Raw genomic sequence first — 144,179 nt, 5'->3', positions numbered from 1 at the left:
GAAGTACGCCAGTTAGTGATAAAAGTTTGGCCTTGTTGCATTGACATACATGACACGAGGCTACGTAATGAGCAATGTTGGACTTCATACCCTGCCAGGAAAAATCGGCCCTGATCCAATGCAACATCTTTTGAATGCCCTCGTGAATGCTATCATGATAGGTGGATAAAATTACTACAATAAAAGGAGAGGAGTGTTATAAATAGATGTGATTGTCATACATGATAATGTTGTCCCGGATAGCCCACTTGGAGTCCATTGGCCCTGTCGTAATCTTCTAAGACAGCTCGTGGAGTGCTGGAGTAGTCTGATGGTCCTCTTTAATGGAGTCTAACAGGATGGACTTTCACTAGCTAATCGCATATAATTGGTGTTGTTCATCCATATGTCGCGATAAGGCATCAGTCACCTTGCTCAATTTGACCGGTTTATGTTCCACCATAAAGTCAAATCCCATTAATTTTTTTATCCAATGTTGTTGTAGAAACATAGAGATTCGTTGTTCCAGTAGAAATTTGAGGCAATAATGATCAGTGTGGATGTGGAAGGTGCGTCTCGACAAGTAGGGCTGCCAATGTTGAACAGCCTTGGCCAACCCAATTAGCTCTCTTTCATATGTTGGTAACTTCTGGTGATGTGCCGCTAATTGTCGGCTAAAATATGCAATGGGATGCTGAGTTTATTGTAGAACTGCCTCAATACCTCCCCCAGAAGTGTGTCACACTCTACCACAAATAAGGCCTCAAAGTCATGCAATTGCAGGACTGGAGTGGAAGCTAAAGCCTGCTTGAGCACATTGAAGGAGTCCATAGCTACATCACTCCAATTGAAGGCATGCATTTGAGAAGACTGGTCAAGGGAATGGCCAGTGTTCTGTAATTTTTTATGAACTTCCGATAATATCCCACTAACCCCAAAAATTCTCTTAAGGTTGAAATGTGCGGTTGAGGCCAGTTGGTGACTACGGTAATTTTTTCTGGGTCCACTGTTAAGCCCTCTACCGAGATTATGTAGCCAAGATATGCAACTTGGGTTCCCCAAATGAACATTTAAAGTGTTTCAAGAAGAGATGATGTGCTCAGAGAATTTGGAAACCAAGTCGTAAGTCTTCTCAGTATTTTTCCCTTGATGTGCTATAAATCAAAATATCATCAAAGAAGACTAACACAAACTTTCAGAGATAGTCACAGAATACCTCATTCATCAAAGCTTGAAAGGTGGAAGGTGCGTTGGATAACCCGAATGGCATCACCATGAATTCAAAATATCCATGGTGAGTACGGAATGTTGTTTTCTCAATATCGGGAGGATGCATTCTGACTTGGTGATAACCGGATCATAAATTCAGCTTGGTAAAAATTTGAGAACCATACAATTCATCCAATAGCTCATCCACAACAGGAATGGGAAACTTGTCTTTGACTATTTTTGCATTTAGCTCCCTATAGTCCACACAAAATCACCATGTGCCACCATGTTTCTTAACTAGTAGGACTAGTGAAGATAATGGGGAACGGCTGTTGCGAATAAGGCCCTGTTCTATCATGACTTGGCAATGTCGTTCTATTTCATCTTTCTGGAGGTGAGGATACCTGTATGGTCTAACAACCACCACATCTGATCCAGATTTTAAACAAATTATATGATTACAGTGCCTTAATGGAGGCAGCTATGAAGGCTCTTGAAACAAGTCGGTGAACACTTCCATTAACTTTTCTAAGGTGTTGCCCGGTGGTTCCTGTTTGTCTAGTAGGTGGATATGATGTGCCGCTTCAGCTTGATTGCACTTTAGCATTACTTGGCTTCCATCCAACACAAAACTCATTGTTAAGGTAGAGAAATCCCACAAATTCGGCTAAAGGTATGACAAAACATTCAGTGGTAAAATGAGTGTTGTCCATCGAAAACCTTACCACCTTGCTGACCCCGTAGCTAGGACCTTTCTCACCATTGGCAACTGAAACCATGACAATTGGGTGAGGCTGGATCCCAAGTTGAAGATGTTTAGCAACTATTAAGCTTAAGAAATTGTCGGTACTTCCAAAGTCCATAACCCCACAAGTTCCTAGTGTAGAACCCTTGCCCGCACCTGCATAGTTTTGGCAGACTTCTGTCCAGTAATTGCGTTTAAAGAAATTTCTGGCTTAGCCTCCTCTTGAGGACCCTAATTCAATTCTTCTTCTCCCAATGCATCTAACTCCAACCTGAACAACCTTTTACATTGATGGCATGCCCTGTAAGGTTCATCACAATTATAACAGAGGTTTGTTGCCCGGTGGTCAGCCATTTCCAAACTAGTTAATTTTCTTATATATTGAGGTGGTGAGTTGCTCGTCCTAGTATCTGCTACCACAGTATTCACCGGAGTATTTTTGGGTGGTTGCACTGTTGGCCACACATGAGGTGAATAGTTCCTTCCCCTTTGCCAACCCGGTGAATTGTTCTTCCCCCCTTTCCAGCCAATCCTCCGACTTTGGACTTTGAACTTTTTTTCTTGCTTCCAATGCTTGAGTTAAATTCATTGCTCGAGCCAAATCAGTTGGTGAGTGGAGTTCCACCTCTAACCTTAGAGACTCATTGAGGCCTGCTATAAATAAATTCACCTGTTGGACGACTCTAACCATCTGGACTGCCCGACCCAATTTTTCTTGGAACCGTTTTTTATAATGTTCCATGGATGTTGTTTGTCTCAACATGCCCAAATCTCCCAACGGGTTACTATGTGTTGGAGGCCTGAATCTTATCGTACATAACTCTTTAAATTCCTCCCAATCTAGCACCAATCTCTCCTATTCTACTTGATGAAACCATAGCTGCGCTTCATCAAGCATATGGAAAGTGGCCAGTCCCACCTTGTCAAACTCAATTGCCCCTTGATTTGAAAAAAAATTCTCACATCTATGCAACCAAATTAAGGGGTTGTCTAACCCAGTAAAAGTGTGAAAATCCAAATTTGTGCACTAGGGTATTGTACCTCCTTCTGTTGTGCATGGACACCTATGCACCCAACAAACTGCCCCCCCCCCCCCCCCCCCCCCTTGGGTCTGGGGATGTGCTTCTTTCAGCCACAAGTTCTGCAACCATACTTGAGAGCCTCTCAAGTTACAGGTTAATACTTGGAATTTTTTCTAGACTCACCAGTTGTTTGGCCTGTGTGTTCTACACCTCTCTCATTATGGCTCTCCACTCTTCATTGCTGGAAGTATCCCCCAGGTTACCTTGCTCTGATACCAAGTTGTTACGATCCCCGGTCATGGATTTTATAACACGGCATTGGGAAGGAGAATCCAGAGCTTAGTGAACGAGTTCAGTGCTGCTATGGTTTACTTGAGCTGGAAGGGGTAATCCAAAACTCAGAGGACGAGTTCAGTACTACAGTGGCTAGCCTTGGTTTCGGTAAATGGAAAAGAGAAAGGAGAAAATGGATGAAATCAGAGCTTGTTGAGGAGAACTCCAAACCCTGTTTAGGCTAAAATTAGACTTGTCCCTTCATATTCCACTTTCCCCCATACATAAAGTTGGCACCAACACAAGTTCAAGATAGAAAACTATAGTAATGCCCCTGCAACATATTTGCTCTTCAATTGAAATAAAAATGCAGTAAAAGTAAATTAAAAGAAAGGCAATTAACTTACTACTAGATGACTCAACCACGGCACCTCAAAATGACTCGGCCTACTATTGAGTTCATAATAGCTAGAAAGGAGCAAAAGACGGCAAAGTTGGAGTTGGTTCACACAAATGTATGGGGGTAGGGGTGGCTTCGAACCGAGCCGGTTCGCAAGCCGCTCGAGTTCGGCTCGGTTCGATTAGTTTTATATCGAGCTCGAGCCGAGTTCGAGCGCAGAAATAGGTTTGTTTATATTAACGAGCCGAACCCGAGCAGAGCCAGGTTCGGCTCGTCGGCTCGCAAACCGGCTCGTTTTAACGAGCAGCGATTCAGGAATCGGGGGAGTTCTAAAAAAAATTTCGGGACAGAGAGTCCCTTCCCTTCCGTCCTACCCGTCTGGAACCATACTTCTCTGCCATTTCCTCCCATTTCCTCCCATTTCCATACCGTTTCAACATGATTTTCTCGCAAAAATCACTGTCCGTTGGCGGGTATTCATGGGAAACGGGGGATTTTGGTCTTCAAATCCCTCGTTCTCCCCTCCCTCTTCGATTCCTCAATCTCTGTCAAAGACTACGATTTTTTCGTCTTCTTCTGTGATTTCTTCCTGTTCTATCTTCTTCCTCTTCGATTTATTCATCCGAAGTTCTTCCTCGCCGACGAACTAAAGCCACGGTCCGGGAGGTAAGATTTTTATTGAATTTTTTTTTTTTGCTTCGCCGACCTAACCCTACAAAATCTTTAAATCTCGTTTCGTTTAAGCAGTGATTCTTCATTCTTTGAAAGGCTTTAGAGATATCCCCGAACGGCGAACACTCTCTATTTCTGTAAGTGTTGATTTTTTTTTTTTCATTTTTATCTTCTGTATGTTTTCTTCCTCAGCAATTTCGGAGTTGATTTTTGTTTTTCATTTTTATCTTCTGTACGTTTTCATATGAAATACCAGCCCCGATAAAAGAAATATCATATGAGCCAACCACGAAAAAAAATTATCCTATAAGCCAGAACTAATATGTTTACCATCCACTTCTTGTGTAACTAGTTGCATTTACTATGTCTAGGAAACAATTTCTCATCAGAAATCCAGTTGACCAATTGTATATAATTCTTTGAATTACCACTAAATCACTCACACTGAATACTTTGGACAGGTTAAAAGTTGTGGCAGCAAGTAAATAAAAGTAAAATTCAATATGAAAACAAAAATCAGTTAACTCATAAAACTATCACAATATACTTAAGTCTGTCCACTTCTGGCAGGGTAACAAGCAAGACTCACTTGTGCACTATTCATAAAACAAATGAGTAATCATGTTCTTGTAGAAAATAGTTGTGGTAAAGCAGGGATCACAAATGAAACCTCATGAAAGATCATAACTACACTGCCTTCAACCACCTGAAAGTTAGATGAATAGCTCTAAAAATGAAAGTTGCTTACACTCAAAACTTGATACTGATACTTAATTAGCAAATTCACAGTCACATCAGTCTTTGATGAAGAACAAAGAAACTGCATTTGGCTGCTTACATCCATGCACACTAAGAATATTACAGGAAGATGATAAAGCTAAACACAACATTTCTTCCATCAATAAAGTATATTTTCTTAATATTGACCATATAACAAGCAACCCTTCTCCTTTCCAACAGAAGTTTGCTCCAGAGTAAGCATTGAAGTTTCAGCAATGTTAATAACCACTATCTTTGAACGTTCAGAAGAAAAAACAAGACAGATAGTAATTGAAAGGGAGCCTCCCAAATGAAAGACCTAACCTCTGTGCGACAAATAGGTTGTTGGAGATCCATTTGGAAAGGAAGTACCATTAGATAAAACTCTTTTTTTTTTCAGTACGTTTTTTTCCTCTGTGATTTCAGTGTTGATTTTTTTTTTCATTTTTATCTTCTGTAAGTCTAGTTAGCCTTTGGTTGACAGGACTCTAGGGTTCGTTGTATATGTTCCAGATAAAGTTAAATACATCATTTTAATCATTTTTTTACCTTTTTTCCTCAATCAATAAGTTTATCTCGTATCGTTTTCTATCATGTGGTTTTTTTTAAGCACGAAGAGAATTTAGCAGACCATGTAGTTGATTATTATTTTATTACTCACATGCCTAAACTTTGACCTTCCAATTTCCATCTATATTGCTATCAGCAGTATTGGTTTTAAATGCATAAAATTTCTGTTCTCTCTTAAGAATTTGTTTAAGCTGAAAAGGATCATTCATCCTTTGCTTGACATTGCATTCTGTACAGTCGTCATTCATATGTTGTCCTACATTTGGTATCCTATACGATTTTCCTGTGGACAAAGTCTCAAAACCCTTCTTCTAGTCACAATATGTGGATTATCAACATTTTCAATGTATAATGCACATCTACTTTTGCTAGTTCACTACTTATATTGATCTCTGTTCATATAGATTGTGTCCATATTAATTATATTTTATCTGGTAGTGGACTTTTTTTATCCAAAATGCAATGATTAGTCTTTACCTTTTTTTTGTAGCTTCTATTGTGACTTGGTTCTGTTTTTTTTTTTTTCAATAACTTGAGAGAATTAAAATTACGATAACATGCTCTTTGAATCAATTGTGTAGACAAAAATCATGTCCTAACTGCAAAATTGTAAAAAAAAAAACCCTATCTGGTGTGATCAGAGCTTGTTCTGTCTTCATGTGTCTTTTTCTTAATCCTATGGAACTCTTCCTCTTCCTAAATATAATATTGTGGTCCATAAAACAACCATAATAATTAAATTGTTGTTCACCAAAACAAAACTTTTTTTATGCATATGGAACTCAACCCAATTATGTTATGTTAGACTAGTAACAAGTCCAGTAAGTATATATTCATCATACATATTAGATCAGAACATTTCAGAATATAGTACATAATTTTTATTTTTAGACCCAATATTTCGTTGAATTGATACGTTAGATACAGACCGATGTAAATTATCTCTCTTTTTTGCAATCAATTTTTATCCTTCCTCTTCAATTTCTTCATCCAAAGTTCTTCCTCGCTGACGAGACGAAAGCGACGGTTCGACGGGAGGTAAGATTTTTATTTAATGTTCTATTTAAGTTTTTCATCAAGGTAATTTTAATATTTTTAACGATATTAAGTAACTAGTAATGGAAGAGTATTTTTTTTTATCTGACAATAACTAATTTTTTTTTTTTGTCATAGGTGGAGATTTTGCTCATGCAGGGACGCATATTATTTTCTAGCATTAAGAGAAACAACTATAGTTTGTAATTTTATAATGGATTTATAGTTTTTATTTAGGTAATTGTAAATTGATAGTGATATTTCATTTAATTTTGTTGTGTTTGATTATTTTATGGAGCTTATTTATAATGTTATGCAATGTATGAAGTGTTTAAACTAGTTTATAGAGTGTATAAATAATTTCATAGAGTGTTTATGGAATGTATAAATAATTTGATGGAGTGTTTAAGGAATGCATAGATAATTTGATGGAGTGTTTATGGAGTGTTTATGCAGGTATTATGCAGGTTGTATGTATATTGATTATGCCCAATTTTAAGTAGAGGTCATGCCGAATTTTATATTGGTATTATATACATAGATTATGCTTAATTTTAAGAAAAAGTTATGCCCAATCTTATATATGTATTATATATATATAGGTTATGCTTAATTTTATGTAGAGGTTATGTCCAATTTTATGTAAAATGTATGTATAATTTTATATATAATTTATTTAATATATATTTTTTGAAAATTTTTAAATGTATGTTGAGGCTCGAGTTCGGCTCGAAGCTCGGCTTGCGCTCGGTTAAAATTTTTTGGCTCGAGCTCGATAACAATTTTAAGCTCGAGACGAGGCTCGGCTCGAAGCTCGGCTCGAAATATTTAAATCAAGCTCGGCTCGAACATAGGCAGGTTCGGGCTCGGCTCGGCTCGATGCCACCCCTATATGGGGGCCTTCAACTGTTACCTCCCTTGGTAGTTCTAAATACTATGTGATATTTTTTTATGATACAAGCAGAAAAGTATGGGTTTATATCCTAAAAAAATAAATCTGATGTCTTTGATACCTTCAAGAGATGGAGAGCAATGGTTGAGAATGACACTGATTTGAAGGTGAAGTGTCTGCAGTAAGATAATGGGGGAGAATACATGGATAATGATTTCAAGCGATATTGTGTTGATAATGGAATCAAGATGAAGAAGACCATACCTGGAAAACCTCAACAGAATGGTGTGGTTGAGAGGATGAACAGAACTTTGAACGAGCATGCTAGGAGCAAGAGATTACTTGAGGGATTGCCAAAGATATTCTGGTCTAAGGCTATTAGCACCACTGCCTTTTTTATCAATAGAGATTCCTCAACACCATTGGATTGCAAACTAACAAAAGAGGTCTAGAGCGGCATAGAGGTAAACCTTTCTTTCCTGAAAGTGTTTGGTTGTGTTTCTTATATTCATATTGATTATGTTGCTAGAAGTAAACATGATGCTAAATCTAAAATATGTTTCTTTATTGGCAATAGTGGTACTGAATTTGGTTATGGCTTTTGGGATTGTAACGAATTAAATGCACTAATTCCAAAGTAACGAGGTTAATAATAATAATCTTGAAAGAAAAAAACAAGCACGAAAAAAGCAAATAACAAGATTTATACAGTTTCACCTCAATGTGAGACTATGTCCTGTCTTCCACCACCGCAGTGATGAAGAAGAAATAGTTTACAAGAGAAATTACACACTTACAGGTGTTTCTCTCTTGGGCTGCAACTTGAGATCCTCCTTGGTATAAGATGATAAAACCCTAATAGTGGTGCCCCTCAATTATAAAGAGAAAATTAGGGCAACCGCATTACAAAAGTAAAATTCCCAAACTGCCCTTAATAAAATAATAGTTAATATATAGTGAACAGAGCAAGGGCTCCTCCCCTCAATTGTTAAGTTGTGGAGCCTAACTAATGTCTTACGCTGAGTTGGTCACAAATCAATCCACGATATATTGACCATTTTTTCATTAAGGAAAGTTTGGGAATTTCACTCTTGTAATGCAGTTGCCCTAGCTTTCTCTTTAAATTGGGGGGCGCCGCTATTAGGGTTTTATGATTTTAATTTGAGGAGCATCTCGAGTTGCAGCCCGAGAGGTTAGAGAGAAACACCTGTAAGTGTGTGATTTCTCTTGTAAAACTATTTCATCTTCATAGTGGATTACTGCAGCGGCGGAAGACAAAATGTAGTCTCACCTTGAGGCAAACCTGTATAAATCTCTTTGTGATCTTCCCTTCTTTCGTATTTATTATTATTTCTCTCATTAGTTTGGAATTAGGGCGTCTAATTCCTAACAATATCATCATCAGGAGTTCATATTTCGTATAATCCTTATAGTCGCGTAGTACTTCCTTCCGACATCTATAAGATAATATACAACAACAAAAATTGAGATAGAGAACAAGATCCTTTTTATGGTAGCCAATCATTGCATAATAATCTTAAACATAACCCACAATGGGTTCATTAGTGTAATATCACATATAGGGATGATGTTGAGTAATACAATATCAATCATATTGCAATTTCACATGTAGTTGGATTGTAAGGGTCTTTAAGCTATACATATATAATTGACTCACTCATAGTGTAAGGCCACATATAGTTGTTGTAATATCACACATAGCTGGATTTAAGGGCCCTTAAGCTATACATATATAATTGACTCACTCATAGTGTAGGTCACATATAGTTGTTGTAATATCACTTATAGTTGGATTTAATGGTCCTTAAGCTATACACAATACTAAGACACCTTTGTTCACAGTACTAGTATCAAACAATCACCTAATCACACAAACAAAGATCACTAACAACAAGATAAATGAATCTTATGTAGATCCTAATAGACATTTTTCAATATCCATATTCCCATTAGCATTCTCCTTGCATAAAGACAAATAGAGAACACAAACTACTCTTTGATTGTAGATAAAGCTTATTAAAAGAAAAGAAGAGAAAATTGACTTCTCATCATCAGTAATAATGCTAATTGCGCCCATGAAAGTCAAAATCTTGAATGAATTGGGATTAAAGAAATTGAATAGAGAGAGACAGAGAGAGAGAGAGAGAGAGAGAGAGTTCCATGATGTGTCTATTTATTTATGATAAGATGGTCTCCTCTAATGCCAAAGATAGATACGACCTATAAGTGTCTCTTTACATTAGTTTTCTGAACATAATGAATATCTAGGAATTAATGATACTCAAATGTACAAAGGGGACGTCTCTAGATCTCTTTTACAATGACCAACTCTCCAAGAGCATTCTGCAACCTAGAAAATCCCGTTTCAACTAACTAATAAGATAATATGCAGACCGAAGTACATGACTCCCTTGTATATTCCAACATGAAGATACTCTTGAGTTTTTAGCTATATGCAACCCAGTTTCCATGGGGATCAACATACATGAGCATCCGAGAGATGAGGTGGTTGAATCACAATCTATAATGACCAAGCTAGAAAAACAAACAACCATGACTTGTCTCCATAATTATGGAGAACAAAATCTGAAATACACGAATAGAGAGGACTTAAAATAATTCAAAATTGTCCTTTAAAATTAATCTTTATTGGAGATACAAAGAACTTGCAATAATACCATTCATCAAAGGAAGTGGCATAACTTTATTAACCTTGTCTTACATGAACAATCTAATAAGATTATTTCTTTTTATAAACAAGAAGGATCTCATGTAAAATCCATGGGCAACTCACACATAAGAGATTACTTGAGGTTGATTCAAATTGTCAAATAAAAATAGTCTACTTATAGAAAAAGAGTTTTATGTATCAGATTACTTGAGGTTGATTCAAAATGTCGAATAAAATTTTTTTACTTATAAAAAAAGATATGACAACTCATTAGAAGAAGCAAGTCAAAAGAACAAATAAAAGGTGAAAGAACGAATATAAATATTATGATCCATTCAAGAAACTTACTATCCAATTTGTTCTCCTAAAATTTTTACACCATAACCTATGATGGTCCAATCGAGTACCCTTTGCTTCCCCAAAATTTTTATCTTTTCAATCACTTCACAGAAAATCTACCAATAAAACCCAAAAAATAAAAATTCTTCATTCTCTCATCCACCAAAAGAAATAATCACTTAATCTTGTTCAAAGATTTAACCCACAATAGAAACCGAACCCACAAAAGATGAAATAAGAAAACCAAGATAAGAGAAGCTAAGATGTCTCTACCAGCTATTGAAAAAGACAACATACAAAAGACCAAGAGAACAAATAATGTAGATCAAAATTCCTTAGAGTAAAACCGCAAATTGGTCCAACTAAACTAAAGCGGATTCCAAGCAATTTAATAGATAGTACAAAAGAAAAAAATCCATTTTTCTTCTAAAATCATCAAGGAATCCCCTTCTCCACGACAAATATGTTTCAACATCACCACCATGAAGAGGTTTAATAGATCTAGTAGCTCTCTTTGCTAGCAATGTGTAGACTACCCAACCTTCTCTTCTCTTCTTTTTCATTAAATGATGGCTTTTTAAGTGAAATAAAATTACATGTTGAATGCACCCTCAAATCAAAGTAATAAAAAACATTCAAACTAGAACGAAGAAACGAAAAAAGAAAACTAGAAACTAAATTGAAAGTTCAATTGGGCCTTATTCCAAGACCTTGTTGAAGAGATCAGCCATCCTTTAATCGAGTGATTTTTCTTTTGCCTTTTAGGTGTTTGGGGTCTTCTGCATCTTCCCCATGTATTTTCATAGATGAATTTAAAAACAGTAACCAAAGCACAACCTCAAGAACCAACAACAGCTCGAAAGAATGAACATCTAGTGTAGAGAGAGTGAGAGGATAAGGAGAGAAAGAGAGAGGAGAGGAGAGGAGAGAGTGAGTGAGAGAGACAAAGAGAGAGAGAGAGAGAAAGAGAGAGAGAGAGAGAGAGACCTATTAGATGCCATTGGAAGAAGGTATGTCAAGTGGAGGAAAAGGAGGAAGAAGGCGTCATGACAAGGAGGAAAAGAGCATTGAGAGGTAGGTTATTTGGCAATGGTTTTGAACTAGGTTGAAGCCCGGCAGTTTCTAACATACTGTTTTTGGCTAATCTTGGCTTGAAAACATTACCTAGAAATTATATTATTTTTTTTGTAAGAATTTCTAGGTAGATATGTATTTCTATTATGCACGCAATAACATTATTATTTTAGTGTTTTCTTTAATTTATTTTATTTATTTCAGTTTTAGGCCACAGGAGTATTTTTGGAATATTTTATTTATAAGGGTATTTTTATAATATTCTATCTTAAACCCTAATAAGGTGAACCCTATTTAAGGGGTATGAGTAATGAGAAACACAAGCATTGAAGTATTAAAAATTAGGTTAAATCTAGTGTAAAGAGGCTTAGAGTTTTCCTCAATGAGCTCTAGGGTTTTCAAGCTTCCCTTTGGCTTGATCTTTCGTTTTCGTTCTCCATGTCTTCCTAAAATCCCTACTATCTGTACGTTAATCCGTGGCAGATCCAAGATCCTCCCAATGAATCTTTGTGTCAGATCCGGGACCTAACAACTGGTATCAGAGCCGGAACACAATTGGTTATTCTATATCCCAAGAAAGATGGATTGTTATGGGTAAGGAATTGGAAGAAATACGAGCACGGTTAGATGCTTCAATTGAACGTTATGCAAGGGAGCCATGCGCTGCTGCAAAACAGGTCACACGACCTGAATTCTCCGAGCACGACAGCGGCACAAAAAACGTAGTGGAAGCTCTCTCGGACGAGCAGACGAAGTATGAAATCCGAGAGTCCTCTGTCTCTGAAAAGCTCTCCAAACGTCCAAAATCCGACGGCAGAGACACATGAATTTCAAAAACGGAAGGGGCTCACCCTTTCCCAATGGACGACGTGCGTATCTCCGAACCGAAGCTGTAGCGGGGAGGTGATTTCCTAACAGAGGAAATTCCAAAATTGTCGACAATGGAGGATATGTGGGTCACCTCAAATCTAAAATCGGAGGGGAATAGGAAATTCCATTGGCGTCGTAGCCAAAATTTCCGCTGGTCTCTGTCCCGGGGGGCTGAGAAACAGAGGTTCTCTGTCTCGGCAATGCTCCCAGCAGCGAAGCCCTAATAGGCTTCTCTTCGCCACCGGCGAAGCAGGATATTTCGTCGGCGCCGTAAGAGACTTTTCCTCAAGGGATCTCTGTTCTGGGGGGCTGAGCAACAACAATTCACAAGTTTCCGAGAGCCCTCTGTCTCGGAAACTATCTAGGCAGAGAAGCCCCGACGGGCTGCGATTCGCCATCGAAAAATCAGGCGACTCCGTCGGTGCCGTGAGAGAGGAAGGACACATTCGTTGCCAGCCTTCTTCGGTGCCGTGAGGAAAGGATCCGCCGGCCGCAGAGTTCAGGAGCTGCCGAAGGAAGAAGACGAGTCCCGATTAAATTTTCCTAACTTAAGAAAATTTAATCGGCACGGTCCGCTGAGTCGCACGCCGGACCGGGGTTCCTGAACCGAGTCAACCCAAGTTAACTCGGACCGGCCCCAAAAAAAAACAAAAAAAAAAAAGTGGGCAAACAGAGGGGGGGTCATAGCTATCGCGGATGCTACTTCGGCACCGGTGGAGACGTCGACATACAGACACTACTTCCGAACTTGAGGACAAGCTCGTCTTCCAAGGGGGGTGTAATGATATGCACGCAATAATATTATTATTTTAGTGTTTTCTTTAATTTACTTTATTTATTTCAGTTTTAGGCCATAGGGGTATTTTTGGAATAGTTTATTTATAGGGGTATTTTTGTAATATTTTATCTTAAACCCTACCAAGGTGAACCCTATTTAAGGGGTATGAGTAATGATAAACACAAACATTGAAGTATTAAGAATTAGGTTAAATCTAGCGTAAAGAGACTTAGAGTTCTCCTCAACGAGCTCTAGGGTTTTCAAGCTTCCCTTTGGCTTGATCTTTTGTTTTCGTTCTCCATGTCTTTCTACAATCCCTACTATACGTACGATAATCCGTGGTAGATCCAAGATCCTCCCAACGAATCTTTGTGTCAGATCCGGGACCATAACAGTTTCTAAGAAATATGAGGACTCTAATTGTCCATGAAAATGTATCTCTACCTAGAAATGCATTTCTATTTTTTTCCAGAAAAAGACACTAACATAGCCTAAATGAAATTGAGAATAAGAAATCATATTAAATGATATAGAACATTTTAGGTTTTAGGTCCAAAGAATCCAAACCCTAAAACAAAAAGCAGATAATAAATAAATGGTAGTTGTGGATTCCCACTTCCCCGTTTGTCAATTTTCCTAAATGATCGAGGAAGGAGTATTTATTATACTCTTAAGATCGCTTTGAACATAAAATCTCCAATCTCCATCGAGGCCAGCCGCCAGCGCAGCTATAGAATGGAGCTGATTCGTGTGCATATTGCTTAATGTAGGCTCCCGAGAATGAATTAAATATATATGGTTGGATGAAGTAAATATAGAATACGGTGAGTTGGTAATTAATAATTAACTCCGTATTCGCTTGGACAGGCAAAGCAGAGACGGAGATAGGAAAGGGTCCCATCCACATCGTCGTCAATTTGGAGAAAGGGATCCGACACTGCTGACTCCATCTGAAAGAAAATACTAATTTGAAACAGCAACTGTGTCACGTGCGTATAAATCAGATGAGTTAGAAAACAAAAAGCTGAGGCAACAAGTTAAAAATGGTGGCCACATTTTAGATACCCGAATAAACAACTGATCAACGATCGGTTGAATATTCGGATTTCGCCGTCCTTGTGGTTGCGAAATTCGCCATGGGAGCTGCAGAGCCCGTTGCAGAAGGAGCGGAGGTGGAGACAGTCGTGAGGGATGCGGCGGAAGAGCAGGAGGGACAAGAAAAGGCTGATGAAACATCTCAGAGAGAGGTGATGGTCATGTCGAGATTGCAGACACCAAGTCCTGTCACTCCACTGCAAGTCGTCGTGCCTCCTCAACCCCTTCAAACTCCTCAGGTAAGAGAAAGAGGAACTGATCAGAACTGATTCTGGATTGTTCCATTTTCTGAAGAAAAAAAATTGAAGGATAAAAAATGGATCCGAAGAAAAATTTGACTTTTCATGGTAATGGTTTCTGGGTCTGTTGGAAATTTGCAGCAACAGCCCTCTTTGGCTTCACTGAACTCAACGGCTTATACCAATCGCATATCCCTCTTCCTGTTTCTTCTCCACACGGTGATTGGTATAGTAGTGGTTTCCTTTCTGATTTATAAAGCGGTGGAAGGTATCTTGAAGTACAAAACACGAAGGAAAGAGGAACGTCTGTTGCGACATTGGCTACCACAAATCGAAGGATCGGCCCTTTTGAGCATTATCCTAGCCTTTGCGTGGCAAAAGGCTGTGAGGGTGTGGCCGGATTTTATGGTACGGTTTATACTATGGAGCTGCTTCTTTCTTTCGTTATCCGCCGGAACTCTTCTCCTCTGCCTCTCCATGCCGGCGACGGACGGATTCGGGGTTCTTCTGTTGGCTTTCGCCATCGGAAACGGGCTGTACGCCTGTTGGGTCACTCAAAGACTCCGTTTCACGGCCAGAGTTTTGACCATAGCTCTGCAACCCGTCTCCAAATTCAGAGATTTGAACCAACCTACTTACTGGATGATGGGAGTTGGGTTCATGTGGATGTCTCTGTGGACTTTAGCCATACTTGGATCCCTCAATTTCTACCTTCCGCCGGTGGTTATAATCCTTCTGGTGCTTAGTCTGGCTTGGACGACGGAGGTCATGAGAAACGTGGTGAATTTGACTGTTAGTCGCGTCATCGCCCTGTATTACCTCAGAGGCATGCAATCGGATACTTACATTTGCTTCCAGAGAGCCGTCACTAGAAATCTAGGAAGCGCCAGTCTGGGGTCACTCTTCATCCCCGCCATTGAAGCTCTGAGAATCGTCGCCAGAGTCCTGAATTTAATCGAAGGAGAAGACGAGTTCATGTTCTCCTGCGCCCATTGCTGCCTCAGAGTAATGGAATGTATATTCAGATACGGCAACGGCTGGGCATTCGTTCATGTAAATCCCAATTTCATTATTCTTTTTATTTTTCTCATCTGTATCTGATCAATCCTTTTTTCTCCGGGAGGCGGAAGACGCTTTTGCAACCTGGAATTAAGATTTTGTGATGATTTTATTTTTCTCATCTGCATCTAATCAATCCTTTTCTCCGGAAAGTGGAAGACCCTTTTGCAACCTGGAATTAAGATTTTGTGATGAAACAGGTGGCGGCGTATGGGCATGGTTTGGTGAGAGCGTCGGAGTCCACTTGGGCTTTGTTCGAGAAAAACGAAATGGAACCAATAGTGGATTCGGATATCACGACGTCTCTGTGTTTCCTCGCCGGTGTTGCGAGCGGATCGACCTGCGTTATTTTCGCTGCTTCTTGGACATTTTCAGAGCATAAAAGCTTCACGGCCACGGTTGCTCTCCTCGCCTTCTTCCTCGGATACCTCATTGTGAGTATTTCTTCCTGTAGATTTTCTCTCCCGTCTCCGCACATCCACAGCGACAGTGAGAAGCAAGATAGACGCGGTGGGTAGTCGGAGACGACGTGGGCCAATCGCCAACTCCGCCGCCTTGGAAATGCCACGTGATCTCTATAGGTAGACTAGTGAAAAGTATAGGAAAAGAAACGACTCATCGTAGAAGTATCTTCATTTCTGCAATGTCTGGTCCACGGCGGCAAACCCATTTATATAGCATCTGACTGGCTTCTCACAATTAGATTATTCTTTTTTTTTTTTGAAGAAAATAGTTTCTTAAACTGTTTTTTTTCTGTCTGGTTGTGTCTGCATTTTGGTCCAGACGCGAATTAGCATGGCTGTCCCTCACGCGTGCGTCAGCTGCTACTACGTTTGTTATGCGGAGAACCCTACTAGCCGGTTCTTCGACTCCACCATCAGAGATCGGCTCAATTATATAAAGGAAGACACCGATGCGGTGGCCCCAACGCCGAGGATCCGCCGACGACTGGCGGTCTAGAATGCCGACCGGGAGACTCATCCGTTTGCAGGACCCATCTGATGGGCTGCAGAAGCAATGCGCGGGCCTTTCCATTTCTAAAATTGAAAAGGATATCCGAAAGAGTGGTGGTAGCAAGGAAGGAGGCGAGGAATGGTGGAGGTGGGTGGTGGGGAAGGCGTTAAAAGATGATGGCGACGGAACCGAACCGTCGACCCATCTGCTGTTCTCTTTCTGAAATCCGTAAGATTCCTGCTTTCTCAGCTACCGAACAAGGAAGGCCACAACGATAGCTTTTTGCTTTTTGCTCCATCGCCACTTAATTCGAGATTGACGTGGAGTTCCACCTCATTCAGTAATTTATTTTATTTAACTTGATCAGTCTGCCATTGCCAGGCCGCCTTGTTACTTTGTACCTACCTAAATTACTTAACTATCTCTTCTTTATTTCTGCATTTTTATAGTCATCCGTACAAATCGTAGGCAGAGACTCTCCCTAGTCTCTACGATACATCTCCCGTGGATTCTAAAGTTTGAATCGAAAAACACGTAAGGATGAAAAGACGATGGATTCTGGACTGAAAAGGCCCCAGAGTCGCTTTCATGTAAGAACTAAGAAAGTCCTGCCTGGATAATGTGGAAATATTACCATCGTGAATCACTCATTCACGAGTCCGACCAAATGCAGTCGTGCACGGAATCCGCTTGCCCAAATAATCTGTCTTGGAATCAAACAAGCGTGGCTCCTTCTATATTCCTTGTATAAAATTATAAATCATAAAGTATTCTTGTCGGATAATCATTTGATATTTCAATTTTTTGTCTCTTCAAAATTTCATCACAAACACATGAAAATGTTAGTTCCATAACTGACCCATCTAGTGGGTGGTTTCCTGGATGTAAGTGGTAGTCAGTCGGTTGTAATGGGTAAAAGTTACAATTTCTCTTTTTTTTTATAGGATAAGAAAAGTTTAAGATGAAGAATTTAGAGAGCTTGGGCATTTCAATCAACCAGCATCTAAATTGATGAGTCATCTCTGAAAATTGATCGTCATGATAAAAAGTATGTTTTTCATTTATGTTTATAAATTTTATTATGTTTTAGAAATTCATTATGAGGCTTTCATCTTGTATCAGAGCAGTACCTCTTTGATCGGCCTTTTCATTGAGATTAAAAAAAAATTGAGCGACGATGTGTGTGTGACACTCTTCGGTGTTTGTGTGTGTCAGCATTGTAAGCGCGGGCATTAGGAAGACTCTCGAAAAAACGAAACCAAGTTGGGAGCACCGGTTGATACATTCTCCGGCAAACCAGACCGTGTTGTCTGCGCACTAGAGCATCGATAGTGCTCTCTGTGCACTTTAGTTGGTTGTTCGTAACCTGTCACAGTGTGTCGAATGCACCGAGGTTTACGCGTTGGGTGGTGTGGGATGTGCCGACGACGTTGAGACTATGATGGAGGCTAGCAACGAGCACACGATGGACGACTCCCTTCATCTGTCGCATTATCGGATTCTATGCATGGCTGGAGGTTGAAGACGGCCTCCAACATGCAGAAACTAAAAATAAAAAAACTAAACATATGGTTAAGTTTCATTTAAATAACGAGTAAGCTCGGACGTGTTGACTCGGCCCAACTCGCCCAAGAGCAAGCCGAGCCCACTCGGTTCACAATTTTTTTTTTCTTTTTTTTTTTTTTGCAGGGATTCAAACCAGCACGCTTGATTTTGTTTTGGCATCGGAGACCATTGGACCATCTCACCTTTATCTATTATCATTGGATACATTTGATAGATAGTAATTTCAGTAAAATCAGTATATATTTTTTATGCAATTTCTCTTTTATTTAGGTTTTATGCATATTTTAGGTTAACCTAAATATAAGGAATTAATAATTGACTTCAATTTTAGTCAATTATTTTTATGTCATATTTTTGGTTTACATTTGAATAATTGAGTAATTGTGACAACATTATTAATTATAAAAATGTCTAGTGACATTAAGTTTAGACACATAAAGTTAATGACATAAAAATTATGATTAATCATGAAGATATAATAATTTAACCCCACAGGGTAAATATTATATTTAAGTGATTAATCAAGATATGAAAGAAATATTTTAAAAAAAATTCTAGTTGCTCACAAGCCTAGGATATTCATTTACAAACAAATTTTTTGGGTCCCATCACAAAGAGACATAAATTGCTTATGTGTTATAATCTAATCCCACGGGAAAGATTATAATAACACGCTGATTTATTTGTTTGAATTATTTACAAGGGTAAATATTCAAAAAAATTAACTTCATTAAATGTTTAGTAAGCTTGTTGTTTATTTGCAATTCTTCAAACTTTGTCTATCCCAAATTTTGATTCCTCTATTATTCCTTTGAATGGAGAGAAGTATATTGAGTGGAAGGAGAAACTTATCGTGTTATTGGGGTGCATGGATCTTGACTTGGGTGAACCTCCAAATCCCATGGAATCCAGTACCCAAATTGAGAAAACATCATTTGAACCCAAAGCAAAGGAATATCTTCAAGTTATTCAGGAACAGTTTGAGACCTCCAACAAAGCATTAGTGTGCACCCTGATAACCCAAAGGTGTTCCATGAAATTTACTGGCACCAAAGATGTGCGTGAGCACATCATGCAGATAAAGGATATGGCCACAAGACTAAAATTAAATGAGATTGATATGTGTTAAGCACCTAGCCAATACCACCCAAAAGACCAGCCTATTAGGTAGTGGAAAGCCAAGTACTGAACCCAGGACCACAACATCACATCCCCCCTGGAGAATGGGCTTATCCCCCAAGCCCATCCATTGCGAGCCGACGGGTGACAGCTGCCCATACGACCTAGGGCCCGGCCCAGACCGACGACTTAACACATAGCGACAAGGTTTTTGCCTACGTCTGGGATTCGTAATCTCCCACGCTGTCTGCCGAGATTCGAACTCACAACGTAAGGACCGGTTCTGATACCAAATGTTAAGTACCTAGCCAATATTACCAAAAAGACCGACCTATTAGGAGCGTAAGGCATAGGTACTTAATCCCAGAACCATAATATCACATCCCCCCTGGAGAATGGGCTTGTCCCCAAACCCATCCGTTGCGATTCGACGGGTGACGGCCGCCCATACAGCTCGGCCCCAACGGCTTAACACATAGCGAAGAGGTTTTTGCCTGTGTCTAGGATTCGCGATCGCCCAAGACGTCTATCGGGATCCGAACTCGCAATGTAAGGACCGGTCTAATACCAAATGTTAAACACCTAGCCAATACTACCCAAAAGATCGGCCTGTTAGGAGTGGAAGGCATAGGTACTTAACCCCAAGACCATAACAAGATGTCCAAGTCATTTTTGGTCCACTTCATCCTTAACTCGCTTATGTCTGAATACGCACCCTTCAAAATCTTTTATAACACACATAAGGAGAAATAGTCAATTAATAAACTTTATGTGTGTACAAGAGGAAGGGAGGCTGAATTAGGAGAGGCTGAATATGCACATTTGACAACCGAGGCAAGAAACCTTTTAAGAAAGGGAAGGGAAAAACGCCTTTTAATATAGCATATAAGGGCGATGTCACATGTTTTTTTTTGCATGAAAAAAGGACATATAAAGAAAATTGTCCCAAATTCAAGCATTGGCTTGAAAAAAATAATCTCATATCTTTAATGTGTTTTAAATTTAATATGACTCATGCTTCTTATAACACTTGGTGGATTGATTATGGTACTACAGTTCATATTGCTAGCACCATGCATGGCTTCTTGAACTAATGAAAATTGACGCAAATTTAATGCTCCTTCTATTTAGGAAACAAGATGAGTTCACATGTGGAGGTGGTTGGAACTTACAAACTTGTCCTCAATATTTGCTTTGTATTAGCCCTTGAAAGGACATTCTTTGCTCCATCTTTTTCTAAAAACGTTATCTCAGTTTCCAGACTTTCACCTTTTGGATTCAGTTTTAATTTCCTTGGAAATTCCCTTCAATTGTATAAAGACCAAGTTCTTGTTGGAAATGGAGTTTTAGATGAAGGATTGTTTAAACTTCTTTTAAACTCTACCTTTGATTCCAGTCTTGCTACTATGCATGGTATTAATATTGGCATTAAGTATAGTATTATAAATGAGAAATCTTTTATGTTGTGGCATAGGAGATTAGGTCATATCTCCATTAATAGAATTAAAAGATTGGTTAATGATGGAGTCCTTGAGGCTCTTGATTTTACTGATTTTAGTACATGTGTGGATTGCATTAAAGGAAAGCAAACCAACAAGTAAAAGAAAGGTGCCAGGAGGACTTTCGATATTTTAGAAATAATACACACTGATATTTCAGGTCCTTATGATGCATATTTTAATGGTCAGAAATATTTTATTACTTTTATTGATGATCATACACGATAGATGTATATTTATCTGCTTTATGATAGAAGTGAAGCAAAAGATGTTTTAAAGGTCTATAAAGCAAATGTAGAGAAACAATTAGGTAAACAAATCAAAATCATGCAGTCAGATAGAGGTGGTGAATATTATGGTAGGTACACTTAAATGGGACAATTGCCTGGTACTTTTGTAAGGTTTCTTGAGGAACAAGGTGTTGTACCACAATACACAATGTTTGGCTCACCGTATCAAATTGGTATGGCTGAAAGAAAAAATTGAATATTAATGGACATGGTGAGCAGTATGATTATTAACTTCGATCTCCCATTGTTTTTGTGGAGTGAGTTGTCAAAACTGTAGCCTATGTACTCAATAGGGTTCCAACCAATACGGTTCATAAAATGCCGTTTGAGTTATGTAAAGGTGAGAAACCAAGTTTAAGGCATGTACATGTTTAGGGTTGTTCAGGTGAAGTTCAGATTTACAATCCACATGAGACAAATTTAAACTCTAGAACTTTCAATGGACATTTCATTGGCTATGTGAAAAATCTAAGGGATACAAATTTTATTGTCCATCTCGTTCGATAAGAATTGTTGAATCTACGAATGCAAGGCTCCTTGAGAATGATGAGATTAATGGGAGTAGCCAACCTCGAAACTTAGTTTTTGAAGAGCATACAAGTTCTCAACCTGCTCTTACAACTTCACATAGACTAGTTGTCATTTAGGATAATCATTAGGATTTGATTACTCAAGAACAACCAATAGTTGAAGAACCATCTCATCATGAGGATATTCCTATAGATCCAGTTACTCAATATTCTCAACCTGAAAATATAGAAGTACCATTAAGAAGATCTTCAAGAGTGAGGAAACCTATAATTTCTTTAGAGTATGAAGTGTACTTTCAAGAGTCTGACATGGACATTAGTGTTGAATATGATCCTATTACATTTTTACAAGCTATGAGTGGACATATATCCACATTATGGAATGATGCCATGAAGGAAGAGTTGGATTCAATGTCTAAAAACCAAGTTTTGGATTTTGTTGAATTGCCTAAAGGGGGGAAGGTCATTGGCTATAAGTAAATTTTTAAAACCAAAAGAAACTCTTTAAGAGATATTGAAAGATATAAGACAAGATTTGTAGCCAAAGGATTTACTCAACAAGAAGAATTGATTATCATGACACCTTCTCTCCTGTTTGAATGAAAGATTCATTTTGGATAATCATGGCATTAGTAGCTCATTTTGATATGGAGTTATATCAAATGGATGTAAAAACGACTTTCCTAAATGGAGACTTAGAAGAAGAGGTTTATATGAAACAACTTGAAGGTTTCATTTTAGATGGGAATGATCACTTGGTTTGTAGACTTGAAAAATCTATGGACTGAAACAAGCCGCCCGTTAGTTGTATTTAAAATTCCATGATGTTATTTCTTCATTTGGTTTTAAGGAGAATACCATGGATCAATGTATATACCATAAGGTCAGTGGGAGCAAAATAATTTTCTTAGTCCTATATGTAGATGATATTCTACTTGCTTCAAGTGATTTAGGATTACTTCATGAGATTAAATGATTTCTCTCAAATAAATTTTATATGAAAGATATGGGCGGAACTTCTTATGTCATAGACATAAAAATTGATAGAGACAATTCCTGAGAGACATTAGGATTGTCTCAAGAAACCTTTATCAACAATATTTCAGAGAGATTTGGTATGAAAAATTGCTCATCTGGTGTTGCACCTATCGTTAAAGGTGACAAATTAATTTGGGAACAAGGTCCATGAAATGATTTAGAGAGGTAAAAAATGAAAAATATTTCATATGCTTTTGCAGTTGGGAGTTTAATATATGCTCAGGTTTGCACAAGACCTGATATATCATATAGTGGGAATGTTGGGCAAATATCAAAGTAACCCCGGTTTGGACCATTGGAAAGCTGCAAAGAAAGTCATTTGATACCTTCAAGGGACTAAAGACTACAAGCTTTCATATAATCGATTTGATCATCTGGACGTGATTGGATATCCAGACTCTGATTTTGCTGGCTACCTTGATTCAAGAAAGTCGACATTGGGATACGTCTTCTTATTAGTTGGAGGGGTCAATTCTTGGAGAAGTGCAAAACAATATTTGATTGCTACTTCTACCACAAAAATATAATTCGTAACATGTTTTGAAGCGTCATCACAGGCTATGTGGTTGATGAGTTTTATTTTAGGGCTTGAAATTTTTAACACAATTTCTAAGCCATTGAGGATTTACTGTGATAATTCTGCAACAGTGTTTTTGGCCAAGAACAATAAGAGTGGAAGTCGTAATAAGCATATTAACATAAAGTTCTTAGCTATTCGAGAACATTTCAAGGCAAACAAAGTGGTTGACGAACACATCAGCACCGGATTAATGATTATTGATCCATTGACAAAAGGTCTACCACCCATTGCTTATAAGGGACATGTTGAACATATGGGACTCAGTTCTATTATTTAAATTTATGTAATTGAGATTTCTTTTATGTTTGTATCATAATTTATCAGTTGAAAAACTCCATTATATTCATTTTTATCATCTATTATTTATTTGTATACATGAAGTTTAGAGAATGACAATGTAAGATGATCCTGAATGAGCATTTGGAAGTTCATTCATAAAGATATGTGTCATATAAGGTTCTCATTCAAAAGAAACAGTTGCATTGTAATATGTGAAAAGGTAATACGTGCTCTAAAGGACTTACCATCACGATTCATGTAATTTAATCTTCTTTGTGAGTATAAAGATATTATATCTATAAGACACATTCTTGAAGATGTATCAATATTTAATGATACATATTAAGTGTGTGAATGGGTCAAGTGGAAGAATGTTAGTTCCATAACTGACCCATCTTGTGGGTGGTTTCCCTGGATGTAAATGGTAGTCCTCGGTTATAACTAGTAGCAGTTACAACCTTTCCTCTTTTGATAGGAAAAGAGGAGTTTAAGATAAAGGATCTGGTCTAGCAGCGAGCCGTTTCCATCAAAGAGCCTCTGAATAGACAAGCCATCTTCGATCATCTCTAGAAATTGATCGCCATTACAAGAGGTATTTCCGTTTATGTTTATGAATTTCATTATGTTTTAGATATTCATTATGAAGTTTTCTAAAAAAGTCATAAGCTATCTATATATATTAAGTATAGTAGCTGGGTTTAAAGGTTTTCAGAGTTTGCTGATATGGCCACTTCTCTTCTTCTTCCCTCATACTCTCAGTAAATGGGAGACCGAGAAATTCATAACAAAAGCTCAAATGGCATTATTCATTATCTAAATCCTCCCCTTTTGTCTCACATGACTCTCACAATAAGAAGTCTTACAGAGCCAAAATTATTATGGAAGGAGGTTATGTTAATATTTTATTTATTTTCAATTTTTCAATTGTTCTAGGACTTATCTTTTAATGTTTAACTTAGACAAGGGTAGTTTAATTGTAGTTGGACTCTGCTACTTTCCTTTATTATAAATAGATGTTCATGTACTCAATTACATCAAGTCGGTGAAGTTTCTTTTTTCCTGAAATTCAACAAGGTATCAGAGTGGGTTTGTGATTTGACTCGATCAACCAATAGAGATAATTTGATCCTTTTTCTGATCTATAATCTCAAGTAGTTTAGGTTTGTATTTTATCTCCGTTTTTCTTTCATATCTTAGTAATTGTTGTTTTCTTGTTGTTTTCACTTCTATAATGAGTTTTTCATATTAAAATTATATATTAACAGAAAAATGTTCGAGTCTAATTTCCAACGCAACAAGAATTTTGGTAATCAAAGTTTTCTACAAAGAGAAATCGAATTTTGAAGTAGCAAAGGTCAGACTATAAGAGAGGTTAGAATAGCAGCAGAAACTTCAAATTTTGAATCATTTTAAATCATCAAGAACGAGACTTTATATGGAGACATATATGTCAAAAGAAAGATATATAAGTCTATTTTCTACCTTATCAAACCAATTCTTAATCTAATTTTTCTAGAGGGAGAGAACAATTTCGTAAGGGTTAATGGCCAAGTTTGCCAAAGAAGAAAGAGTATTAGTTCAGCAAGATTACAATGTCATAAATATCTCATATTATTTCCCTAAAAGAATCAAATTTTATGAGTATGAAAGGTATAAAAGTCTAGTTTCACAAGGAAAAAATTTTATGTCAATCTGATTTATATTTAAGGAGATATTCACATTGGAGTCAACAAAGGTCAAGCAACAGAACAAAGAGAATCAAGAGGTCATAAAAGATTCAAGAACGAATTTTGTTATGTAAAATTAGATATCAAATTAATTTTTTTTTATAGTTTCTTGAGAAATAAATTGTTTATAATTATAAGCAATATTTTTGGAGATATTGATATAAAAAATACAAAGGTCAGTTCTACCAAAAATCTCTCTTTTTTTTCCTATTTTCTCTCCTATTATCTCTCCAGGCATTGATACGAATTGAGTTTCATTTTCTCCTAAAATCTGAGTTTTTTAGCCAAATTTGTCTTCTAATCATAGTTTTTTTGTCTAACTTAATCACTCCATGATGTGCTCATTCAAGATATGCAATATCTTGCATCAATGTTGTTTTCAAGTGTTGTATTTTTTTTACTTGGTTGTATATCTTCCACATAGTTAACTCAGAAAAAATGTGGTCACCCAAAGAAAGTTATACTTGATCAAAAAATTTAAGTTATTTCATTACTGTAGTTACAATCTCCTTCTTTTTAAGGTGGTGATTATTTTTTCTTCCTTCAATTCCCATTATCCCTTTTACTTGATTACATTTCTCGTACCATCTTTTTTACTCTCGTTTACCCCCTTTGGACAACTCTTTGGTGAGCTACTTGGGTTGGTCTTTTTTTTATATATAGGTGTTTTTAAGTCCATTGAGATTTTTTTATTAGTACCGTTGGGTTTTATTGTCGTCTTGTGAGTGATATACATTACCCACTTTAGTGATTATTATCAATATTTTTGTTCTAAATCATTTTTGAGAGTTTGTGTCCAATTGGGTACCTGTCCTTGGGACATTTTGATGGAGGATATCATTACTATAACTACATTATTTGTTTCAAGCTGGAATCATTGCCATTAACTCCCAGCTTGAAGGGGAGAATAGAAGGAGAAATATGAAAGATGAGATTGGAAGTTGAGTGCTACAATGGTTGCGCCACCTTCCAAATTGAAATATGGATGTTGCTTGCATTTGAGAAGAAGTATAATCTACAATAAAGAATTTCACATGTTGTGGTAATTAAATTTTATGTGACTAGAATATTCAAGAAAGGGAGCGAATAAAAGATGAAATTTTGCATCTATGAAGAATTACATATGTGAAGAATTATTTTCAGCAAAAGAAAATCGAAGACCAAAAATCCTTTTCATTGAAATCTAAGGTTATAAACTCCAAGTTGAGGGGGAGTGTTGAAGAGCAGGTATAGAAGAGTCCCACGTGACTCTCATGTTAGAAGGTGGGACCAACCCCACATTGCCCACATGAGGTGGCATGATGAGTCACCACATTAGGTGTACCATGTTGAATTTAGGACCCCATGCTTGAAACCTTGAGCAAGATGAGAGAGGGAGAAGAGAAGAAAAGAGCAAAGAGACAGAGAGTTTGTGTAGAGAGGAGAGAAGAGAAAAGGGAGAAGAGAGACTTTAGGCTAGGAGAGAGATTCTTCCACGAATTTGAGAAGTGGAGAGCTTGATTGAAGTCTTCAATCAAGACCCCTTATTTATACTATTTCTATTACATATTTAGGGAAACCCTTCAATCAATTAGGATCCCTAATTAAATCAATCATGTTTAGCTAAATTAAATCAATCAGAAAGATCAATCAAATAAATTAATCAATGAAGACTGCCAAATCTCCCACCTCATGTAATGAGGATTCCAACTCGTGTGATGACTGATCATGCCACCTCGTGTGGCCATGGTGGGGTTGGTCCCACCTTCTCACATCTCACAATAAGAAGCTTTATAGAGCCAAAATTATTATGGAATGAGGTCTCAAAGAAGAGTTTCAATTTAAAGGTATTTTTATTTATGTTCAATTATTCAATTGTTCTAGGACTTATCTTTTATTGTTTAACTAGGACAAGGGTAGTTTACTTGTAATTGGACTCTACTACTTTTCTTTATTATAAATAGTGGCTCATATGCACAAATTACATCAAGTTAGTGAAATTTTTATTTTTTCCAGAAATTCAACAAGGACCTAGCGATTCTTGAACCTGATGGAGTGAAGATACTACAATTTCAAGGCAAAGGACTTCTTCAGCAACATGTCACATGGTGATAGGCTAGCTTCTAATCTTGATATGTAAGGTGATCGCAAGTGATGAGTGGCACAATCTATATTTTTTTAACCCATTCACCAAGGCTCGGGTCGATCTATGGAAGTTCCACTTGTCGTTGAACTTAACCCATTCACCAAGGCTCGGGTCGATCTATGGAAGTTCCACTTGTCGTTGAACTTGGTGGCATGTTCAGGAACACCAATGGGCAATTGCTACATTCTTCTTGTTAAAAATAGATGTTGAGAATTTAATATCGATCGGGCTGATCCCTCTTATATTCATGTTGTGCCTTCACTAATGCCTCGAGGTTTTAGCGCAACTGGTTTCAATATGGTATCAGAGCTGGTTGGTCCCGTGTTCGAGTCCCGCTCCCACCGAATTCTGTCCCAGGTATTTTTGGTGAATTTGTCCTGGGTTTTTCCGGTGAATTTGTCCACGGGTTTTCCTGTGCGGGGGAGTGTTGGAATTTGTGTTTATATCGACCGGGCTAGTCCTTGTATAAGATCCGTGGGGTTGTTTTCCTAACAGGTTCGAGCCTACATGGTATCAGAGTTGGGTATGTGGCAAGCTGGGTATTTATGATGTATTTTCTCCTCCAGCTTGAGGGGGAGTGTTGGAAGATGGGCTCAAGCCCATGAGCTCAAGACAAGAAGCCCACACGTCAAAGGAGTGGCATATGTGTAAAATATGGTACTTTCCATAAAGATGGCATAGTGTAAATATGTATTCATTTTATGTCTTTTGTTTTATCAACTTGTAGCCCTAAGGGTATTGTAAAACTATAAATAAAGGCATTGGCTAAGAGGTAGGGCATTGAAGCAAAAAAAAAAAAAATCCTTGTATAAGATCCATGTGAATGCTTTCCTAAAAGGTTCGAGCCTTTTAGCGTAATGGTTTCAACAATAGAGATAACTAACATGAGGGCATCAATTTGAAGGAGCGTTATTTTTTATTTTTTTAAGTAAAGACATTATTTCCTCTACAGTTTAAACTTTGATGGTTCTTTTTATATGAAATGAGCGAAAATGACAAATCATTAGGCAATTGATGTTAGCAATGATCAAAATCGATGAGTCGTAGCCTTTGCTCCAATGGAAAATTAGGACATTGGCATCATGGATTGCAATTGGTAAAGATGTCGTTTTCTGTCCCTATTTTTAGTTCTCTCAACCTATATTTGTTTTCCCATTTGTATCTTCTTCAATTGTAACATTGTTGAGCAAAATTTGCTTCAGATATTGAGTTGTGTTAGATTCTAGGTTTTTATGCTTGGAGAAGGCTAGTTGAAGGGGGGGAAAATTGGAATAAGAAGCATATAAGAGGAGGAAGGGTGTTCTTGTGTGTAGAAGGTAAATGTATAGAGGAGAAGAAGTTAGGGCAACATGAGGAGAGAATGCTCCCTTGCATAGGTCAAACTCTCTCCTCTCTTTTTTATTTATAATGTAATGAATATTACTTGAGTGACTAGAATGCCCTTATTCACAATGTGTAATCAAGTGGTATAATAAAACAAAAATTACAAGTTATGCCATTACATAAGAATAATCATATTTTCCAATATTCTCCCTCGAATTGCTACAAAATATCAAATATTCTAAGGTTGGAAAATGTAGAGGCAAGAGGTGCGGTTGTTGTAGCTTTGGTGAAGATATTTACTAGATAATTTTTGGATGAAATGTAATGCATCGATATGGCATCAACTTGTAACTTTTTTCGAATAAAAGTCAATCAATTTCAATGTGCTTGGTTCAATCATGAAAGACCAGATTAGTTACAATATGGATGGCTGATTGGTTGTCATAATGAAGTTGCATTGGCCCATTTTTACAAGCCAAATTCAGACATCAAGGATTTCAATCACAAAATCACTTGCTACATGTGTCATAGCACAATACTCAACTATAACACTTGATCTTACTACAATGCTTTATTTTTTGCTTTTCCATGTGCTTTAATTTGTAGTTACCATTGTGTAATAACCAGAGGAATAATTTCTATCATCAAGTGAGTCAACCCAGTTTACATCCACAAATACTGTAATATTAGAATGTTCATGACATTTATATCATTGCCTTTAACCCAGATTTTTCTTTAAATATGATAGGACTCTTTCTAATGCTTCCCAATGAGATTGTTGGGGTTGATGCATGAAAGGATAATATCACTAATAAAATATTAAATATTTGGCTCTAATAAAATGAGATTAATGAGTTTATCAAGTAAGCATTGAAATTTGCCCACATCAATATTATTTCTCGATTCAACACACAATTTCATATTTGGATTCGTAAGAGTGTTACTAGCTTACATCCTAGCATATGTGGTCGACTTCTATTCATAGGTCTTTCTTACAGGGGTTGAATCATTTTTAATTCCAAAACTTATTGTGAGTAGGGTTCAACTCCTTACATTTTTCTTCTTCCTCTATGGGGTTGAGTCATTCCTTATGAGCTCCACTCTTCAACTCCTTCTAAAATTATAAAATTTTAATAGATTATCTGAAAAAGGGTTTGACTCATTTTCTTGTGTATTTGACTCCTTTTGTTCTTGGAGCATTTTTCATTGTTTTTTCAAATTCTTTTTTTGCCTCTTGCATATGAAATTAACTCCTATGACATAGACATTCCATTTTCAAATTGTCTTACATAAGCCTTCTTTTCTACATACAAAAATTACTTAAAACCAAATCATCAAATTTATGTAGTATTATCATAAAAAATTAGGTACTTATAATAATCTTAAACCTCAACTTCCTCTTTTTTAAATCTCTAAGGGCTACATTTTTCATAGGTTTTAACTGTATTGAGTTTTCAGTTTTTTAGGGGGGGGTTAGCACACTTAGAAAAAGTGGAAGTGAATTCCAAATTGATCTACTTTTCCTAGAGAATGTACTTTTGTTAGTGTAGCCTATAGAAAATACAATAGACTGTAGATTTTTGTGTTAGTGTAACATTATGACAAGTGCAAAAAAAGAATGATAAATAATCATAAAAATTTCAATTAAATCATATATAAAGATAGAATAATAAAACTTATTTTATTAAATAAACATAATTTAAAAATTAGATACATAAAACTTTCTATAACAAAATTAATTTTATTTCATAAAAATAAAATTTGAATTGAATAGCATGTGTTTGAATTTTGATACAACAAATTAAATTCATAATTACTTAGTATGTAAGTAAAAATAATAGTTATAAAATTTTTAATCAATCTAATTATAAATTAAGAAATTAAAAAAAGGATGAATGGAGAAGAAAGAAGAAGAGGGAAGAAGAAGGAAGAAGGATGAAGGAGTAATATGCAAACTCACAAAGGCAACCTTAAAAGAAGAAGAGGGAAGAACAAAGAATGAAGAAGGATGAAAGAGTAATGTGCAAACTCACAAAGGCAACCTGAAAAGTAAATTTCACATCCCATCATTTTTTTTCACAAATAGAGTAATTCACTTTCTCCCAGTAAAATGAATTTTACTTGAGTTTCTAAATTCATTAAGGTTGTGTTTGGAACACAGAAAGTGGAGAGCAAAGAAAATGAAGAGAACAGAAAGAGAGAAAGAGCTAACAAAAGAAAAGAAAAGAAGTTTTTTTTTCTCTTGTTTGGATGCTCATGAAAAATAAGAGAGAAAATGGAAGAGAAAATGTTGATTCTCAGGACTCCATGGATTTAGCTCATGGAGAAAGAGAGAGAAACACCCATTAAGAGAAAATAGGAGGAAGAAAAAAGGTTTTGGGCATGTGTCCTAACCCTCCCTCTCAGACTCAATTTATAGATGAATAAATTATAATATTATAATAATACCCCTAAAACTTAAAATAATTACATCAATGTCATCTTTATGAGATGACTCTTTTTTAACCATAATGCCACCACTCTTTGGACCTATGGGCCTTCTCTTTGGTCTGTAGGCTTGAGCCCATCTTCCACCTCTCTTGGATGTGTGGGTCTTCCTTGGTCTTATGAGCTTGACCCATCTTCTAACACACTTAGACGTGTGAACTTGAGCCCATCTTCCAACAAGGGGGTTGGGGTTGAGAGAACATCATGAACACCCAACTTGCTGCAAATGGTGTATAACATCTTCCCATATAAAATGGTAATCTATCATATCTTCCAACACTCTCCCTCAAGTTGGTGGCCTCTTTGTTCTTTTCCAAGAGACCCAACTAGCATAATATAAGAGAGAATAAAATCACTCATAGCCATAGACATTGCTTCATACTCTAGTCAAATGGTCATAGTCAAAAATACTTTTTGCTCAATTTCACAGGTGAAAAAGTAGCCCTATTGTGGGGCACATAGTCTACCCTCTTTCTTAGGGTAGCAAAAAAAACCTCTTGGGTGAATAATAGTCTTGACTCATGCTGGATATTGGGCACACTTCTATCCTCTGTAGGTAGTGGGTCTATAGGCATTGCACATAAGTGTAGTAATAAACTCTTCCATCTTGGTGTCTCAACACAGGGCACTGACTCTCAAATGGTAGAAGTAAAAATCCCAAAAAGGGGGGTAAAAGGGTAATTATTAGAAGATAATATTCTGGGGTCACCATTTGTTTTTTTCTTCATCAGAATAACCAATGTTAACAACAATCAGCAATAGAGAAGTCTTTCAATAATAATGTCTCAGCAAAAGAGACACAATAGCAATAGCTGAAATAGGCATGGGCCCAAATATCACGTACCAAATAATGAAAATCCTTAAAAGGACCCATAAAATAATCCGCAAATAGTCTATCATTAAATAAGGAAGTTACACCAAATAATATGCTAGAACCAAGTAATAATCCAAGATAGTAATCTTGCCGAAGAAAAAAGGGTTGAGTCGAGCTGAGTCAAATATCAGACTAATATAGCCGAGTCGCAAAAATAATAGGTATAGAACTCGAGACCTGGACACTTATAACTGAGGCAGAGAACTAGTGGGCCAAGTCAGGTTGACCTAGACTTAGTTGACTTGGCAGAGTTTGGTGTCTCTCGATAGCAGCAAGACTGGCAGCCTGGTTGATTGTATTGACTTGGGCGGGTCTGGTCCGAGTTGGGCTAAATCGGCGTTGGATTAAAAACAAGCTTCTTAAGTTGGAGAAACTTTATTTCGACAATATTCCTACAGTGCGGGACAACAGAAAATCGATGGCAATCAGAGGAGTTTCTGGAAAATATGTAGTGGAGATATCTTCCAGCAAAGATGCGAACCAGAGAAGGAAATTCTGAAATCAGTAGTCATCATCCAGAAACGGCAACAAGGCAAGATACAGCCACGAGACTTTCTGAAAAACAGAGATAAAAGCAGCAACCCTTGAGTCTATGTAAATCGCAATGGATTTGGCGCAAGGAGACGAGCTAGCAAGAGACTTCCCAGAATAAATCAGTCCAACGACGAATGATCTTCAGAAAAAAAAAAAATCTAGCGATAGGCTCTATTTTGAACTTGAATTCTACCTCGCCAACGGCTTTTGCATGTGTTACATCAGTGTCGGTCGGGAGGAATCAAGGTCTCTCATCCGACAGCCAATTCACGTTGTTCGGTTCCTGGGACGGGGAGCTTTAGCATTGACTACTCTTTGTTACTGTAAATCAACTTCGGTTCTTTATGGAGCCGTCTATAGTAGCAACTTGTTCCCTCAATGTCGGGGAAGGTGAAGAAAGAGTGGGTGCTTGTCCAGAAACAATCACCAGAAGGTGGGCATGATGGTAATTCAGAGAAAATTCAGACAAATTTTTGTTTTGGAGAAAATCGAGATGCACCCTAGGCTCCAACCAGCTCTGCTCCTGCCGCTTCTGCAACAGGTAACGCTTCAAAGCTCCGACAACGGCGTCTAAGTGGAGCGGCCTTTTTTTCTCGCTAGAGAATCTGAACCTTCTCATTAATATGCTTTGGTCGGTTGTCCTTGAACCGCTTTGAGACAAACTTTTCTTTTTCCATGGTGCCATCGGTCAGGCTGTCAATCTCCGAGAGGAATGGTAGTCCTGGCTGAATTTAGCGTTGTCACTCGCTTGATCATTTAGACACCGTCCACCGGAGTGGCATCAGCTGAGATCCGGTCTACTAATTCTGCCAGTGGTTAAAGATGTAATTTGGTTTGTAGAGGAGATCGTATGCAAGCTTGAAGTTTGTGTTTCATCGCACCAAAAAAAAATTTAGATGGACTTTTTTTTTGGGGAAAATTTATGGACCAACTATAAAAAAAAAAAAATTATGCTGAGAATCTGAAGAAAGAAAATAAGGTGGAGGCACATGCCCAATTCTAAAAACCATAGCTACGAGTCCTGAAAATCAATGCTTTGTTACCTTGTTGATTTTCAAGAATTCATAGATTTAGCTCATAGACAAATAACAGAGAAATACCCATTGGGAGAAAATAGGAGGAAGAAAAAGGGTTATGGACTTGTTTCCTAAGCCTCCCTATGAGGCTCAATTTATAGATAAATAAATTTTAATATTAAAATAATATCCCTAAAATTTAAACTAATTACATCAATGTCATCTTTATGAGATAACTTTTTTTTACCATAATGCCACCATTATGTGGGCCTATGGGCCTTTTTCTTGGTCTGTGGGCTGGAGCCCATCTTCCATCTTACTTAGGATGTGTGAGTCTTCCTTGATCTTAAGGGTTTGAGCCTATCTTCTAATATACTTGGACATGTAAGTTTGGGCCCATCTTCCAACAGAAATATAGTTTCTCTTGTTTGAATACAAGGGAAAATAAAACAAGAAAAAAATTAGCATATTTTAAATTTTAATAATTAATTTTTTTGTCAAGTTTCTATTTATTTTTCTCCAAAAATTCCATCATTTTGTGAGAGAAAAATTATTAATTAAGGTCCTGTTTGGAACCCACATAAAAAAATAAAAAAAATAAAAGAGGAGAGAAAGGTATTTTTTATTTTTTGGCAACAAAGAATCATTGAGAAAAAAGAAAATAAGAGAAAAATTGTTTTCTCACTTAGTTAATAATCTTATCATACAAAATGATGGAATGTGGGAAGAAAAGAAAAAAAAGATACTTAGAGAAAAATTTAAAATATTACTAATTTTCTTTTATTTTTCATTTTACACATGTATCTGAATAAGAGAAAGTATATTTCTCTTTCATATTTCTCTCTCATTTTCCAAAGGCATCCAAACAAGATAAAAGAAACCACTTTTTTTCTTTTCTTTTCTTTTTCTCTTTCACTTCTCTTCCTTTTCTTGTCTCTCCACTTTCTGTGTTCCAAACACAGCCTAAGAGAGAAAGTGATTTTCTCTCTTGTTTTCTTTTCTCTCAATGATCCTCTACTGCTTTATTTTCTTTTCTTTTATGTGGGTTCCAAATAGGCCCTTAAGCCACTTTTTCGATTTGTCTGCTTTGCTTGTGTAAGTGAAAGGGAAAGTAGCCCCAAAAGTGTTAGTGCGCTCTGTAAGTGGGGAGTGAAAGTGAATTATGTAGGTAATTTCACTTGTTCAAGTGAAAAAACTGAGTGAAAGTGAAGTCACTTTCACTTGTTTTTTCACTTGACGCTTGATGCTCGATGGTTTTACTCTTCTGGCTCAAGCTCTCTGCTCTCCGCTCTCTTCTGATCTCAATTAAGCTCTTTCCAGGTGCTATTTGGTTTCAATTTGAGGTAATTGTTGCTAATTTCATATTTATTTGAACTTTTAAAATGATGTTTCAAGCTCTAAATACTAAAATAGCTTTTCTAGAAAAAAGTAGTCCATCTCAAGCTGTCCAATTAAGAATTTCTTGATGTTCTTGTTTGGGTGTTGTGGTTGGATGCTTGTTTATGAGCATGTTGACAATGGAAACTTGGGAGCAGTGGTTGCGGAGAAGTAGGCCCTTTCACTTGGGAAATTCATATGAACATAATACTTGGGACAACAAAAGGGTATTTGTTCATTCTATTCTAAACAAAGTCTCAATATGATTTGATCTCAATTTATTAATAGATGCATTAAGGAATATGTCATCAATGACTATGCTATATTTTGTACAATTCCCATTCTTTTTATTTTTCTTTCCCTTGTTGATATCTTCTTTTTCTTACTCCATTTTTTTAAAAGCTCGTCTTCACTTGTTTCATTCTCTTCCTTCTCCCTTTCCATTTCCCTGGAGTTTTTGCTTTGTGAAGCACAACATAGTTCGATGTATAAATACAATGTTAGTGACTAAAAAAATCAAACAATCATTTGTTCATCACTAGCTTGCAAAAACATATTTTTGGTCATGCACCTATTATAGCAACAATCTTTTGAATTAGGAATAAGCAATTGTGAGTGCTATAGCTCTTGGTGGGACTCAAATTCATGATTATGAAGAGAGAAAATAGTAAAAATGAGAGGATGAAGGCAATTAAAAATGATGAAGGAAGTAATAGAAACAAAAGTGATAGTTATGTTGATCTGGATTATGAAATACTCTAAACTCATGAAATTTGCTCTTATATATGTTGAGTAAGTATCAGATATGGACTACTAGTGAGGATACATTAAACTTAAATTAGAGTACCTGGCTGTGTGGACTTGATATTCTCCTATGCATATCTAGTTCTCTTGTTTGCACTCAGACTATTATAGACCTGATTTGAAGCCGACGACCCTTGCAAGGCTAAGTCCAGTGCACTAGAGTCTCAAAGTTGCAAAATCCAGCCTCAAGTAGAGGAACATGCAAGCCGTTAGGAAGTGATGTTAGAAAGTATAAGATGTGTCCAGTTTATAGGTAGCTTTAGTTAAATGGGAATTTTCCTTTCTATCTATTAATGATCCTGTCAGTGATAAATGCGATACTATTTTTGTCTCTTTTGATAATTAGATGTTCTTATCACTCTATTTAGTGGATTCTCCAATCATTTTGGTAGAAAAGTGTTGGTTTGAACTATGAAATGGTTCTTCGCACTTGGTGATTGATAGTTGTATAGATTCATGCTTGCGGGAAACTTGGAATAGAAAAAGTAAAAGAAATCGAAATATTTATTGGAGCTTCTATTAGTAGCATATTCGTAAATGTCTGAGATAATATGAATATGTTGATCTTTCTATCCAAGTAAATAAACATTGTTCTTTGACATTATCTATGATGTATGTTTAGTTATATAAAACAAAGTTTAAAGATAAATTATTAAAATAATTATATTGTAATATTAAATTTATAATGAAATAAATATAATAGGTTGCAGAACCATTTTAAAGGCTAGAAATATTTTAGGTAAGTTATATGTCATATTTTAGAATTAGGTGCATTAATTTTCTTATAATGCTATGTCAAAGATTTATATCATGTACATTTACTTTGTTCTCGAGAAATAACTAAAAGAGATTTCAAGCATTTTGTCACTAAAATTTTTTACTAAAGAAAACTAATTTGTCAATGAATAATTTATCAATCCATAATGATGAGTATTGAACTAGAAAAATAGATTGATGTTGTAGTTGACATCAAGATGAAGGAGGTTCATGAGAAGTAGAAGAAATCTCATAGTCGTTTGCACGTGTTATATACACAAATTTTTTACAAGTTTGAAGCCACCAACAAACATTTGATTAACTATTTTGATATTATAAAGTAAGCATTTTTTAATTATTTTATTTTTATACATTTAATTAATTAAATATTCTTAATCTAAAATTTAAATTATTTATTAATTTATCACAAGTTAAAATATATGTTAGTTTATTAATAAAAAATTTAAGTACAACTATCTTAAGAATTAATAGATTAGTTTTATATAATAAAAATGTTATTTTATATAAATTAATGATGGTTAGTATTATATTTAATTACTAGTTTAGGAGTAAGAATATAGATATTTCAAAATAAAATTTTGATTAACTAAATTTATATTATAAAATTAAATATTTGTTTAATTATTTTATTCTTACATAATTAATTAATTAATTAATTAGTTTCAATTTTTTATAATTTATTAATTTATCACAACTTAAAATCTATCTAAAAAATAAGTAAAAGTTGAATCTATTAGAGTATTTTATTAATAAAAAAATCTCTGTACACTTTATACCTCACTTTCCATTGTTCACACTAATATGAAAAAATACTTTACATTGCACTTTTCATTGCGCACACTAACAAAAAAAAAAATAGTTCACTTTCACTTTTACTTTTAGGCCTTGTTAGTGCATCCGGAGGGTATGTGAAAGTGATTAACACTCTTACTTATCCAAAACACATTAGTGCGCGCACTAGGAGAAAACTGAAAGTAAACGAACCAATTCATTCACTTTCACTCGCTTATGGGTCAATTAGTGAACATGAATTCCAGTCCAAATCCTGGTTCATTCACTGTCACTCGTTCGCTCGATGCTCTCTTCGTCCTGCTCTCACTCGAACTTCCCTCTCCATCCCCCTTTCTCTCGTCCTTTTCTCCTTCCCTACCATTATCTCTCTCGTCTCTCGCTCTCTGCCGGCTCGCCGTCTCGCTGTGTTGCCTCCTCTCTTTCTTCCCTCTCTTGCTATCTCAGCTCTTCTCTTTCTTCCCCCTCTCGTTGTCCGAACCCTCTTCCCTATATCAAAGTTTTTTTATTTTTTATTTGTTATAATTAATTAAACTAATAACTTTATTTTACTACTTAATTATATTATTAATTTATACAAGACTAAAATCTATCTTATGTTATTAATAAAATACCATCTTTTTTGATTTATTATTCATCAGTGTTAATATGATATTAAATTACTAATTTAAGAGTGATAATTAAGATATTGATAAACAAAGAATTTGATCAAGTATTTAGACATTATAAAAATAAACATTTTTTGAGTATTCTATATTTAGTAATTAATTAAATTAATAATTAATTTTTAACTCATAAACATTATATTAATTTAGATTAAACTACTATCTATCTTAATTTATTAATAAAATACCCTACTTAATTATTTATTATGTTAATAAAATTTAATATTATATTAAATTACTAATTTAAGAGTGATAATAAAGATATTGTTAAACTAAGAATTTGATCAAGGATCTAGATATTATAAAAGTAAACATTTTTTTGAGTATTCTATATTTTATAATTAATTAAATTAATAATTTAATTTTAACTTGTAATTATTGTATTAGTTTAGACTAAACTACATTCTATCTTAATTTATTAATAAAATATCCTACTTAATTATTTATTATTTTAATATTATACTAAATACTAATTTAAGAGTGATAATTAAGATATTGTTAAACTAAGAATTTGATCAATTATCTACGCATTATAGAAGTAAACATTTTTATTTGAGTATTCTATATTTATAATTAATTAAAATAATAATTTAATTTTAAATCTCAACTATTGTATTAATTTAGACTAAACTACAATCTATCTTAATTTATTAATAAAATACCCTACTTAATCATTTATTATGTTATACATTTTAATATTATATTAAATTACTAATTATAAAAGAAACTATGTTTGTTTAAGTTTATTATTAGTTTGGGTATATTATTTGTTTAGGTATACTATATAAAGTAACTCATTTTCTTGTTTTCACTATATTTTCTATTTCGGCCACTAACCCAAGAAACTATTTTCAAGGATATTTTACACCGAGTATACTAACACTTTTTCATTTCACTTTCACTAATACGTTCACTCTCCATTTCACTTTCACTTTCCCAACAGCCCACTGATTACTTTCACTTTCCACAATTCTTTCAAAATGCACTGAACCCCTGCAAATGTTTTATATTTTATGATAAGTCAGTCTTCTATCCGCCATGCCAATATAGTTGATCAGGGAACCCATCCGCTATCAGGAGTTTTTATGCTCGAGGCTCTCTTAGCATACTTGTTATTGCTCTTTGTGCCCGACTCAAAATGGTTTCTCCGGTTGAAGATACTACGCTCCCAGTGGAAAGCGCCCTCCAAATTGTCATTTCCGTCACACGGCGCCTGCTGCCTGTGGCCGTTCCTCTGCACTATGCTCTCGGAATGGTTTTGGCCGAGGACATCCAAGCTGCCGAACCTTTGCCTCCTTATCGAGCTTCCGTCAAGGTAATATTTTAAGACCCAAATCTCTTTGGTTTTTCCTAGATGGATTCTGCTTGCCTGTTAAGTCCCTTGAACTGAAAGAATAGCTTTGGCAAAAAGTTGTAGAAGGGCTTAGTGGTGTAAATATGGGACATGAAAATAATGAGCTGCTGATGTTGAGAAGTTGATAATTAGATTTTGGCATGGTAATAGGGAGTTTCAAACATCTTTCTTTGCTTACTTTGAACAAACCGAACTTCAATATTTCACTTTCACCAGTCACACCTGCTGCTCCTGTCATTTGGGCAGTGACGGTCTTGATATTCATTTCGTTTAATTCTGTAGCCTACGTGAACACTTCAAAATTTAGGGAGCATTCATTTGCCTATGCAATAGCGCGTCCTTGGGTTGGTGTGTGTGTCTACTGTTAGCTCGTCCTAGTCTTACAATTCATTTTGCAGGATGGCTATGCTGTCGTTGCTTCTGATGGACCCGGTGTATATCCTATAATTACTGAATCAAGAGCTGGCAATGATGGATTGGGTGTAGTTGTGACATCTGGAACTGTCGCTTATGTAACTACTGGAGGCATGTTTGTTTTCCCTCGTATCTGCTTATACAATTCATAATCAATGTCATCCATCTTTTGCTCTTAATATTAAAAAGGTTTGCTTGTTCTTCTCTTGCATTCAAAATTTGCTTGGATATCTCTAAGCTTGAGTGCACTTGTCATATCCTCAGGACCTATACCTGATGGTGCTGATGCTGTAGTGCAAATTGAAGATACTGAACAGAGAGAAGATCCTTCTGGTGGTCTAAAGAAGGTTAAGATATGTGTGAGAGCTAGGCAAGGCCTTGATATTCGTCCTGTGGTACAGTTAAATCTACTTCTTTTATCCTTGGTAGAACTAAATCAGGTTAATTGAAATGAGTTATGGATTTTTAGAGCTTAGTAAAAATATTAGGAAGTGAGAACGTAAAAATTGTGTGGAAATGTCAAATTTGGTGTATGGCTGTTATTGCAGGAAGGTAAAGTGTTTTTCTCTACTTATTTATTTTATAATGGTTGGAGGAAAATATTAAGAAATTAATCTTGAGTCCAAAGGATAGGTGAAACTGTGATGATGATTGTTAATGGATTTTCTCAATATGGAGTTTGAGGAGGATATCTTCCTTTTATTCAGTTGATCTCAGGTCAAAATTCTATCCTAGAAGAAGAAGTTAAATAAGAGGAAGATGTCTGTACAGTTAGTACTGTGTTATGGATAGTGTGTTGTAGTTTGGTTTCCAAAGAAAAGGCTGAAGTCAAAGTGCAACTTTGTAGTTGCTATAGTATTTCTTCTTCAGTTATCTGCATGAACACCCGCCCTACATGTGTAGATTCATATTGCTCAATACCCAATACAAAACTATTTCAGATATACTTGAGACAACTGTTCATAACCGATATAATGTTTTTTAGAAGGCAGATTTTGCCACAAGGCGAGAAATTGCAAATACCTGGATTCCACTTAATAGGCATCAATATTGAAAGTAGTGAAGATGATGAGTGGTTAACTAAAAATTGACTCTTTCTCTCTGTCATTCCTCCATTACTCATAATTACATCTGATTGAATCAGAATTTTAAAAATTGTTTCTTTCCTTGTGGGCAGGGATATGATATTGAACGAGGTTCTGCAGTATTAAAGGCAGGCGACCATGTTGGGCCTTCTGAAATTGGCTTGCTTGCAACTGTAGGAGTTACAATGGTGAAGGTGCTCTTTTGTTCTCTATTTGAATCTCAGTTTCTCCAAAACATTTACGTTAGTAGCTTTTTTATGAGATTTCTTCATGTAGGTATACCCAAGGCCCACAGTTGCAGTGCTTTCTACTGGGGATGAACTTGTTGAGGCGACAGCTAAGTCTCTAAGCCGTGGACAGGTATTACAGACATTTTTCCACTGAAATACTAATTCTCTCTCAGGAAACATGCATTTCTATTCTATCTCACATAATACTTTTTGAGAAGGGATTGCTACTTGTTACCTCTTTTGCTATCTCATATAATACTTTTTGAGAAGAGATTGCTACTTCTTGCCTCTTTTGTGGTTATCTACAGACATTCATTTTGTCTTATCAACAGGCCTTTGTCATTTTGCAATGAGTCCGTAGCCTGTTGGTTCATGATAATTAATAGAATTGAAAGGTTCTGGAATAAAAAATTGGGTGTGATTTGTTCTTGTTATGAGTTCTATATATCTCGCTGGCTATTCTCTTATTGTTGTGTGCTTGTATATCCTATTAAGTATTTATTATTGTTTCTGGGGATTTACTTTTAGTTGCTATTCCTACCCCAGAAAAGGAAGAGGATCACATTTGATTGGGTAACAGGCAATGTAAAACCTTTTGTCACGTCTGATAACTTAGATTAAGAATTTGTTAAGAAATAAAGGTATTTGTCTTTTAGCAGTCTCTATTTATGTGATTTATGTCCCTCTAGGTTTAGGTTAATTGTAATTTCACTTACGCAAATAGAAGGTTAGGAGTTGATTAATGTCTGTAACAAGACTGCCATTTTCTACAGCAGTTCTTTCTCTTGTCTTCTCTTCTTCTCCTTCTTCCTTCAATCTCTCAACCACTTAATCTCACCTGGTAGAATTGTAAGGGTTTTTGTCTTGAATCTCTCTCCTGCTGTTTGCAACTTTACTATGGGGGAAAGTTTCAATATATTCTGCTGAAGGAACTTAAATGTTAGTTCTGTCTCTTTTTTCTGTGCCACAAGATTGATGGTCTGCTGTGGTTTTTAGATTGCGTCTTACGAGTTTGTGCCCCGTGCTGGTTGAGATTGAGTTCTATGGTCCTACTGACACTTGCGTCAGGTACTTAACCTGTTTTTGTGCTTTCTATTGCTGCTGCCTTGTTCATTTGGCTCTAGATAAGTGGAGAGCATATTTATATATGCGGAACATGAACAGTAATAACAAATACTATACGAATCACAATATTACAAACATGCAGAAAATATAAAAAACATTGTTCAAACAAGATAAAATAACTTAATACATACCCTTAAAAAAGGGAAAAGAAAAAAGACTTAGCTACATAACTCCCGAAGTTACCGACCGTGGCACCGGTCGGATCCCTCTTTTTTAATCAGCCATTACGGCTGTTTAAGCACATACCGTGCTTGAGGAACTTGCCGAAGAAAGATCGCCGGAAATTGCCTTCTTCTTCGAATGCTAATGCTTCTTCAAGTTTCGAGTCTCTCCAATTTCGAATTGCTCCAATTTTCAACTGACTCAACCTTTGGAGGAGCGTCGAATTTATAGCTGAAGATTTTTCATGTCTTCCGCTTTTACCCTTGATTGAAAGGTGTGTGTTTAAAGATAAAGGGTAACTTTTGTCTTTTCAACATGTCATTTTTGCCCTTGCATTATTTCCTTTTGGCACCGAAAGTAGGGGTAGAAATGTCTTTTCTGCTTGTGACATCATGATGATGACGTGCAGGAATCTTTTTTTTAGCCATCATTGTTGACTTGGTGTAGCCGTCATTGATGACATTTGTAGCCGCCTTTGCGGACTTTTTAGCCGCCTTTGCTGACTTTGATTTCGTCGTGGGCCTTAACGGCTGCTGACTAGTCTGCTGACGTGGCCCCTGACTGCTCATTCGGACAGCTGCCTTTCTGTGCACAATTTACAGGTGTGCTCCTTCGGAAAAGTCTTATGGGCCATCTGGCAGAAGTTTTCCTTTGTTGTTTTGCTGAAGGGGATATTTCCTCCGAGGAGTTTCTTCAGCGTAGCTTCGAGACTGGTCTGGACGGAAGTCGGAGTCTCTTTATAGCTTTTCGAGACAATCGTCAGTGGGACGGAGGTCTTGTAGACAAAACTTTTTTTTTTTTTTTCTGAAGCAACTGTTGTATGAGCTGTATCAGGTTCTTGAGCCCGCGGATACGCCTGGTTGGCCAGACTGCTTTTGGGCAAGGCTTGGCTTTTGGAACATGTCTGGGATCATATTCCATATTTGCATCACCTTCTTTGATGCCTTCAAGTGTCACGACAGAAATGCTCGGAAACATCTTTGTGTTAGTAACAATTTCAGCAATACAAGAAACAAAATGAAGTCGAATTCCTTTACTCTTTGTTATGGAGATGAAACTTTTGCAAGCCTCCATAATTTCCTTTGGCATTTTCTCCAACACTGATAAGTCGGTGGGTGAAGTTCCATCTGTTTTATGAATCCATATGCATAAAGCATGGATGCATATTTTGAGTCTATTTCATGACTCAGCTTCACTTGATTCCAACTGTTATTGGGCTCAGTGGTGAAGAAGGGAGTGTTCATCCCTTGTCCAATTTGTTCATTCCATCTCTGAAATTGGACAGTATGATCGGATTCGATCTTTGAACGAATGCTGTCCACCTTTTGAGGGTGTAGCGAGGGTTCCTCAGACATAATGTCCGAAAGTTTTAAAGGTTTAAATTTCTTTAAAAACTCAAAACTCATTAAAACTAGTTTTATCTGGTTTATTTAGGCTTTTCAACCTTGTAAACTCAGACGGGGTAACCAATTTTGTCTTGAATGATTTCTCATTACTAGACAAGTCCGTTTCCATCAGGGATGGATCCGTTAAGACTTCCTTTTCAGCTTGAGACTGACAGGTAGAAGTCCCTGATTCCGATTTCAACGAAATCGTTAAGGTTTCCTTTCCAGCTCTAGACTGGCAGGTAGAAATCCCTGATTCCCCTATCTTCAGAGAAGATTGGGTTGTGATTTCCTTCTCATGCTTGGCATGACCGGTAGAAATCCCGGGTCGACCTGTGTTGATCAAAACACTAAAGTCATCCGTCTGCTGATTAGCTGACGTTGTGGCTTCCTTTTCTCGCGATGGAGATCCGGTAGAAGTCCCGGAGGAGCGTGGCATTTCATGCCGTTGAGTGAGTTCTTTTAACTCTTCGGTTAATTTTTTAACCTTGAGTTGTAAGACTTCTCCACTTAACCCGTAACGGGCACAATTCTCATGTATGTCTCCTCGTTCTGCGAGAACTAAAAGACTGTCGAATAGTGACTGTAGGGTTGAGAGCAATACCGTGAGTGTGGCAATTGCTGCTGCTAGGTCCGTCAGGGTGCTGCTGAGGGGATCCATTTGACCTGTCTGTAACACAAGAAAGAAAATTCTTCGAGTGGTAAGAGTATCAGGTTAATTATAAAGTTCTCTATAATGCATGATGCAGTAGCAGAGAAAGTGTTTTTATGAAAATAGTGGGACATAAATCACCACGCTGGCTGCCATGTGTATTTCGGGTAAGCATAACCGAATATAAGAAATCTATTAGGCAAAGGTTGTGCCTGAAGAGTTCGACATGTTCTCTGAGTTTTCCGAGGAGGAGGACTCAGTGTCGAGATGAAGTTCATATACTTCATCGTCTGACTGGATGTCATCGTAATGAATGATTTCCAATCCATTTTCTTCGGCTAGGAACATGTAAGTATTGTAACGCCGTTGTTGTTTATCATTTGGACAATCTGTTGCAAAATGTCCTTCTTTCTGGCATATCCAGCATTTGCATTTGCTTGGGGTTTACCCCTTTGGGCAGTATGCATTTGACCCTTAACTGGTTGTGGTAGGACCAGAATTTGTTCTGTTCTTAAAGTATCTCTTTTTAGGAGTATACCTGGTTGTAGAACTTTTTTGTATCCTAAATTTTTTCTGTTGAAATTTCTTAGGATATTTTCGTTGCTTATGGGAGGTGGTTTTACAACCATAAGCTCCTACATTTTTGTTCTGGTTTGAACAACATAATGTTTGTTTATTTGCCTTACTACTTTTCTTTTGTAGTTTTTGGGCTTCACAAAGATTTGCCAATATGTCTTGTACAAATCGATGTCTTCTTCCTAAAGTATCAATGTTTAGGAAATTATCCATGGTTAAAGTACCATGTTCTGGATTGTTTTGCCAATATTTTGTAATGTAGTTATTTTCAGCTACATGTGCAAATGGTTCTGGCAATTTTGCATAAAAGATAGACAGATAAGGTTTCTGGTCTTCTTTTTGCAGTTTATAGAAGTAACTTGCAAACTCGCAGTAATACTTCTCATAAAAACAAATGTTACAAATTTGTAACTTGTTTAATTTCTGAAGAGTTTCTAAACGTTTTCTTTGTTTAGTACTCTCATTGTAGGCTTCTAGGGTTGGATGTATTCCTAGAAATTCCTTTGATATCTTAGCCACTAATCCTTTCAAGATATTGGCTATCGATATTGAGGTATTAGCTCGTTTTTGGTCTTCGGGAAGGTTGTCCCACCAATGAGCTACATTACCTGTAAAGCATGGGTAAAGAAATTAAATGCTGGTTCTTGGTCCCAAGATTCATGCATATTTGCAGCATGGCTCATGCTTCTTTCCCAATCTTTAAGGACCTTTTCTCCATCCTTGGGGCAATCCAAGTTGAGGTAAAATCCAAAAGGGTTTATGCTATCTATGGTTTGGTGTCCCTTAGTAGCATTTGAAGGATCGACATTTGTGTATTTTGTCGCATACCTTTGTCCTCCCAGGGATATTTTGGAGTGGGAGAAACTTTCTCGTTCTTGCGGGTGAACTGCAGTACGGTTTCGGAAGTTATCTTGAAAGCTATCTTCCATGTGGGTGTCTCGTACCCTTGAAGTTTCTGCTTCAAATTGGTCACTACCACGAAGCATTCGAAATTTGTTACCAAGATCATTTGCCTTTTTGTCTTTAGCAGAGTAGTCTGTTTTCTTGGTATTTTTTTCTGCAACTTCATCAGATTCCCAGGCTTTTGGTTTACTGTCGTGTTGCTCTTCTTGTGGTTTACTAGAGGAAGGTTTTTCCTCTTGAACATAATAAATCGGATGGCGACCGAAGGTATTATATTCTGCGTATACTTCATCATCGGTGGAGGATGATGCTTTTGAAGCGATCCTAAAAGTAGGTGGTGCTGGATTCTTTTTTCTTCTAGGTGCTATGCAAGGTGTTGCAAGGTACACTAGGTTTTTAAGCCATCCGGTGATGTCAGGAAGGCCTAATGGTAATGGAGTTTCCATATCCATTAAATAGAAAAACTCTGTCATAGAGCTAATTCTTGAAGCTTCCGTTGAACCTTTTTTATCAGATACCGTAGTAGAATTTCTCTACGGGTTAATCTCCACCATTCATTCAGATATGCTTGATAAGCTATATCGGTTTCATTTATTGGTGTGAGAGTTTCTCTGGCTTGCCAATTTTGGGCTTGCATTGTCCGTACCAGACGAAGTTGATCTAGTAGTCTTGCTCTACAAATCATTTTACAAAGCTAAAAGGTTTAGCTTTCTTTTAATTTTCTTGATCTTGCATCTAAGGTTGTAGATGCGATCAGAATATCTTTCCCAAAAATAGTAATACCATACCATTGCTGGGATTGTATTATCTTCTGTCTGAAGAGTATTTCTTCGGAGTAAAGTGAGGTCAAGGCTTTCTCTTTTTAATTTTAAACGATCTAAAAGTTTCTTTTTATAGATCATTCTGGTGTCCAAGGTGTAAAAGGTGTTTTATACCTTGATGGACCGGGAGAACCTAGGCGTTCTTTTGAACCTAGATGTTCTTTTAATGCTAAGACTTTTGTTAAAAGTTCTTGCATTTTATCTTTTGTTTAGATTATCTAAACTTTGTTTAAGTTCTGTTAACTCTTTGAAGAAAACAGGACTATTTCCATGGTCAATCTTTTCTAGAATATTTTCTAGGATGTTTTGACACTTAATTATTTCTCTATGTTTATGTTCATCATAGAGGAAATCTATTTTCTGTTGGAGGTTTTCAACAGTTTGTTTTAACCTATTAAGGGTCTTACCAAAAGACTCTTAAGGTTTGATTGGAATTGATGACGATGTCACTATTTCCTATAGGTGGACCTAAGGCTTTGTATGGGTTATGTGCCATCATCTATGAAGAGGAACATAAGCATTGGGCCTTGGATTTCCCATTCCTTCGAAACGGGAACTGTTTGAGGCTCTACTTGTTGAGGCAGAGAGTCTGTCCTGTTCGATGGAAAAGCTGGATCTAGTGTTTGTGATCACTAGTTTTCCTTCTATCTCCTTTATGGTTTTTCGAGAGAGGGGAAGGTGTCTGGGTGCCAAAGGTTGGACTACCCATTCTGTTGGCCATGTTAACTCTCTAGGGTCGAGTTCTTCTATGGTCAAGTTTTCAGAATAACCAATGTTTTTGGCTAATTCTGTGACTTTCTTTGAATCTTTAACTGGGACCTTTCCAGTGTTGATTCCTCGGGCTACTATGCATACAAGTATGCGCATAATTCGTCTTCCTGGTTGAATTCCATTTTTCGACTAGTTGTCTGTATAGATTTTTAGGGACAAGGTATCTTGGATGTGCTTGTCTTCTAAATCTATTTGTAGATTGGGCCATGTTGTAAAGGATACTGGGCCTAATCCTAAGTTTGCTCTAACTCCTCCGAGTAGGGCTTTTTCAAAATTATTCTTCACAGAGTTATCTACTATAGCTGCTATGAAGGGTAAATTCTGATTGATTCGTATTAAGGGGTCTAATCCTATACGAACTAGTCCATAATGGACATATTTGAATCTTTTTAGCTTAGCTAAGTCAGATTCACCTAATAGTCTGTAGCAGAAAGTACCTGAGTCGGTATCCTGTATTTCTACAGATAGTTCCTTCTGGAAGACGAAGGATTTCTTTTGGAATTCAATCCAATCTTTGTTGTAGACTTCAGTTATCTGAGGGATACTTATTGTCCACTTTTGTCCATCCTGCATTAGATTAGGATGTTCATCGTATTCTCCCTGTGTTTCATGACGTATATGAACACTGTTTTGGAGAGAAGTACATTCTATTCCTATTTGTTTAGACATTTAGGAATTTTAGATGAGTTGAGGTCTTTTCTAATTTTTGGAACAGGAGTTCAATCAATCGTTCCAATTGATACAAGGTGACGAAAGGAGAGATGTGTTGTATAACTAGTTCTCTCAATTCCTCATTTTGAGTTAAGACGTAGATGTCTCGTATAAGACGATCTCTATCTGTTCCTTGATGAGTTTTTACAGAAGATATTTTGCAAATTACTTCTTGTAACTCCTTTTTACCTGGTTTGTTGTTAACCATTTTTATTTTCGCTTCTCGGATAGGTTCTAAGATCCTAGAAGGATTTATTTCTTGATCCACATAGCTTTGTAGATCTGTAAGGAAACGTACTGTTTTTTCAGTATTTCCTGTTTTAAGTACCTCAAGATGGGCATTAATTCTTCTCTTGAGTTTCTGTACTTGTTCATTAACGTCACTCTCTATTCCTAAGCATAGGAAAGCAACGCTTTCTGGGGTGTATTTTTCCCAGCATCTTTTCATAAAGAAGCTGTGATGCATATCACCAACTAAATCCATTATATTATTTAATATTGGATTGTTCTTGTCATGCCATCCATGTGGATAGCCTATTATTGGACAAACATTTGTGTGTCCAGTTTTCAACACGGTGTCGTAAGAAGGACTAGATGTTGGGCGATGTTGGAATTGAAGAAAGGTATAGAATTTATGCTCCTACATGAAGTCTGTGTCTGGGCAAATAAGGGTGGGGTTCTGCTCTACCTATTTCTGCTTAACTGATTGCTTATATGTTACAATTCAGCCTGTTTGGTTGCTGAACTTGATTGAATTAAGGTGTTTCTCATTGGTAATTGTGATATGTATGAGCTATTTCACTGGGTATGCGTGCTGTTTATACTGTTAATGGTTAGTGGCTGGGAGTTTTATGATACCTGGTGAATTCAAAGCTGAAAATTAAATAGTTAGTGCCCTAGTTGTGCTTTTCTATGGGGCCCACGGGTCTGCACAAATTTTCAATTAGCTGAAAAGGAGTATTTTTTTGGTTGTGTTTTGGCATTGTTGATGGAGATAATTGGTGCTGGTTTAAAAGCACATTGAAATACTGAACTTCAATTATGTCTTATTTCAGACCTGGAGCAGATTTATCTCACAACCAATAAGACAAGATGACTTGGAGCCTCTCAGCCTATATATATATATATCCTTCACTGTGGCTCTTCTTGCTATAACACAATAACCATGGGACCCCAATTCATTACTTTGCTGCCGTCTATGCATGGTCCCTTTTCTGGCCTTCCAAAAATGAAAAGTTTTAGTTGGAGTGCCATGTTGGGAAGATTTGTTACTCGTGACAACCTTTTAGAGAAAGGTTTTTTGTTGTGTGGCCAAGTTGAGGAGACAATTGATCTTCGGTAGACGGGAGTGGGCATTCCCTCTAAAGCTGCGATTCTTAAAAGGAAAAATTACGGAGTGGGCCACGAGTCGCCATGCCTCTATGGTTGTCGAGAAGGGCTCCCTTATCTCTCAGATCACGACGCTTGACCTGGTGGAGGAACAAAGGTATTTAAATTTTGATGAGTTTTCGCTCCGAAATTCTCTAAATTATAAGCTCAATATTATCCTGCATCAAGAGAAGATTCGGTGGAAGCAAAAAAACAGATTTAAATGGTTAAATGAGGGAGATGCGAATACAAAGTTTTTCCATGCCGCCACCTCGGCAAAAAGGAGATCCAATCGAATGACCTCACTATGCATTAATAATGAGGTAACGTCGTGTCGGACCTCAATTACAAATGAGTTGGTTAAGTTTTTTACAGATTTATATTCGGAGGAGTGTACCAACAGGCCGAGGTTTTTGCACATTAGTTTCTCTCGTATCTCCACAGTAGCTCCCTCACTTATAGAATCTCCTTTCTCTTCGGACGAAATTGAGCGAGCCGTCTTGGGCATGGAAAGTGACAGGGCCCCGGGTCCTGATGGTTTTAATGGAGACTTTTTGAAAAAGTTTTGGGTCCGGCTTAAGGAGGATATTAGTGCTATGATCAGGGTTTTTTCAGAAATGGCATAACATTTCGCAGCATCGGTGCATCATTTATCACTTTGGTTCCAAAGAAAGCAAGTGTGGAAAAAACAGAGGATTTTTGCCCTATTAGTCTGGTTACGAGTTCATACAATGTTATTGCAAGACTCCTAGCCCACCGTTTAAAGGTATTGCTCCCCATAGTCATCCATAAAGGGCAATGCACTTTCCTTAAGGGGAGAGAAATTTTAGATTCCACAATGGCCGTGCATGAGCTTATGGACCACTTTAGGCGTAACCAGGACCCGAGAATTGCCCTCAAGATTGATCTTGAAAAAGCTTTTGGCAGAGTTAATTGGATCCTGCTTGATGAGACAATGGAAAAAATGGGATTTGGAGAAAAATAGCGTTTTTGGATAAGAAGTTGTGTGAGCTCAACATCCTACTCCCTGATCCTCAATGGTTCGGTATGTGGATATTTTAAAGGAACTAGGGGTATTAGGCAAGGTGACCCTCTCTCTCCACTCTTATTCAACATAATTGCAGAATTCCTCTCTGCTATGTTTTATTCGGCGGTTGACCTTGGATGGCTTTCCCCAACTAGCCCCCACCAGGCATATAATATACCGATTTTGCAATATGCGGATGATACTATTATTTTTGGAATCGGTGATATGGATAGTGCAAGGAGGATAAAAGCAGTATTAGGGCTTTTTGAAATAGCATCAGGACAAAAAGTTAATTGGGGGAAAACCTCTCTCATAGGATTTAATGTGAGCCCGGAGAACCTTGCAGAGATGGCAAATTTATTTGGTTGTTCTACAGCTACTCTTCCAGCAAAGTATCTTGGCCTCCCTCTGTTTCATGGTCGTATTTCCCAGAGTTTATGGAACCCAGTGGCTGAAAAGATTGAATCTCGGTTAGCAACTTGGAAGGGGCGCTTTCTCAGTAAGGCGGGCAGACTAATCCTCCTTAAGTCATGTATTGCTGGCATCCCTAACTATGCTCTATCCTTTATGCCTTGCCCATCTTCTATATGCAAAGCCATGGATAAAATGAAAAGAAGATTCCTCTGGAGAGGATCAAGTGATTCTTTCAAATATCACTTGGTAAAATGGTATGAAGTGTGTCTTCCTAAGAGATTGGGTGGATTAGGGATTCGGAAATCAAAAGAAATGAACAAAGCTTTACTTCTCAAATGGATTTGGAAGTTTAACACAAATTCTTCGAATCTTTGGAAGGATATGGTTCGGGCCAAGCTGGGTTGGAATTTGTCATGGTGGATGTCTGGAGGAAATCAGAGAGGGCTATCCTCAATATGGAGAACCCTTTATCTGCTTCTTCAGAATTTTTCCTCAGGCTGTAGATTCTTTGTTGGCAGTGGTAGATCTCTTAAATTCTTAGATGACTGATGGACAGGGCAGAAACCTTTGCGGAACTCTTTCAGAAAACTTTTCCTTCTCTCCACACAAAGGGAGATTTCAGTAGCCGATGCATTTGAGGGAGGTGGTCTGAACCTACATCCCCGAAGGGTTTTATCTGACACGGAGGCCATGGAAGCAAGTAGTTTATTGGATTCTTTGAATCATGTCAGAATAAGGCCTTCTAATGCAGACAAGCTCATCTGGTGGCCTGACAAAAGCGGAAAATTCTCAGTTTCATCGGCATACAGATACATCAATGGTTGGGATCCGACGCAAAGTGAACATGATATCTACTTCGTTTGGCGTCTATGTGCCCCTCCAAAGATAAAATTCTTCATGTGGGGTACTTGCCAAAGTAAAATTCTTACGGCTGATGTGCTCCGAAGAAGAGGCCACCCATCTATAGACCCACTATGTCCTTTTTGCAACAATGAAGCTGAATCCGCTAGCCATACTCTTCTCCTGTGTCAATTCTCATGAAATGTGTGGACCTCTGTTTTATGCAAGTTGGAGATGCAATTCTGTATATCTGCTAATCTGATCGGTTTTTGTAAGTCGATTATTGGCTATCCCCTTCCTGGTCTCAGTAAATTGATAATCTCTGCCTGTGCTAGTTTCGTTCCATGGGGGCTTTGGAATGAACGGAATAGAAGACGGTTCGATGCTAAAAGTGAATCAGAGGCGAGAGTAGTTGATAGAGTGACAGGGCAAATATCCACCTGGCTTCTAACTAAAAAGTCTTTTTGCTCTTTCAAGGGCACCTCCATTCGAGATAACTGGAGTAATTTGGCAAGGATGCACATTGGGACCAAGGTTCAAGTTATGAAGGAGTGGACTCCCCTGGAGGTTGGTTACTTAAAATTGAATTTTGATGGCTCTTCTCTTGGCAATCTGGGGATCACTGGCTTTGGGGGTGTGATTTCGGATTTATATGGAAATCAGTGTTTCTCTTTTGCTGGTCCGTTAGGCATCTCAGGCTCTACGTCGACAGAGTTACATGACCTTCTTTATGGGTTCCGTGTGTTCAGAGACAACTGTAGTGGGCTTATTCACATTGAAGGGGACTCCAAGGTAGTGATTGGTTGGTGCCAGACTAATTCCCCTCCTCCATGGAGGTATTGGGACATATTTCAGGAGATTTTAGATATTGCATCATCATTTTCTTGTATTTGGTCTCACATTCCGAGATCTGCAAATTCGGCAGCTGATGTGCTTGCCAAGCGGGGAGCCTCCCTGCAATCTCTTGTTGTATGGGATCTGCTCCCTCATCCTTTGTAAATTTTCTCTTGTTAATATAAGTACATCTTTTTCAAAAAAAATAAAAATTGATCACATGTTGCTGCCTTGCAAGTATGCTTGGCATATTTGGACCTACTTTCTCTGTCTGTTTGGTCTCTCTCTCTCCACCCTGAGCTCATTTGTGAGTTTATGACCAGCTGCACGAGGAGTTCTTTTCCTTCGAAATGTTGAAGGCCACCAAGGCTTTTGTCCCTTGGGGCATTTGAGGAGAACGTAAGCAGCACTGCTCCCATGAGAAGTCCTTAACTTGGCAGGTTGTTGCTGAACGAATCCTATCTCAGATTGTCTTCTAGTTATGCTCTCTTTCTGTCTTTGAGGGGATCAATGGAAGATATATTAGAAGCAGTTGGTGTCAGGTGGCCAACCTTTCACAGCCAAAGCACAAACTACTTGTTGAGTGGTCTGCTCTTGAGTCTGGCTTCATCAAACTCAACTTGATGTGGAAATCCTGGATCTTCTGGATTTGGCGGGCGTTTTCGGAACTCAAATGGAAATGTGCTTGCTTCATTTGCTGGCCCTCTGGGCATCATTGATTTCACCTCAGCTGAACTCCAAGCTCTTTGTAATGAGCTCCAAATCTTCAGAGATCGTCTCTTAGGAAAACTTCATGTTGAGGGAGACTCTAAATGCATAATCAGCTGGTGCTTGGAAGTGGGAGCCTCCTTGGCACCCTTGGCAGCAATTTTTTGAAATTAAGACCTTTCTCCTATTGTTGTTTGTAAATGTTCTCATATTCTCTAATGGGCTTGCTGACTCCTTATCTAGGAAGGGGGTTAACCTCCAATCTCTCATTGTAAGGACCCCCTTTGTAATGCTTTTGTTTGGTTCTGAGATTTAATGAAAAGTGCTCTTTCTAAAAAAGGAAAATGGTGCTGGTTTATTAGTGTTTGTGAGTGTCTATGGCGGATTCCCCAGAAGTGGTCACTCCTCAGGTATTAGATAGTTTTGAGTCTAAAGGATTCTAGCCTAATTTAGATTATGTTTGTCAACTGAATCAGCATAACTATTTAAATTGGTCTAGATTAGTCCATATGTTCTTTTTTTGAGAGAAAGGTGTGAATATATTGCAAAGAAGAGAGAGAATAAATACCTAATTAAAGAGGCCTTCCTCCACAACAAGCTGTTGGAGGGAAACACCCTTTTTAGCTTGAGTGTCAGCTAAATAATTAGTAGATCTTGGAATGTGATTCCACTTACATTGAATTTGGGAAATTAAAGTACAAATGTCTTCAAATAACTCCCAATGTTGCCAAGGAGGTTGGGAAGGCTTCGTACACCAACTGATAATAACTTTTGAATCGCCTTCAATATAGAGAATAATAGATCCCAAATCATTGTTACTTACTCTAGAAGGAATAAACAACACTAGGGAAAATAATTAGAGGGTGATTAATGTGGTCAAGGGCATTTTGGGAATTTTCCAATTTTATTACGTTCATTAGGGTATTTAGCGGGAGAACAGAGGAAGAGGAAGGGTCGTTGTTTTGAGTATTCAGAGGAGCGTGGCTCAGGGAGAGTACTGGTCTCTTGAATACCAGGGTTATTGGTGACTATTTCCGGCGAGTCTTACATCGATTTCGACGGAGGAGTTCCCGTTTCTTGTCATAGGTCGTTTTCGCATCAGGAGTTGTATCTATCGGGGGGTCTTCTCTTCGATTTGGGTGATTTCGGCATGGAAGGGAAGGTTCGTCATTCGTTCTTTTATTTTATTTTGCTTGAGAATCTTAATTTCTGTTTTGGGGTATATCAGAGAACTCCCTCCAGCTTTTGCTTAAAAAGTTTCAGCCCGTTATACAACCCGTGTAACTCAGTACTTGTTGAATTTGATATCCTAATTGGACCCCCATATGATATAAGAAGGTTTCCATTTTCATCATGAATTACTCCGCCGTATCCAGCAGGCCCCGGGCATCCATACGCACTTCCATCGAAGTTTAATTTGAAAAGCCCTACACGAGGTCTAGACCAAATTGCCATTTCAGGAGGATTACCCGGAGAAGACATTTCTGCAATAAGTCGCCAGTTTTCACTCAAGTTTGATCCATGTAAATTACAAATTTTTTTCCGTAAGAGAACCCAAGAGGACACTTGCCCAATGATTCTGTCACATAGAATTTTCCATGGAAGAGATTTTTGATTAAATTTTATGTTGTTTCTCTCTTTCCATAAATTCCAGACCATGTACCCAACACAACAAGATATTAATATTTTCCCCAATTTGGGAAGACGAGTGCTTATAGTAGTGAAGATTGTGTCGTGTAGGTTTTTCAATGGGCAGTATTGCAGCCCTATTTTGTTCATCAGTTTGGTCCAGATCAAATGGGCATATTCACAATGCAAAAGGGTGTGATCAGCAGTTTCAGGGGATGAATTGCAGAATGGGCACAATGGGTTCGGAACATTATTTCCACGTCACAATAATGCGTCTGAGGTTAAGATTTTCATACGGCAAACGGTCCCAATGAAAAACTTTGCGCGGGGAGGAATATGTAAAGACCATGCAAAGGCAGCTGGATGCACTGATTGATGTGCTTGATGAGAGATCATGAGGTGATAGGCAGAAGCAGTAGAGAACATACCTTGCCTGCACAGCGTCCAGATTTGTGTCTGATGAATTTTTTATCTTTACTGAAGGAAGATTATTGACCAGATTCGCTGCTTCCAAAGCTTCAACATCAGTCAAAGCTCACCTGAGATGTAAGTTCCACTAGCTAGAAGTCAGCCGTTGCTCAGAAACCATCTCATCCTGAATTCTTGATAGTCGATAGATGCATCCATAACTATCCTTGAAGCAGCTTGGGCCAACCCACCAGTCAATCCAGAACTTAGTTTGGCTTCCAGAGCCAATATAGCATTTGACCGCGGATTTAAAGACAGGAAGGAGTTGGGTAATTTTCTTCCATACTGGGGATAACTTGTGAAGTCTCCCGTCGTCAAAGCTACCACCCAGTGTCTTTTCCAGATTTAGCTTCTACCATTTTCCGCCATAACAGATTAGGATGCACGTTATATTTCCATATCCACTTCAATAGTAAGGCTGAGTTTGTAGTTGCAATATCCCGAATCCCGAGACCACCCATAATGATGGGTTTACAAACGTCATCCCATTTTACAAGACTATACTTCCTTCCCTATTTGACCCATCCCATAAAAATCTCCTTTTTAGGAGTTATATTCTATTTTGTACAGAGGCGGGACAGTGGTATAACGACAGAAAGTAAGAGGATATACCATGTAAACATGTTTTAATGAGAACCAACGTACCAGCTTTGGATAGAAATTTGCCTTTCCATGATGCGAGATGGTTTTCGAGGTGTTCAATTACAGGGAACCAGACACTTTTTGTTGGCAGAACCGGGGTCAGAGGTAGACCCAAATAGGTGCCCGGAAGTGACGCAACCTTACACCCCAAATAGCTTGCCATCGAGTTTAGTATAGAAGACTCAATATTAAATCCAAAGATTAAAGTTTTTGCGTAGCTTTCCTTTTGACCAGTAGTTAATTCGAAGATGTTCAACACAACTTTCATGTGAGAAACTTGTCTCATAGACCCTTCTCCAAAAAGGATTGTATCATCTGCATACTGTAAAATCTGGATGTCTTAGTTCGGGTCTTCAGAGATAGGACTAAGCCAACCCGAACATTTAGCAAATTGAAGCATTGAGACAAGGTACTCGCCAATGAGAGTAAACAGGAAAGGGGATAAAGGGTCACCTTGTCTAATCCCCCTTGAAGCATTGAAGTAACCGCACGACTTTCCATTTATGAGGATAGAATAAGATGTTGTAGAAATACAAATTCTCATCCAAAATTTCCACCTTGTGCCAAAACCCATTCGGTTGAAAAGGTGATCGACCAGTTTCCAATCAAGCTGGTCAAAAACTTTCTCAAAATCAATTTTTAGGACAAATCTAGGTTGGGAAGATTTTTTGAAAGAATCTAGTAGCTCATGAGCCGTCATAGAAGAGTCCAAGATATTCCTATCACGGATGAAAGCACTTTCACAAGGATCGATAACCTTTGGAAGGATGGCTTTGAGCCGATTTGCCAGGAGACGACCAATGATTTTTTAAGAACTAGTGGTGAGGCTAATGAGTCGAAAATCTTGGGGCAATTCAGTATTTGACTTTTTTGGGATAAAAGCAATAAAAGACACACCGATTCCTCTATGGGTTATACCGACTTCGTGGAAATTGTGAATGAGAGCGTACACATCCTTTTTTATCAGATCCCAAAAACAATGGTAAAACTCACCATTAAAGCCATCTGGTCCAGGAGGTTTGTCTTTTGGCAGGCCGAGGGCAGCCAAATCGATTTCATCAGTTGTGAATGACTTTTCCAGATCTGCAACGTCGTCAGAAGAGATTTGCTAGAAATCGAGCTGCGGGAGCTTAGGTATGTTGTAGCATTCTTTTGTATACAAGTCTGAGAAATACTTCACCAGAAGGTTAGATATGGAGGTACTATCCGTTATCACTTGGTCTCCATGACAGAGAGTAGTGATACGGTTAGTCCTCTTCCTGGCCGAAGCGATGGAATGAAAAAACTTTGTGTTCCCATCTCCTTCGCCCATCCAGCAAAATCTGTCACGTTGTTTCCAACAGATAGATTCTGAACGAAGAAAGTTAAAAAACTCCTTATTTAATTGATTTCTACCAAGTAAATCGGAAGGAGAGATTGACCTTTGCTCTTCGAGTAAATCTAGCTCAGATATGTGGCGACAAATCAAATCTTTCCGGGAAGCAGCAGCAACACGGTGATTTTTTGCCTATAATCGGATCTTTGCCTTGAGTGCTTTTAGTTTTAGAAGAAGAGCCCAACTCGGGTTGGGATGAGTCTCCTGCTCAAGCCACCAGTTTTCGAGGGAAGGAATGAAGGACTCAACAAGTATCCATGCATTTTCAAAACGGAAGGGGGATCGTCCCCAAGTAGATGGACGAGTATTGATTTGAATAGGCCAGTGATTGGATCTGATTTTGTTTAGGACTTGGCCGGAAATGTTAGGGAAAAGTTGGCTGCCTTCATTGTTGGCAAAAAAAGGGTCCAACTTTGACAAAACAGGGGGTCTGACAATTGGTCCAAGTGAATTTTTTCCCTGAGAGGGGAATCTCTGAGAGCCTCAGGCTGTTAATGAAATCGGAGAAGGCTCTCATTATGGACGAGGTTCTGGTGGCAGGAGGGCTTTTATCTAAGCAGAGGAGAGTAGCATTGAAGTCTCCGATCAGTAGCCAGGGCAGGTCCCATAGTTGAATGAGTTGGAAAACTTCCTCCTACAAGAAGGCTCGATCGCGGTGTCGAGTAGGGCCATAAATGCCAGCTAGCGCCCATGAGGTTCCAAGGGTGTGATCGTGGAAGCGCAGGCCGATTGAGAAATGACCCGGCACAATGAAAGTTGCCTCAACTGCTTTTGGGTCCCAGATGACAACGATGCCACCTGAGTGCCCAATCGCATCGACATTGGCCCACGTAGGATTCGAATCATACCATAATTCACTGGCAACAGAGTTATCAAAAGATTGCAACTTTGTTTCAACATGAATTACTATTTTTGGCTTACAATCAAAAAGTGCTGCTTTAACGAGGGCTCGCTTAGACTGAGAACAAAGTCCTCTGACATTCCAGAACAGCACAATCATTTAGGACGTGGGGGGAGGGGGGTGATATTCTGTGCCGTCTCGCGAGCTTCCAGGTAGTAGGAACAAAAGATTGTTGCGAGCTCCGACATTTCGGAAAAGTCTTCAGGTGGGAAGTCTTGATCTTGTTCCAAAGAAACTGAAGTAGGTCATCCCGTTGACTGGCTTGAGAGAGCATGGTTGGGATGGGGGTTGGGGTTAAGGTTGGTGGAAGGTCAGACCAAAGAGGAGGGATTTCCAAGGGAAGGACTGGAGGAAGTTCAAACCAAAGAGGAGGGATTTCTGTGGGGAGGACTAGAGGGGAAATTTTGTGTGTGTGTGTGTGTGGGGTGGGGGGAAGTGGCTTTGGTTTTCCCTTTCCCTTTCTTTCTTTTTCTGGAATAAGTGTAGGTGTAGGGAGTTATGGAATACCTTTTTTCAGCCTCCCGTTGAGGGGTGGTGGCAAGGGGTTTAGTTTTGGAACTTGTGGCTTCCATGGTGGCGGGGTGTGGTTTGAGTATTCGAAGGGGAGTGGGGCAAAGGATGGAGGGGGAGCGGATATTTAAAATGGTTGGGGAGTCATTTGGGGGACCGAAGTCCCAGGTGGGATTAGAGAAGAAGGTGAGCTTTTTGGGAGTCGACAAGACGGGTGATGGAGGGGAGGGGTTGGACAGGGCTCAAGAAAGATATGTAACTTGACAAGCTTTTTCCAGAGTTGAAGGACTGGGGGAAGTGCTAAAAGGAGATACGGAGAAAGGGATGATTTGACATGGATATGGAGGAGGGGGCGATGTAGAAGTGCTTTGGGGAGTGGAACTAGGGAAGGGAATAATGATGGTGGGACACATAATTTTTTCTCTCGACGTAATCGGGGGGATTGCTGAGGTTGATGGGCCTCGGGAAGTGGAGTTTGGGGAGGTGGCGTGTGGAGAGGGTGTAAGGTTAGTTCATTTGGATGTGATAGGCGAAAAGGTGATTTTTGGTGGGGAGGAAAGTTTGGCTGGGGCTCGAGGGGAGATCTGACAGGATTTTTCTAGGTGGGGTGGCGTACCTCGGGAAGTGAAAGGGACGGGAGCAGAGGAGGCGGGATTTGTTGGAGGTGCGTACCCCGATGTGACAATGGTTGATTGAGTTGATGGTGTTTGGGAGAATGAGTTTGGGGATGTGACGTGGTTAGTGAGGCGTGGGTAGAGAGTATTGACAGTCGTCCTATCAGTTGGTGATGATGGTTCTTGGAGAATGGGCTTTGGGGAAGTGGCGTGATGGGTAAGGCTTTGGTAGAAACTACTGATAGACTTGTTATTTATTGATGGTGACGGTGGCGGCGCAACTTGAAAGTTTGTGTCAGATTTTTTTGGGATAAGCTTGGATGATGACGGGGTGTCGGCAGCATTTCAGGAGTCTCGACAGAGGGGTGTGGGCATGGTGGATGAGGGCAATGATATTGAGGGGTCTTTGTCAGCTCGGATGATGGATGGGCTGCTCAAGGACGGCGGTGAAGGGATTGTTCTGACATTTGAACGGGTTTCCAAGGATTTTGTTTTGTGTTTTGAATTTGAAATTCGAGACTGATCGGCAACCGTATCGGTCATGTCCCGTTTCGGGATCCACATCGGAGTTGACTTCGGGTTAAGTCTTCGAGTCGATTCCGGTGGCTGTTGAGTTGACTCAGGCTGAGTCAGGCATAGGGGAGGATCTTCCGAGTCGAAATGTTTGCCCGGAAGGATTTCCAGGCCACCGAATTCCATGGAGACCCATGCCGTAATTTTTCCACAAGAGATATTAAAAAAATGTAATCCACTTACCGGTGAGTTTGGCTAGAGGAAAATTTTCTCCAGGTGGAGATTCGCCGGTTGGCTTTCAGCCTAGATGAGCTCTCCAAAAATGCTAGTGAGGCATTCCAGTGTATTTCTGCAGCAAATTTCCACCGGTATTCCTTTGATGATCACCCATTGCCCTAAGAGGGGAGCAGTGAGTTCTGGCCTCCAATTAATCATGTGTAGGATCGGGGATCCTTCCTCTGTCCTCAACGAGTGTATTTTCCGGCGATCCTCTTCCGAGTTGAAGATAATAATCCACTGCCCGTGTTGAACTCTGGCGATGGCTTTGAGTCTGATGTTTCTTTCTTGTATCCATTTCTGGATTTGTTGACTGGAACAAGTTATCGGCGAGACCTCTATGATTGCTGCCAATGACATTTTACAAGTTCCCTCAATTTCTGTGTGGGCTGGCAAGGTGGTAGTATAGTGGGTTTCATGTAGTAATATCTGAGAGGAGGGGGGGGGGGGGGGGGGGGGGGTTGGGGGTATTTGTGGTAAACAGGAGTTTGAAGTGAGATGTGGTTGATCAGGTGGAAGAGCATGCGGGGTTTCAAGGTTAAGGATTTTTCTGGTGCGAGATGCTCGTTTTTGGTTGGGTTTTTGGATGTGTGGTTAATTGCCGGAGGGTTTGGTCGAAAAGTTTCCATCCGAGGCCAGAATTTGAAGGTTGTGTAAGAAGATCATACCCATAATCATCGGGCCACGTCTCTGAGTGACGACGCATTCTAGGAAACCACCGTGATATTGGGTGTGGAGCTGGAATTCCAGATTGCCGGTGAGGTGTGATCGGCCGTAGCTTCTCCCCGTTTTGCCAGTTTGGATCCTTTTGAAGATGGCCAGGAAAGAGTCAACTGTGGAAATTGGGAGGGAGATGTAGGATTTTTTCCCCCTTCCCGTGAGAGTATCCGGATTGCTTCACCACTCTTCTCTTTCCTTTTTCGAAAAGTCAATTTGGCTTTTCTGTTCCTGAATTCATTTCTTGGAGGGTCCTCCACCAGAATCCTTCGCCGTGAAGTTCGTGTTCAGAATCACTTTTTTCTTCCTCCTTGTCTTCATCCAGTTGACGCTCTTGCCGCTGTTGCTGCTTCTGCTGCTTCTCCAGTCTTGTTCGATAGTCACCCCATGCTGTGCGCTGTCCCACTCGAAGAGGTGGGTCAGATAGATTGGTTGTCTGGTGGGAGTTACTCCGTGTCCCGTTTGGTAGGTGGGAGGGAGTTACTCCTTGCAGACCGGCCATCCTAGAGAAAAAATTTGTACACTTTCAGATTAGTCCATATGTTCTTGAATGCAAAAAAAAGGTCAAGTATCTTTGAGAAGTTACACCTTCCCCTATGACCGAGGATTGGGAGGACTGAGGATTGGAAGGTTGAAGATAGTCAAGTTATGACCTGGTTGGTTAATAGTGTAGAGCCTCAGGTTAGCAACGATGTTAAGAGTTGTAACATCACAAAAGAAATTAGGAGAACTCTTGAATTTATTTTTGCCGAAGAATGCATTTTGTCTTGTGTTTATGAATTATATGCTGAATATTTCATGATTTGTGGTGAAATTGAGTACTTAACAGAGATGCAAGGTATTTTAGAGGATATCAGATTGTTTTATCCATTCACTATTGATGGTATTGTATTAAGGAAGAAAAAAGGTTTAGATTAGGTGGCCCACTCTAGGTTGGTCTTGGCCTTGAATATGAAGTTGTGCATGCCTAATTAATTGTTGTTGATGATATACCCGCCTTCGAGAAGCCTTATGATAGAGTTCTTCAAGTCGAGGGTGTAGTTGTTTCCAAAGGTAAGTGGGTGGTTAAAGGATTTAATGATTTTTTTCTTAACCTCAATTGCACTCGTACTTGATCCAAAGCTTTTAGAGGATGAGGGGAGGTGGTGGAGGTAGAGGGTGTGCTCATGACAATGGTGGACGAGGGTGAGGTCAAAGCTAGAGGGAGAGTTAGTGTGTTGATTTTTAGGACTCCATGAATTCAGAAAACCAGAGGAAGAAGAAGTTATGGACTTGATGTCCTAACCCTCCCCCTGAAGCTCTATTTATAGATTAATGAAACTATTGTATTATAATAATACCTCTGAACTTAAGGTTTAGGGTTTTAACCCTGAAACTTTAACTTAATTACATCAATGCCATCTCTATGAGATGACTCTTTATTTACCCCTGCCATCATTGTATGTGGGCCGAGTCAAATAGTAGACCAATATATCCAAGTCGTGGCAGAAATATGTATAAGCTTTTGTCTAGACACGTATACCGAGGCAGAAAATAAGTGGCCCGAGTCAGGTTGACCCGGACCCGACTCGGTAGACTGGTGCTGCTCAACAGCAGCTGGTTCGCTGGGCCTCTGGCTTGACTTGGGCACTTGGCCGGTTTGGGTCTCGGCAGGCGCTGAACCGGTGCTCAATGACATTTTCCTAACTTAGAAAAAATATAATTTGGCAACAATGCTTTCTTCCCCGCACTGAACAGATCAGAAAAATCAGAGGAAACTTCCCGGAATAAACCAGCCGACAGAGACGAGAGCTGCTTCCAGAAACGACAACAATATCTCTTCTTCCGAAACGGCAACACGGCGGGATACAACCACGAGACTTTCCGAAAAACAGAGATAATAGGAATGGAGAGCGATCTTCGAAAAACGACAATGTACAGATGAAGCAGAGAACCGTGGATACGCGGATTTGCTCTGCGTTTCCTTCCTTTGTACGAGTATGATTATGGGGGTAGAATAATATATTCATCATGGTAAATCGGCAACAGTAGGTTGTCTTCCCCGCGGCCGAACAGCCCGCACAACGTCGTCCTCACAGAAGCATGAACCAGGCTGGAAATACTATGCTGTTAATTAGAGACAACCGAGATAATCGGGAAGTTTCCAACAATTGGAAATAAACCATTTCGGCAATCTTTCATCTCTTTTTTTTTTTGAGAAGAGTTGTAAATGCATTCAAAAGAGATAAAATACAAACTAAAAAACTAAAAAGACATTTCCTCCACAACAAGATGTTGGAGGGTAACGCCTTTTTTAGCTTGAACATCGGCTAAATGATTAGCAGATCTTGGTACATGTTTCCAAGTACATAATAAATCAGAAGTTAAATTACAGATTTCATCATAAATCTTCCAATGACGCCAAGGAGGTTTTGAAGGCTTGGAGCACCAATTTATAATAACTTGAGAATCCCCTTCAATCAAGAGAGCACCGTCCTTTTTTTGTTTGAAGAGTTTCAGCCCGTTGAGCAAGCCATGTAATTCCGCACAAGTAGAGTCTGATACTCCAATTGGACCCGCATAAGTGTAGAGAAGATTTGCTTGATCATCGTGAATTACTCCACCAAATCCGGCTGGGCCCGGACAACCGAAAGCACTTCCATCAAAATTTAATTTAAAGTGTCCAGGAGGAGGTCTAGTCCATTCTATCATAATAGGAGCCTTCGAAATAAGAGACATTTTCGCAACATTTCTCCAATTTTCCCTCATATTAGTTGCTCTTAGATCACAGAATTCTTTGCGAAGGAGAACCCAAGAGCTAACTTGACCAACTATTTGATCACAGAGAATATTCCGAGGAATAGATTTCTGATTGAATTTGCGATTATTTCTTTCTTTCCATAAATTCCACACAATGTGTCCAACACAACAAGATATTAAGATTTTCCCTAACTTCGGAAGATGGGAGCTAACCAAAGTATAAATAGTGTTTAGCAAATCTTGCGAAGGGCAATATAATAAACCGATCTTGTCCATTAATTCGGTCCAAATCTTATGAGCATATTCGCAATGCAAAAGCGTATGATCTGCTGTTTCAGGAGATGTGTTGCAAAATGGGCATTCTGGATTGGGAATATTAATGCCTCGTCTTTGCAAAGCGTCAGAAGTTAAAATTTTTTTAAGACATACCGTCCAGATGAAAAATTTGATGCGAGGAGGAATCGGGAGCGACCAAGCAAAAGTAACAGGATGTTCTGCGTGAAGAGGATGGTAGGAAATCAAATGATGGTACGTTGAGGCTGAAGAGAACATACCTTGTTTGTTGGGTGTCCAGATGAGGATATCGGAAGAATTTTTTAAGGCCACACCAGAAAGTAAATTGATCAGGCCAGTTGCTTCAACAGTTTCAGAGTCATTTAATGCCCGTCTGAGATGAAGATTCCACCCACCCGAGGACTGCCAATGGTCAGAAATCATTGAACTTCGAGATCTTGACAGCTGGAATAAAAGAGGATAACTTTCCTCTAAGGAACTAGTCCCGATCCACCAATCGGACCAGAAAAGAGTACTTTCACCACTTCCAATATAGCATTTGACGGCGGCTTTGAAGCAAGGTAAGAGTTTGGCAATTTTCTTCCAAACAGGGGATAACTTGTAAAATCTTCCCCCCTCCGTCCACCAACCTCTCTCTTTTCCTGATTTACTTGCAACCATTCGGCGCCACAGTAGATTGGGTTGCATGTTGTACTTCCAAACCCACTTTAGTAGCAGAGACTTGTTGGTGGTAGCAACGTCACGAATCCCGAGGCCCCCCATTACAATTGGTTTACAAACATCAACCCATTTTACAAGATTAACCTTTTTTTCCCCATTTGGCCCATCCCATAAAAATCTTCTTTTCAAAAATTCAATTCTATCCCGAATAGAAGCTGGACAATTGTACAAAGATAAGAAATAGGAAGGTATTCCATGAAGGCATGATTTAATTAGAACCAGTTTACCAGCTTTGGATAAAAATTTTCCTTTCCAATAAGCCAGACGCTTCTCAAGCCTCTCAACAACCGGAAACCAGGAATTTTTCGAAGGCAGGAAAGGAGTCAAAGGTAAGCCCAGATATGTACTCGGAATTGATGCTACCTTACAACCCAGATAGTTCGCCATTGAGTTGAGAATAGATGCATCAATATTAAAACCAAAGATTGTGGTTTTCTCCCAGCTTATCTTTTGACCAGACGTCAATTCAAAGATATTCAAGATAGCTTTCATGCGTTTTATTTGTCTCATGGACCCTTCTCCAAAAAGAATAGAATCATCTGCAAACTGAAGAATGGGGACGTCTTGGATTGGATCAGAAAAAATAGGACTGAGCCAACCCGAACGTTTAGCAAACCGGATCATAGAGGTAAGGTATTCTCCAATGAGAGTAAAAATAAATGGAGAAAGGGGGTCTCCTTGTCTGATCCCTCTAGAGGATTTGAAGTATCCTCGGGGTTTCCCATTTACCAAAACAGAATAAGAAGGGGAGGAAATACAACTCCTCATCCAGAATTTCCATCTGGTACCAAAACCCATACGGTCAAAAAGATAATCCACCAGTTTCCAGTCAACCCGGTCAAAGGCTTTCTCAAAATCAATTTTCAGAACAAACCTAGGAAGGGAAGATTTTTTGAACGAATGAAGAAGTTCATGAGCAGTAAGAGAAGAGTCCAGGATGTTTCTGTCTCGGATAAAAGCACTTTGACAAGGATTAATTACCTTGTAAAGGACAGCTTTTAGCCGATTAGCCAACAGACGACCAATAATTTTATATGAACTGGAAATGAGACTGATGGGCCGGAAATCTTTAGGCTCCTCTGAATTTGTTTTTTTAGGAATAAGCGCAATAAAAGATGCACCAATTCCAGAGTGAGTAATTCCCACTTGGTGAAAATTGTGAACGAAGGCACATACATCATTTTTTAACAGATCCCAAAAACAGTGAAAAAACTCACCATTAAAGCCATCTGGTCCGGGGGCTTTATCTTTAGGAAGGCCCAGCACAGCCCGTTCAATTTCTTCTTGAGGAGAATGGTTTTTCAAGATCAATTGCGTCTTCAGTTGAGATGCGCTCGAAATTGAGCTGATGGATTTTTGGTCTTCTGAAACAGACTTCTGAATATAGCTCTGAGAAATACTTCACCAAAAGGTTAGAAATGGAGGCACTATCCGTTACCACTTGGTCTCCGTTACAGAGAGCAGTGATACGGTTAGTCCTCCTCCTGGCCGAGGCGATGGAATGAAAAAACTTTGTGTTTCCATCACCCTCAGCCATCCAACGAAATCTTGAACGTTGTTTCCAACGGACAGAATCAGAATGAAGAAATGTACGGTATTCAGCATTTAATTTATTTCTAAGCAAAAATTCAGTAGGAGAGATTAACCTTTGTTCCTCCAGTAGATCCAGCTCAGAAATGCGGCGGCGAATCGAATCTTTCTGGGAAGCAGCAGAAACACGGTGATTTTTATCCCACATTCTGATCTTTGCTTTGAGGGCTTTCAGTTTCCGAGGGAGGGCCCAGCCCGGGTTCGGATGATTTTCCAATTCGAGCCACCAAGATTTCAAAGAAGGGATGAAAGCCGAGGTTAATAACCAGGCATTCTCAAACCGAAAGGGAGATTTTTCCCACGCAAGAGGCCGGGAATTGAGTTGGATAGGCCAATGGTCAGATCCAATTTTGTTTAGGACTTGGCCAGAGGTGTTGGGAAAAAGAAGGTTCCATTCTATATTTGAAAAAAATCTGTCCAATTTAGACAAAATGGGGGGGTTCTGACAATTTGACCAGGTGAATTTTTTCCCCGAAAGAGGAATCTCGGAGAGAGCAACACTATTGATAAAGTCAGAAAAGGCTCTCATGGTTGATGAGGTTCGGGAAGCAGGAGGACATTTGTCAGAGCAAGATAATGTCGCATTGAAGTCTCCTCCAATGAGCCAAGGGAGGTCCCACAATTGGACAAGCTGAAAGATTTCCTCCCAGAAAGATGCTCGGTCACGGTACCGAGTAGGCCCATATATGCCAGCAAGAGCCCAACAAGTACCGAGGTTTTGATCCCGGAGCTGGATACCTATTGAGTATCGCCCCGGAAGGACGGAAATAGCATCAAAAGCAATTGGATCCCAGATGACAATAATGCCCCCAGAATGGCCAATTGCAGCTACATGCGCCCACGCTGGGTTGGAGTCATACCATATATTACACACAATTGAATAATCAAAAGACTGTATCTTCGTTTCAAGAAGTATAGCTATTTTTGGTTTAACATCAAAAAGCGCTGCTCTGACGAGAGCACGCTTGGCCAGAGAGCCGAGACCTCTTACATTCCATGATAGAACGATCATGGGGAACGGTGGGAGTTGATGTTTCGCTCCACGGCTCCAGCTTCAGTGTATCCCGCACAAAATATGTTGGCAAGCTCCGTCATTTCTGAAAATTCTTCTCGAGGAAAGGATTGTTCCTGTTCCAGCAGGAATAGGAGGAGCTCATCGCGCGGATTGGGAGTGAAGGCCTTGGCTAGGGTAGATTCAGAGGTTATAGTTGGGGAGAGGTCGGACCAAATTGGAGGGATTCCATAGGGGAAAGCAGGGGGGAGATCGTACCAATCATGGGGAAATTCCATTGGAAGGACAGGAGGGGAATTTGGAGGGGGGGAAGGTGGGGGGGTAGTGTCTTTGATTTTACCTTTGTCCTTGTTTGTCTCGGAAGGTGTGGGGTTACCGAGTTTGGCTTTAGTTTTCCCTGCTTCTTTTTTCCTGGAGTAGGTATATCGGAAAGGGGTGGTGGCAATTTGTTTTTCAGTATTGGTGTGGAAGGGAGGGGTGAAGGTTTTGGGGTTTGAGTTTTCCATGGTGTCGGAGTGGGGGTAAATAATACGAAGGGGGGTGGGGCAGAGGATAGTGGGAGAGTGAATATATAAGGGGGAAGGGGAGTGAGAGGGGGGTTCGAAATCCCAAGTGGATTCATTAGAGAAGAGGGATGGCCTTAACGGGGCTCGAGGGGTGGCCGTATAAGGGGAGATTTGAGTCAGAGAGGGAGGGTTTGATGGGATGGCGAGAGGAGTTGGTTGCTGGGATGGATGGGATGGGTGATGAGGAAGGTTTGAGGTCGGGGGGGTCGCAGAGGGAGATCCTCGATAACGAGCCGAGAATGTGGGTGGAAGTGGGGGGGAAAGGGGATTTATCGAGTTAGAGAAGCTGCGGGACGGGGATGACAAGTGAGGGGTGCGGCTTCGGGAAAAGGAAGATTTAGGCGGCGGAGGGAAGGAGAGGGATTTAAAAGTGAAAGGACGGGAGGGTGGCGTGATTTGGACTGAGGAATTGGCGTACGGTAGGCTTCGGGAAGAGGAAGATTTGGGTGGCGGAGGGGATGGGAGGGATTTAAAGATGGAAAGATGGGTACTGCTTCGGGAAATGAAAAGCGGCGGAGGTGAAAAGGTTGATGTAGAAAGGGAAGGGCGGGGCGTGATGTCGACTGAAGGGTGTTGGAGGTTGATGTATGGCAGGCGAGTTCGGGACTCGAGGTGTGGCGTTGGGGAAAGGGTTGATGGTGGCGTGATTTGGACTGAGGGATTGGCGTACGGTAGGCTTCGGGAAGAGGAAGATTTGGGTGGCGGAGGGGATGGGAGGGATTTAAAGATGGAAAGATGGGTACTGCTTCGGGAAATGAAAAGCGGCAGAGGTGAAAAGGTTGATGTAGAAAGGGAAGGACGGGGCGTGATGTGGACTGAAGGGTGTTGGAGGTTGATGTATGGCAGGCGGGTTCGGGACTCGAGGTGCGGCGTTGGGGAAAGGGTTGATGTAGAAAGGACATGACGGGGCGACGGCGTGATGTGGGCTGAGGCGCTTTGGAAGTTGTAGAGGTCGACGGCTGTGGATTTGATGGTTGAAAAGGTGGTTTTTTTTTTTTTTTTTTTTTGTGTAAGAGTATGGTGCGGGGCTCGAGGTTGAGAAGGTGATGATGGATTTTGGTAAATGGAGAGGTAGGTATGTGGGGGAAAGTGTTTTTTGTTTCGAGGCGGGTTAGAGTTTGACAGTGATGGATGTGAACAAAGGGAAGTAATAATCCCCTTGTCCGGATGTGTCTGCACATCGGTTTGAAAGATCCTATCAGCTTTTGGATTTGGGGAATGGTGTATTGCAGGTGTTTTGGAATTGGGGATTGGCACTGTTGCCAAGGGCGATTTCAGAGATGAGATTTTGTCTGCGGATGCACTTATGTGGATAGGATCTTTTTCGGCGGGGGCAGTGAAAGGGTTACTGTGAACTGGTGTTGATTGGATTGTTTCGGGATATGGGGATTGATGTTGTGTGGTTGGATTTTTTTTTTGTTTTTGTTTTTTCGGAACCCATGTCCAATTGAACTCCGAGTGCGGCTTCCGAGTCAGTAACTGACGGATCTGCTGAGTCTGGGTTGTGTTTCGTGAGGTTTCTTCCGAGTTGGCTGCCGGAAGGGTTTCCAGATCTCCGAATTCCATGGAGACCCAGATCATGGTTTTTCCGCAGGAGATATGAAAAAATTGTAAACCACTTACCGGTGATTTTGGCCGGATGAAAATTTTTTCTCTGTGAAGCTGCGTTGGCTGGCTTTCGGCCCAAATAACCTCTCCGAATTCTTTTGTGAGGCATTCCAGAGTATGCCGGCATCGGATTTCCACCGGAAGACCTTTGACGATCACCCATTGCCCCGAGATGGGGGTTGTGAGTTCTGGGCTCCAATTGGTCATGTGGAGGATCGTTGAAATAGTCTCTGCCTTTAGTGAATGAAGTCTCTTGCGGTCCTCCTCCGAATGGCAGTTGATGATCCAGCTCCTCTTATGAGCTTTGATGATGGCTGTGAACGTGATATTTCGTTTTTGCAGCCATTCTTGGAGTTGTCTTCTGGTGAAAAAATTTTCCGGGTCTTCCAAGAGGACTGCCAGGGACATTTTGCGCTTGCCCTCAGTTTCAATGTGGGCTGGCAGGGATATAAAGAATTGTTTTTTCTGGGGTGAAAATTGGGGGAGTGGTGTTGATGGTGGTATTGGATAATTGGTTTTGCAGGTCGGAGTCTTCTCTAGTGGAGGATCCGGTGGGAGCGACAGAGTTGTCTGGTGTGAAGCGCTAGGTTGTGAGTGGATTTTTGGTGGGGTGGCTAGCTGCTGAAGAATTTGATCAAATCGTTTCCAACCCATTCCAGAAGTGGAGGGCTGTGGGAGGAAAATCATACCCATTATCATTTGTCCACGTCTTTGGTGGATGACGCAATGAAGAAGGCCTCCATGATACTGGCTGTGAACTTGGAATTCCAGATCGCCAGTGAGGAGTGATCTGCTGTATTTTCTTCCCATGTTTCCTACTTGGACTTTCCTAAAAATGTCTAGGAAAAATCTGACTGCGGAGATCGGGAGGGAGATGTATGATTTCTTTTTCCCCTCTTGCGCATGAATCTGGATGGCCTCCCCACTCTTCTCCTTTCTCTTTTGAAAAGTCAGCTTTGCTTTTCCATTCCGGAATTCGTATATGGTCGGATCCTCCACAAGGATCCTTCGGCGTGAGGATTTCGAGATTACAGTTTGCCATCTCTCGCCTGAACTATCTTCAGATTCAATAACTTCCTTTTCCCTCTTTTCTTCTTCTTCCGGTTGTTTACCTCTTCGTTGCTGCTGCTGCCGGTGCTGCTTCCCCAGACTGGTTCGATCTTCGCCTCTTCCTGGATGCTGTCCTACTAGAGGTGCCGGATCAGAGAGAGTGGTCGTTGAATGGGAGTTACTTCGTTCCCCAGATGATTGGTGGGAGGAAATTACTCCTTGACCGACCTCTCGTCCAGCCATCTCACAATCTTTCATCTCTCCTAGCGAGCAGTAACAGAAACTTGAAACGGAACTCGGCAGAGTTTTTGTGTCATCGTCTTCTTTGGCCTTTCGGATGGCAATGCGACTTCCTCGCCATGAGAAGTCATCGTCTTTAGCACATATAACGTCTCTGGTTTTTCCTGCGAATAAACTCCCGTCGCCATGAGTCTTTTACTGGTATGATGATGTTTTGCCGAGTCAACTCGGTTCAACTCGGATACGAGAGGAAGAAAAACAAAAATAGCAGTGTAATAGTGGGAAATAAAAAAAAATTCTAGCCACTATAAAAAAGAAGCATCAATATAAGAAAAGAAAAAATAATGGGTTTCTTGAATTTTGAAAAACCATAGCTATGAGTCCTGAAAATCAAAGCTCTGATACCATGTTGATTTTCAAGACTCCATGAATTTAGTTCATGGAGAAAAAGGGAGAGAAACCCATTGGGAGAAAACCAGAGGAAGAACAGGTTATGGACTTGATGTCCTAACCTTCCCCCTGAAGTCTATTTATAGATTAATGAAACTACTGTGTTACAATAATAACCCTGAACTTAGGGTTTAGGGTTTTAACCCTGGAACTTTAACTTAATTACATCAATGCCATCTCTATGAGATGACTCATTATTCACCATCCTACCATCATTGTATGTTAGCCTATGGGCCTTCTCTTTGATCTGTGGGCTTTGAGCCTGTCTTCTATATCTCTTGGATGCATGGGTCTTCCTTGGTCTTATGGGCTTGGGCCCATCTTCTAATACACTTGGATATGTGGGCCTTCCTTGGTCGTGTGGGCTTAGGTCCTATCTTCCAACAGTGTGTACATTGGAAAATCAAACTATTATTCTAATAGATGTTGGGATAAGTATGGCAAATCAGCTTGGGCCAATTCAAGTGTCTTAGACACTATGAGGATAGGTAATTTCTGGCTAGAGACGGGGTTTCAACCAATTTCTCATTGTAAGGGACCCTCTTTCCCCTTTTGTGTAGCTGCTTGCCTTCGGGCTTCTTGAATGAATGAGTGTTTTCAAAAGAAAAAAAAGAAAAAAAAAGGAAAGGTGTTGAGGTGGTTGGTGGTGAAGCGGAGTCTTATTCTAGACACTAAGCTGAATTTCAGAAGTTGCTTCAAAGGTTGGGTCAATTGACTTATTCCTCCTCTCCATCTGTATCTCAAGCTGCTTGGACTTCTTCCACTTCTAGTGCTACTTTGGTGTGCTCAAGTATGTCTGCACTTTATTTGTCCTCTTCTACATCTTGGGTTATTAACTTTGGGGCATCCACCCATATGACCAGGAAGTCCTTGTTTTCTTCAAGTTTCCCATCTTCATCTTATAAGTTTGTTATATTGGTTGATGGTTCCACTTCCCACATTCATGGTGAGTGGGTAGTTAATAATGCTCCCTAGATCTCTTTGTCCTCTATATTATATGTTCTTAAAGTCCCAATTAATTTGCTATCTATAAGTAAGCTTAAAAAAGTCCTTGAATTGCTCTATCATGTTTTATCCTTCACATCGTGTGTTTTGGGATTTGCAGACTAGGAGAATGATTGGTTTATGACATGAATGAGAGGGTCTTTACTACTTGATGATGTTCTTAGGGTAAATACTATTGCACTCAAGGCAATGCCTTTTCCTTAACTGCGATACATGTGCTTGGGACATCCATCACTAGAAAAACTTCTTCAATTAATTCCTTCCTTGCCATTAGATTTGTCCATTGACTGTGAATCCTAAAAGCTTGGCTAACACCACAAAAGTTTTTTTTTCCCTTCAAGTAGTAGTCATAGTCAGATTCCATTTGAGTTAGTTCTTGCTGATATATGGGGACCGTGCAGGGTTCCTAGTATGTTTCGTTTTAAGTATTTTTGTCTTTTATTTATTATTATAGTCGAGTAACATGGGTGTCTCTCTTTAGGGAGAATAAAATTTTTGATGTATTTGTGTCAATTTCTATAATGAAATAAAAACCTAGTTTGCTGCTTGTATTCACGTGTTGCGATTTGCCAATGGTCTTGAATTTGCAAATCACCATTTTTCTTCTCTTTGGGCTTTAGATGAGATGATTTATTAGACTTCATCTGTGTATACCTTCAACAAATTGAGTTGCAGGGAGAAAAATATGGACTTACTTGATGTGGCTCCTACTTTGTTATTTTTTTTTGAAAGGATGTGTGAATGTATTTAAAAAGAAAAATTACAAACCTAGAAACTAAAAAGACATTTCCTCCACAACAAGATGTTGGAGGGTAACGCCTTTTTTCGCTTGAGCATCGGCTAAGTGATTAGCAGATCTTGGAATATGTTTCCAAGTACATTGTAAACCAAAAGTTAAATTACAAATTTCATCAAAAATCTCCCAATGATGCCAAGGAGGTTTTGATGGCTTGGAGCACCAGTTTATAATGACTTGAGAATCCCCTTCAACCAAGAGAGCACCGTCCTTTTTTTGTTTGAAGAGCTTCAGTCCGTTGAACAAACCATGCAATTCCGCACAAGTAGAGTCTGGTACTCCAATTGGACCCACATAAGTGAAGAGAAGATTTGCTTGATCATCGTGAATTACTCCGCCAAAACCAGCTGGCCCCGGACACCCGAGAGCACTTCCATCAAAATTGAGTTTAAAGTGTCCAGGAGGAGGTTTGGTCCATTCTACCATAATAGGAACCTTCGATGGAAAAGACATTCCCGCAATATTTCGCCAATTTTCCCGCATGTTTGTCGCTCTTAAATTACAGAATTCTTTGCGAAGGAGAACTCAAGAGCTAACTTGACCGACGATCTGTTCACAAAGAATATTCCGAGGAATAGCTTTCTGATTGAATTTACAATTGTTTCTTTCTTTCCATAAATTCCACGCAATGTGCCCAACACAACAAGATATCAAAATTTTCCCTAACTTCGGAAGACGAGAGCTAACCAAAGTTAAGATAGTGTTTTGCAAATCTGGCGAATGGCAATATAATAAACCCATTTTGTCCATTAATTCGGTTCAAATCTTATGACCATATTCGCAGTGTAGAAGCGTGTGATCTGCTGTTTCAGGAGATGTGTTGCAAAATGGGCATTCTGGATTAGGAGTATTAATGCCTCGTCTTTGCAAAGCGTCAGAAGTTAAGATTTCTTACGACATACCGTCCAGATGAAAAACTTGATATGAGGAGGAATTGGGAGCGACCATGCAAAAGCAGCAGGATGTTCTGCGTGGGGAGGCGGGTATGAAATCATATGATGGTACGTTGAAGCTGTAGATAACATACCTTGTTTGTTGGGCGTCCAGATGAGTGTATCAGTAGAGCTTTTTAAGGTCACACCAGAAAGTAAATTGACCAGACAGGTGGCTTCAACAGCTTCAGAGTCATTCAACGCTCGCCAGAGATGAAGATTCCAGCCGCCCGAAGACTGCCAATGGTCAGAAATCATTGAGCTACGAGATCTTGACAGTTGGTATAATCGAGGATGGCTTTCCTTTAAACAACTAGCCCCTATCCACCAATCCGACCAGAATAGAGTATCTGTACCGCTCCCAATGTAGCATTTGACGGCAGATTTGAAGGTAGGTAAGAATTTGGCAATTTTCTTCCAAATGGGGGATAACTTGTAAAATCTTCCCCCGTCCATCCACCAGCCATTATCTGTTCCGGATTTAATTGCAACCATTCGGCGCCACAGTAGATTGGGTTGCGTGTTGAACTTCCAAATCCACTTTAAGAGCAAAGCCTTGTTTGTGGTAGCAATGTCCCGAATCCCGAGACCCCCCATTACAATTGGTTTACAAACATCTACCCATTTTACAAGATTAAACTTTTTTTCCCCATTTGGCCCATCCCATAGGAATCTTCTTTTCAAAAATTCAATTCTATCCCGAATAGATGCTGGACAATGGTACAAAGATAAAAAATAGGATGGGATTCCATGAAGGCAAGATTTGATAAGAACCAGTTTACCAGCTTTGGATAAAAGTTTTCCTTTCCAAGAAGCCAGACGCTTCTCAAGCCTCTCAACAACCGGAAACCAGGAGTTTTTCGAAGGCAGGAGCGGAGTCAAAGGTAAGCCCAGATATGTACTCAGAACGGATGCTACCTTACAACCCAGATAGTTCGCCATTGAGCTGAGAATAGAGGCTTCAATATTAAATCCAAAAATTGATGTTTTTTCCCAGCTTATCTTTTGACCAGACATCAATTCAAAGATGTTCAAAATTGCTTTCATGTGTTTAATTCGTCTCATGGACCCTTCTCCAAAAAAGATAGAATCATCAGCAAACTGAAGAATGGGAACGTCTTGGTTTGGATAAGAAAAAACAGGACTGAGCCAACCCGAACGTTTAGCAAACCGGATCATAGAGGTAAGGTATTCTCCAACGAGAGTAAAAATAAATAGAGAAAAGAGGTCACCTTGTCTTATCCCCCTAGAAGCTTTGAAATAGCCTCGGGGTTTCCCATTTACCAATACAGAATAAGAAGGAGAGGAAATACAGCTCATCCAAAATTTCCATCTTGTGCCAAAACCCATACGGTCAAAAAGATAGTCCACCAGTTTCCAATCAACCCGATCAAAAGCTTTCTCAAAATCAATTTTCAGAACAAACCTTGGAAGGGAAGATTTTTTGAAAGAATCAAGAAGTTCATGAGCTGTTAGAGAAGAGTCCAGGATGTTTCTGTCTCGGATAAAAGCATTTTGACAAGGATTTATTACCTTGTAAAGGACAGCTTTTAGCCGATTAGCCAATAGACGCCCAATAATTTTATATGAACTGGAAGTGAGAATAATAGGGCGAAAATCTTTAGGAACCTCCGAATTAGTTTTTTTAGGAATAAGTGCAATAGAAGATGCGCCGATTCCAAAGTGAGTTATGCCCACTTGGTGAAAATTGTGAACGAGGGCACAAACATCATTTTTTAACAGGTCCCAAAAACAGTGATAAAACTCACCATTAAAGCCATCTGGTCCGGGGGCTTTATCTTTAGGAAGGCCAAGGACAGCCCGTTCAATTTCTTCTGAGGAGAATGGGTTTTCAAGATCAACAACGTCTTTAGCTGAGATGCGCTCGAAGTCGAGCTAATGAATTTTTGGTCTTCTGAAACAGACTTCTGAATATAGCTCTGAGAAATATTTCACCAAAAGGTTAGAAATGGAGGCACTATCCGTTACCACTTGGTCTCCGTTACAGAGAGCAGTGATATGGTTAGTCCTCCTTCTGGCCGAGGCGATGGAATGAAAAAACTTTGTATTTCCATCACCCTCAGCCATCCAACGAAATCTTGAACGTTGTTTCCAACGGACAGATTCAGAAGAAACGTAAGATATTCAGAATTTAAATTATTTCTAATCAGTAAATCAGTAGGAGAGATTAACCTCTGTTCCTCCAGTAGATCCAACTCAGAAATGCGGCGGCGAATCGAATCTTTCTGGGAAGCAGCAAAAATTCGGTGATTTTTATCCCACATTCTGATCTTTGTCTAGAGGGCTTTGAGTTTCTGAGGGAGGGCCCAGCCCGGGTTCGGATGATTTTCCAATTCGAGCCACCACGATTTCAAAGAAGGGATGAAAGCCTCGGTTAATAACCAGGCATTCTCAAACCGAAAGGGAGATCTTTCCCATGTAACTAGCCGAGAATTGAGTTGGATAGGCCAATGGTCAGATCCTATTTTGTTTAGGACTTGGCCAGAGGCGTTGGGAAAGAGGAGGTTCCATTCTATATTGACAAAAAATCTGTCCAATTTAGACAAAATAGGAGGATTCTGACAATTTGTCCAGGTGAATTTTTTCCTCGAGAGAGGAGCCTCGGAGAGAGCAAGACTATTGATAAAATCAGAAAAAGCTCTCATGGTTGATGAGGTTCGGGAGGCAGGAAGACTTTTGTCAGAGCAAAGTAAAGTCGCATTGAAGTCTCCTCCAATGAGCCAAAGGAGGTCCCACAATTGGACAAGCTGAAAGATTTCCTCCCAGAAAGATGCTCGATCACGGTAACGAGTTGGCCCATATATGCCGGCTAGTGCCCAAGAAGTACCGAGGTTGTGATCCAGGAGCTGGAGACCGATTGAGTATTGCCCCGGAATGACGGAAATAACATCAAAAGCAGTTGGATCCCAGATGACAATTATGCCACCAGAATGGCCAATTGCACCCACATTTGCCCACGCTGGGTTGGTGTCATACCATAAATTACACACAATTGAGTAACCAAAAGACTGTATCTTAGTTTCAAGAAGAATAGCAATTTTTGGTTTAACATCAAAAAGCGCCGCTCTGATGAGGGCACGCTTGGCCAGAGAGCCGAGACCTCTAACATTCCATGATAGAACGATCATGGGGAACAGTGGGCGTTGATATTCCGCTCCACGACACCAGCTTCAGAGTAGCCCGCACAAAAGATGTTGGCGAGCTCCGTCATTTCTGAAAATTCCTCTCGTGGAAAGTCTTGTTCCTGTTCCAGTAGAAACAGGAGGAGCTCATCCCGCGGATTGGGAGTGAAGGTCTTGGTTGGGGTAGATTCAGAGGTTATAGTTGGGGGGAGGTCGGACCAAATTGGAGGGATTCCAGAGGGGAAAACAGGGGGGAGATTGTACCAATCAGGGGGAAATTCCAATGGAAGTACGGGGGGGGGGGGGGGGGGGGGGTAGTGTCTTTGATTTTATATTTGTCAGTGTTTTTTTCGGAAGGTGCAGGGTTGCTGATTTTGGCTTTATTTTTCCCTTCTTTCTTTTTTCTGGAATAGGTATACCGGTAAGGGGTGTTGGCGATTTGTTTTCCAGTATTGGTGTGCAGGGGAGGGGTGAAAGTTTTGGGGGTTGGGTTTTCCATGGCGTCCGAGTGGGGGAAGATAATACGAAGGGGGGTGGGGCAGAGGATAGTGGGAGAGTGAATATATAAGGGGGGAGGGGAGTAAAAAGGGGGGTCGAAATCCCAGGTGGATTCATTGGAAAGGAGGGATGGGCTTAGGGGGGCTCGAGGGGTGGCCGTATATAGGGAGGTTTGTGTCAGAGAGGGAGGGTCTGATGGGACGACGAGAGGAGCGGGATGCTGGGAGAGTTGATGTGGAAGGTTTGAGATAGGGGGGGTCGCAGGAGGTAATCCTCGAGAAGGAGCCAAGAATGTGGGTGAGAGTGGGGAGGAAAGGGGATTTATCGAGGTAGAGAAGCCGCGGGACGGGGGAGAGTTTGTGTATGTCAGGCGAGGGGTACGGCTTCGGGAAACGAAAGCTTTAGGCGGCGGAGGGGAGGGGAGGGATTTAAAAATGAAAGGACGGGAGGGCGGCGTGATGTGGACTGAGAGGTTGACGTATGGCAGGCGAGTGGTACTGCTTCGGGAATCGAGGGGCGGCGGAGGGGAAGGGGGTGATGTAGAAAAGAAAGGATGGGGCGACGGCGTGATGTGGACTGAGGGGTTTTGGGAATTGATGTGGTCGACGGTTGTGGATTTGATGGTTGAAAAGGTGTTTTTTTTATGTGAAGAAGTACGGTGCGGGGCTCGAGGTTGCCAGATCGGAGGGGCATTGGAAATACCATTGGTTTGAGAGGGTGGTGATGGTTTTTGGTAAATGGAGAGATAGGTGTGTTAGGGAAAGTGTTTCTTTTTTTGGTTTTTGTGTCGAGGTGAGGTAAAGTGTGACGGCGATGGAGGTGAGCATGGGGAAGTAATGAGAATCCCCTTGTCAGGTGAAGGATGTGGCTGTAGATCAGGTTGAGAGATCTTGTCAGATTTTGGGTTTGGGGACAGATGTATTGCAGATGTTTTGGGACAACTGGGGATTGGCACTGTGGGCAAGGGCGATTTCAGAGATGGGATTTTTTCGGCGGAGGCATTTATGTAGATTGAAGCTTTTTCGGCGGAGGCGTTAAGAGGGTTACTGTGAACTGGTATTGATTGGATTGTTTCAGGATATGGGGATTGATTTTGTGTGGTTGGATTTTTTTTTTTTTTTGGAACCCATGTCCGATTGAGCTCCGAGTGATGCTTCCAAGTCAGCAACTGGTGGATCGGCTCAGCCTGGGTTATGTTTCGTGAGGTTTCTTCCGAGTTGGCTGCCGGAAGGATTTCTAGATCTCCAAATTCCATGGAGACCCAGATCGTGGTTTTTCCGCAGGAGATATGAAAAAACTGTAAACCACTTACCGGTGATTTTGGCCGGATGAAATTTTTTTCTTTGTGAAGCTGTGTTGGCTGGCTTTCGGCCCAAATAAGCTCTCCGAAATCTTTTGTGAGGCATTCCAGAGTATGCCGGCATCGGATTTCCACCGGAAGACCTTTGACGATCACCCATTGCCCCGAGATGGGGGCTATGAGTTCTGGGCTCCAATTGGTCATGTGGAGGATCATTGAAATAGTCTCTGTCTTCAGTGAATATAGTCTCGTGTGGTCCTCCGAATGACAGTTGATTAGCCAGCTCCTCTCATGAGCTTTGATGATGGCTGTGGACATGATATTTCGTTTTTGTAGCCATTCTTGGAGTTGTCTTCTGGTGAAAAAAATTTCCGGATCTTCCAAGAGCACTGCTAGGGACATTTTGCGCTTGCCCTCAGATTCGATGTGGGCTGGCAGGGATATAGAGAATTGGTTTTTTTGGGGTGAAACTTGGGGGAGTGATATTGGTGGTGGTGTTGGACAATTGGTTTTGTAGACCTGAGTCTTCTCTGGTGGAGGATCCGGTGGAAGCGACAGAATTGACTGGTGTGAAGCACTGGGTTGTGAGTGGATTTTTTGGGGTGTGGCTAGCTGCTGGAGAATTTGATCAAAGCGTTTCCATCCCATTCCAGAAGTGGAGAGCTGTGGGAGAAAACGCATTCCCATTATCATTTGGCCACGTCTTTGGTGGATGACGCATTGAAGAAGTCCTCCATGATACTGGCTGTGTACTTGGAATTCCAGATCCCTAGTGAGGAGTGATCTACTGTATTTTCTTCCCGTGTTTCCTAATTGGACTATCCTGAAGATGTCTAGGAAAAAGCTAACTGCGGAGATCGGGAGGGAGATGTATGATTTTCCCCCCCCTCTTGTGCATGAATCTAGATGGCCTCCCCACTCTTCTCCTTCCTCTTTCGAAAAGTCAGTTTTGCTTTTCCATTCCGGAATTCGTATCTGGTCGGATCCTCCACTAGGATCCTTCGACGTGAGGATCTTGAGATTACAGTTTGCCATCTCTCGCCTGAACTATCTTCAGAGTCAATACTTTCTGTTTCCCTCTTGTCTTCTTCTTCCGGTTGTTTACCTTTTCGTTGCTGCTGTTGCCGGTGCTGCTTCCCCAGACTAGTTCGATCTTCGCCCCTTCCTGGGCGCTGTCCTACTAGAGGTGCTAGATCAGAGGGAGTGGTCGTTGAGTGGGAGTTACTTCGTTCCCCAGATGGTTGGTGGGAGGAAATTACTCCTTGACCGATCCCTCGTCCAGCCATTTTTTTTGTCCTGCCTTTCTGCTCCTACTTTGTTATTTCAAATGAACGTTCCCAAAACTTTTTGGAGAGATGCAATCCCTACTTCCTCTTGCTACTTGATTAATTGTGTGCCATCATTTGTAATTTTTTTTGCCGGGGAGGGAGGGTGAGTGCAGGGGGGTCATGTTTTTATGCAACTTTTAAAACTCACAAGCTTTTTGATGTGTGCCTACATGTTTTTGGTTTTGTGTGTTTTATCCATTCTGATGGTTTCATCTATTTATAAACTATCTCCTCGTGCTGTTAAGTTTGTGTTCCTTGGTTATTCTCGTTCTTAGAACTTGTACAGGACCTATGACACCAAAATATTTGTAAGAAGTTATATGTCTTTGTCGATGTTACCTTTTCTGAGAATACTTTGTATTTTTCCCTTTTCACTTATGGTTCGCTGAGTGATATATGTCTTGATACATCTTTGCCTCTTTCTGTCACCGATTCTCCAAGTGTGAGCTCCACATCACCTCTTGTTAAACCCTTACAAGTCTATTAGCAAAGTAGAGTTCATGTGCAGATGCCATCAGTTGAAGAGCACATAGAGGTACAAGGACCTTCTTCTTCTCCTTTACCATCCTCTTCCACATTTACAAGTCTATCAGCAGAGTAAAGTTCATGTGTAGATGCCATTAGTTGAAGAGTGCACAGTGGTAGAAGAACCTTCTTCTTCTCCCTTGCCATCCTCTTCCACGCCTACAGCTAGTTATTGATCTCGATCTTCCCATTTCTCGTTGAAATGTTATTCGTTCTTGCACACAACATCCTATGTCTCATTATGTTTCTTTCAAATTCTTACTTCTTGTCTCCTACATTCCAATCATTTACCTTGTCCGTGTCTTGTTCAACCATTCCTACAAATGTGCAAGACAGTTTGAACTCACTTGAAAATGCAATGGATGAGAAAAGGGAAGTTTAGTTACCCGAGGGATGGTGCAATTGGCAATAGATGAGCCACCTGAAGGGCCAACTTTTGTTGGTAGTAGATGGGTCGACACAATTAAGTACAATGCTGATGGTACAATTGGAGGACAGAAAGATAGACTTGTTGACATTGATGTATTTGATATTGTTTCTCTGTTTGCACGGTGTAGCTCATTTAGTTTATTAATCTCAATAATGGTGAATCGGTTGTTCATATCAATTAAATATGAAAATGGCCTTCCTCTATTGTAATTTATTGGAAGAGGTGTGCATGGAGCTACCTCTTATGTATTTCACTCAAGGGAGATAGTGGAAGTGCGAAAGTTGAGGAAAGCTATCTATAGGTTGAAATAGAGCCCCAATGCATGGTTCTATAAATTCAATAGAGTTGTGGTGTGTTTTGGTTTCTTGAAAAGTCATTGTGACAATTCTTTGACGATCTTCATGTATTGTAAAATGGGTGGTATATGTAGATGATGTAGTGTTATCAGGCAATGATGTTGAGGGAATTGAAGAAGTCAAGTCATATCTCTAGGGACACTTCCCAGAAAGTACCTCGCCAAACTCCAACCAGTCACCCATCACCCAGAACGGCACCTGTTGCGCCGACATCACATCCAAATCAAATCTCATCTGGGACTCCGACTTCTCTTCCCCCAACGACTCCCCATCTCTTTTAAATATCTGCTCCCCCTCCATTCTGTGCCCTACCCTCCTTCAAATATTCAACCCGAACCCCAACAAGGAAGCATCAAGCTCCAAAACCAAATCTCCTGCCACTACCCCCCCTTCCAAAATCGAAACAGAGAAAAGGCCTTCTATTACTCCCTTCACCTACACTTACTCCTGGAAAAGAAAGAAAGGCAAAGCTAAAGCTACCACCCCCCAACAAAATTGTTCTCCCACTATCCTCCCTCCGAAAGTCCCTCCCCCACTGTTTGAATTTCCCTCGACCTCGATCATGTTTCCCCAAACCAAGCAGGAGGATGATCTCCTCCAATTCTTGTCTAAACAAGAACAAGACTTCCCTTTGGAAGTTTTTGCGGAAATGACGGAGCTTGCGACTATTTTCTGCTCTTACTATCTCGGTGCTCGCGGGACGGCGAAGAATATCACCCCTCCTCATTCTGAATGATCGTTATGTCCTGGAATGTCAGAGGAATCGGCTTACAATCTAGCGAGCCATTATCAAAGCAACTCTTTTTGAATGTAAGCCAAAAATTGTAATTCTTGTAGAAACTAAGCTGCAACATTTTAACTATTCTATTGCCCGAGAATTATGGTATGACTCGGATCTTGCGTGGACCAATGTTGATGCGATTGGGTACTCTAGTGGCATCGTTGCCATCTGGGACCCAAAAGTAGTTGACGCCACCCTAAATCATAATTAACTCAAATACTTGAGATCTACAAAGAAAGATCAGCTGACAAAGAAGGAAGATTGACGAAGCATAGCTAGTGATGGATGTCCCATTACGTAAATGCCATAGGTATGAAAATGTATTAGTTTCACATGCCACCGCCGTTGGAATCGATGCATCATCTAGAAAATAGAGCTACCTTTCTCATGTTCGAAACCAATCGTCTTCTTTGTTTGCAAATCCCAAAAAATACGTGAGGTGGGAAAAAAGTTATAGACCAATTAAGAGATTTAGTAATATTGCTCATAGACAAAAGATTGATGGAAAACTGGAAATAAATAAAATAGACTTCAAGGACATATGAGTAGTATGGATGGTGCTCTCCCTCAGAACTGGAGAGGTGGAACTATTAGCTAATGTAACAATATGATAGGACTTAGGAGTAGTAGATTGGAAACAGGTGGCATACTTGACTATGTGTAGATGCTTTCGAATCAATGATCCAAGATGGAGATTGGGATACATTCAGGGCATTTATATCTATGCTTGTCATGGTGGCTCTTGCATTGGAAGAATCAACTTCATTAGGAGTAGAGGATGTGAGGGTGGAGGTCGAATGACCCATGCGTTGTAGCAGCTGCTGAATTTCATCTTGTGGTTCATTATAGGCTGTAATGTCTCTCCCAGTTGAGGTAGAATTTACCCATGTTGGTTTGCCAAACTTCTCCAAGCACTGGTCTGAAAAATGGTTTATTCCACTACAGTGAATAATACATTTTCTATCTCCTTGTCCATGTCCTCAAGTGGAAAAGTCTCTTCCACAACCTCTATTGTTTCCTCCACAACTATAGAAGGACTCAAATATGTTCTAGGAATATTTCAGATTTAGAACAGTTGCATAAACAATCTTAGTATCTTTCTCAGTTTTTGGAGCCACTGCACCTTTTGTACAAAATACACTATTAAAAGCTTGTTCAAGAGTCGACACATCATCATTTGCCAATAATTGAGTTCGAACCGCATCATATTTTGGTTCAAGCCATATAAATCCAAGTTTTCTTTTTCCAAAGCTCATAATTAGTGGTAAATCGATGAAAGGGACTTATCTCTTGCGAAATCCCTCGCATTTCAGTAAAATAGCAATAACTGAGGGAAGTGGCTTTGCATATTGAAATATTTTGCATAAAACTCATGCACTTTTGACAACTTGCTTTCTTGAGATAGAATCGAGGTGAGTGTATTCTACATTGCTTGTTCCACAACTCATAACTTGATCACAAAATCTGTGCTCCATGCTATTCAATAACTAGGTCATAACTTGGTTATCTTCAGCCTCCCAATGCTCAGTTATAGGGTCACGAGGTAAAGTATTTTTCCTTTCTTTTTGCCTTAAAAAACATGGTACAGATCTGGACCAAATTACATAATTCTGTCCATTTAGTTTCACTGAAATAATCTGAATTGAATGGGAGGAGCAACAGTTTTTGTAGAATCATCCATTATACTGCTCAACAATCCCAAACACAATCTCTACTCAATGTTGGAATGGCAAACTCAACAAGGAAAACCTTATTTCCTTCTTAACTCACTTCCGCACATCAAGTGGGCTCCGAACACTGCAAATTAGGGCACAAAATCAACTTCACACGCCTTCTGGCGACTCTTTTCTTCTCAAAACTATACAAGAAGACTTTATTCCAAACATTCAACAAATAAACCAATTAAAACATCCGCCAATTCCAGATTATAGGGCTGACACAAGCACGAGAATGACGATGCAAGCAGTATTTCAGGGCAGAACTCAGAAATTAACCCTCTTTGGACAATAACAACATCATGAATAACTCAATGAGCTGTTGTAACCATTAACTCGGCGATTATGGCACAAAAAGTGGGAATGATGAAGAAAAACTTTCTTGGAGAGATTGAATCTTTAGAAGAAAGAAAAAACTCTATATTAAGGAACTACCAAGTCCGGACTATTACTTTGATGCCTTGTTAAGCAAAGGAATATAGCTAGGAGAAGATGAAGTAGGAAGAAGAGAGGAAGAATGGGGAAATTGAGGCAGTGTAAAAAACGGCTGCTCGATTCAGGGAAAAGTTGACTCCTAATCTTCTCTATTAACTTAAGCGAGAGGGACTAAAAAGACAAAAATGCGCCTCCTACATTCTTACATAGTACACTCAAAACAGAGCAAAAAAAGAGAAGAAAAAGACCAGATACTAAGATACTCTTGTAGGCTAGGTCCTAACAAGATACCTGGCCACTCAGAGACGGAATTACATAAGTAAAAGTACCAAAATACCCTTGTACCATATTTTCCAACACTGATTAGCAGGGTCCAAGCTGGATAGGAAATTTACAACTGATTGTTTGTGTGTTTTTAGGAGGAAATTTGTGAGGTGGAAGAGTAAGAAACAAAATGTAAGTTGCTCAGTTTAGATATGTTTGTGAGCTTATGTGGATTAAGTTAGTGTTGAAGGAGTTTGTATCTTATGTGGATTAAGTCGGTGTTTAAGGAGTTTGGACTGATGACCCTATGATTCTAAAGTGTGGCAACTAGGCTGCAATTTTTATTGCTAATAACCTAATTTTCTGCAAGAGGACAAACATTTAGAAGTCAATTGTCACTTTGTGCATGACACTGGACGAGTGGGACCATTATTAATCTTTATATGAAGTTTGCTAATCAGATTGGTGTTATCTTTACTCTCCAGCTTGAGGGAGAGCATTAAAAATAAGGGTATTTATGTCCCTCTATGTTTAGAAGAGTTTTTAGTTTCATTGTAGTTTGATTATTATGTCAGGAATTAGCTACTATTTAGACATTGAGAGGTGTCTTTATAATGAGGGGCATATTCGTCTTTTTATTGTAATTTCATTTGAGTGATGAATAGTAGAAGGTTAGGGGTCGATTAAGGCCTCTAACAAGATTGCCATCTTCTAAGGCTGTTCTTCCTCTCTTCTTCTTCTCGTTCTTCCTTTCTTGAATCTCTCAACTACTCAATCTTACAGAATTTGTGTAGGAAGTTGGCTAGGAGAACTTTTTAATTATTTATGTTTTAAAAAAAACAGTAAAGATTGAGATGAGACTTTAACAGTACATGAAATATTTTCACTTAAGTTTGAACTTTTGTAAGAAACAATTCTCTCCGTCATACTTTCATGCAAGAGATGTGGGTAATTAGATAGAGAAATTTGTCTGGGGGAACTCTTTTTCAGCTCATGAAACATTGGATACTTTATATGGGTGACTTGTTCTTTATTTTTAGGAGTGAAAAATAATGGGTTGCATCTATGTGATGGTTTGAATAATTTTGTTTTAGACTTAACATTTGGCTTGGAGGCGAACAGGTCATTAAAGCTAATCATTGTTATTCAATATGATAAACACTTTTTGAACCTCTTTTACTTTATTGTAGTATTATTTTTTAAAGAAAGGCAATTTTATCAAGCATGAAGGCAAGACAAACAATAAGCTAAGAAGAGGTCTTCTTGCATCAAGAGGTTGAAGGATCATCCCTTCTTTAGCTAAAGAATCTGCATTACATTTAGCTAAACAAATCCAATATGGATCCTATTAGCTCATCCCTCCTTTGAACCTCATATAATGATCTTATATAACTATTCAGTAACCATACAACAGGTAAGCTGTATTTCCAAGCCTTTTCTTCCTGCAAATTCCAGTAGGGTAGTTACTGTTAAAAATTTCAAATATATCCTTGAGGTTTTTTCTGTGTCTTTTCCATCCATGACATAATTAAATCATCATTACAAGTTTACCAAAACAAAATCGTCATTAGATTTTTCTTTTCCCAGATCAGGGATTCGAACCGACCTATGTTACTGGCAGCTGCTGTGCAGCAGAAATGTGAAACAATTGATCTGGGCGTTGCTCCTGATAGGCTAGAAGATCTTGAAAAGGTTTTGGACGCTGCTATTTCGTCTGGAACTGATGTAATTCTAACTTCTGGTGGTGTCTCAATGGGAGATCGGGATTTTGTCAAACCCTTACTGGCAAGGAAAGGGGTTGTTCATTTTAACAAGGTAGATTAGTTGTTTGTAAATCTCGTAAGCATTCTGTTTCTTCCGATTTATTTCAAAGTTTACAATTTCTTCAGTTCTTTAAAATAAGAAATCATGTGGTTCTTTAAAATAAAGTTTACTTTTTGCAACTATGACTGTGGTTCAGTCTTTCATTCCCGATCTTTTTGAGTATTGAATTAGTACATTTCTTGAAACATTCTCTTGATCTGTTACCAGGTACACATGAAACCTGGAAAGCCTCTAAATTTTGCAGAGATCAATATTAAGTCAGCTGAGAACGAAGACAAGAAAATCCTTGTCTTTGGTTTACCTGGAAATCCTGTGAGCGCTTTAGTAGGTTTTCATCTATTTGCTGTCCCAGCAATTCGTTTGCTTTCTGGCTGGGAAAATCCTCATCTTCAAAGGTTGTATAAAGCTGCTGACACTTCGTTTTTGCTTGTCTGCATTTGATGTTTGCTAACAACTAATCTATTGATTGATATATCTTCTTGCTTCTAGCTTTTGCTTGTCTGCATTTGATGTTTGCTAACAACTAATCTATTGATTGATATATCTTCTTGCTTCTAGCTTTTGCTCATCGAATGCTAATCTTGATATATCTCCTTGCCAATAGATTTTGCACATCGAATGCTAATCTTGATACTATCTCCTTGCCAATAGCTTTTGCACATTGAATGCCTGCTATGTCTTGTTTCTTTTGAAATTGCCATGTCGTGTAGTTGCTGGACACGTTCTGTCTTTTTGCTTATTATGGGGAAAAAAACTTATTTGAGGAAGTATTTCTTACTTCTCCTGTTCTTTACCATGCTTGTATGCTTTAATGTATAACATTGCCATTTTCTGGAAAATGAAATAGAAGTAATCTCCAGTTCTCCCCTTCATATTTGGTGTTTCTATATACAGTGCTCTCAGGCTATTGTTCATACAGGGTGAATGCCCGCATTGCACAGCCTATAAAAACAGCTGCCTCCCGACCTGAATTTCACCGGGCCATTATTAGATGGGAAGTTGATGATGGTTCAGGAAATCCAGGGTAAGTTGAGATATTCCTCTATCTTGGAAAAAATGTTGAGGTATTTATTTATTTTTCGATCTCTCATCTTTCAAAGTAATATTCCTCTCTAGCTGGAGCAGATTTTCATAATTTGCACTTGACATCTGGTGGCTAATGAAGGTTCTGCGTTGGATGTCAAGCCATTAAAGTTTCTTTCAATTATGGATGATTATATTTGGGTTTTAGGGACGTTTTAGTCAATTGTTGTGATTGTTTGGAATAAGTTAAAACTCTCGTTGTGGTCTGTCCAATTCATTGGAAGGTCTGAAGTGCCTGCACTAGTCACATAAATTAAAAATCTATATTTTCCCCTGAAGCTGAGATTACCGGCGAGACTCTATAGTTGCTAAAAAATAAAAAGCTCAATTGAATTTAAGTTTGTTCATTGACTATTTTTTTATAATACTATTTTGAACTACAGTTTTGTTGCTGAGAGCACCGGTCATCAGATGAGCAGCCGACTGCTTAGTATGAAATCAGCAAATGCTTTGTTAGAGTTGCCAACAACAGGTGCAGTTCTTTCAGCTGGCACATCTTTGCAGGCCATAATCATTTCAGACATAAGTGGCTTTCCTGTTAATAAGAAGGCAGAGAACCTGGCTTGTTTAAATCTGAACACAAAACCAAAGATTGGAATTAGTATGACATATATAACACCCATCATTGAGTCTCAAGAATCAATGTTCAATGTGGCTATTCTTACTGTAAGTGATACTGTTGCATCAGGAGCTGGGCCCGATCGAAGGTACCATTTTTCTTTTCATTTCATCTCCAATTTATCTTTTCCTGGTTTGGTACACTTGTGGTAAGAGTTCCTGGAATGTGATCTGTAAAACACATGCATCAGAATATGACTCTTGAGGGTCTTTGTTGCAAAGAGGTCTTTTTTTATATAAGACGAGTCACTATGGCTATTTTTTTACTACCTGAGCTTTTTCTGTTGTGAAGCTTCAGCAAATTGCTTGATTGAATGACGTCTAGGCTTTCCCAAGCCAGTGCATATCAAATACTTTTCACTTGTTCATGACCCATGAATCTCACTTTTTTTTTTTTTAAAGCTAATCTTCTTATGAGACCCTCGAGATGGTCCCCTATTTGGAGGAAAATCTTCCTTCTGATGGCTTGACACAGATTGCCAAATGGGATGGGAAGTACTTGTTGATTTTTGTGTATAGAATCTTTTAGGTTTTCAAATATCAATGAGTCTAGGGGACCATGAACCATTTGAACCAAGGACTTCCTTACCCATATAACCTCCACAAATCGAGCATCCTGGTGGGTTAGCTGAAGTTGTTTGTTTTCTTTCATATACTTGCACTAGATGTCATGGTAGATGCTCAATGTTGTGTGAAGAGGTTTTATTCTGACTATAGAAAGGAGTTTTTTCATTCAAGGTAATGTTCATTGAGGTGCAATTCTTTCTGATTAGGTTGATAATGAACATACCCTTTTTTTGTCCATATTATCCACAAAAATTAAATTTCAATGACTTGGAATCTAGCTTGTTCCCCCTTTTTTTTTTTGAAAAGGATGTGTATATATATAAACAAGAGAATTACAAAAATTACTAAGAGGAGAGCATGTCCCTGATAACCATGGATTGTAGGGTAGCTCCGTTTTTAGCACACGCATCGGCTGCCGAATTAGCGGATCTCGGAATGTGAGACCAAATACGAGATAATAATGAAAAATTTTCAATAATCTCCCAAAAAATGTCCCAATGACGCCACGGGGGAGGGGATGCATGCTCGCACCAACCAATGACCACCTTCGAATCCCCTTCGATATGGAGAGGGCCGGAGCATTTATCTCGAAATACTCGAAGCCCATTGAGGAGGCCGTGAAGCTCTGCCGAGGTAGAGTCTAAGATACCTAGAGGGCCGGCATATGAATAAAGTTGGTTACCTAGGTGATCCGAGATAACCCCGTCGAATCCTGAGAGTCCAGGGTTACCAAAAGAAGAACCATCAAAGTTCAACTTAAGGTAACCAGGATGAGGAGGGGTCCTTCCTGCATAATCCGGGCATTTGTCTTCAAGTGCAGCCTAGCCAAATTAAACCAGTTATCACGGACAGGAGTTCCCACAAATGAGGAGAAATACTTCTTCGTCAGGAGCCAGGAGGAAATATGCCCAACCACTCGATCCGCCACCCGATCCGCCGATTCGATTTTTGCTTCAAACCTTATACGATTGTGCTCATTCCATAAACCCCACGGTATAAAGCTAACACAAGCCGATAACATCACCTTGCCGAAACCAAGTAGAGATTTACTGAATGACATCAAATCGGCCGCCATACAGAATTGAATCCCCATCCTGTTGAGAATGGATGTCCACACCTTCCATGAGAAAATGCATTGAAGCAAAATGTGACTAGTGGACTCAGCTTTAGTATTGCAGAGAGGGCATAAAGGATCTACTGAGGGGTGACCTCTTCTTCTAAGCACGTCAGCCGAGAGAATCTTGCCGAGGCAAGCACTCCACATAAAGAATTTAATCTTAGGAGGAGTTCAAAGGCGCCAAACAAAGAAGATTGTGATTTTGTTGAGAAGTATTCCAACCATTGATGAAACTGAAGGCAGATGATACCGAGAAGATGCCTTTTTTCGCTGGCCACCAAACGAGCTTATCTGCCACCAAAGGGCGAATTTTTATAGTAGATACTGATCCATCAGTCGACTGGCTTTTAAAACCTCGGAATCCGAGAGTCCTCTTCTAGGATGAAGGTTCATACCACCCTCCTCGAAAGCATCGGCAACTGATATATTCCTATGAGTTGATATGAGAAACAAACTTTTGAAGGCAATCTGTAGTGGCTCTGCCACAGCCATAAATCATCCCAAAATTTGAGAGACCTACCGTTTCCAACATAGAATTTGCAAGCAGCTGAAAATTTTGGTACAAGAAGGTATAGCGTTCTCCAAATTGAAGATAGACCTCTCCGATTTCCCTCTGATATCCACCAATGAGTCATACCTCCAAGCTTGGCGATAACCATTTCCTTCCAGAGGTTTGAGGATTGAGTATTAATTTTCCATAGCCATTTAAGGAGCATAGCTTGGTTCATGTCTTTGGTTTTCCGAATCCCCAGATCGCCCAAATTTTTTGGCAAACAAACTTCATCCCATTTGACCAAGTGATATTTAAAGGTAGCACTCGATCCTCGCCATAAGAACCTTCTTTTCAGTTTATCTATTGTCTTACATATAGATGCAGGACAAAGTATAAGTGATAGAGAATAATTCGGGATACCTGCAATGCAAGATTTGAGAAGCGTGAGCCTCCCTGCCTTACTAAGCAATCTCCCTTTCCAAGTTGCCAACCTGGATTCAATCCTCTCAACCACCGGACTCCAAAGCCTTTTCCCGATGCGTCTGTTGAATAATGGCAGGCCAAGATATGTGGACGGTAGATTGCTTGTTGAACAACTGAACAAACTAGCCATTTCTGCAAGAAGCTCAGGGCTCACGTTAAACCCCATTAGAGAGGTCTTTCCCCAATTGACTTTCTGGCCAGATGCTACTCGAAAAGACCCAAAATCACTTTAATCTTCCTTGCTCCCTCAATGTTACCAATCCCAAATATGATAGTATCATCTGCATACTAGAGGATAGGAACATTAAATGCTTCTTGAGGGCTGATTGGAGGAAGCCATCCAAGGCTCACTGCTGAATAAAACATAGAAGAGAGGAATTCCCCGATCATGTTGAAAAGGAGGGGGGACAGCGGATCGCCTTGTCTAATACCTTTGGACCCTTTGAAAAATCCACAGACTGTGCCATTTAAAAGAAGAGAATATGTGGCCGATCCCACACAACTCCTGATCCAAAATCTCCATCTATCTCCAAAACCCATCCGACCCATGATCTCGTCAAGGAGAATCCAATTAACTCTATCAAACGCCTTCTCTAAATCAAGTTTCAACACAATTCTAGGTTCCTCATTTCTCTGGAAGTGGTCAATAAGCTCATGTCCAGCTATAGTGGAGTCTAGAATCTCTCTTCCTTTAAGGAAAGCACCTTGCCCTCTGTGAATGACGGTAGGAAGACAAGTTTTTAGACGATAAGCCAGAATTCTAGCAATGACTTTATAAGCGCTTGAGACGAGACTGATAGGTCGAAAATCCTCCGGCCTCTCGACATTAACCTTCTTCGGGACCAATGCAATAAATGACGCACCGATACTGCAGAAGGTGACCCCATTTCTGAAAAAACCGTGAATCATTTATGAGATGTTCTCCTTGAGCAGGGGCCAAAATCTCTTAAGAAAATCACCGTTGAAACCATCAGGGCCTGGCGCTCTATCACATTCCATACCTAGGATAGTACGCTCAATTTCCACAGCTGAGAAAGGAAGCTCTAATAAGGATGCAGCAGTTGGAGATAACTGAGAGAATCTGATGTGCTGTAATTTGGGCCTATTGTAAGATTCTTCTGAATATAGATCTTTAAAATACTTCAACAACACATTAGTGATCTCAGTCCGACACGACGTTACCTCATTATTAATACATAATGAGGTAATTCGATTGGACCTATGTTTAGCCGAAGCCACAGCATGGAAGAATTTAGTATTGGCATCTCCTTCCTTCAACCATTTAAATCTAGCTCGTTGCTTCCATCAGATTTTCTCTTGATGAAGAATAGAACTGAGTTTAGAGTTGAGAGAGACTCGGGAGGAATATTCCTCCGAAGTCAAGTACCTTTGCTCCTCCGCAAGGTCCAAATCCACTATTTGAGCAAGAAGGGAGGTCTTTTCAGCAGCCAACGTGGCATGATGACAGGTGGCCCACTCCTTGATCTTTCTTTTTAAGAAACGAAGCTTCAAAGGGAAGGCCCAATCTCATCAGTCTAAGCTTGGGGCTTCCGACCACCAACCATCAATAAGAGAAGCGAAATTTTCCGCAGACAGCCATGAATTCTCGAACCTGAAAGGGGAAGGACCCCATTTCTCAAAAGAGGTATTTACCATGATTGGCTTGTGATCTGACCTGACCTTATTGAGAACACGCTCCGAGACATTTCCAAAGAGTTGCAACCAAGCAGGACAAGCCAGGAAACGGTCCAGCTTTGATAAAATCAGCTGTTGTTGGCTATTCGTCCATGTGTAATTTTTCCCGGATAATGAGATTTCATCCAAAACACAACTACTGATGAAATCTGAAAAACCTCTCATAGATGCAGAAATACGAGTGGCAGGGGGTGCTTCTCATTGCAGTACCGGATTCCATTGAAGTCACCCGCAAAAATCCATGGGAGCCTCCAAGATTGATATAACTCGCATAATTCTTCCCAAAAGAGAGTCCTCTCACGGTATTTGCTTGGCCCGTACACTCCCCCTATGCACCATATCTTGCTAGAGGAGAGGTCCCTGAACTGGATGCCAAGGGAGAAACGACCTTCAGCCAAATGAAGGGAGTCCAAAAGAGAAGAGTCCCAGGCCACAAGGATACCCCCGGAATGGCCTAGAGCCCATTTAATAGTATGATTTGACTAGATCTCCTTAACGATAGTGTCTGACATCTCCTGACACTTTGTCTCTTGTAAGATCACCACAGAAGGTTTGAACTGGGTGAGAAAATTTGAGATCATCTCGTTCTTCCGAAAGCCACCAATCCCCCTTACGTCCAGGATAGCACAATCGTCTGGGATTAAGGGTTTGAACTCCCGTCAAAGTGGTCTCTAGGCAAATAACTTTTGTACACTGCTCCAAAAGTTCGCGCAAGACTCATCATTTGTTGCCATGTCTCTTCGTTATATTTAGGTTTCTCAACCTGAAGTTCTTCCACCAGACGATCGGGTCTACTAGGTGAGGGAGTCGGAGGCTGAGGACTGTCATGCCTCTTAGGCATTTGAATGGCCAAAGGCTTACTTCCTTTGTTAATCTTTGGTATGTATTGATGATAGGAGGGGACACCGCCTGTTCAGGAATTTCAGGTTCCATTGGTGGAGGGAAGGACGAATTGAGTGGCGCCATTATATCTTACCTTTTGGGTGGAGGGGAAAGAGTTCTGGAGAGCAGGATTTTAAGGTGAGGCGAAGGGAGGTAATTTATCCCGAGAGACATAGGGGAGAAGATTGTTTTTTCGGAGCCTGAGCTTCGCTTGAATCGCAGGCCTCTAGATTTCGGGCAAGAGGACTCTTGGGAAGAGGAGGGAAAGGAATGGGAGATGGGAGTTTTCCGAAAGAGGAGGTTGGTCAGGATCGAGAAGCGAGAGGAAGATTTCGGGGATGATGGAGTTTCGGGATTTGGGGAAGGTGTGGGGAAATGGAGAAACTGGGGATGGCGTGTGAGAAGATGAAATTTTGGGAGTTGAAAAGGTAACTTTTTGGGAGGTTTCTAAGTGCAGTACAGGAGGTTTTGAAGGGGAAGTGATAGAGGACGGGATTTCAGAGGCTGAGGGCGCAGTTTTGGGAGTGACAGCTGACGAAAAGATGGAAGAGGACGTGGGGTTAGGGGAAGACATGTGACAGGTGGTAAGACCATCGAGATTTGGGAAAATTGGGTTTCGGGAAACATCAAATGCGGGAGGGAAAAAAGTTTCTGGCGCGCATTCTAAAATGTGTTTCAAGGATTGGGTTTCCTTTGAAATTTCAGGAACACTAACCTTCATTGTTCCTCGGGATTCTGTTTTCGTATTTGACGTCAAATTTGAGGGGAAACCAGCTGGTATGTCTCGGGATTTCCTTCGGGAGACTCCTTGGGATGCTCCTTGAGAAGAACCTGCTGACTGACCTTGGGACTCACCAGATTTTGAAATTTGCTTGGAGCGAGCTAGGGATACTCCTCGGGATACACTATCAAACATTGAAAAAGCTAGTAGACCTCGGGATTCACCTGATTTTGAGTTTTGCTTGGGGTTAGCTGGGGATTTTCCTCGGGATTGGCCATTTAGATTTAAATTTGAAATCTGAGCCTGCACTTCGAAAATCGAAAAAGCATCTGTCTGATTTAGTCTTGAAACACCCTCCGAAGCATTAAAATCTACTGACGAGTCTGACTCGGAACTCGGCAGTGAGGTGGAGTTGTCTGAGCATGATGAGAGATTTTCTGGGTTAACTCGGCTGGGAGACGATTTGGACTCAGCGAGAGATCGTCCCCTTCGCGTCCGGCGACGCTCTGGCGAGCGAAGAATGCCCACTTCGCTAAACGAGATTTCAAGCGAGACGAAATTCTCACCGCAAATGAGTTCCAAAAAAAGATTTTCATCCCACCAGGAGGATGGAACCACGAACGCCGTTGCGACCTCCATGTTACGCTGCTCAACAGTGTCTTTCGCCCATTGGATTGTTTGTCCGAACGTCTCGAAAATTCTGTGTAGAGTCTCCTTCGACCAGAGCTCAGTTGGCAGCCCCTTTACGGAAATCCACTGACCAAGGGGTCGGCATAACTTGGTCTCCTCCCAATTCATGACATCCACCGTTGATTCATTCTCCCAGACTTCGGCATCCAAGGCTGTCGCTACGTCCTCCCTCGAGTTGAGAGAGACCAACCATCTGCGGGAGCCTAACCAGGAAGTTTTGGGGAGGTAATCCGACTCTAGTTTGTCTCGGAGCCATGTTGCAAGAGAGTCCACCGACCAGGCTTCGGACTTGGTTTCGACTATGAACGCTGATTCCATCTCCCTTTCCCTGCCGAGAGGAACTCTTGTGGTAGGTGGACGGAAGGATTTTGGGTGGTGATTATGCCTTTCTGGGAGGGAGACAAAGTGCATCTGGGGACTATTTTTTGGGGAGTACACGGTAGAGGACGAAAATGTAACGGATCTTTCTCGGGTGGAGTAGGCTGGGTGATGAAGGGGCTTCCACCAGTTTTCAGAGGTTGAACAACAGATATCCCTCCCATTTTCAGGATTTCCTCCCTCAGTGGTTTCCAGCAGGGCACGCTTCCGAAAGTTTATGGGAGATGAATCCAGCCATTATTAGACGCTCTCGACTCTAGACGATTTTTAGTTCCCTTATTCCTTTTTTCCAGAACACCGTGAGGGAGAAGGATATACCCCCCACCCTGATCTCCCGGAGTCGTGGCTCTCTCACCGAATCTCCATCCTCTAAGCAGCGAGCGAAATTAGTGGCTGTGGCCAAGGGGATCGAAATGAAAGATCGTCTATTACCATTCCTGGAGGTTAATCGAAGTGTCATTCCGAATCTGCCTGACTTTATCTCCAGGGTAATTTCTGAGTCGCCAAACTTCCACTATTCTCTTCGTTTCCCCTTCTTTTCCGACTTCTTTCCTTTCGCCGTCGACCAACATCCCTCTTCCTCTGTTACGACATGGTTGAGATTAAAGCTCTTCTCAACAGTGTTGACGGGAAAGGCAATCTTCGTCGTCTTGGGGTCTACTACCTTTTCCGTCCCTTTCTTCGGATCAGCGGGTGTCGGAAGCAAGAATTCAGTAGCGAGTGTAGGTGCCGAAGGGAGAAGAGGCGCGATGGGGTATCTCCCCTCCCGACGATGACGACGACTCATTCTTCTCTCGTTAGACCCACCTCATCTTCTTTCCTTCTCTTTCCAAGTCTTTTTTTTTTCTATTTTCTGATCTACTTCTGAAAGAGAATTTACCTCTTTCATCATCTAGCTTGTTCCCCCTTGGAGACAAACAATATATAAAGGACACATCCAAAGATCTGAGGGGTTCATAAGCACAGAAAATGGATTTTCACTAAGAAACCAAACCGAATTTGGGTTCTCATTATGTAATACACTGCATTCTATTAATAAGATCACTAGTAAAAACAACATAAGACAAAAAAATTGGGTATAGGACTCATGTGACTTCCGACAACTGCCTGTTTTATCATGCAGCTACACCATTTTGTTGTGGAGTAATTTGAAGAGTAATACCTTAGTCAACACTTAAGGAAGAAAAAGAGGAAGACATATTCTTTGGCATTATCTGATCAAAAGACCTTAATTTTATAACCATATTGAGTACATATTATAGCATTACAGGACTGAAACATGGCTCGATCTTTCATTTAATAAAGCCAGGTGACCCTAGAGTAGTCATCCACTAGAGTCATAAATATTGAAAATTGGACATGGAGGGTACACACAGAGGTCCTCAAATATCAGAATATATTAAAGAAAAACAACTCAAAGACTTATCACCATCCCTTGGCAGAAAGGAAACTTAGTGACTGTTTCATAATTGACATGACTCACATTTTGAACTTGACATTAACTTCAAGAGCAGAACTTCGTGCTGCAAAGAAAGAAGAGATGGCAGCCCCACTCTGTACTGCAATTATAGTGGTGTAATAGCTGCTATGGCTGCTTTGGCAGAGAAATCACCTAGATAATATAGACTATTGTTTTCATGACCTCCACCATTGCCTGTGGGTTTTGAAAAGCACAATGTGTAGGAAAAAGGTGACAGGACTATTAAGAATTTTGGCAAGTTATATGATAAAAGACAGAAATTAAGGCACATAGAGAACGTTAGTCAGTACTAAATTGGATGTGATATGTGAAGAGCCAGTGTCTTGAATTTTTTTATTGGGAACCATCGGCTAATGTAACAGGCCTAATGGATCTGGATTTGAATTGTGCGAGTAGTTGTAGTTATCATGTCATTTTTTTCAGTTGTCCTAGAATCAATGGTTCAAGAAGAGGGGGAGGAAAATGAGAAGAGACACATACTTGTGCAGGCTAATGCAGCACTGGAGGATGAGAGAAATTGGCTTTACTTTCTGAAATGTGTCGAAGTCTACTTTTGATAATACTAAGTTTCACTTCACTGATTCTAAAGTGGAAGTAGAGGCTTCCTTGTTCTCGAGATTTCCTAAAACTTGGTTGGTGTTGCTCACTCTGATTTTCCATGCAAAGACCGGCATATATCAACCGTATAACTTCTACAGTATGCAATTTTTTTTTAAATTCCACTTCTGTGACCATGTCCTCTTCCAAGAGTAGAACCACCTTGGCCTGATTTTTGTCTCCACAACCTTGACCGATACACGGCTGAATTGTCTATGTTTGAGTCTGGCGACTTGAAATTTGTGTTGGAATCCCTAACATTAGCCATGTATCCCACAAAGCATCTAAATTGGGCAGAGTAGGCATTTAAGTCTTCTCCTTATTTAAGGTATACAATTCTCCAAAATAACATAAAAATGCTGCAGGCTATCTGTTCTAGAGTATAGTTGACGATATGTATCCCAAACATCTTTGGTCATTCTGAGATGAGTAACATTTTGAGCAACATTCTCTTCTGTACTATTTCAGTATCCAGTCTGTCACTTCTATCTTTTTTCTATATTTGGCATCACTTTGATCATTAGTAGGTGGCGGATCCTTGAGTTGTCCGTATTGATCTTTTAGTATTAGGAACCTCTTCACTGATTGAGCCCAAACAAGATAATTGGAAATATCCTTAAGGGTTATAGTGGTAATTTTTAAAATTCTGTCCTCATTTTGGTTACAGGACACTCAATTTCAGAAGCCAAGGGGAAAGGTGATTTCTGGAAATTTATGGATTTTTTTCTGGAAATTTATGGTATTTTTTTCCAAATTTCTGATGGTTGGGACTTTCCAGTAACTCTTTTTTGAGGTTTCTAGAATTTTTGGTCTCTCTTGGGATTTTGGAAATCCTGGGACTGCTCTGGGAAACTTTTCAAAGCTTTCTGCTAAGTATTTCCTAGGAAGGAATCTTCCTAGGAAACTGATTTCACTCCAGGAAATTAATGTCTAGAAGTTATTTCGAGGAAACAACTCTCTGGGAAAAGCTGACGCTAACAGGAATTAGTTTCCCATCTTGAACCTTAGTCTCTGTAACTTATAGATGTATCAAAAACCTAATGTGAGGCAGGAAAAACACCAACTACTGATAGAATGGGAAGGAAACCTGAAATGGATCCTTCCTTCACAAGATTGTGATGGATTAAAAGAAAAGTTTCTTTCTTCTCCTTCACACTGGCATTGCACTCCCTTCAGTGTCTTAAAGCTCCTTCAAGCCCTTCTAGAAAGAGATTGTCCTAGAATACAAGTAAAAAACACAGTATAATTTGTGTGGCCTATGATGGAAGGGTAACACAGGAAAGAGAATAACTTTATCTGGCTGAGATTCATCCTTTGATATCCCATGGCTGTGACCAGTTTGTCAAGACAGACTTCTGAAACGCTTTGCAGTCACATTGTAGAGAATTACAAGACAAGAGAGTGGCAGAACAGTGAAAAAGAAAAAGCGAGGCAAAGAGATTCTTCATAGAGATGTCCATCATCTCTCGACCCGTTATTCTTTTATTTATAATCTTTATACATAAAGAGATCCTAGTTTTAGTAGGATTCAGATGACTTGCAGACTACAAGTATCTAACTGAACTCATTATCTAACTAGGACTCTATCCGCTCAAACAATCTCTGGAAAAACAAAACAAACACAACATTATCCAAAATGACAAATTCTTTCTGTGAAGGACAGCATTTTCTTTTTTAGTTTTTTTAAAAGTGACCATGCAAGCGTTAAAGAAATGTCTGAATGTTTGTATGCAATTGTTCCTGTCATTTATTGCTTTTTAAATTGGCGAGAATTTGCATTTGATGTATGGTGATATGAAAAAGCATATCATTAACAAAAGTTTGGAACTTCCTTCAGTGGCCCAAGAGCAGTATCTGTTATAAATTCATGTTCAGAAAAGCTCGGAGGTGCAAGGGTGAGTGCAACAGCAGTAGTCCCAGATGAAGTGAGCAAAATTCAAGAAGTTATACAGACATGGAGTGATATTGACAAAGTTGACCTCATCTTAACCTTAGGTTAGTATAATGTCTTTGTGTTTCTTGCTTTTCTAATGATTTCAAGGTTGGCATCTGATTGATAGCCCCTTTTTTACAGTCTTCTTTTTTTCTTTTCTTGTCCTATTTGTCCTTGATTTAGGAGGCACTGGCTTCACTCCCAGAGACGTAACTCCTGAGGCAACAAAACCTTTGATAGAAAAAGAAACTCCCGGTTTGTTGTATGTAATGATGCAAGAGAGTCTCAAGGTATTTACATTCTTCTTTGGTATTCTTTAGCTTGTGAGTAGTACCTTACTGCTACAAACACAAAAATGATCTGCTTGTTTGCCTCAGACAATGTCTATCTTCTCAAAAGTATTCCCGTTTGTGTGAATAGGTAACTCCATTTGCCATGCTGTCTCGTGCAGCTGCTGGAATAAGAGGATCGACATTGGTAAAGAATCTAGTGCTTTTGGTTTGATAGAAACAATTTTGCAGTAGACTCAGATCTTTCGGTTGACTCATGCTAATGTGAATTGATCATTTCATACCTCAAATAACTCTTGACCTTCCTCGTTTTATCCTAGAGAATGAAGACAATGTGCACTTACTTTTGTTAAAGTTAGGTTTGGATTCATCCCAGAATTGGGAGTCAGTTTCTCAACTGCTAACCATAGGATTTTTCTTGTCTTTAGACAATGTCGGATTATTTCTACTTAACACTACCCTTCATATCCTGTCCTATACAAATAAACAACTGGCATGAGAAGTGGACAACTCAAATAGGATACAAACCACACAGGGCACCAACTAAGCCCAACAGAAGAGACACCTTACTCTGAGATAGTGTTAAAATCGAGTCCAGGTCCAGCCCAAAATGACTAGCACCTAAGTTTAGGTTTAGAGGTCACATTTTTTTCTAAGGACTGCATTACTCTTGAAATTGTGTTACTCATTTTTCATTTATATGCCACTGGCACAGATCATCAACATGCCGGGAAATCCAAATGCAGTTGCAGAGTGCATGGAAGCTCTGATGCCTGCCCTTAAGCATGCATTGAAACAGGTAAAGGGTGGCAAAAGAGAGAAGCATCCTCGCCATGTTCCCCATGCGGAGGCGCTGCCAACAGATGAATGGGAACGAAGCCATAAACTTGCTTCCTCTACCTCAGAACATGATTGTGCCTGTTCCCATTGATGAACTAAATATAGGCACTCAGGTACATACAGAAAGCTTAAGTATACGGACTGCACAATGTGTTTTTGTTACTGACCTAGTAGACTCTCCTTATTCTCATTTCTGTACTTGTAGCAGAAAACTGGTAATGCTCTGGGAAACCTTCAAAAGTCGATCATATCAAAGCGGCTTGTTGTACCTGTTGAACAGTGATAATTAGAGTTGGCTTTCTCGTCCCCTCATTATGTCAAATCATTCTACTCTTCAAAGTAGCAGATCTGCCTAATTCGTTGTGCCTGGACTAGTTCTGTTGTCTCGCTCTAAAATCACAGCTGCGGAATCCAAACCATCTCAGAAGATCTCAGGCATTAGAATATCATATTATGTCATGGCTGATTTATTTGAATGTGAAATCCAAGAAACTCAAGCTGCAGTAGAATCGACGAGAATCAAACGAGTCTTCTGTAAAATAAGAGGCGGACTCCTTGGAGAAAAAGATCCGATGTGCCGCTCTTCCATAAAGAGAGGAAAGGAAGCAATAACCGAGGCTAATCGGTGGCAAGGGCGCATGCATCGATGATCTTGTTACAGGAAGAGTCAGAAAGTAAATAATAAATGCAGGCAGTGTGGGCGTGGAGTGAGCGAATCTGAGATGTAGAGTTGAGATGTGTGGGAACTTTAATTAAAAATCAGACTTCCCAACAAAACCGTGTCTCATGTGATATGAACGAGTTAACAATGGAAAACCTAGGTTTTGTGAGTTGACCCCATTTGCTTTTTACCTGTAGACGAGACTGAAGAGAGTTGAGGATGACAGAGACTCCGACCTCGGGCATGTGGTATGAAATATAATTCAAAAAATTATAAATAAAAAAATAATAAAAATATTTATTAAGATTTAAAATATTATTTACCGGCATAAACTTAATGGGTTGTGTATAAGTATTTTACATTAGTGCTTGATATTAGCATTATTATTACATATTTAATGTCATTATATTCATTAGTGCTTGATATTATCAATTATTATTACTACAATTTTATTGAATTGTTTCCTATGACTAACTAACAAATATAACAATAATACAAATTACTGCTTCATGTGTCTATCAATCTATAATGTGTACAACATGTATTGATCCACTCATATTCTCTATATCAATATATAATCTTATCAGTATATTAAATAATACTATTTATTTATTTATTTATTCGGATGATAAAATGGATAATAGGAGTCTGTACCCTTTGGTTCCTACTTGGTACTTTTGGTAACGCTAAGTGAATGTTCTGGAGCACTTCAGTTCAAGGCTACTTTGTACAGGCAATTAAACAATCACCTGTTCCTTCCTCTTAGTCATAGCGTTTTCTTCTTTTTCTTAAAGCAAAAGGACTATTGCAGTTAAAAGTATTATTGATACGTACGCGGTTTTATAAATACAGGCAGAGAAGCTGATCATGGATTCTCTCAAGAAGCTCAGAATTTCTTTTTTCTTCCAGGGTGGGGGAGAACTAATAAAGAAACGTCTGGTAAAGATAAAAAGCTGGAGTACAAATTAAAATCTGAAATTGAAAAGTTAAGGAGGAGGCAGGTGAGGGGTTAAGCCATCTGGTCTCATCTGAAGTCTTTGTTAACTAACACAAAAGAAGGGAAAAACACTTAGGGACGAGGGAGATTGACCTTCCCAGCAGTGGTTGTCGTAGTTGGTTTCTTTGAAGGGCTCGGTGGGAGAGACTTCCCAGACGCCACCAGTCGCTCCACAAACCTCTCGATTCTCTCTCCGTTACTTTCCTTCAGCAACCGCTTCCCGCCAAAAGGCAACGACTCCACCCCCTTCTCTTTCAGAACCCTCGCGCAGCCTTCTCCTTCTCCTCTCTCCTCTGTTGCCCATCTCCTCACGATTCCGTTTGCCTGCAATGCTTCTTTTTGTTAATTCAATTTCATACAAGAAATAAAAACGGAACGAAAGAAACTACAGAACTAATGACGCTGGCTATCTTGGATTTGTTCAAAGGCCATAGTTATCGAAATGGAATGATGCTCAGAGCCGACATTTTTCATCAAGGGTGATCTGATATGAGTGAACTATTCTCTTCGGGGATCATAAATTCGTAATAAAGTCTCTACTGCTCTCACTTCAAAGCTTTCAAAGTAGAGCATTGATAAGCTAAAGATGGAAAATAAATTAAGAAACAGATCTACAAAACTTTATATGTTTCCATTTGGTTTCTCGCAATGTAGCGATCGACTAATCGATTAGTATATAATATGCGTGTTTCATTCCTTAAATATTAATCTGTAGACTTTTTTTTTTTTTTTTTTAACAAAGATTGATCAAACTTGTCAAATTAACATACCTGAATTCGCAAGTAATCCGAGCGATTCCAACAAAAGGCATTTCCCAGAATCTGATCCACCGTCTCGGAGACGCCGTCCAGTACAATTTCAACCACCGCCGGCGTTGAGCAGTCCCTCGTCATCTTCCCCCGCGATCGCGAAGCTTCACCGCAGGTTCCATTACCCAGAGACAAGACCATCAAATCCTCCAGGCCGCTGACCGAGGGGAAGTCCCTCTTGTTATGCAAGACGTGTGTGACCGCGGCGGCGGATGGGTTATTCATCACCAGACCTCCGTCCACCGCTACGCAACATGTTTTCCCGTCAACCGATGTTAACTCAAAAGGCTTAAACCGACTGGGCGTCGCCGATGTAGCTCGACAAACTTTCCAGAGCTCGAAGTCGAAGCTGGGAGATTCCACTGCGTCGGCTTGAGAGAAGACGAAGGGCGCGCTGCTGTTAAGGTCGTAGCAAGGGACGAGTAAGGGCTTGCACGTGTCCTTGAGCGTCAAATCCCGCCCCTCCGCTCTCCCAAACGCCTCCTGCAAAACGCGATCAAAGCTAGAGCCGGAAAACCTCCGGCGGCGGAAAATGCCGGCAGGTCTGAACATCTTACACCGCTTTTCTTTCAAGAATTTGACGACCTCGGTGGCGGTGTATAGTGGACGACCATTACCGTCGTCAGCCGTCAGCATTGCGGCTATGATACCGCCGATTCCAGTGCCAGCAATCAAATCAAAGAAATCAGCGATTCGAGCAGTGCGATCGCCGGTTTTGGCTTTGATTTGGTGTTCCAGATGGATGAGGATGTCGGCGGCAACAGGGCCATTGGATCCACCGACCCCGTCGATGCTGAGGATCCGAGTTTTCTTCCAGACATCTGCATTTCGACAGTCGGAAAGCCACTTTTTCTCAAGACAAGAGAAGATCTCAAGAGTGAGCTTACTCAACTCCATTCTCCTCAGCCCAAGTAGTGAAGCTTGTTGGTTTGCTTTCCCTAAAAAAAGACCTGGAGCAGTGAGAATCTCAGAGGATAAGGAGTCCACCAAAAACTGTGTCCGGAGCCTGCGACATGTAATCCGTGAACAGAGATGAATGCAGGAAAGGGGACAGAAAACTTTCCAGGAAATTGTGTACGTTGGTGCGGTAAAGAAAAATCACGCCGTAGCGATGAACGGCATTAAAAGGCCAGAAGAGAGCTCCTCCTTTGGGTCTTTTCAGTCACACTTGGTAATGTACTTCCTCTTGCTCGGTAGCTCCGACTTCCCACCGTCTTTCTTCTTTGGGATCGGTCACTCTTTATATACACCAATAGAGTATAGAGAGCACAACATTTGTCAGTTTTGCCCGCGAAATAAGCGAAAGGTGATTCAGATGCTGGCGTTAAGAGAACAAAAAACAAGAAAAAGGAGAGGCGAAGCAAAAGAGTAGTTGGCCACTACCCACCATTTCTCCTGGTTTCTAGTTTCAGTCATAAGATCAGATCATGATGGTTGATGGAGGGTCGGAAGGAAGACGTAAGACTCTGATTCTCCAAAATTAAGCCTAGCGAGTAGGTAGTTGCTAGTTACTCCCTACGCGCTTCTTTCTCTATCAATATAAGTCACTCCTGTACATGTAACCCTGACACGTTTTTCTTGCTTTCGTGGCCCCTAAACAGTTCGAGTTAGGCTTATAAAAAGTTGGGTTTAGTTTAGTTTTTGGCTTCAAACTCAAATTTTAAAACTCTTAACAGGTGAAACTCGAGATTTTTAAAGCTCGGTTTCTTGGTTAGTGAGTTGACTTATCAATATAAAGTTTTTTATAAAAAATCCTATTTACTCTAATTGCTCTTGTTAATTATCTTTTTGGTTTATTGATAGTTACTTTTATTTACCTCAATCCTCGACGATAATGAATCGTTTAACCCTTTTGGTTCTTCACCGTCTAATCTTATTATTTACCAATAAAATACACTTCTTTCTTTTAATTATATTAAGTTGATTATTATACGTTATAAGTCATAGGTTCTCAAAGTCTAAGGCGTATGCTGCGTACTCGAAGGGTGATCCGATGGAGGAATCCGAGACCCAGTAACTAGGTTCAGATGATTGAGCACTCACCTCGAGCCTCCGCCTCCGCAAGGGCATACAAATGTGGTTGGAAGAAGAACCCAAGAGAGGAGAGAGAGGAGACCACCGACTACTGACTACATCTTTTAGAGGGTCTCTCAAAGCCTCAACTAAAAATTAAATAACATGAAGGGTGGCAGGGTGTGTTAGGAAAGCGGGAGGAAGCTGCACCCTTCATTTATACGAGTAACCTAAAAAAAACCAGCTGGCCCTACATTGTTTCTAGTGTAGAGCAAGCACGTGATTTTACTTGCTACAACATCCGCTATGAGGTCCCCCCTCATTTTATGTTTAATATTTTACGTGATTTTATATTCTTTAAAGATGCACCAGCTCACTTAGCCCGATTACGTGTCCCGATTCTGTGGTCCACCACAACTACCAAAGGTATCAACAGCCATGGTTCATCTTTCAGCCATAATTTACCCGAGGGATTTGTAAGTTGCTGCGTGCGCATCTCAGCATAAGAACGGATGAAAGGAAAATTTTGTCTTTTCTTGGTCTCTGGAGATTTATTTCCTTTGCGCTTTGCAACTCTGGATTCGGATCGATACGACACGACGGATATGGCTGCATTAAAAATTTAAAAATAAGAGATGTTAATAAGAGCGCCGTGAGAGAAAGGAGGTACCAAGACGAAGACAAAGGCACACGGACAGCAAGCAAATATCGTGATCTGGGAAAGAGCAACGAAAGTGCAGAGTTCTTTGTTGCTTACCGGACCCGTCGAGTGTCACGTCAGTGCAAAGCCCGAGTACGAAAGGAAAAACAAAATAAATAAAAAGACGATCGACGTTTTTTACGAATAAAGATTAAACAAATAATAGATAAAATAAAGAAATTATTCATGCACAATATATATGTTTCTGACCCCCCACATCAAAACGAATGATATCCTCTAGTTAAAACATCATCCAAAGTACTCTCCAAATGAACAAGAGGAGTTTCTGCTGTTCAAGATAATAATAGAAGACATGCGGACACGTGATTTAGCTAAAATTTTACATGCATGCCATTCATTATTTCACATAATTAACATACCCTTTTTCCTTTAGTTTTGCTGTTGATCATCTAAGGATCCAAACTGAAAGGGTTTCAGCCTGAAATGGTTATTTAGACTATTCATTCACATGAGATCAATGTGACTAGATGACATAATTGCCTTTTTTTTATTATATATCATAGAAAAAAACTTTGTGAGCTCCACAGCCCATGTAGAAGTTATTATCACTCTTAAGAACTATGACAATCAATAAAGAAAATGATATAACTATTTTCAATTAGTGCTATCCAGTGGTGACTTACTGTGCTATCTACCTACTTTTTCCACTGTATATACACAAATTCATTTTTTTTTTTTAAAGAAAAACTAAAACCTTGAGAGGGCTGAGATAGGGGGGTAACTCTGAGATTTTTTAGTCAGCTAATGAACAGAAAGTCACGAACATCCATCAGGCAGAGTCTACCTCGCTTCTTGATCCTGCGACCTATTAAGAAAAAATAAGCTGTGATTTCCCAACAAGATTGCTGAATCAGTAATTGTTATGTCTTTAACGCCTAGAATCTGACCCATGCTTTGCTTTTAGCATCTGGAGAAGTTAATAGCAAAAAGCACCTATATGGAACAAATGCTTCATCCAACTTGACACGTATTGTACAATGAATGAAAGTAACTCTTTCCAAGCTGCAAAGGTCTCAAGTTGTAAAATCACTATTATTTTTGGTTCATTTAAATGAGTTCCCTATAGTTTATGTGAGCTACGTATGTAATCACACATATATATACTTAGTAAAAAAGAATTTTGTGTTCATAAAAGTGCTTTTACCTTTTCACAGGATGAAGTTAGAGTTAACAAGCTGTATTAATCAATAGCAGATTATGTTGACAATCATGTGTTGTTATAGAAATTAAAATTTGAAACTTAGATATATAAGTAATTCAACTATATTTCAAGAGTATTTACATAATTAATGCTTTTTATAAGAAATTTCTAGTTCTTAAGGAATCTGGAATCTTAAAATAGTGAGCTCCGTAATGGGAAATGAGATTATATTACCTCATACAAGAATGGATCCCGACGCCCTCCTGAGCCCGAACGCTTCACTTCGTCCATCTTTAGCAACCTGCGGAAGATTACTTTTTAACTTTTGTAAAGAGAATACATCTACATTAAATGATGGTAGATATGCAGAACAGAGCCAAATACGCGAACCCAAAGACCCCAGTGTTTACGTTCATATATCAATTTATGTTGCAAAAGGTGTTGCGAATATATGTCAACGACGTTCCTTTCGGTCGGCAGTGCCGAGGCACAAATTGAGATACGTGTTTAAGGCCATATATGCACGAGAAATTTGGTTTTGACATGGGACATCGGACATCATGGGGAACAATAATGATTCTAAAGCACGAGAAAATCAGCGGCTAAAGCAGATAGTCAACTTTCTCGATCACAAAATCGACCATATTTAATCCTAACTACCTTAGCAACGATTTGACCAAACCTAGTAACAAAATCAAACTCGGAAACTGAACCGGCGTGCCACTATTACGCCTTTCAACCAATGGGTAAAAGTGTGTTGATCATAGGCAGCGGGAAAGCGATCAAGAGAGACTTACAAACGCAGGGCTTTGCTGGTATCGGGGCTATCGCCGAGCTCCCGCCGTATCCTAATCTCTGAAGAGCAGCCACGAGAAAGAAGCTGTAGTATGGCACTGGCCCGGCGCCGCAGGGACGTCTCGGTGATCTTTCTCCCTCCGATAAACATCACTCTCTTGGAAGTCCATCCACTCTTCACAATAACCTTACTGTGATTCAAAGACCTCGAAGCGGTGGTTGATGCCGTGGATTGCGCTGAAACCTCTTCACGTTCTGATGACGTGCCAGGGTTCGCCGAGATCTTATAGGTTGTGGAACGCCTCCCTTTCGTCGCCTGAGTGAAATTTCAAAGAACAAAAGAACAAGAAAAGGAAATTAAAAAAAATCCACTCAAACGATTTACAGGAGTAGGCAAAATACAGTTATTCTCGGAAGCTGTCAAGTACTGATCATTTTAAACATCATCAGAAGTCAGAAAAACTTGTATGAAGTTTTGTGTGAAGTGGATTTAAAGTTCTTTAGCTGTAAAGCTGAAGACATCAAGTTTTGAGTTGATTTTTGGAGTTTTCGCGCTTGCAAAAGCAATTTTAAGAAAAAATCAGCATAAACACTTAAAATGTAAGTTTAACTAACACATGACAGTTGAAACTTGAAACGAAACGCTCTCCTTCTCGATACTTTTCCCTCTGCAGGTTATACGAGATCAGTTGAACGGTACGAGTGAGTGCGTTATTGATTGTGGTAAGTGTCACAGAAACGTGACGTTTCGAGGCAAATGATTAGAGAGTGGAGTCCGATGAAACTGAGCCCAAAATAACTCCAAAAAATAAGTTGAAATTCAAAAAATGTTGGGCGGAATTTTGAAAAGATGAGCACAAGTGGAGGAGATCCAAAAGGAATTTGGCGTTCTAGACAAAATTAGAGATATATTTCGAAATTGCATCATGAAGGAGAATTTTACTGTAAATCAAAGTGAAATCATGAAAAATATGATGAGACCAAGTCTCTAAATATAACAACCGAGACCTGCAGACCATCCGGTAGTGTGTCCAGGAAACAGCTGAACTACAGGGGACGAGCCTTGAGGAAGCTCAGATCTCGGGTTCAGACCTTAAAAAATTCCGGCCAAGTCTACCTCAAGGCACGACGGACTTGGATCAATGCGGAGGGTCCTCAAAACAAGTGTTATGTATGAGCTGAAGTTTGATACCTTGGCATTCTTCTGAACGTAGTAAGCAGCCATAGCGAGCAATGTGAGCGGATCTCTTCGAATTCTGTCGTCAGAACTGTGGGCGGTAGCAGCAGAAGCAGACGATGATGCAGAACAACTGAAACCGGAGAAACGCAAAGAAGCTTCATCTTTGCCCGAGCTGCGAGAACTCCAGAGAGGTCAAAAGGTAAGCATCTCGTAGAACAGGAAATTACCTCACGACACAGACGAGTCGAGGTTGGAAAATTCACCTGAAGCAGCCGAGAGTGAGTAGAGCTTGGGCAGCTATACTTTCGGAAGAATATGGATCTGCTTCCATATTCCCGACAGCTTCAGAAAAGCGCGCAGAGCACGAGTAAGAAGTATAATTTGAAATCAACTACTTTTCGAACTCAGAAGAGATGGATTTTCCTGCTTTTATGAGAGCTCGAGATTTCATCCGGCCGTACGCAACAAGTTTCCCACACAGGTAGCGTGTAAAATGAACGCTTAGGATGAAGTTCGCCAGTTGCATTTGGTGTGTTTCCAGCTCGTTCAAAACATGGAAAGGGAGAGTGTATCAAGCGTTCAGATTTAGTTTACAGAGAAAAATAAAACAGAGCGTTTGCTAACCACAGTTATGTGACTCGGCGTGCCGAAATCCCGTGTTGGGTCGATTCGCCCTATCCTATACCTGAGTCACCAAAATATCTTACACTGGATGACTCGTTTAAAAAATTATTATAATTATAAGAAATATTTTATAAAAATATCTAATATTTGATATATAATATGGTATACATAATTAAATAAATATACTAATTATTTTCAGGATATAAACAGTGTTTGGGGGACTAAATAAATAAATATAAATTATTTATTAGATAATACTAATTTTTAATTATAAATTAGAGTGCCAAACTACCATTCAAAATGCATAACACCGAAAACCAAATAAAACTTAATACACAACATGTAATTATTAGTCCTTTGCATTTTCTGTAAGTATTAATAATAAATTATAATATTAATTATCCACTTGCTATTATTTTTAAAACTTATTTTTATTACTTAATAAAATAGTAATTAAAATTACACAAAAAATAAACTTCAAATATATTAAAAAATCAAAATCTATATAATACATGCACACTCCATTTATATTAGATTACTAGTATTATTTTTACATATTTTTTACTTATAACATATTATTAATTAAATTAAAATTAATATTATTGAATATTGTGTGTCTCATACTGATAGATACAAACAAACAAAACCAAACCAAACCAAAGATTATGAAGGTAATCAAGTATATTAATAAATATTTTAATAATATTAACTTGTCAAAGGAAAGGCGTGCCAGATCATGGGGACCAAATAAAAACTGAAATATTATCACATTTATTAAGCTCAGTATGTGTATGTAAGATATGATTTTTGAGGGAAATTATTCAAGTAGCAAACAATTGGATTTCAGCTCCTACCTTAAAGGCTGCCTTTGTAAAACTGAAACAACACTCCTCTCCAACTACACATTTTTGAGTTCACAATGCTCTCTGGGGCAATGCCTCAGATGTGGAAAGCTCAGCATACATATCTGAAATTGCGTTGGCAAAATATTCCTTTGCCTGCGGCCTCTTGACCTGCGTCAAAAAGGCGCTTTAACTTACCTTTTAATGTCCTCATATTCACTTCATTCAAAGGGCAGGAACCAGAGACCAAAGAACTAACCTTGAATGTTGGTGTAAGAAGACCATTTTCTAATGTGAAAGGTTCTGCGATTAAAGTAACAGCTTTTGCATATTCGAAACCTCTTAACTACATACCAAAAATGAGGAAAACGACAATCAGAATTACTACCTGTTTTTCTTTGAAAATGCCACTAAAATCAGGTGTGAGATGATTTACCTGAGCTTCCTTTCCAACTGCATCCATATCAGCCAGGACAGCAGCTCTTGCTCCTGGATCACTACACAGTTGCTGTAAATTGTGGTACTGCATACAGAAAGAACAATGTACACAGTTTAAAATTTCATATTTGAACGGGCCAGGTGAGTATCAACTCCTAGTCTATTTGTTTGTACAAAGGCATTCACGCTTAGCCGGTTACGCATTGACCGTACATTTTTCCCATTCAAGACAATAAGACATGCACAGATATGATCGACTAATTGGTACAGATCTATAAATGGAATATTGACTGGGAACAAGTAGACCATGCCACTCATAGCATCAATCTTATATTAGATGGTAAATCTGAAAAAGGACCCCCACTGAATAGACATTTTTTTTTGTCGAATCGTTAGCATTGAACGGTTTCTGTTGAACTAAGATCTGGGTTGGGTAGGGGTAAGCGACACACCAGAAAGTCCTCTTAGACTGGCCCAAATTGGGAATCTCACATCTGTGACTGAATGTAATTAACAAACAGGAAAAATGATACAACCTTCAAGCCCTCAAATGCAGCCCAAGCTTTTAAAACATCCGGATCAACAGACACAATTGCTACTAAACACGAGTTGAAGCTGTCACCTGCCATGGAGGAAAATGTCATTGAATTATGAAACAGAATATCACTAACCATTAACATGGTATTTGGAGCACAAGACCTCACCATATACAAAACATTGCGTAACAAACTTGCACTTGGCATACACGTTCTCAATCTTCTCAGGTGCAATATATTCACCTTGTGCCAACTTAAAAATGTTCTTTTTTCTGTAAGAGTAGAAAAAGAGCCCCTCAAACTTTAAAAGAGAAGTATACAACCAATAAATTCTTAATAACAGAGACCAGAAATCCTGTATTAATCGGCAAAACATGTTTTCACGAGCAACAGCTGCGAGGTAAAAGGAAAACTGATAACCAAGTAACAATACTGAACCGACTATACAAGGCATCAAAGCAACCCAGTTTTCAAGAACAAACTCAATTAATGAGGACATGAACTAGCCAATTTGACTCCATTCTCATGTTCAAAGTGAAACTAATCAGCGGAAAGTGAATACAGAAACTAGAACTAATTATGTATTTCAATCAATCAATACATGACTATACCTATCAATAATTTTCAGCCTCCCTCCAGGTAACCACAATCCTATATCTCCTGTATGCAGCCAACCATCCTCATCTATAACTTCTCTCCTGTACAATATAATTGGCTGTCAGAAAGATTTTGCATAGTAATCAGAAAATCTCTCCCCTGGTTAATCCAAGGGAAGAAAAAGGTAATGAAGTGAATCCAAAACTCCACTAACCACACTCAATATTGCCTTACCAGATTTAAGTAGGGGTGCCAATTTTACCCCGTTTACCCAACTTTCCATAAAAAATTTACCATTCAGTAATTTACCATTATTAAATGGAATGGAAATGGCTATGGGTTATTCAGTACCAATTCACCAAATACCCAATTATATATAAGACCCATTCAGTAAATTTTTATTTGAATGAATGTGTATTTTGGATAAAACATTACTACAGTGTTTTCTCTAAGGATTTTATAGTATTCTTTTAAGGATTTTTTTATACATAGAATGACATTGTTCTTAGGCTTGTGTATATGATAACCATTTGACAAATAGGAAAATAAACCGTATATGGACTAGCTGATTCTATATATTGATAATACTGTATATTGTTTTCCCAAACATGAATGGAATGGTATGCAAAATAAGTTATTCTGTTCGGTTTATATATAGATTACATCCCTAGATTTAAACACTCAAGACTACATAGTAAGCATAAATTAATTTCAAACAACAAATAAATAGTTTTATGTAGTTAGATGATTACGTCTGCACTTCATCCTTGTAGTAGCCTTGGAAGACAATGGGCCCTCTGACACAGATTTCCCCACGAGGATGGGGATGATCATCCGAGGTGTAGTTCATCTCTGGAACGTCCACAAGCTTTATTTCTGCAGCAAGAAATATGTTCCATTGTCAAAAAGTAAAATGGGTAAAGTACAATGCAGAAGCCCAGAACTAACGACATGTGTGGATATTACTAAGCAGGAACAGATCTATTCCTCACCACAAGCAGCACTGGGTGAGCCAACATGTCCGGTTGTGTTGTCACCATCATCCATCGAGCTTATAACACAAGAAGTTTCAGTCATTCCATAACCTTCAGTTATCCGACCACCAAAGCATCTGAAATAAATTGACCTTACTTAGAAGAAAAGAGCACATCCAACATCTACAAACTGATTTTTTTTTCTTTAGAAGGTTGCTTGGCTTTATTGCTAAAAAAAAAAAAACAACAAATACAAAGAGAGTAGAAGGAAATATACAACCCATAAACTACAAGAGGAAAGGAGTTCCTAATCAAGCACAAACTAATTTGTAAAGAGTCAACTTACACACGCAGAAAATCCATAACATCAGGTGACAAAGGTGAGGCGCCTGATCCCATAAAACGAATCCTGCCTCCAAGTTTATCTTTTATTTTATTGAACACCAATCGGTCCCACATAGGTGATGGATTTTTCCCTGAAATAAAATAAGAAGTTAAGCATCCCTGTCATGACAATTCAGAGAAATAAATGCTAATACTTGAAGAACCTTAAAGAATTAAAAAATTGCAAAAATGCCTACTGCTCATATGATTAACCATCATACCATTCAATATTGCTTGCCTCTTGGCACCGTAAGCAGCATTAAAAAGCCTCTCTCTTAAGCCTCCAGATGTCTTGACAGCATTTGTAATGCTATGGTAATTCAATTTTTTTTAACACAAAAGAAAGACGTTTTAGACGTGACAAATAAGTAAAATTCCAGAATAGGAAGCATTCTATAAATCTCCATACCCAGCATATATTCTATTGTATAATCTAGGAACGCTGCAAAATATCGTCGGTCTTAGAGCTGCCATGTCATCCATCAACTTCATATTATCCTGAATACATTACACTAAAACAGATCTGAAAAATATTGTAAAATGGTAAAATAAGAAGAGAAGAAATCACCTAGAGAAGAAGAGAGGGGATGTAGATTACATGACATCCAGATTAGGGGTCAGAACTTTACAGCAAAGGGATTATTTCCCGCACTTCATACAAACATGGTCTAGGTGGAGATCATGAAGAAGTAGTCTCTGGTTTTCTTCAAAACAGTGTTAACATGTTTGCCAATATAGTCATCTACACCTTTTACTCAAAAAAAAAAAAAAAAAAATGTTTGCCAACATAGTATTCACGATGAGGTTTATTTCAAAACTCAGTGCCAATTTTTCTTTTTCAAAGCATCTAATACTAGTGAATAATAAGAATTTATCCAATTTCAGGGAGGGAGTAAATTCTCTCATAAAATTCAATCTATATAATAATTCTCAACAAAAATAAATACATAAAAAAAATACATATGTAATCCTCCTATGCAAGATAAGTTATCTACTGAAGCAAAAACTAAAGAGATTAATGGAGGAAGTTATGTACCCCTTGGTAGAAACCAACAGCAACACCATTATATACCATCGCAATTTGGTTTGCTCTTTCATATATGTGTGCCAAAGGAAGATAGGATATGTAACTGCTCACCACCAAAATGAATTCCAAGAGACAGTAACCATGGATATTTGAAATAAGAGAGTCCAATGTTGGATTAGAACTGAGCTTTAAAGAAAACTCACATATCTGATGGATAGAATTGCAAACCAAGACTTGCAGCAGCAACACTAGCAATCAGGTTCCCATGAGTCAATACAGCTCCCTTATCATCAGGATGAATAGTTAGTATCAAACAAATGTCTCACCAAGAGATGATAAATCAAACAAAAAAGAAGAAAGAACTAATATGCTAAATCCAAATTATAAAACCTTAGGTGTGCCAGTGGTACCACTTGTATAGCAGATTGTTGCAACATCTTCAGGTTTAGGCGGGCAGAACTGCTGAATATTATTAAGGCCCTAGAAACACAATCTTTTTTGTCAGGGAGAGAAGAGAATTGTTCATTTTCAATCCTATGTTCCTAGAGCAAAGAACGAGGTAGATCGTATAATTCTGAGAAATGTCACATAAACAATGAGAAAGAATAGTTGCAGAAAAAAGAATGCTTATACCTGGTTGAGTAATTTTGAATAAGAAATTATCTCCACTCCAGTCTTTGGCAGAAGTGATGGTATATTTTCGTCTCTCCCTCCAACAACCTAAAAAATGAGAAAGAAAACTTAGATGTATGTAATAATCCAAAGAACAGCATCAAAATCCATTTGGTCAATGGGGAACACCACAATGAATTCAAAAGTAGATTTGCTTACCACTACTAAACGTACAGTTGGGATCTCCACTAAAAAGTTCAATAACTTCAACGTGCAAGCAAGAAATCAATAAAATAAAGTCAATCAAATACAGAAGAAGTTACCACTAAATAAGTTTCTTGTCCACCAAACAAAAATTTCAGTATGATTCTGAGCAAGACAGTATTGAAATTAGGGTCAGAACTCACAACGTCAAGTGTTTGTTGCACACAAAAAATAGCCTGTACACCAGCATGATTTACAACATATCTAACAGCATCTGGCCCTGCAGGTACAAGGATGGAATATAAACCCCAATGTTCATCACTTTGAAGAGAATAAAAACATAATATATTAAAACTCAAAGAGACTGTACCAAGAGTGTCATATAAAGGAACAGAAATGAAAGAATAAGCGGCACAAGCATGATCCACAATGACCCACTCAGGCCTATTTATAAAATACAATCCAACACATGCACCCTACAAAAGCAAAGAAGAGAAAAAAAAAATTAGTTTTAGGTGCGAAATAAGTGGAAGGGTCTGCTGTAAGACTAAAGGAAAAAAATAATTAAAGAAATGTAAAACTACAGAGAGGATAAACAGAACAACTACATGCCATTACAAACATCATAATACTCACCTTTGGTACCCCATGATAAATTAGAGCAGAACCAATGGCCGTCCGGGAAGTACCCCCTTCTCCAAATGTCATCCACTTGTACCTTTATAAATGTGAAGAATGAAACTACTTGAACAAAAGGACCTTAAATAGAGGAAATCTGACTTCTGCAGAACAGATCACTTACTCTCCTACTGTTCCATCATCCCGAACTCGTGTGCCCAAATACTTGTAATCTGGATAAGTGTCAACTGCGTGCCTAAAGTAGATAAAACATTATTTGGATCGTTAACCCACACTTCCAAGAAAAGAGCATTCAATTTTCTTAGATACTTTCTCATCTTTTCCTTTGCTGATACTTGGGTGGTTAATACACTAGTCAGTTAAACCCCTATTACTTCTAAACACAATGACAACAAACGAAGCCAAAACCTGTATTCATCTTAAGAACAGAACATACCAACTGGTTCAATTAACATAAGTAGGAAACTCACACAAAGTTATCGTGTAATGTCCCAATATCTGGATGATCTGGAAATCTACTTATGAGCTTCAAAGGGGATCTCACAGACCTGCCAAGTAATTTATTACATTTAAAAAGGTAATAAATCCATCAATATCTAACAATTACTTTCAGCAATCACAGGAAGAAATGAATAGGATCAAAGGGAAATATATCCTGATGTATGAAAATAGCTAGTCCTCATCACCTCTGTAAAACTAATGCTCCACAATGCCAGACATTTGTTCCTGAAACCGAGTGAACATAGACAATGACGTAATCCTTTCAGTTAAGACAATTTTACCTGTACACATTCCATTTTCCGGTATGTAACTTTTCGGGAAGAACCACACTGTAGCCTTGCCCTGAAAAATTATTCCTACTTAGTTTGAAGGCAGTTAACATTTGTAAACAAACGTTCATATTACATGTTTCATACAACTGGCTCAAGGCATTTATATTTTCCATATCTAGTAATGATCTCTCATATTGTATGAAATAAATGGTTATGAAACAAGAAAAATTTCCTTTCAGGAATTTGAGAAAAAGTATGCAAGTCTATAATGACAAATATCAGTCAAAGAACCCATAAATCCTTGGCCGCATTTAAAAATATAAATATAGATAATAAAATAATAATAATACTTTCAAACAATTCCTTCATTGCCTTTATCCCTAAAAAAGAGGGGGCAAAGCTCCCTTCAGATTTCCGACCCATCAGTCTCTCACCACCAATACCTACAAGGTGATAGCGCGTCTCCTCGCTAATCGCCTCCTTACGGCTCTTCTAATAGCTATTCATCATGGTCAAAGTGCCTTCGTCAAGGGAAAAAACATCTTAGATTTGGCCATGGCGTGTCATGAGCTCATCCACCACTTCAAGGCTTTGAAGCTCCCTAGATTCATTCTCAAGTTAAATTTTGAGAAAACTTTTGACAAAGTTAATTGAAAGCTTTCAGACACTCTCCTAGGGAAAATGGGATTTGGTGAAAAGTGGCGTTTCTGGATCCATAGCCGTATTTCCTCTGCCAGCTACTCCGTTCTTCTCAATGGAACTGTTTGCGGCTATTTTAAGAGATCCAGGGGAATTGGACAGGGAGACCCCTTATCCCCCTTGCTATTCAATGTGGTGGCAGAATACCTCTCTTCCTTGATCTATTCGGCCAAGAATTTGGGATGGCTTCTCCCCATGACAGATTGCACGGCCTTTGACATTCCAATCCTCTAGTTTGCAGATGACACCATTTGTTTTGAGGTTGGCATCGTGGATTAGATCAAAAAGTTGCATGCAATTTTGGGCTTATTTGAGTTGGCTTCTAGGCAGAATATTAATTGGAAGAAAACCACTCTCCTCGGCTATCACATCAACACCTCTGTGCTTCGTGGTATGGCAGACTTCTTGGGTGCACGTTAGAGAACATGCCAGCTACATTTTTGGGTCTCCCACTTTTTTACTCTCGGCCTTTGGTGGCGTTATGGTCCCTCTTATTGAGAAATTTGAGAAGAGATTAGCAACTTAAGGGTAAAGTTCTATCCACAATTGGGCAACTCACTCTTCTCAAGTCATGCTTGGTGGGTTTGCTAAACTATCTCTTATCATTCATGCAATGTTCGGCTTCAGTTTGCTCCAGGATTGACGTCATGCGTCAGCGCTTTCTCTGGAGATGATCAGAAGACACCTTCAGATACTATCTAATTAGCTGGAAGGAAATCTACTTGCATCGCAATTGGGGTGAGTTAGGCATTCGGCCTACAAAGGAGATGAACAAAGCCCTAATGCTCAAATGGATTTGGAACTTCAATGTTAAACACAACAATCTATAGAGGGATATGGTCAGGTTCTATCTTCAGTTTTTCGGGTATTGGTGGAGAGAAGGCGGTATCACTTGTCTCTTATCCCCGATTTGGAAATCAGTTTACAAGCTACTCCTAGCCGTCAGGGTTGTGACATCCTTTTACACCGGAAATGGGAGGACCCTTCTCTTTTGGTCAAACGAGTGGTGTGGCCCCTACTCCCTCTCAGATGACTTCCCAAGGCTCTCTGGGTGGCTAGAGACCTCTCTTGCTCAATGGCAGACTCTTGCAGTACCTAATCGTGGAGTCTTCCATCCACAAATTTTTGCTTTATCCTCTCCAAACTCAGCAGTATTACTATCCGAGAGCATGCGACTGATAAACTGACATGGAAGCCCAACATCAATGGACTTTTTATAGTTGTTTCCGCCTATTCTCACATCAGAGAACATGATTCCAACCTACCTCAGCATAAAGCGAATTTTGCATGGAAGCTTTCCATGTCTAGCAAGATCAAGTTTTTTATGTGAACTACCGTCAAAGAGCAGATTCTCAGTTCTGATAACCTCCACAAAAGAGGTTTTACCACTCTTGACTGCACCTGTCCTCTCTGTGGTGTGTGTGACGAGACAGTTCAGCATGTGCTTCTGCACTGCGGGTTCTCTTAGAAAATGTGGATAATGATTTTTCAGAAGATTGGCCTCCAAATGGGGCTTCACCAGGACCTCTTCGGCACTTGCCAAATGGTAATGGGGACTCGCCTACCTAGATTGGGCAAGTTCTCTTGGCTTGCCTTGCGCACGTCCCATGGTATCTATGGCTTGAGTGCAACAACCAGAGATTCAATTCAAAATCTAGTACCCTAGATAGTACGGCTTCTTATGCAGTGGGCTTAATCTCTAGTTGGTTGTCTACTAGAAAGGAATTTGCCACTTTATTAAGTGTTTCCCTTCGTGACAATTGGAGCTTGCTCTCTTATATGATGGGTCCTCACAGGATGCCAGTCATGGCTACTTGGGATCCTCCCCCAAGCGACTGCATCAAACTCAACTTTGATGGCAGTGTGTTGGGTTGTCCTAGGCCAGCGGGTGCGGGTGGTGTCTTCATAGATAGTTGTGGAGAGTCTACTCTCTCTTATGCTGGGACGGTTGGCATCGCTGACTCCAACACTCCTGAAGTGAGTACCCTTCTTTATGGCCTTCAAATTTTCAAGAACCGTCTTCACGAAAAGCTGCTTATTGAAGGAGACTCCAAGATAGTCATCAGTTGGTGCTCCAAAGAAAGCTCCCCCCCTGGCGCCAATGGCCTATTATTGATTGTATTGCTGACATTGTGTCCACAATTCATTGTACTTGGAATCTCATTCCTAGATCAGCCAATTCCTTGGCTGATAAATTGGCAAAATTCGAAACCTCCCATTAATCTTTCATTATTTGGGAAGGTTTCCCTCTATGTAATCTTGATCTTTTGAGCTTTTGATTTAATAAAATTCAGCATCATTTAAAAAAAATACTTTCGAACGGTAAGAATAATAAATATTAGAAATGCCCAACTCTTCATTCTCTCAACGGATACGTTTGACAAACATCTAGCCCATATAGCTTAAGCATGGCACTCCTCATATGCAAGAAAACACCAAGTTAACATTTACCATGAGCACTGAAGCATAAACCAAACTCTGTAGTCATAATGATGATGACTTAAGGTTTGTAATTTTATTGATAGAGAACAAGAATAAAAAAAATGAACAAGACGAAAAGAATGCATATGCAAGCTAGAGCCCTCGCCTTAAGCAAAGTTGCTTCCTTTTCCACATTATTTTTTTCTCCACTCCTGTCCCATATCACCTTCTTCTTCTTCTTTTTCTTCTTCTTGCCTTAGTATTTTTTTTTATTAGGTCAAGTAAGACAATTGGCAACCAAAATTGGACAGGAGCTGATGTTTTGGCTACAGAAATGTTCCTGATTGACATGAGTATGTACAGCAAGGACTCTTACTCATGTTTTGGTTACAGAAAAGCTCCTAATTAACATGATTATGTAATGCAAGATCTCTTAAAAAGTGAATATTCAGAGTTGGTCGGCTATAGGATCCCGGTATTTAGGAAAATCCTGAACATAGAAAACTCATCTTTCCGTTGTCAAGGAGGTCAAATAAAGTGTATAGTTGTTCATCACACCAGAAAGCTCAACTTCTCGTTTTTCAGTTTTATACCATTACATATCAAGATAAAGTCAAGTTATATAAATACATAGAACCCATCATAGCAGGATAGAAGAAGCAGGTCATTCAAGGGCATCTTGCAAGAGACACATCAATTGGCAGTCAACATAAAAGGCATATCCATTCATTTAATACATAGTGGAAGGTTTCACTAAGCTAAGAATTATAAGCAGGAAAAAGGATATGTAGGTCCTTACGAAACAAGGTTTCACTAGCTATTTGATTCCAAGTTAGCTCCTAATAATTAACAGATCCATCCTCTATGAGCATTTTTTTTTTTTGTTTTTTTGAAGGGGAGAACGTTTGGAAATTTCGTGATAGGGACTCAGATCCATACTCTGGTTTTCTTTTTTTAAGTAAATAAATGCTCATTATCAAAGGATTTTAGAATGGGTGGTGGCCTCCCTTGGTAGGCTTATTGATTAGGGAACAGCTATGGGACTAGACTCCAGTTCCTACATCTCATAATCCGTGTCTGCCACTTTTTTGGGCTGCCATTATTCACTGGGAAGTGCTCTAAAGCTCTTTGGGAGCTGGCGTTGTTGTGTACTAGGCAAAGGTTAGCCTGGGTCCATTTGTTCTCATTTGCACCATACAGAAATCCTGTCGTGTATAGCCGATTGTGGTCTCACAGACTATGTTATGCCAAACTTACACAGGTGGTCAGGAGATATAAAATTGGATAGAGGAGGTCTTTGTAATAGAAGATAGGTTCCTTCAAAAAGGACTAGAAAGAGTTCTGTGAGTTTTTTTATACATTTGTAACGGGACCGATTATGCTCTGTCTGTCATTGAAGGGGGCAGGACACAGTATCACTTCTAGTATAGTAAAATCATTGATATTTCAAAAAGTAGGAAATTTGCTTCTTCTTTTTTATGACTATTCTTGTCGTTCACCAGCACATTCTAGACATCAAATTTTACAGCTATAATGCTGACCAGAAGCTAAAAGTAATTTATTACTATCACTGAACGCGACAAGGAAATGGGGTAACAGTTGAGCTGCACGTCAATGTTTCAAATTGGACGATTTTAACTCTAGCATTCTCTTCCCCTTTCCAAATCATGAAGAGTAAAATGGAGAGTTCCGCCACCCTTAGGGTTTGTTTGGAACCCAATGAAAAGAAAAAGGGGAGGAAAAGGTCTTTTTTTTTCTGTTTTTCTTTTCTTCCTTGTTCTAAATAGTGGCTTAATGTACCATACGACCAGAAAGTTGATACGGACAGAAGCAAGTAAGCTAAAGCGCAAACCTGCTTCCATACATAGAAAACAAAGGAACAGAAATACCAAAAAAAAAAAAAAAACGAATCGATGATGAAAAGAAAATTTGCTCAACTAATATTAGCCGAGAAGTGGCACTCCGGATAAATTATGCCAAGTAAGGATATCCTCCTAACGGAAAAATGATATCCTCCCGTCAAAAGAGAAGAGAAAGAAATGAGAAGGCCATAGAACGAGAAAACTGGACAGCGACAGAACCACCTAAACTACACAAAAGAACACGAACCGATTTTGTTTTTCAGCTTTTAAAGCAAGAGATCGACAAATAATTACCTAAAACGAACTCAGCAGCAGTCTCGTTAGTTTCAAGCTGCTTCTTCTGACCAGCCGGTACAGGAAGAAGGTGGTCGTGAATGACCCTTAAGCGACGCTGCGCAGTAGAATCCATGGCTCTACAAATGGATAAATTGATAATCGATCGGTATGAACTATTTTCAGACGTGGCCTCAAAAAAGTTTGTTGATGTGCGGGTGAGAGAAAAGAAGAAAGGGAAGAAGGTTACGAATAAAGCCCACAACAGAAAGAAGAAATATTTATAGATAAAGATAGAGAAGGGCACGCTTCCCTATTTAGTGTAGACGCCGATTATTTAGGCAGGGATGGCGTGATGTAAGAGGTTGTTTTACGTTACGTCTCTGACTGACCATACCGGCGGAGGGGAAGCTTCCGACTCCGGCTTTCGCACGTTAGAACATTGAAGGAACGGGACAACAGGTTGGATGAACATTGAAGGAACGGGACAACAGGTTGGATAATGAAGAGAATTATTGTTTAAAATTGAATGAAGCAAGATGTGCATTACCATCCTGAATGGATTTGACGACGATAAAATCCAAACTAGAGCACCGCCGACGCCCAAAGAGAAAAGAAAAGAAAACCAAATTAAGCAAGAGAGATTTTGTTGTTCTCGAAGGTTGCAGACTTGCAGTCTTGCAGGCTTCTAAACACAAACCTGGTTGACCACTAATTTCGTCTAGACTAAACTCTTAACAGTGGCCAACGGGAATGAAGGGCACTCCCCGTTCTACTCTGACGAGCATATACCAGGTTTATTTCGAACCCACAGAAAAAAAAAGAATTTGATTATTATTATTATTCTAAAAAAATTAATAAAAAAAAGAATTTGATCGTTATCTTATTTTTAGTAACTATTTTTTAGAATCATAATGATTAAAATTTTATTTTATTTTACTTTTTAGGGTTTCCAAATAGATCCTAAACATAGCCTACTTCATTTGTCCATCATGGGGCCTCAATTAAAAATAAGCACCTCATGGCACTCACTCCTTCAAGTATGGTTGCTCATATGGCTTATGTTGGAAGATGGCCCTAAGCCCACATGACCAAGAAAAGTTCACATATCTAAGAGTGTTAGAAGATGGGCCCAAACCCATAAGATATGGATTCACATGGGTTCAAACCCACGGGTCCAAACCCATGAGATATGGACCCACATAAGAGTTTTAATTTAAAGGTGTTTTAGTCAGGTTAATCTTCTATTTATTGTGAGTTATTTAATTATGATATGACTTATCTTTAAGTATTAGAGTTTGGGTGTAATTGGGACAAAGATAGTTTTATTATAATTGGACTCTACTAGCTTCCTCTATTATAAATAGAGGTTCATGTACTATGAATATAATAGGTCAATGAAGTAATTCTCTTTTCCATAAATCCAACAACTTATATATCAGATTTGGGATGGGGGATTAGGGGTTACACCTTGTATTAGGATGGCCAAATATAACATCAATACATAATTAAAAATTTGTTTTTCACAATTTTTGGCATAAATTTTATGGCCAATAGCAGCAATACATAATCAAAAATTCGTTTTCAGCCATGCATGAGCCATGAAGAACTTAATTTTTCAAGGAAGATAATATGGGATTCAAAATAAATTTTGGACAGACTAATGATTATTTAGATGAATTAGAACATGAATTAAAGATCATAACACACTTATCTAGGATTTAAACCTTGCTAGAATAAAAAAAAAACAACACCTTTCCTCTCTAAAAAAAAATAGCACTTTGCCTACTCCATTAGTTGAAAACATCTCCTTATACATTTCAAATACTTTTGAGCAGATTTTGATTGTCAACCCTAGGATCCCTTATTTAATAGTTAGCTAATAGGCCCAACATGACTTCTGCTACTACTCAGAACTCTTCGGGGTTTGACCCTATTCCTGTCGGCTTACCACCACATGGGCTCCTCGCGGTTTTCAGAGGTCCCCAAGCCGTCCATGTCTTGACTCAGTTTCACTTGATTCCAACTGTTGCTGGACTCGGTTGTGAAGAAGGGAGTGTTCATCCCTTGTCCGATCTGCTCGTTCCATCTTTGGAATTGGATGGTATGATCGGATTCTATTTTTGAACAAACGATGTCCACCTTATGAGGGCTTAGCGAGGGTTCCTTAGACATGATGTCTGATAGTTTCAAAGGTTTAATTTTCTTCAAAAATTCAAACTCATTAAAACTTGCTTTGTCTGGCTTATTGAGGCTTTGCAACCTTGTAAACTCAGACGAGGTAACCAATTTTGTCTTGAAGGAAAACTCATTTCTAGACAAGTCCGTTTCCATCATAGATGGATCCGTTGTGACTTCCTTTCTATCTCGAGACTGGTAGTAGAAGTCCTTGATTCCGATTTCGATGAAATCGTTAAGGTTTCCTTTCCAGCTCTAGATTGGCAGGTAGAAATCCCTGATTCCCCTATCTTAATAGAAGACTGGGTTGTGATTTCCTTCTCATGCCTGGCATGACTGGTAGAAATCTCGGGTCAACCTGTGTTTATCAAAACACTAGAGTCATCTGTATGCTTATTAGTTGATGTTATGACTTCCTTTTCTCGCGATGGAGATCCGGTAGAAGTCTAGGAAGAGTTTGGCATATCATGCCTTTTGGTGAGTTCTTTTAACTCTTTGGTTAATTCCTTAACCTTGAGTTGTAAGAGGTCTCCATTTAGCCCATAACGGGCACAATTCTTGGATAAGTCTCCTCGTTCAGAAAGAACTAAAAGACTGTCAATAGAGACTATAGGGTAGAGAGCAATATCGGGAGAGTGGCAATTAATGCTGCTAGGTCCGTCAGTGTGATGCTGATAGGATCTATTTTACCTGTCTATAACACAAGAAAATCTCGAGTAAGAGTATCAGGTAAATAATTTCCTTTAATGATTTCTACAATAAAAGAGAAATTACTTTGACAACAGCAGTGGATATCACCACGCTTGCTGTAGTGTTGTATATCTAGAAAGCGTATGCATAACCGGATATATGAAATGCCAGAGGCTACATGCTCTGTATTGATGTGGAGATTCAATCAGAGGATGTGCCTGACGAATTCGACATGTTTTTTGAGTTTTCCGAGGTGGAAGAATCAGATTCAAGATGAAGCTCATACACTTCATCGTCCGACTAGATTTCATCATGATGGATGATTTCCAATCCTTTTTCTTTGGCTAGTATATTGCCATTTTTTCTTATCGTTTGGACAATCGCGTGCGAAATGTCCTTCTTTCTGGTATATCCAGCATTTGCATTTGCTTGGGGGTTTTCCCTTTGGGCAGTATGCATTTGACCCTTGACTGGATGTAGAGGGGCCAGAGTTTGTTCTTTTTCTAAAGTATCTCTTTTGAGGAGTATACTTAGTTTTGAACTTTGTTGTATCCTAAATTTTTTCTTATGAAATTTCTTAGGATATTTTCATTGCTTATGAGAGTTGGTCTTACAACCATAAGCTCATACATTTTTGTTCTGGTTAGAACAACATAATGTTTGTTTATGTGTCTTACTACTTTTCTTTTGTAGTCTTTGGGCTTCACAAAGATTTGCCAACATGTCTTGTACAAACCTGTGTCTTCTTCCTAAAGTATCAAAGTTTAGAAAATTATCCATGGTTAAAGTACCATATTCTGGATTATTTTGCCAATATTTTATAATGTAGTCTTTTTCAGCTACATTTGCAAAAGGTTCTGGCAATTTTGAATAAAAGATGAACATGTAAGGTTTCTGATCATCTTTTCGTAGTTTATAGAAGTAACTTGCAAATTCGCAATAATACTTCTCATAAAAACAAATGTTACATATCTATAACTTGTTTAATTTTTGAAGAGTTTCGAAATGTTTTCTTTATTTAGTACTCTCATGGTGAGTTTCTAGGGTTGGATGTATTCCTAGAAATTCTTTTGATATCTTAGCCACTAATCCTTTGAGTATAGAAGCTATAGATGTTGAGGTAGCTCGTTTTTGGTTTTTGGGAAGGTTGTCCCACTAATGAACTATGTTACCCTATAAAGCATAGATAAAGAAATTAAATGCAGAATTTTTATCCCAAGATTCATGCATATTTGTAGCATTGCTCATGCTTCTTTCCTATTCTTTAAGGACTTTTACTCCATCCTTGGGGCAATCCAAGTTGAGATAAAATCCAAACTATGGATTGGTGTCCCTTGGTAGCATGTGACGGATCGACATTTGTGTATTTTGTCAAATACTTTTGTCCTCCCAAAGATATTTTGGAGTGGGAGAATGTTACATTCCCGGATCATAGAACGAGTCATGTGTCGAACGAAGAAATCGCCCTGCCTCTTTGGTACCGATTCTGGTTGTCGAGACCTCTCTGATCGACCTATGGTGTCGATTTGGGGATAAGGATGGTCGAGAAGGGGTTACAAAAGGAAAATGATGACATTGGTTGCCGGAATGTGGATTTAAGCTCGTCGACGGGAGCCTACACCTTGGGTTCCAAGGGAACGCCGACCCTGGTTCGATAGGGAGAATGCAAATCCCGTAATCTGTGCTTCTTCCCTTCATTCCAACTCGACAACCTCATAAATAAGGGCTCGAGTTCAAAAGATATGGATTATTACAATATTGCCCTAAGGCCTTTCAACTTACAAGTCATGAAATAAAGAAATACATGAAGCATATAATGTCTAATGTCCTTCACTTATCCACTAAGTCAGCAACTCGTCCGTATCGCCCCTGGATGACTCGTTGTGCTATCGAGTCCACAACATCACTCCCCTCCTGGAAAACGAGCTTGTCCTCAAGCTCGAAGGTAACGTATGCGAGCCGAAATGGATAAACATTATCCCACGTAGTCAGCACCCCTTGACCCGTAGGTTTCACCTGCAAGAAATTTTTTTTTTTTTTTTTGCTGTGCTCTGCCAGGTCAAAATGTCAGGGAGATCCTCTGCGGCAGAGACTATGACTGCTTGCACTTCTCCCGTAAGCTTCTGGCCAGATCATCTTGGACAGGTTTTGGCACTTCGCCAGGAGTAGTTAGGGAGGAGGGTAGTTCAATACTGTTCTGAGCAACCAGCAGTGCATCTTTCTTTTCCTCTCTGGAAAGGTATGGGCTTGGATAATATTCCAGGGGAAGCTGGGTAGCATTGTGGTGATCAAAGTAGGGTTAAGGGTATTCCTCACGAAAAGATAAAGACTGGTGATCAATATGGGATTCCAGCAGTGCCTCCAAGTTACTAGTGTGTTCACCAGAAAATGGAACTCCCCTTCCCTTCAAGTTCCACAAACAGTTCACCCCACCAAAGTTTTCTGACGCATGGCTAGAAAGTCCACAATTATCTATGTCGTAGGATTTAAGTGTCACAGATGTTGAACCATGCTCGCACTGCAAAATCAGTATGAATGCACAACAGTCCAAGATCCGATAAGACCCGCGAATCCATGAGTGCAAAAGACATGTGATGTTAAGGAAAGATTCGCCCTGCTCATGGCTTGAATCTGCAGAATGGGAATCATGTGACAAAAGAACAGGTCTATCCAGTGACGCCATTGAAGAATTTGTAGTAACAGCTATTGACCTGTGCACAACAATACAGGGACAGGCATAGATGATTGAGTTTAACACTCTAGAAGCACCTGCTATGTTAAGTGGCACGAGGGCCACCCAGAACAATACACCATCTCAGTGGAAGGTAATTCACAATGGTATTTTGCCGGTTGCCTTCGTGAAGGAAAGTAGAAGCTCTCTGAGCATACCTCCAGTTACAGTACCATGCTGGGGTGCAGGCCAAGTCTTGAAGAAGTTCTGTGGCAGCTGCTGCCTATGAGCCTGAGCGCACACCAGCCCAGTATATGGAGTAACCTCAGGCCAAGCTTGATAAGTTACAACAGCAGCAATGGATGGACTTGAGTCTGCTCCAGTCTCAGGGTGAGTGACATCTGCTCCAAATGTGATGGTTGGTCTATCACTGACCAAAGGGAGTCGCCAACGTAAAGCATCTACAAGAACAGTATTTCTTCCTCCCATTGTAACATGGATTTTGAGTGCCACCTCTGCTAGGTATGGCTTGGTGAGCCAGAAGACATGCTTTGTCAGACTACCCTGTGAGATCAATCCCAAATCTGTCCCACAAATTCTCCTTACATCATCCAAATTGTCCTGGTCCAAATTGTGAAAAGGAGTGTACCAGTGGTGTTCAGTTTCCACTCTCTTTGGGCACACGGCAGTGATGTTATCAAATAGTACAATAAACTGGCGAAGATCATCAGCCAACCGGAGAGCATTCCGAACCCATTGTGTGGCATCACCTAGATGGTTCTGAAAAGTAGCGGTGTTAGCCTCCCATAAATTTGCTAAGGCAGCAGGCGGGTCATGCTGTTGCGGAAGTGTAAGCAAATGTGGAAGAACGTCCGCCATACACCCCTGTAAAGTGAGCTGTTGTCCCGCCAACTCAAAGGTCATTGTCAAAGTAGTAAAGTCCCACTTAATCGGGCCTAAAGTTTGCAGCCACTTAACTCCAAAATCCATATCATATCCGGCTAGCGAAACAATAAAAAAGTCTGCATGAATTTGATGACCCGCAATGGAAAACAGAACGGCCTTGCTGACCCCATAACTTAGAATTTTGTCGCCATTAGCCAATGGCACTGAAGCTAATGGGCGAGGTTGTACCTGAAGTTGTAACTGCTGGGTGGCCTGGAAGCTTATAAAATTATGGGAGCTGCCTGAGTCAACCAGACTTAAGAGAGGATGCTCGTTGACTAGAGCACAAAGTTGCATGGTATTGGGAAATTGGAGGCCAGTAATGGCTTGGAGAGAAATGTCAGGTGCTTGTTCTTCCTCTACCTGCTCAGCGGGTATGGGCTCGTCCTCCTCATGATCTTGCAATTTTAGCCAAAATAACTTCTAACATTGATAACCAAATGTATATTTTTCATCACAATTATAACACAACCCTCTGGATCTTTTGTCTTCCATTTTTGCTCTTGACAATTTTTTGATAAATGCTGGTGGAGGCTGACTAGTCTTGGTTGCTGTGGAAGTAGTTGCAGGGACACTGGAGCGCCAAGTCCTGTTAGTAGCAGACCTGTTATTCTGCCAAGGCTGACAATTCTGAATTTTTTGTTTGGCCTCTAGAGTGCGGGCCAAGTTCATTGCTCGGGCTAAATTAGAGGGAGGGAGGAGCTCAACCTCTAAACGAAGGGACTCTGATAGTCCAGCAGTGAATAAGCCCACCTGTTGATCCACCTGGACTATTTTACTGGCTCTGGCTAATTTTTCTTGAAATGCCTGCTAGTATTGCTCTACGGTGCCAGTTTGACGCAGCAAGGCTAGGCCCCCTAATGGATTGCTCTTAGTAGGCGGTCCAAACCGAATTGTGCATAAATCTTTAAATTCTGCCCAGTCTATGTTCGGATTTTCCATTTCGAGTTGGTGGCCCCATAGTTGCGCTTCATCGAACATGTGGAAGGCGGCCAACCCTACTTTGTCAATTTCAGCTGTTCTTTGATGAGAAAATTTTTTTATCGCACCTATATAACCAAATTTAGGGGTCCTCAGATCCCTTAAACAACTGAAAATCCAACTTTGTGTACCTTGGGATGGTCCCACCACCAGAACCCGAGCTCATGCCATTTACAGTCTGCTCTGTTCGACCCACAAAGTGGTCGCCCTGCATAGGCGCAAGGCTCCTCCTCCCTTCACGAGGAGTGGGGTTTCTTACCCCCATCATTTCATCCAATCGAACCGACAAGCTTTGGATTTGCGAGGTTACCTGCTGAATTTTTTGCGAAATTCGGCTGTCCATCCACTCAGCCAGACGCCCTTCCATCTCTTCCCGGTCCGCTGCCCTTTCTGCTCGAACCAGTTCTCTGATGTTAGCCATCAAGTCGGCATTGTTGGACGACGTCTCTCCATCCTGACCTGCTCTGATACCAAGCTGTTAGGTTCCCGGATCATAGAACGAGTCACGCGTCGAAGGGAGAAATCGCCCTGCCTCTCTGGTACCGATTCTGGTCGCCGAGACCTCTCCGGTCGACCTATGGTGTCAATTTGGGGATAAGGATGGTCGAGAAGGGGTAACGGAAGGAAAACAATGACACTGGTTGCCGGAATGTGGATTTAGGCTCGTCAACGGGAGCCTACACCGTGGGTTCCAGGGGAACGCCGACCCTGGTTCGATAGGGAGAACGCAGATCCCATAATCTGTTCTTCTTCCCTTCATTCCAACTCGACAGCCTCATAAACAAGGGCTCGAGTTCAAAAGTTATAGATTATTACAATATTGCCCTTAGGCCTTTCTACTTACGAGTCATGAAATAAAGAAATACATGAAGCATATAATGTCTAATGTCCTTACCATTGAGTCAGCAACTCATCCCATGTCGCCCCTCGATGACTCGTTGTGCTATTGAGTCCACAATAGAGAAACTTTCTCGTTCTCGAGAGTTATCCGTTATTCGATCGCAGAAATTGTCTCAAAAGCTGTCTTCCATGTGGGTATCTCGTATCCTTGAAGTTTCTACTTCTTGTTGGTTACTTCCTTGAAACATTCTAAATCTTTTACCAAGATCATCTGCCTTTTTGTCTTTAGCAGAGTAGTCTGTTTTCTTGGTATTTTCTATTACAACTTCGTCAGATTCTCATGCCTCTGGGTCATTGTCTTGTTGCTCTTGTTGTTTACTAGAGGATGGTGTTTTCTCTTGAACATAATAAACCGGTTGGCAACCAAAAGTATTATATTCTGCGTAAACTTCATCATCTGTAGAGGATGATGCTTTTGAAGCGATCCTGAAGGCTGAAGGTTTTGGATTTTTTTTCCTAGGTGCTATGCAAGGTGCTAGGTATACTAGGTTTTTAAGCCATCCGGTTATGTTAGAAAGGCCTAAAGGTAATGGAGTTTTCATATCCATTAAATAGAAAAACTCATTCATAGAGCTAATTCTTGAAGCTTTCGTTGAAGTCTTCTTAGTATGCACCGTAGTAGAATTACAGTACAGTTTAATCTCCTTCATTCAACCTGACACTCATTAAAAGCTATCTCGGTCTCATTTGCTGGTCTGAGATTTTCTCTGGCTTGCAGAGTTCTTTCTCTGGTTATGCGTACTAGAAGTATACGATCTAATAGTCTTTCTCTATAGATCATTTTTACAAAGCTAATAGGTTTAGCTTTTGTTTAATTCTTTTGATCTTGCATCTTAATATGTAGATGCGATCAGTATATCTTTCCCAATGGTAATGGTACATCACCATTGATGGGCTTGTGTCATCTTCAGGCTGAAGCATTTTTCTTAGTAAGAGAGTACAGGCAAGGCCATCTCTCTTTCTTTGTAGACGATCTAAAAGTTTCTTCTTATAGATCATTCTGGAGTCCAAGGTGTAAAAGGGGTTTTATACCTTGAGGGACTGAAAGAACCTAAACGTTATTTTAATTCTAAAACTTCGGTTAGAAGTTCGTGCATTTTATCTTTGTTTAGATTATCTAAACTTTGTTTTAGTTCTATTAATTCTTTAAAGAAAACAGGACTATTTCCATGATCAATTTTTTCTAGAATATTTTCTAGGATGTTTTGACATTTTATTATTTCTCTATGTTAATATTCATCATAGAGGAAATCTAGTTTCTGTTGTAGATTGTCAACAACATTTCTAACCTTTTTAGGGTCTTTTCGTAAAACTCTAAGGTTTGGTTGGAATGGGTGACAATGTCACTGTTTCCTAAGGCTTTATATGGGTTATGTGCCATCATTGATGTGAAGTGGAACATAGGCATTGGGCCTTGGGTTTCCTATTCCTTCAAAGCGAGAACTGGTTGAGGTAGAGGGTCTATCCTGTTCGAGGGAAAAGCATGTTCTAGCATTGGTGATTTCTAGTTTTCCTTCTATCTCCTTTATGGTTTTTCGGGAGAGGGGAAGGTGTCTGGGTGCCAAAGGTTGGACTACCCACTCAGTTGGCCAGTTAAGTCTCTGGAGTCAAGTTCTTCTATGGTCAAGTTTCAAAATAACCAACATTTTTGGCTAATTCTATGATTTTCTTTGAATCTTTAACTAGAACTGTTCCAGTGTTGATTCCTCTAGCTACGACGCATATAAGTATGCACATAACTCTTCTTCCTGGTTGAATTCCATTTTTTGACCAATTGTCTGTGTAGCTTTTTAGGGACAAGGTATCCTAGATATGTTTGTCGTCTAAATCTATTTATAGATTGGGCCATGTTGTAAAACAAACTGGGCCTAATCCTAAATTTGTTCTAACTCCTCCGAGTAGGGCTTTTTCAAAATTATTCCTTATTGAGTTATTAAAGATAGCTGCTATGAAGGGTAAATTTTGGTTGATTCGTATTAAGGGGTCTAATCCTATACGAACTAGTCCATAATGGACATATTTGAATCGGTTTAGCTTGGCTAAGTCTGATTCACTTAATAATCTATAATAGAAAATACCTGAGTCGATATCTTGTATTTCTACAGATAGTTCCTTCTGGAAGATTAAGGATTTCTTTTGGAACTCCATCCAATCTTTATTGTAGACTTCAGTTATCCTAGGGATACTTATAGTCCACTTTTGTCCATCTTGCATCAGGTTAGGATGTTTGTCGTATTCTCCCTGTATTTCATGATGTACATGAATACTATGTTGGAGAGAAGTACATTCTATTCCTATTTGTTCAGACATGTAGGAATTTTAGTTGAGACGATGTCTCTTCTAATTTTCGGAACAAAATTTCAATTAGTTGTTCCAATTGATACAAAGTAATGAATGGAGATGTATGTTGAATAACAAGTTCTTTTAATTCATTATTTTGAGTTAAGGCGCATATATCTTGTATAAGATGATCTTTATCTGTACGTTGTTGATTTTTTACAGAAGCTATTTTACAAATGACTTCCTGTAATTCTTTTCTACTTGGTTTGTTATTAACCATTTTAGTTTTCATCTCTCGGATTGGTGCTAATATCCTAGAGTGATTTATTTATTGATTTACAAAACTTTGTAGATATGTAAGGAATTTTACTGTTTCTTGAGTATTTCTAGTTTTTAGTACCTCAAGATGGGCATTGATTCCTCTTTTGAGTTTATGTACTTGTTCATTTACGTCGCTCTCTATTTCTACGCATAGGAAGGCAACGTATTCTGAGGTGTACTTTTCACAACAACTTTTCATGAAAAAATTGTGATGCATATCACCAACTATATCCATGATATTATTTAATATTGGATTATTTTTGTCATGCCATCCAAGTGGATAGCCTTTTATTGGACAAACATGGGTATGTCCAGTTTTTAACACTGTGTCATATGAAGGATTGTTGAGTTCCTTCTGACCAACCAATTGAGGTCTTTGGTACATTTAGTACATTTGTAGAATGCAAATGTTACTTGGGATGTGATTGGTGTTGGGTCGTAACTATTTTGGGAGTATGTAAACCTAAACAGAAAGAACCAAAGCTAATCCTTGGTATTGATACCATTTTTTAACAAGATTACCATGATACCAAAACATTATTGCTCTAATACCATTTTAAACACATTGACACTCTCAACATATTACTTACTATTCCTACATTGCTATTCTTTCCTTATCGTCATTGCCTATTGATATTACTGTCAGTCACTACCACATATTACTGTTATTTACTTGTTTGTGTCGATATTTAATAGCTATCTAATAGGCCCAACATGACTTCTGTTGCTGGTACTTATAACTCTTCGGGGTTTGACTCTATTCCTACCGACTTAACACCACGTGGGCTCCTCGCAGTTTTCAGAGGTCCCCAAGCCGTCCATGTCAACCGATGCGGCTCCATGGCTGCTTCAACAAGGTAGAGCACAACTCCGTTTTGTTTTCTACCTCGAAGCGTAGATGAATAATTCCAAGTCTCTAGCTTCGATCCTATTTGGCACCATTTCGATACTATTACTATTTGCGAGTGAACAGTAAACATGAATATTAAATATAAACAGTAAAAACAAACACTATGGAGATTCATATATATATATATATATATATATATATATGCGGAAGATAAATACTAAAAATAAACACTGTACGAATTAAAATATTACAAACATGTGGAAATTATTATGATACTATGTTAGATTCTAGTGTTGTTTTCTTAAAAGATTTAGGGTTTTTGAGAAGTGCGTGGAAGAAGAAGAAGAAAGAAGAGAAAGATAGCAAGAGAGAGGAGAGAGCATGTGAGACTCAAAGAGGGATGAGAAATGTTACGGAGTAGAGCAAGACCTAATGAACCCTCCCCCTTGTTCCTTATTTATAGATATGAAGATGTAAACCCTAATACATGAAAGAAAAGAAGGACCATAAACTTTACACATAATTATATCATTATGTCACTCTCTCACTTAATTTTATATATATATATATATATATATATATATATATATATATATTGTCATTATTTCCTTCAACACATGGAACTACTCAATGGCTCTTTTCTTAGCATATAGTTTTTGAGACTTTGAGACCTCATTGTCTTCTTGAAGTGTCTTTCCAAAAAATAATTTATATTATTCTCCCAAATATTCATGGGCATATAGCTCAGTACCATTGGCATTGAGCTCATCATTTCTCTCTCTAGCTTTTCCAATCTAGAAGAACTCTCATATTTTAATACTTTAATTTCTTTTTCTAACTCAGTGAATTTCACATAAAATCTTTGCTCTCTTGGACTTTTCTCTTAAGGATAAACATTTGATTCATTTAACAAGAATAATAATTCTCCTAAATTAGATCCCTCAATACTCTCACTCCTAACTCATCATCTTCATTTGAGATGATGTTCCCAATCTAGCATAGGTGCTCAAATGAGCACTCTGAGTGAGAAGAGCTAGACTCTTTTTTCTTAAAGTATTCCAAGTCTATCTTTTCCCAAATTCTTTTGTTGATTTGCATGTGGTGACTTAATCGGTTACTTCGTTTCTCAATGCATTGAGTATAGTCTCATGGTGAATGAATTGTCATTCACCTTGTCAATGTCTGTTTTATTCCAACTACTTACATATTTGGAGAAATGTTTGCCATTTATGTGATGGGAGATGTGCTCCATTGCATGGATTCCCACATGTCTAACTTCTTAGATTGAATGAATGCTTACATTCTATATTCCCAATATTAATAGTAGGTTCCATAAAACATTGGAGGGTCAAGGGGTTCATGGCCCTCCAAGAATGTAATACTCTCATAGGCTACCGTATCTATGCTCTCCTTAGGTAATTTGGGGCAAAGATGATGTTAACATAATTTCTCACTTATGATATTTAATACTCCACCTCAAACCAGACTATCAAAGGATCCTTGTTGTGATACCAGTTGTTAGGTCCTGTGAGGAAAAAACCTAGAGGGTGGTAAAGGGAGAAAATAAGTTTGTACACTTCGTTTCTAATTTATGTTGAATTTATGGAAAAGAAAAATACTTCATTAACTTCTTATAATCAGAGTAAATGAACCTCTATTTATAATAGAGGAAGGTAGTAGAGTCCAATTATAATAAAATTACATTTGTCCCAATTACACCCAAACTCTAACACTTAAAAATAAGTCATAGCATAATTAAATAACTCAATATAAGTATAAGACAATCATAACTCAGACTAGAACTCTTCTAGGACGTGACTATAAGATAAAGATAACAACTCGTGGTTATCTTTGTGAGTCCTTCTTGATCTTCCAACCAGCTTGTGGTTATCTATGAGTCCTTCTTGATCTTCCAACTTATGTGATAAGGATGTCAGTTTGAGGTAATCATGGTGGGTCCTACTTCTTCTGTGCTTGGGCCCATCTTATAATACTCTTAGATATGTGGGTCTTCCTTGGTCGTGTGACTCATCTTACAATTCTCTTAGATATGTGGGTCTTCCTTGTTGTGTGGGCTTGAGCCCATATTCCAACACTCCCCCTTAGGCTGGGGGTGAGAAAACATCATTAACTCCCAGCTTGCTACAAATGGTGTGTAAAATCTTTTTGTATAAAATGGTAGTCCTCCACATCTTCCAACACTCTCCCTCACACTGGTGCTCTCTTCCATGAGTGTTATACACTCAATAACATTATTATTTTAATTGTTTTTATTTAATTTACTTTATTTTATTTCAGTTTTAGGCTATAGGGGTATTTTTGGAATATTTTATTTAAAGGGGTATTTTTGTAATATTTTATCTTAATCCTTGTAAAGGTGAACCCTATTTAAGGGGTAATAGTAATGAGAGAGTGAAACATTGATTTTAGGTTAAACAGGGTTTTGAGTTCTCCTCAATGAGTTCAAGGGTGCGTTCTCCTTAATGAATCTATGTGTCAGATCCGAGACCATAACAACTGGTATCAGAGCAGGAACACAATAAGCGATTTGTTGCGAGAAAAAGGTATAGTCATACTCGAATTATTGGAGGAAATATAAGATGGAATGCATAGAACTTCCATTGAATTTTCTACGACGATGAGGTATCTCGCAGAAAAGAAGGTCATATGAGCACAAAATAAGTACTGAACGAGAGATAGTCGATCGAGACGCTTTGTCGGATGGGTAGGAGAAACAAAGAAATCAGAGAGCCCTATGTATATCCGGGGGCGACATCCGTAATTGGGGACTTAGAAATTCAAATATTGGTAGGGTATTCAACACACCCTTAGTCGAAACATCAGGAATGGGGTTCGACATCAAACCCTTTCCCATGGACGAAAAACGTCTCCCAGAACAGGAGACGCAAAAATTTCCAGTGTCATCCCGGGCATGGACTTCAGGCTGCGGGGACTTAGAAACTCCAAAATCAGAAGGGAGAAATTCCGAAATCGTCGGCACTGGTAATCTCTGAGCAGGGACGTCAAATTCCGAAATCACACCAACGAGGCTCACGACAAGCAACCTGTGCAAGACACCCTAAAGGTCTATTGTTCACCGCCGAGAGGGAAAAATTCCAAGCGGCCAAGACCCAAAGGGCTGCTGTTCAATGTCGGGAACAGGTCAGTATCTCACTTTCACTCTCGCTCTCGGCATTCCAACGGAAAAAGGACTGGAACGATTTTTGGGATGACTTCCTAAGAAATTTTCTACCAACTTCGCCTTCTCCTTTTTCCAGTCCATAATTTTTTTTGAAAACAACTCTAGAATTGCGTTGAGGGTGTTACGTGGGGCTGAGAAACAAAGGGGTTTTCTGTTCCGGGAGGCAGAGAAACAAAACCTTTTTACGAAATTCGGCTTGGGTGTATGAATTTCGAGATGAAATTTTTCTGGGGATGCTGGGATTCATAGAAATAATTTTATGGGGACTGCTGAATTTTTTTTTTGGGAGGCTATGTTTTGCTGTTAATGAGCACAGTCCCTGTGCGTGGGTTCGTTGGCAAATTGAAAATGTGGGGCTTCATTTTTGGGGTTCCAGTAATAAGAGAAGGAGATGAGAAATCCAAAACAGAGAAGGGAGCAGAAGTTGTCAGAATGTACAAAACTTTGCTTGGAGGGGCGGGTTCTCGGAAGGGTATGGATCTCTATTTCAAAAGGCATGATAGTCAGGCAGTAACCTGTGAAGATTTTTTTGCTGCAATGAGAGATGCGAATGGTATAGATTTTGAAATTTTTTTACTAGGTTACTCTCAAGCTGGAACACCCAAGGTGATGGTTACCTCCTCATACAACCCCCGGACTTTTTCCTTGAAGTTCAGCCAAGAGGTCCCATCAACACCTGGTCAACCAGTGAAAGAGCCCATGTTTGTACCTGTGGCAGTTGGCCTCCTCAATTCAGATGGAGAAGGCATGCCTCTCACGTCAGTATATCATAATGGTTTACTTGAAATCGTGATTGTTGATGGTCAGCCTGTCTCCACTACAGTTCTTCGAGTTACTAAGAAGGACGAAGAATTTGTCTTTCCAGATATATTTGAGCGGCCTATACCTTCTATATTGAGGGGTATCAGTGCTCCTATGCGTCTTGATTCTGATCTTATTGACATCGATTTATTTTTCCTTCTTGCCTACGATTCAGATGAATTCAATCGTTGGGAGGTAGGACAACTATTGGCAAGGAAACTGATGCTGAACCTTGTTACTGATTTCCAAGAAAACAGAGAATTGACTATGAACCCAAAATTTGTGGATGGGTTGAAAAGCATCATCTGTGATTCTAACTTGGACAAAGAATTTATTGCAAAGGCAATGACACTACCAGGTGAGGGGGAGATCATGGACATGATGCCAATTGCAGATCCAGATGCTGTTCATGCCGTACCAGGTGGGGGAGATCATGGACATGATGCCAATTGCAGATCCAGATGTTGTGCATGCCGTACGGACATTCATCAGAAAGCAGCTTGCTCTTCAACTAAAACAAGAATTTATAGCAAGAGTCAAGAGCAATAGCAGCTGAGAATCTATGTGTTTGATCATCAGAGTATGGCCAGACGAGCCCTAAAGAATTTTGCTCTTGCATATCCTCAATCCAATGTTATTGCTGGATTGTACGACACTGTTTTGACACTGCTGAAAACAGTGCTGATAATTCTGTGAGTAGTAGCAGCAGTGACTTATGGCACACAATTATCTGTAGATACTCCTCTGCAGGATGTCATTAATTTTGGTCGGACAGGGACAGCAACAAACATAATTTCTGTTCTTAATGGATGTCCCATTAGTGGAGCTCTTGAGCCAAAGATGATGCTGATTTTTATTATTGCTGCTGCTATTGCAATGAAGATAAGGGCACCCCAGCAGAAACTACAAACTGTAAAATATAATGCAGTTGAGTACTACCTGGAAAATTCTGACTTTGACCAAGTGAGACAAGACTTGAAAGTGCTTGTGCATGGGGGGAACATTGATGCTACTCGTGGTGTATTTAATGACTTACCTGCAATTTCTCTCATCTTAGATGAAATCATATGTGGCAGAGGGGTTGTCTTTGCTAAAGATTGTCTTCATCCCATTGATTTTGAGAAGTTGTTAGCAGATAAGCAGTCTCTCACCGATAACGGTTCTCTTGACCAGATTTGGCATGTCATACTTTGGGGAATGATTTTTTTGGCTGTTGATGGGCAAAATATTAAATTCTGGGCGGTGTCTGCCCAGAGTACAAGTGCTTCTGCTGTGGCATTGCTACAACTAGTGCTGCCAACAGTGGCACTGTTGAAAACAATGCTCATAGTTCCTGTTGCAGTAAACATAGTGGTCTCCTTTTATCGCTTCCCTCTGAATTTGGAACTTCATGACCAATTTCATAGTGATCTGAACGTATGGGAAGGTGTTTGTTGTACTCTAGGACAGTGAGCAACAACTTGTATTGTCTGGATTTTTGAGAAGGAACAATTGGTTGGTTTCCTACAAAGCTTGGTTTTCAGCTGATAAGAGTGATGAGGCCTCTGAGTGTTTCAAGGTGCAGCAAATGGAGGGGGTTAGTGTTGCTGGGTCTTCTCAATCCCAGGGGGCTGGTCATGATGTTGTGGCTGCCATGCTGGCAAAGTGTAGGCAGTGCAACCTTGCCAATGGGGGGCCACCGTGAGGGGTTGTTTCACACCAGTCCAGACTGGGGAGGGCAGAGTTGCTGTTTGGGGAGATGTAGCGACGTTCGACACGTATCCCTACATTCGATTGCAAAAAAAAATGTTACTAGCGGGAATGCTCCCGTTTTGGGCGTCTAGAAGGCGGGCATAGCTATTGCGGATGCTACTTGGGACCAGGTGGAGACGTCAGCATACATACCCTACTTTCGAGCTTGAGGACAAGCTCTTTCTTCCAGGGGGGTATAATGTTATGCACGTAATAACATTATTATTTTAATTATTTTTTTAATTTAATTTAATTTATTTTAGCTTTAGGCCACATGGGTATTTTTGGAATATTTTATTTATAGGGGTATTTTTGTAACATTTATCTTAAACCTTGTAAGGGTGAACCCTATTTAAGGGGTAAGAGTAATGAGAGAGTGAAGCATTGATTTTAGGTTAAACAGGGTTTTGAGTTTTCCTCAACAAGCTCAAGGGTGTGCGTTCTCCTTAACGAACCTAGGGTTTTCAAACTTCCTTTTGGCTTGATCTTCATCTTCCTCTTCTTCCTCCCTACAAATCCATGTGTTATATCCGGGACCATAACACATTATTATTAAAGGACTTCTCAGTTGCTGATTGTAGTCAGCATTGGTTATTTTGATGAAGTAGAAAGCATATGGTGGCCCCAAAATATTATCTTTCAGGTAATTACCCGTTACCCACTAATTGACATTTATTACTACTACTATTTGAGAGTCGGTGTCCTGTAGAGGAATACACTGATGGATGAGTTTTATTACACTTCTAAGTAATGCGTATAAACTCACTACCTATAGAAGATAGGAGTGTCCCCAACATCCAACATGATTTATTTGACTGGAGTATGGATCGCTGTCTTACGGCTAGGAGTGATTTTACTCTCACTTATATTATGCCAGGTGGGCCTCTTAGAAGAGACCACTAGCTTGAGGGAGAGTGTTGGAGGATATGGTGGACTGTCATTTTATAAGAAAAAATCATATACATCATTTGTAACAAGTTGGGGGTTCATGATGTTCTCTCACCTCCAACTTGAGGGGGAGTGTTGGAAGATGGACCCAAACCCACACAACCAAGTGTGTTAGAAGATGGGTTCAAACCCATAAGACTAAGGAAGACCAATACATCCAAGAGATGTGGAAGAAAGACCCACAAACCAAGGAAAAAGTCCACAAACCTATACAATGATGGCAGAATGGTAAATAAAGAGTCGTCTAAAAAAGATGGCATTGATGTAAGTAGTTGAAGTTCTAGGGGCATAATTATAATATTGTAGCATTATCAATCTATAAATTGAGCTTCAAGGGGGAGGGTTAGGATATAAGTCCATAACCTCTTCTTCCTCCAGAATTCTCCCAAAGGATGTCTCTCTCTTTTTCCTCAAGAGATAAATCCATGGTGTCCTGAAAATTAATAATATTGGATATTAAACTTAATTGGAATCAAATAATCAGTTTTGTATTGGAAGCTATTCATGTTTAGGTTCCAATGAATCAAACCATTCATGAATTGAAGTTTTCTAGAAGAAGTTATTGCCAATTTACTACAGGCTATTTAACAAAACTAAAAATGCTTGCATCCATTGATTAGTGTCTTTTGGTGTAATAAGATGCATCTATTGATTAGTACCTTTTGGTGTAATAATATGTATCTAGAGAATGTATTTGGTAATGTTGGAAGACATTTCAAGTGGCATTAAGGTAATAACTTTCCCACATCAAGGAGGTGGCACAAAGAGTAATTAAATGCTCTTCTCATAAGGATGACACAAGTGTGTATTTAAAGAAGATGTATGTCTACTTATGTTTTTTCCTTTTGAAAGCTTGTAGCCTTAAGGGCATTGTAATCATTGTAACCTTCCTTCATAGACTATAAATAGATGCTCAAGGCAAGATGGTAGATCATTCAAATCTCCCCTCTTATCTCAAATTCATCCCTAGCCTTTCTCTCTTCTCCCAAGCTCTCTCGAGCTTCATCTCTCTCTAGCCGTCCCTCTCTTTCTCTCCTCTTCTTTCTTCCTCTCCTTCTTCTCCTCTTCTTCTTCCTCTCCTCTCTCTCACCCTCTACTCTAGGACCTTATCATGGGATCCTAAAGCTAACATGGTATTAGAGTTGTGGTTTTTGGATCCCAACATTAAGATGGTGATTAAGATTATCTAGCTTCGGTTGGAATACTTTTGAAGAAGCAAGGATTAGGATGCGCTAAGATAAGTTCTTCATCCTTTATTTTTTCTTCTCTCCAATGACATTCGGATATAAATCTTGAAAGATATTTCTTTTGCTTTAGTGGTAACTCTTTCATGGCTTTTTTATACACAATTTGTAAATTCTAGTTCAATTAATCAAGCTCAGTTATGCTGCTGCTCTTTTGCATAAAAGTTGATTTGGTTGCTTGGAAAATTATGTGTAAACAAGCTCTTACAATTTACATAACCGAAGCTCATTGATCTATTTTTGGGTTGTTATTTGGTTATATGTTGTTCATCCTCCATTTGGTTATATGCTACTCATTAGATGTGTTGTCGAGACATCTTTTGTATTTTGGAAGAAGATGATGAATCCAAAAATAATTCAAACCTTCTATAATTGAGTTATTTAATGGATCATCTTGCCTAAAATCTCTCAAAGAGAAAGGAAAGGTAAAGGTGGCATGCAAGTTGCGGTGTTCAACATAGAAGAAAATTTTCCTTCCTAAAAGATATTTGATTTGGACTTAATTTTTGTTTAAAAGATTGAGGATCTTTCTACACAGTATGATAATACGTGGGTTACCCAAACTTTCCACCTTTTGAATGCTTGCATAAGTCAAGATTGATGTTTCATGCAACTTACCTTAAGTATCTCTCGTTTGATACTTGAAATAAGTATTCCTTCCTTTCTCAGCTAAGGATTAATGCATGAGGATTTAATAATTCCTTGCTTAGAAAGATATGAGATCCACCCTTCCAGATAAAAGCCTGCATGATTGTTTCTAGATAAGAATTCTTTCTATTTAATGAATGATTGTTGTTTAAAGTCAAACTCGGGTTGCCACTAGCTCCGATTGGTTTCTCTTTCCCTTAGAGGTTGGGTTATTTTCTTTGAATGGTTGGGTTGGTTTGTGTTGGTAAACAAGTGAATTGAATATTTACTAGTGATGGGTGAAGATTATGTGAATATGAGTGGTAAAAGTGACATACTAAAGATTACCCTTGAGAGGGTTATCAAATTACTTGAGTTGAGCTCAGTTGATTAAGAGCTTCCTTATCACTAGAGTTCTCTTAAAACATTTGTCTAAACCATTTCCACCCATAGATGAAGATGATAGTTCCCAAATCAAATGTCTAAAAATGACACACTTGTCATTAGTTGGCTCATTAACAACATGGAGAAACATGTAGCTAATAATGTTGTCGACCTTGAGACCGCATGGCAGATATGGGACACTTGCTCCAAGTTGTATTCTATCACCGAAAATTTACATAAATTATATGATGTGTTTCAAAACATGTTTACTACAAAACAAGGAGAGAACCTAAATGAGTTCTTGGCTAGATTTAGAGGGCTGATTCAGGAATGGAAACTTGTTTAGCCTATTCAACTGATATAATGGTTAAAGAAAAGCAAAGGGAGGTCTTAGCAGCTACTATTTGCTTGTCAAATATGAAATCGTATTTTGAAGTGGGTAAAATCCAACTCTTTAGCTCCTCCGCACTTCCATCATTCAATGACATCAGTGCAACATTACTACGGATCTCAGATCCTTCCTCCACCTCTCATACTGAAGTATCATTTGCTATGTACTCAAGGAAATAGGTGTACACCTTCTACCACTCGAGGGCGTGGTAAAAATTATAGAGGAAGCCGAACAAGAGGTGGAAGAAGTAGCTTTGGTCCTTCAAGATCAATAAATTGGTCTGCACTCACTGTGGTAGACTAGACCATCTAATGGATACCTTCTAAAAGCTTCGTGGCAAACCGGATTGGGTCATTGCCAACCAAGCCTCGGTTTAGAATGAGAAGAGTACTATTCAATCTGAGTTACAACGAGGACAACGGATTCTCACTGATGATGATTATGACCTCTTCCAAAGGATGAAAACTCTGATGGTTTCTCCTCCATCTTCTCTGTTGGAAGATATGATGTAAATAGGGTGGTATAGCTGTAATTAGTTTAAGTTTCTTGTCTCTTCCTCACTCTTATTAGGGTGAAGAACATACTTGTAATAGTGGTATTTCTAGAATCTATAAATAAAGTTTATGGGGAAGGATGTTAAATAAACCACCCTAATTATTCCTCCTAATTTTCTCAACGTGCTCTCTCTTCCTCTCCTTGGTCATCACTTTTCTTTTTCCTCTTTACTTCTACTTTTTTCTTCTATCTATTGCATAACAATGTGATCTATGGAATCATGAAAATTAACATGGTATTAGAGTAGTGGTTCAGGATTCTAATTATTTTTCCCTGCTCAGATTCTGCGTCATGAAGACATTGTTATTTTCATGCAATCTGACGAAGTTTTATTCTGAGAATCGTCTTCTTCTCTATTTTGTTTATTGCTGCTCTATGGATGATGAACATGATGATCAATCTATCTATTTTTTTTCTCTATCTTTGCTGCCTTGGAGGTTTGGTTTATGGATCTTGGTTTCCAGTAACCTTATCATCATGGATAAAACAATATTTTCTGCTACATCATGGTAGTTTTTATGCTATGTGTTTTCTTCTCTGGTTTGTGGTTGCACATGATTCAAATTATATTGTATTTATCTTCTTGTTATCTCTAAGTATCTATGGCTGATCAACATCCTTGTTACAACAATTAGATATAATCCTTATCAAGTCATTCTCGGTTCAGCACAATAATTGTTCTCGGTTCAACACAATAATTGTTTTGATCA

General features: G+C 39.4%; 4 protein-coding genes across 7 annotated transcripts; 2 read left to right on the top strand and 2 right to left on the bottom strand.

The window, feature by feature from the left end:
- Nucleotides 1-14,365: 14,365 nt before the first annotated feature.
- On the top strand, nucleotides 14,366-17,096 carry LOC137957209 (uncharacterized). Its single transcript, XM_068804955.1, has 4 exons — nucleotides 14,366-14,643; nucleotides 14,785-15,696; nucleotides 15,903-16,136; nucleotides 16,486-17,096. The coding sequence occupies exons 1-4, from the start codon at nucleotides 14,446-14,448 to the stop codon at nucleotides 16,660-16,662; spliced, it is 1,521 nt and encodes a 506-aa protein (XP_068661056.1). The 5' UTR covers nucleotides 14,366-14,445; the 3' UTR covers nucleotides 16,663-17,096.
- Nucleotides 17,097-39,110: 22,014 nt separating this feature from the next.
- On the top strand, nucleotides 39,111-100,855 carry LOC137955629 (molybdopterin biosynthesis protein CNX1). 4 transcript variants are annotated; one of them, XM_068802651.1, is made up of 14 exons: nucleotides 39,111-39,370; nucleotides 39,808-39,934; nucleotides 40,088-40,218; nucleotides 41,001-41,102; nucleotides 41,185-41,268; nucleotides 86,445-86,672; nucleotides 86,889-87,076; nucleotides 87,601-87,705; nucleotides 88,148-88,471; nucleotides 99,323-99,480; nucleotides 99,602-99,708; nucleotides 99,839-99,895; nucleotides 100,424-100,661; nucleotides 100,757-100,855. In XM_068802651.1, the coding sequence occupies exons 1-13, from the start codon at nucleotides 39,194-39,196 to the stop codon at nucleotides 100,637-100,639; spliced, it is 2,004 nt and encodes a 667-aa protein (XP_068658752.1). In that variant the 5' UTR covers nucleotides 39,111-39,193; the 3' UTR covers nucleotides 100,640-100,661; nucleotides 100,757-100,855. The 4 variants fall into 4 exon arrangements, with proteins under 4 accessions (XP_068658752.1, XP_068658753.1, XP_068658754.1 ...); XM_068802652.1 differs by having other exon boundaries at nucleotides 100,754-100,855; XM_068802653.1 differs by having other exon boundaries at nucleotides 40,088-40,170; nucleotides 100,424-100,855.
- A 1,152-nt stretch (nucleotides 100,856-102,007) lies between these two features.
- On the bottom strand, nucleotides 102,008-104,096 carry LOC137956160 (probable inactive patatin-like protein 9). Its single transcript, XM_068803526.1, has 2 exons — nucleotides 102,977-104,096; nucleotides 102,008-102,530 (listed from the first exon to the last, which is right to left on the bottom strand). The coding sequence occupies exons 1-2, from the start codon at nucleotides 103,910-103,912 to the stop codon at nucleotides 102,279-102,281; spliced, it is 1,188 nt and encodes a 395-aa protein (XP_068659627.1). The 5' UTR covers nucleotides 103,913-104,096; the 3' UTR covers nucleotides 102,008-102,278.
- A 6,143-nt stretch (nucleotides 104,097-110,239) lies between these two features.
- On the bottom strand, nucleotides 110,240-122,211 carry LOC137955409 (long chain acyl-CoA synthetase 6, peroxisomal-like). Its single transcript, XM_068802337.1, has 23 exons — nucleotides 121,792-122,211; nucleotides 116,525-116,585; nucleotides 116,213-116,290; nucleotides 115,906-115,977; nucleotides 115,740-115,821; nucleotides 115,474-115,579; nucleotides 115,307-115,383; nucleotides 115,119-115,163; nucleotides 114,921-115,007; nucleotides 114,678-114,767; nucleotides 114,491-114,570; nucleotides 114,297-114,390; nucleotides 113,670-113,758; nucleotides 113,482-113,570; nucleotides 113,223-113,352; nucleotides 112,895-113,013; nucleotides 112,655-112,778; nucleotides 111,917-112,003; nucleotides 111,474-111,577; nucleotides 111,306-111,391; nucleotides 110,768-110,854; nucleotides 110,591-110,677; nucleotides 110,240-110,502 (listed from the first exon to the last, which is right to left on the bottom strand). The coding sequence occupies exons 1-23, from the start codon at nucleotides 121,904-121,906 to the stop codon at nucleotides 110,404-110,406; spliced, it is 2,088 nt and encodes a 695-aa protein (XP_068658438.1). The 5' UTR covers nucleotides 121,907-122,211; the 3' UTR covers nucleotides 110,240-110,403.
- Between the last annotated feature and the right edge of the window lie 21,968 nt (nucleotides 122,212-144,179).

The sequence above is a fragment of the Aristolochia californica genome, unplaced genomic scaffold, assembly GCF_029961685.1.
Source record: "Aristolochia californica isolate CCGP_79_NKW_82.1479 unplaced genomic scaffold, dmAriCali1.0.hap1 SCAF_2, whole genome shotgun sequence".
NCBI classification, from domain to species: Eukaryota; Viridiplantae; Streptophyta; class Magnoliopsida; order Piperales; family Aristolochiaceae; genus Aristolochia; species Aristolochia californica.
Note: the sequence above shows the minus strand (reverse complement) of the source record. Positions and strands in the feature narration are given on the sequence as shown.

Bases quoted from the DNA above. Each gene is read 5' to 3' on its own strand.
- LOC137957209 (XM_068804955.1), top strand. From the start codon at position 14,446: ATGGGAGCTGCAGAGCCCGTTGCAGAAGGAGCGGAGGTGGAGACAGTC. The intron at 14,644-14,784 runs GTAAGAGAAAGA...GGAAATTTGCAG, and splicing joins AACCCCTTCAAACTCCTCAG to CAACAGCCCTCTTTGGCTTC. The intron at 15,697-15,902 runs GTAAATCCCAAT...GTGATGAAACAG, and splicing joins ACGGCTGGGCATTCGTTCAT to GTGGCGGCGTATGGGCATGG.
- LOC137955629 (XM_068802651.1), top strand. From the start codon at position 39,194: ATGGTTTCTCCGGTTGAAGATACTACGCTCCCAGTGGAAAGCGCCCTC. The intron at 40,219-41,000 runs GTACAGTTAAAT...CCTTGTGGGCAG, and splicing joins GCCTTGATATTCGTCCTGTG to GGATATGATATTGAACGAGG. The intron at 41,103-41,184 runs GTGCTCTTTTGT...TTCTTCATGTAG, and splicing joins TAGGAGTTACAATGGTGAAG to GTATACCCAAGGCCCACAGT.
- LOC137956160 (XM_068803526.1), bottom strand. From the start codon at position 103,912: ATGGAGTTGAGTAAGCTCACTCTTGAGATCTTCTCTTGTCTTGAGAAA. The intron at 102,531-102,976 runs GTATGTTAATTT...GAAGCATTGCAG, and splicing joins CGGATTACTTGCGAATTCAG to GCAAACGGAATCGTGAGGAG.
- LOC137955409 (XM_068802337.1), bottom strand. From the start codon at position 121,906: ATGGATTCTACTGCGCAGCGTCGCTTAAGGGTCATTCACGACCACCTT. The intron at 113,759-114,296 runs GTACATAACTTC...TAATGTATTCAG, and splicing joins CTGTTGGTTTCTACCAAGGG to GATAATATGAAGTTGATGGA. The intron at 110,678-110,767 runs GTAAATCATCTC...TTTGGTATGTAG, and splicing joins CAGTTGGAAAGGAAGCTCAG to TTAAGAGGTTTCGAATATGC.